The 113,502-nt window shown below is 36.8% G+C and overlaps 2 protein-coding genes, 2 long non-coding RNA genes and 1 other non-coding gene across 9 annotated transcripts; 3 read left to right on the forward strand and 2 right to left on the reverse strand.

Annotated features, from left to right (window-relative positions):
• Nucleotides 1-8,050: 8,050 nt before the first annotated feature.
• On the reverse strand, nt 8,051-69,163 carry LOC140159413 (uncharacterized). Of its 2 annotated transcripts, XM_072182883.1 has the most exons (15): nt 68,990-69,163; nt 59,849-59,944; nt 58,382-58,540; nt 53,522-53,635; nt 33,597-33,692; nt 30,999-31,049; nt 29,404-29,547; nt 26,605-27,579; nt 25,252-25,322; nt 17,267-17,299; nt 15,679-15,810; nt 14,503-14,589; nt 13,965-14,094; nt 12,229-12,277; nt 8,051-10,037 (listed from the first exon to the last, which is right to left on the reverse strand). In XM_072182883.1, exons 1-15 carry the CDS (start codon nt 69,006-69,008, stop codon nt 9,959-9,961), a joined length of 2,235 nt encoding a protein of 744 aa, XP_072038984.1. In that variant the 5' UTR covers nt 69,009-69,163; the 3' UTR covers nt 8,051-9,958. The 2 variants fall into 2 exon arrangements, 1 of the variants encoding a protein (XP_072038984.1); XR_011859880.1 differs by lacking the exons at nt 8,051-10,037; nt 12,229-12,277; nt 13,965-14,094; nt 14,503-14,589; nt 15,679-15,810 and adding an exon at nt 22,283-22,598 and having other exon boundaries at nt 17,275-17,299.
• On the forward strand, nt 11,962-12,035 carry Trnam-cau (transfer RNA methionine (anticodon CAU)). Its single transcript has one exon. It is a non-coding gene; the product is annotated as a tRNA-Met (tRNA).
• LOC140158345 (nucleus accumbens-associated protein 1-like) lies at nt 42,352-47,210 on the reverse strand. Of its 4 annotated transcripts, none has more exons than XM_072181437.1 (3): nt 47,075-47,210; nt 45,261-45,504; nt 42,352-43,225 (listed from the first exon to the last, which is right to left on the reverse strand). In XM_072181437.1, exons 1-3 carry the CDS (start codon nt 47,198-47,200, stop codon nt 43,092-43,094), a joined length of 504 nt encoding a protein of 167 aa, XP_072037538.1. In that variant the 5' UTR covers nt 47,201-47,210; the 3' UTR covers nt 42,352-43,091. The 4 variants fall into 4 exon arrangements, with proteins under 4 accessions (XP_072037538.1, XP_072037539.1, XP_072037537.1 ...); XM_072181438.1 differs by having other exon boundaries at nt 42,352-43,512; XM_072181436.1 differs by having other exon boundaries at nt 42,352-43,764.
• Nucleotides 69,164-76,010: 6,847 nt separating the features above from the next.
• On the forward strand, nt 76,011-79,687 carry LOC140158347 (uncharacterized). The gene is made up of 2 exons (XR_011859780.1): nt 76,011-76,133; nt 79,266-79,687. It is a non-coding gene; the product is annotated as an uncharacterized lncRNA (long non-coding RNA).
• Nucleotides 79,688-82,752: 3,065 nt separating this feature from the next.
• Nucleotides 82,753-97,669, forward strand: LOC140158348 (uncharacterized). The gene is made up of 3 exons (XR_011859781.1): nt 82,753-83,214; nt 94,958-95,093; nt 95,807-97,669. It is a non-coding gene; the product is annotated as an uncharacterized lncRNA (long non-coding RNA).
• Nucleotides 97,670-113,502: the final 15,833 nt, after the last annotated feature.

A 113,502-nucleotide genomic window follows, 5' to 3' on the forward strand; every position in this document is an offset into this window, starting at 1 on the left:
CGGGTAATATCTCAGCTAAAAGTATTCTGATAGTCTCAATATGGGATAAGAGTAATGTCCTACCAAAGGGCTCTGACTGGCCAAAAAATGGACAGTAAAATTATTTTTACTTTTGGAGTTCTGACCCCCCGAAGTTAGTCCTGGATGGACGAAGTTGCGTTTTGAGGGCCCTATATCTTTTAAAGTAAAGGAGTTACAAGTTTTCTGATACCAGATCTGAATTCTGCACAAAAAAGTTGTAGGGAGTTCCCTTTATACATTTATGGACCTCCAAACATCCGTCTTTTCGCGTTGCGACACATTTTTACGCTGACCCCCTAAATTTCAAATTGATGCCACGGGAAAACGAAATGGAGTATGAAGCTCAAATTTTCAGGATTTTACTTTCTCATCAATATTTACCACCACACAGAAAATGAAAAAAAGAAAGAAAATGCTGCGGTGCACATCCCTGGAGTTGACATGGAACGGCTCTATTCTTTTCACAGTTGCCCACTGCACATGCGTATTCATGTAAAATTGGTGTAAAAGGATATGTTTTTGGAGTTCTAAACATACTTTGGGTAATTTTGACAAGTTTGGGATTTTGTGCTTTCTCCTTCATTCTTGAAAAGTTAAACAAATCTCCTGAAATAAATCCTCACTCTCAAACTCCTTCATCCTGTTTCTGTGTAGCTCTGTGTTTACTTGTTTATGGGTAATAATTGCACCAATTACTTGTTTAGGGTTGGGGAAAAGACAACTGCTTGTTTAGGGTAGCAAATCGCAATACTTATACTTGTCAATATAATTTCAATTTCAGTCTCATAAATACTTGTTTAGGGTGCTTTTTGTGAGTCCATGGACGTGCCTGATACCCCTCCTTGCCACTATAGTGGCCCCAGGAATATTGCATATCTTGCTCAAGTTGTTGAAGTGTCCCATAGGCCATTGTGTTGTAATTTCAACTGGCTGTTGACCAGTCTAAAAATACACATTGGACGATGTTTTTGTCAAAGAACCTAATCAGAAAGTAATTCAGAAAATTTTGAGCAATCGTGACAATCTAGACCAGTATCCCCCACTTTGGAATTGGGGTACGCCACTGAGGGGAAGAGGCTGTGTATTACAAAGTGCCCCTTTAAGGTAGTCAGTCCGGTCCGACTGCCTGATCAGGAGGTACTGCCGAATCAGGCAGTATGTTGCCGAATCAGGCAGTATGGTATCCCACAATGCAATGCTCTATTTCAAATAGAGCATCTTTTAATATACCGTTATTTCTTGGTTTAGAGTAAAGAAGTAGGTAAAATATTTAAAATTATCAATGAATGTACAATTAGTAGTAATTTTTCATCAATTTTAGTTAAAATAAAGTTAATTTGCGTATTTAAATAAAAAATTAAAAAAACCGTTAGAAATTGTTTTGTTATTTAAATTATTTTTCTCCGGTGGAATTTTTTTCGCTCGGTGAAAAATTGTCAACTTACATGTAGCTCATGTGTGTCAAAGTAAAATTTCCCCCGATCTTTTATAAAATCACCATAAACAATTTAGTCCTTAGTCTGTCGAATTCGGAAGGGTTACCAAAGCCTGTGTTGCCTAACTCGGCAACATGCTGCCTGATTCGGCAGTACTTCCTGATCAGGCAGTCGGACCGGACTGGTAGTAGTGTCATCTTCCACTAGGGAGGGGATTTTCAAAGTGGAATAGCCCAATAGGACAGTTAATCTTTTATGGTCATTATCTCCTGTATGGTTCTCCTTAGATACAAGGATGGATAATACATGGACAACTCCCCTCACCCCCCCCCCCTATACACACCCCTTGAAAAATCACACAATGCAGAGAAGATTCATTACAGCTTCCAACTTTTAATACCAAAAGCACAACTTTTCAACTGGAATTTAACATAAAATTGGTAAAAATTTCCAACAGGATTGACCATAAGGTGCAACTGGCATTGAGACGGCAGTGCAATCTTCCACCACAGGTGTGTGGCTTGTAAGTGGAATAGCCAAATTGCAATTTGCATAACAAAGGTCATTTACGAGGGGGTATCCAAAAGTTTTTGACATCACCAAGAATCGAAGGAGCTATATCGATGAAATTTTGTCAGTGTAATTAATGGTCCTTATGTACATTATGGTCCAAAAATGGTCTCTTAAGTATGTTTACTTTCTTTACAGGTGGTGCTATATAGATGGGCAGTAGGTGCATAACCTTTTCATGATAAGATCCTCCACTTTCTTGAATTTCTTCACTGTGGCCGCATCATCCGAAAGTGATGGACGTCCACTTCTTGGCTCATCTGTGAGGGACATGTGGCCAGTTTGGAAATTCCTTTTTCAAAAAGCAAGAGTGCATTATGATGGGCAATCATCACCCTAGATAGCTTTCATTTCATCATAGATTTTCTTAGCATTGTAGGCCTAACCTTCAAATGCAGGAACTTAATCACGCTGCGTGGCTCAATTTTCACCATTTTACAGGTTATGCACCTACTGCCCATCTAGCGCCACCTGTGAAGAAAGTAAACATACTTATGAGACCATTTTTGGACCATAATGTACATAAGGACCAGTAATTACACTGACAAAATTTCATCGATATAGCTCCTTCGCTTATGGGTGATGTCAAAAACTTTTGGATACCCCCTCGTACTGTCATTAAATTGATAATATTACCAAGTGTATCATAATTCTAGCCCTTACACTCTTAGAAAAAGTTCTATTTAGAACCTTTTATGTCCTGTATACGGAAACCTCTCCCAATTTTCCCAACAAATGGTTCTAATACGAAGCCAACAAGTTCTGTCAACTTTTTTGGTTTTTCAAAGAACCATTTTTTATGGGTTTGAGAACCCTTTGATATGGTTCCTTGACAACGAACCATTTTAGTCCATAAAATAGTTGTCTGTAGACCCTTTTAAAACCATTTTCGGGAAAATGTTTCTTTCTAGAACTATTTTGGGAGAGGGTCCTGTATGAATGACAAAATAGGTTCTAAGTTGCACCTTTTTTCAAAGAATGTAACGCCATAGGGCAGCTATTAATTTCATAATCAAAAATAATACTTCAATTTTTCAACTTAATAATATTTAATACCGTATTTCCTCGAATAGTCGCCCCCTCAAATAAACGCCCCCACCACTTTTTTCAACCAAGATGTTTCAAAAATGCTGATATTTCCATGCTATCTAGTGGAGTAAGCTTACCAAGTTGATCACATGGTCGATAATAGCAGCAATATTTGTCGAAAATCTGCATCGGAAACCCGGAAGTGAACCAAAAGTCAGTGTTTCTAGTTCATAGTTATTTTAGCGTGACTTTTAAAGCCATAATGTACGATCTTATAATATAAAATTGGTTAAGGGATCTGGAATGAGCGTTTTAAGCGTTTCGACAGTATTTTTTGTTGGACATGAGACACGGCCCTGCAAGGTGCTAACACTTCAAAGTGTTCATAGTTCTGGTCGCTAGGGTTCAAATCCCCGCACAGGCATGGAATCCTACGTGTAATTCAATTCAATGCACAAGCTCATACACATCTTTGATGTCAATCGCATACAATATAACCCGTGATCAATAATGAACGTTGGTCAAAAGACGAGCTTACTGAAGTGAAAAATTATGTACATGCAGATTCATCATTTATGCATATTGCCTTGAAAATCATAAAAAGCAACTGCTTGATCAACCCAAATGATTTTATTAGCGTTATTTCTAAACCAAATGTCAAAACCACAAAGTGTTTTACCTGACTTTTGACCCAGAAATGTATGAATTTGATGAGAAATTGTGATGAAAAATAATATTTTACAAGTCAGATTCAGAAAGAGAAAATCTCATTACACACGTTAATTACATCACAATCCAAACATAGATGGTTAAGTTCATGGAGAATGTTACAAACTGTTGTATCTTTTGCCATATTGTTTTTCTATGGAAAATAATGTTTTATCGTTAAAATTGGACATGACAAAAACACAACAAAAATGTGCATCGCTATTTGTATGCATGAAACAAATTATAAGAATTGTACAGAAGTGACCTAACACTTTTGAAGGCTGTATCTTGAGAAAGCGCATGGTCTGATGCTAGAATCTTGGCAAGGACACTCTGGTGAAATAAAGAAAAATATATGTGATTGATTTTGTGTGACTTTTGAGCGTTAAATGTTTCAAAATTTAAAAATGAACAAAATGCGAGTAACTATGATGTCATCAACATGACAATAATATTCATGATAACTAATTATTGCTCCCTAAAAAAGAAATGGTTAACAAATGGTTTGAATACATCGCACGACCTTATAGTAACTGTATCTAGAAATTTGTGTTAAGTTACTTGTCAATTTTCGCCAGAAACAAGCTTTTTCTACGGTTACTGCCCAGCTCATTAGCGCGATGTGGGATATTCTTTACCTCGAGTTTACTGCCCTCTGTTGGCAACAGGGCTTCGAACTCTTATCAAGGCGATCTAAGAAGTGCAGGGCCGTGGAGAGCACATCAGACATATCGAATTGCATTCTTAATAGGCAGTTCAGTCATAAAGTGACCTTGGGGGGAAAAGTGCTACTCCATTGACCACACAGTTAAGACCCTAAAGCAGTATTCAGACTTTTTATTGAACGTACAATATTGTATGCAACATATCTACGTTGTTTAATCTATTGCCATTCTATTTCCAGTAATGTTTAAGTTCTAACGAATGTTTGATGACGTAAAATCGATAATATATTTCTACTAGATATTACATGTAACATATTATCGATTTTTCGTCATCAAACATTCGTTAGAACTTAAACATTACTGGAAATAGAATGGCAATAGATTAAATAACGAGATATGTTGCATACAATATTGTACGCATAATACTGGAGTCTGTGGAGCGCTTAAATCCCACAGCACTGATCAGTGTAGCTCAGTGTTGCCATAAAACCAGTACTGCATTCATTATTTAGCTAAACAGGTCAGCTCTGGGGTGAAATGTTACTTTTAGCCATTGATTTTATGAGAGAGGGAATAACAAGCTTTATTGAGATATTTGATATTTGGAAATCGGATATTGGGATCCAAAGATAGTACAGGTTCCAAATTTGCACCTGAATTTTATAAATGAAAACTTTGCAGTATAAATAAATATCATTGTTTATTAAAATAGTATATATAGTCCAGTCAAAGTGGGTTTTGACACACCACTAATTGCAACAGAATTTTTTCACTGCTATGAATGTCAGAGATGTCCCTGAACAGCATACAAAAGTATACTAAAATATACTTGGTGGAAATGTAGTTTTAGGCGGAAAAGGTCATACAGGGTCAAATTTCAAAATCGCTCCAATCATTTTAAAAACTATACCAAATTATTCCTCTAGTCATAAGGATTCAGAAAAAATATAGTTTGCCATATCTGTGATGTACGGTTTTTGAGTTACAACCGAAAAGGTCAAAGGTCAAATGTTGGGGTCAACAGAGGTCAAAAAACTAAAAATTGTCTGATTTTAACCAAAATGGTCTCAAATTGTTCGGCTTGCAAACATAATTCATTTAAAGAATATTTGCATTGTTTAGGTTGTTTAATTACATGCGTAACATCGAAAACTAGGTCGGGGTCAATAGAGTTCAATGGTCAATGACCTCTTTTACACTGCTACCTAGGTAACGAAGCATCCAAGATATGGCAAACTATTCTTATTTTGGAGTGTTTTTAAAGGACGAACACGTTGAGACCATTTTTAAGGAGATCGGAGCATTTTTTCGAAGTTGACCCACGTGGAGCCCAAAATTTGACCTTTGACCTTTTCGCTTATAACCTGAGAATGGTACATCACAGATATGACAAACTATATTTTTTCTGAATCCTTATGACTAGAGGAATGCTTTGGTATAGTTTTTAAAAAGATTAAAGCAATTTTGAAATTTGACCCCTGTATGACCTTTTCCCGCCAAAAATTACCTTTCCACCAAGTATATTTTAGTATATTTTTGGTATGATGTTCAGGGGACATCTCTAAAATGTATAAAAAGTGAAAAAATTCTGTTGCAATTAGTGGTGGGTGACACCACTAATTTGTTTAGATTGACTGGACTAATAGTTTGTTATTTAAATACCAAAAATTGAAGAAAATTCATCAGAGGATAGCTCTCCAATTGAAAGAAACTTGGTTTTTGCAGTGTACTTTGGGCCCAAAGCATGACCGGTGTTGCCAATTTTAGGTATGTTCATGCACCCAATTCTCAAACATGAATGAATTTGTAATTTATTTTCTCAACAAATGCGTATTTTTGTTAATTATTAGATTGAAAATTTATCAGAGAATGTAATTACATGCTTTTAATTTTGTTTTCTGTCTAAATCCAGTTTGAATTGTGAATGAAAATTGTAGAAATGATAAGAAATATCTAAATGATTTAATTCTCATCAAATTTACAGTAATAATTATGCAAATTAGCTAATTAAAACACTGTTACTTAAAAATTTTGTTGTAAAAGATTGAACATGTTGATATATAATAATACTATGGCATGATAATTTGTTTATTAAATTAGAAAAAATAAACCTTTGAATTTTCAATCAGTTTGATGGTGCCATTAGAAAATAAAGAAAATAAAAAGAAATTATTTTCAAAATTGTTCTCCATTTTTGCCTACATTTGCGTCACAAAATCAACCGCTACATCAAAATTACTTGGCCGATTTGAAAAATTTAAACAGTTTTGAGTTTCGGAAAGTGTGTTCTTTGCAGTGGTGGTAGTTATTTTCCACCAGCATTGTCACTTTATTTTGGACTGAAATGCCTATACGCAGAATATCTTTCTGATATCAAATAATTTTCAATTTTTTGAAATTCATGATACAAATTTTATGACAAATTATTAAAATTTGATATTTTTCACATTTTTGATATATAACAGTCCTCGAAGTAAATTTTATAAATCTAATGATATATTCTTAAAGTGTATGTAGTTGGGAGGAAAAGCCGACGATCAATTGAAAATTTTGACCTTTCATATTGAAGATATGGATTTTTTCCCAAATAGACCTAATTTTTTTTGGTATTTTGGGGAAAAAATCCGTATCTTGAATACGAAAGCTCAAAATTTTTCAATTGATCGTCGGCTTTTCATCCCACCTACATACACTTCAAGTATAAATCATCAGATTTATAAAGTTTACCGAGTACTGTTAAATATCAAAAATATCAATTTTAATGATTTGCCATAAAATGTGTATTACATTGCTAATTTCAAAAAATCAAAATTATTTATAAGGACATTCTTCGTATTCAGAATGCAATTCAATATGTCTGATGCAGGGACAGACTTATGTTTCAGTTTTCTACTGGCCCTCCGGACCAGTGAAATTGCAAATCTAGTGGCCCTGCAATAAATTTACTGCCCCAGCTTTTTCAATATGTTCTACTGCAAAAAAAACCACCCAACTTTTTTGTCGGTGCTTTTGGGGAAAAATCTATATCATTTGTCATCATACAATGCATGTGTATCATATCGCAAATATCAAAAAAAAATCAAAATTATTTGATATTCCTCATTTTCAAAATGCAATTCGATATAGGCCTATCTGATGTGCTCTCACAAAAAATATGTGGAAATATCACTATCCGAGCCCTTAAAGTCAAGCAAACCTTAACATTTTAATTTGTTTTGTACTAATGAATGTACTCAATGTAGAGAGTGTAGTCACTAACACAAGTTCAGATAGTAATCCTGCCTTTTTTAGTTCCAAAAGTTTCAAACTAGGCGGTATTTGCAGTATCGCTATCATCATCAGATATAATTATGTAGCGCATGGAAGCGCTAAGTAGTACATAGGCCTACTACCGGTACCATCGTAAAAAGCGGCCGTATATTTCCAACTTTTTTTTTTTGTCATTATGTTTTTTTATTAGAGAAAAAAAAAAAAAAAAAATATATATTTCCAACTTGCTAGCAACGCAAGAATAAGAATATATATATTAAAATATTATACAAAAAAAAATCATTTAATAAAGATATAAATTTCAAGTGACAGGCAGAGCAGAAAACTGTGTAAATATGACCATCACCGATATCTTGTCTCGTAAGTATTATATCAGGCTCAAATATCTAGTGGCCCGCCGGGCCAGCATTGTTGGAAGTTTACTGGCCCGACGCAAAATCCACTGGCCCCGGGCCACTGCTTAAATCCATCCCTGGTCTGATGTGCTCTAATGTCCCACAATAAATACTGTCCAAACGTTTTTTCAAAATCTTTTTCAAACCTGATTTGTTTGCACATTTGTAATGTTTACACATTATCCCAACTTTCACCTAAATGGAATCGGCCAAATTTGTTGTCTTTCTAGGTCAACAGAGCAAAGTTCTACATATTATCATAATTTAAAAATTATGATAATATGTCCTCCCATAGAACTGCATGTTAAATGGCCAAAATAACCAGTGGGGTTTCTTTCACTTTACCTTGTTATTTCAACTTTAAATGGACAGCAACACTTCCCGCAGTTATAATTTCAACATTTTGAATAAAGAATAACAAAATTAAAATTTGACGGAAATCGTACATTAAGGCTTTAAGCTTACCTAATGATTTTAACGTGAATTGTCGTGCTAAAAATGACCTTTAATAAACGCCCCTCCCCCCCCGTTTGGAAAATGCAACGCCCCGGGCGCGTTTATTCATGGAAATACGGTACTTCCATTTCATACTTCAATGTCACAGGTCGTCTCAATAATTGCAACCTGACTTTAGAATCCTTTTTTCCCAGGCTTATAACTGCGTCATAGTTGTTGAGAGTGAAATTGTACAAAATAATGCACACATACTGAGATGTTGATGTGTCTAATGCATGAGCCCAGCAGGGGGAATCCATTAGATGCATCAACATCTCAGTACAAGTGCATTATTTTGTACAATATTTTGAAAAACAAGTAATACGTTGTTTTTAACCTATTTCATGAACATGAAAAATAAAACTCATGATTTGTGTTTTTCTTGTAACAAAATTTCACTAAAAATATTGAATACCAACAAAATAAATGTATCGACCTGCAAGTAAAATTAATTTAATTCTATGTGACGCGATCCAAATCACAACATCAATTTCAAATTTGCCGCCTTTGGCTTCCACGGACCAGATCGTGTCACATATAGCAAACTACCGATGTTCTTTAATGCATGCTCTGTGTACAAGCCATAGGCTTCAACATTAAAAGTTTCAAGATATTTTCTCAACATAATTAAGAGCTACCTCAAGAACCACTGAACCAATACTAGGCTTGTTTGTACTCAAGCCTAGTACACGTATGACACTACTTTTTAGGTTAAAATGGCCAAGTATGTGGTTAATTCGGCCAGAAACCCGGGGAGAATGATTGTATGGAACATCTCCAATATCGAAATATTGGGGGGATTTATCTCCCATCCCCCTGGGATCTACGCCTATGACCTTTTGGTCAACAGGTGGCCTTAAGGCAATAATGTGTGAATTGATTCCTATTTAAATTTTTGTTTTCACTGATCACATTATCCCCTTTTAATTTCGAGCTAAACAAATGAGGTATAACGAAGAAAATTGCGATTTCATTCCAGCGCCTACAATGCGTGTACTACGCTTACCGATCGTAACATGTAATACTACACAGAGCATCGCGCTCGACGTGTATACACATAAGCTGACATCCACAGGTGATGTTAGCAAGCAGTCGATCGATGAACTCTGAATAAAACCGGGTTTTAATATAAGAAGTTAAATTTTACTGTTATTAAAGCACTTCAGGCTTAGTCTTTTACGTGGTATTTTAGTACACCACTGGGCATTATAATTATGCAAAAAGTAGAAATCCAAGTAAAATTGAGGGCGTCGCTGTGAAGCAAATCACACATTATGGCTTTAATAATTCTGGCCTTCTACTTGATGAACCCGAGTAATTAGCTGCCGCTGGTGAATAACTGCTTCTTGAAACATAAACAGCTCCGCATTTACTTTACATTTTTCAGTTCAACCTCGAATATTAATGTGCTATTTCCTGGAATCGGTCCTTCTCTTTGGCTGCCATACCTAAAAGAATAATAATAACAAGAAGAATAAATAAATAATATTAATAATATTAATAATAATAATGACAATATCATTAACAAATTTATGTTCTATAATGTGGTTAATTAATCTTTTTGGTAAATCCCATTAAACCTTTGCATTTGGACCTCTACATATACGAGGGGGTATCAAAAAGTTTTAGAAATCGCCCAGAAGTGAAAGAGCTATATCAATGAAATGTTGTCAGTGCAATCACTGGTCCTTATGTACACTATGGTGCAAAAATGGTCTCATAAGTATGTTTACTTTTTTTACAGGAGCTAGATGTCACTACCTACCTATGTAACCGCATAACCAGCAAAATGGAGAAAATTGAGGCATGCAGCATGATTAAGTTCCATTTTAAGGGTTACAGTGCCCAAAAAATCTGTGATGAAATAAAAATTCCTTTTCCAAAAAGCGACAGTGACATATCACAATCACCACCGAAGATAACTTTCATTTCATCATCAATTTTCTAGGCACTGCAACCCTTCAAAAGCAGGATCTTAATAATGCTGCTTGCCTCAATTTTCTCAATCTTGCAGTTTATGCGCAGTAACTGGGGCAGCAGGTTATTGGCATCTAGTGCCACCTGTAAAAAAAAGTAAACATACCTATGAGACCATTTTGGACCATAATGTACATAAGGACCAGTGATTGCACTGACAAAATTTCATTGATATAGCTCTTTCACTTCTGGGCAATTTCTAAAACTTTTTGATACCCCCTCAGTATCACCCCAAATTTAAAATGGGGTTACCTAAACGAGTGTCTCCATTTGAAATCTACACTCCCTATGTGGGAGATTAAGGTCATGAGTTCCACAGGGGTGTATGGATGTAAACTGTAATAGCCCATCGTTTATTGCCCATTTCACTGCTGTGAAGTATGTAGTAACGATGTACACATTTGGCACGACAATACCAGGGGTCAGAATGCAAAGGCTTATGAGATTTACTAAAAAGGTTAATTACGGAAGCAAGTTCACTCTGCAACTAAACTGGCCTCAAAAAGAAACTTATAATTTTTCACAAGGTCATACCTTAAAATCCTCTCCATAAAAATGAATAAAAATTGCACACAGGATTACTTCAATACTCTACTCTAAACACATGTCAGTAACCAAGCAGTTGTCCAACTGACACAACAGCAAAATGCACTGACATGGAACACCTTCCTGGACCAAAATTCACATCCCAACAGATTTCTTTTGTTGGGTTCCAATTATTCGCCTGTACATGAACAAAAATTACACACAGGATAACTTCAATACTCTACTCTAAACACATGTCAGTAACCAATTTTTTGTTCATTTTTATGGAGAGGATTTTAAGATATGACCTTGTGAAAAATTATAAGTTTCTTTTTGAGGCCAGTTTAGTTAGTGTAACATATAAAAGACAACATATTAATGGTTGGCAATACAAATATGTGACCTGTTACCACAAAATGAGTGTAAAGTCGCAAGTTGGTAGTTTCGAGATGCCCTGGTTACTCATGTGTACTGCATTGGTGTTCTTTGTTTCACACACACCTGTTCAAGCCAGTAGTATGTATGTATGTCCTTCGTGAATGCGGGCACAATGGGCCATTCACAAAGGACATACTACTAGCTTGTACAGGTGCACAGCAAACAAAGAACATCAACTCAGTCAGCCAGGATGTCTTGAAACTACCAACTTGCGATTTTACGCTCATTTCGTGGTAGCAGGTCACATATATACTCATTAATAAATGTATTCCGTCGATCATGCCACTGTTTTTCCATGTAATACTTCCTCACAGGGAGGATGGCAATTTATTTCTCGCATTTACGGCCCTAGCTACTATGGGCTATTTGCGGGGAGGAGATAAGTTTAAGTAACCGCTTATGGGTTCGAATTTCAACCAGCCTAATCATGAAGCTCCCGTGGCCGAGTGGTTAAGGCACAGGTCTCATAAACCTGAGGTCCTGGGTTCAATTCCCAGGCGGGATCACTTTTTCTACTTGTATCCTTTATACAACCTGGTGAAAAATATTATGTTTATTTAAATGTAACCAAATTCACTCATGAATGGAGAAAAATGCCAGTTGCAGGAACTTTTTTGGGTCACCCTCGTATGTGCCTTCCATGTAGAAACTTGACTTTACCCTAGCACATGAGTTCAAAAACTTGCAAGTTATACCTACCCTTGTGATGGTGGAACAGTAATAACTCTCTTTCCTCCTATCCGCATACCTGTTTAAAAAAATAGAGGATTAAACAATTACTAATATCAACTTGTTTTATGGGCCTGATCGATGTTTTTGGCTTCAATCATGTAACAACAATCAGCCATCTTTTGGCCAAAATGTATTGATTTTGACTGAAAAATATTCAAAATATCATTAAATATGTTTGCAAAAAATGATCAGATTTTTTCCTGGCCATCTTGGAAAGAAATTATTTCTGGTCCTTACTCCAGATTCGTTAAGCATGTCTGTGTCAATTTCTGAGCAGAATAGCTCAATGAAGCCCTGCATGGACAGGAAGAAACCCTATTATTTCTCTTGGACAGTGGTTCTGAGAAATGAAGCCTTGCATTAGGAAATATAAAATATTAAGGGGACATTCAGAGTTCATCTGTCACTCCTGAATTCAATTTTTAGGTTCCTGAACGAATCTCTTAAAATCTATTTAATTAGAACAAGGTTATCTTATTTCTTGCCTTATCCCGCACCAAAACCAAACACCAAGGGGGCTGGCATTTTCTTCGGAAGGGGGGGGTCCCAAAATACAGGGGGTCATAGAATTTTCAGACCAAAATCAGGGGGGTTATAATTTTTAACACCAAAAATAGGGGGGGTTATATAATTATTACGGGCTGGTGACTCAAAATTTTTGTGCGCTATGGGCGCATTCTTTAACTTCACAATCAAAATGTTCATAAAATCTATGCGCCTTTTTACGCTTACGATAAAAAATTTAACACGTTCCGTGCACTTTCTCCACCTTGATTCCGGCAGAGTCTCTGTAGGTGGAAGGGGGGGGGGGGGTCATAAAAATTTTCGACCTAAGATAGGGGGGTTGGAACAAAATTTAGCCCACAATAGGGGGGGCATAAAAAAATTGACTCTGGTCACCGACATATTTGGGTCCCCCCTTCCGAAGAAAATGCCAGCCCCCTAAACAATTATGAAAATTCATATGTGACAAATTTCCTTCATATTTGAACAAATTTCATGAATTCCTCCTCAAATTTCATACAAGAAAATTACCTGCAACTTTCATTGATCTTAGGCAAATGAACTTTATTTGTCAAATCACAGCATTTCAAAGATCATTATGTGACACAATCTGCTCCATGGGGGCCAAAGGAGGCATTTTTTGAAAATCAAGTTACTATAATTATTACCTTGAACAATGTTATTACAAGGCTATCACATACTGAAAACACCAAAGGTCTAGTAAAGTTTGTCCTAAAGTTACGAGGTTTTGTGATGTGTATTTTCTTATGTATTTTAGAGTTTTTTACTCCATATTTTTGCCATCTCAATTTCAAATTTGCCGCCCCATGGACTAGATCACATATGAAGCATGCGCATTTACCATAAAAGCATTCGAAATGCCATTTATGTGTCGCTTGTAGTCTAGTGCCATATTCAGACTTGTTTCGTCCGTTAGAAATGACTTTGATTACACTTTGATTAAATGTTATTCAGTGAACCCAGCAAAAGTGAGAAAAAAAATTAAAATTCATAAAAGTGAAGAATAAGTCATTTTTGAAATGAAAAATTTGGCAAAAAACAACAAAAACAGCAGTATGACAATGACAAAGGTGCCAAAATCTGAATTTTTATGCTTTTTACGATCCTCTGGATGAGCAAATCACTGAATAGGCCTTTAACATATACATGGGTTGTGTGAAACAGTCCAATACACTAACCTGCTACTCCTGTATCCCAGCCTTTTATAACCTCCCCTTTCCCAAGTCGGAAATCAAATGCTGGTCCTGATACACAAGCATCAAACTGCTTGTTATTGGATTCTAGTTTACCTCGATAGTAAACAAAGACCTGAAAAAGAGAAAAATGATGCATGATAATATCAATGATAATTCAGAGCCTTATACACGTACGCGATGTGCTTAATCGAATCACAGAGAATATATTAAATATGCGGAAGCAATTGCAGATTATTGAAAAAGTATAATAAGAGTGTCTCATGACAGTAATCGATTAGCACTAATCAATCCAAGCACCCAGCCCAACCCAGCCCCCAACCAAATATTATTAAATGGATTATTCCAGTTGAAATCCATATACCCCCTACCTTAATCTCCCACACAGAGGGTAAATACTTAAAATGGAGTCACCCATTCAGACAACCTCATTTGAAATCCACACTTCCTGTATGGAAGAATAAGGTAATGTCTTCCACAGGGGGCGTATGGAATTCAATTGGAATAGCCCAATACAACTTACCCGTCTGCCTTGTTTGGCCACTTTGCCTTTGCCTTCAACCAGATCTTGTATTGTTATGCCACCCTTTAACTTGATTTGCTTGGGTTTCTGTAGGATGAAACATAGCAAAGACATTAGCATAACAACATGTACAGCAATCCCTAAAAGACCTAAAATTTTAGGTCTTTTTGGAAAAAAAATGTATATCTTCAATACGAAAGATCAAAATTTTAAAATGAAGAGCAGTTTTACCTCGCAGATGCATACACTTTTAGTACGTACCATTAGATCAGTTACTTCAAGGACTGGTAAATATAAAAAATATCAATTTTTAATAAGTTGCCATAAAATTTGTATTATATTGCATATTTTAAAAATCAAAAATTATTTGATATCAGAAGGACATTCCTCATATGTGACCGTCCACGGCGAATGAGCCGTAAATTCCTCCCCCGGTCAATTTTGTTTTATTTCGTGTTTAAAAAATAAATATCATAAACTTAAAAATGGTATATCATTTGACTTCAAATGATATCCAGAAGCAGGGTTATGGTTTGTTAAACTTTGCTCCTTCAACAAAATTATAGCTTTTTTACATTTTTACATGTGTCTCTTTTTCCACATTGCTGGCAATAAATATCAAACAGTCATAATTGGCGGTCATTTCAAATCATCCCCAAGTCAACGAGGTTTAAGAAAGTTCTCTCATTGTTAATTGTTGGTTATGCATACCTGTACAAAATACAATGCCTGGTAACCCACCACTTGAACAGGATTTAGCAAAAGAAAACAAAGACCAGAGCTATAGCCATCTAAGGTAGAAGCTTATTATCCACTTCAACAATAGGATTATTGATTAGTTTTTGACTATCAAAATGAGACGGATGTCGGGCCAGCTTAAGTTACCGATGAATATGACCTTCGTACACATTTTACACCGTAACTCAGAATACAATTTAGGGAATTTACGGCTCATTTGTGCTGCCAGGTCACATATTCAGAATGCAATTTGGTGTGTCTGATGTATTCTCTGGTCCCAAAAACTCTTACACAAGATATACCCCATGCTTGATTGTTCTGTCATGCAGATTTGTGTTCAAGCTAAATATTTGGGTTTGTGTCATCTGTCTTCGGAAAACTTAAGATTTGAAAAGGTCTATCGCAGTTAAATTCTTGCAAAGATCACAGATATCATACCTTCTTTTGTTCTTTTTTGGCTGATTCTTGATTTCCATTCTTGACTTTGCCACCGGGTGTTGCAGACATGTTTTCTTTGTCTGAAGAGATTCCTTCCACACCTTGTTCTGTTGATGCAACATCCTTTTTACCCTGAAAACAACAAATGACATAATGACAAAAAAGTGACATTTTGATAAATAATACGGCACCTAAGTTAAAGCCTTAATGTACGATTTCCGTCAAATTTTGATTTTGTTATTCTTTATTCAAAATCTTGAAATAATATTAGTAACTGACGTTAAGGATTGCTGTCCATTTTAGGTTGAGTAAAAGAAACCCCACTGGATATTTTGGCCATTTAACACGCAGTTCTATGGGAGGACATATTATCATATAATTTTTAAATTATGATAAGGCCCTTCACAATTGATTCTTAGTTTCCTGTTTCATGGTTGGAAAACAAGGGATGAGGCGACTTTTAATTATTAATTATCTATTATTTTCTTTATTTTAAAACAAGTGGTCGCAACCTACATCAACCCGTTTTGAGAAGAAACATGCATTTAATCATTTTACAACTTTGTTTGATTTTATACATAAGTAATGGTATAGTTATGTTCTTTGTTTATTCATCATTATAGTTGATATAAGCAAAGTCAGAAAGTAGCAAATGGAAGTCATTTAATGTTATTTTAAAAGAGAAAATCCAAAATAAAAATAAAATAATTAAATATTTTGCAATTCTCTACTTTGGACGCGCGTGAGAAACAGGAAACTAAGAATTAATTGTAAAGGGCCTAATATGTCGAACTTTGCTCTGTTTACCTACAAAGACAACAAATTTGGCTGATTCCATTTAGATGCAAGATGAGACATGTGTAAACATTACAAATATGCAAAAAAATCAGGTTTGAAAAAACAAACCAATTTCATATTATAAGATCGTACATTATGGCTTTAATGGTGAAGAGGTAATGCTGGGGGAGGAAGAAAGGCAGGAGAAGGAGAGTGGTAATTGGCTATTCCATATGAAATCCATACACCCCCTATGGAAGACATAAACTTAATCTTCCACACAGGGAGTGTGAATTTCAAATGGGGTTACCTGAATAGGTGACTCCATTTGAAATCTTCACCCCAGTGTGGAAGATTAAGGTCATGTCTTCCATAGGGTGTATGGAATGAATTGTCCAATGGTGCTGGTGTTGAAGGTCTTTTGGGGGAAAAATGCATATCTTCAATATGAAAGGTCACAATATTCAATTGATGAATGGTTTTTCCTCCCTGCTATACACACTTTAAGTACAAATCATTAGATTTATAAACTTTACTTGAAGGACTGTTAAATTTTTAATAATTTGCCATAAAATTTGTATTATATCGCCTAAGACGAAAGGTATATTCGTCTCGGATATCGCAAATTAAAAAAAAAATAATTTGATATCAGGACATTCCTGGTATTCAGAAAGCAATTTGATGCGTCTGTTGCGCTCTCATGCCCACAAAAAATACTGTGCAAATGTTGCTATCCGATTCATTAAGCTACAAATGTATTGCTTTTTTTTTAGTGTTCGGATAGTATTTGTGTGCAGTATATAAAACTTACCTGCTTATTCTTAGGCTTTTTATTGCTTCCAGTCTACAAAATCAAGAATAAAATAGTTTATGGTAATTCATTCTTAGTAAAAAAAGAAAGAAAAAATAGATAAGAAAAATGACTTGTGTGGATGAATTCTGACAGAAAAATTTTCAACATGACCTGTCTGGATGAATTCTGACAGAATGGTAGCACACACATAAACAAGAATGAGCCTTGACAAACACAATTGCTGATTGGCCCATCAAATGGATGTCCTGCTAATCAATCAAAACAAAACACACATAGCAATTAAAATCGATATTAAAATGGGACTGAACCATGATTTCCGCAGGGGTCAAAATCGGGTTTTTAACCTGGGGATCAAAACATTATTCTTAGTAATGATTAATATATTGTCTACTTTTATATAACAAAGATGATCCAATACACCCTAGATATACTAATCGTGTTTTACCACCTGTTCCCTATACTCGCTGTAGAAAACCTCTGTACAAGAGTATCGGGAGGGGTGATGAAACATGATTAGTATATAGTGTCTGGGAGAGTATCAAGCTTTATACTTGTCATATTTCATAATTATTAAACTGCTTTAAAGTCAAAACAAGATTTTAGTTAGGCCTATTTTGAAACTTTAAAAAAAACCATTTTAGCAACATTGTCATATTTTGGTTTATACCTTTTTCATGACGTTATATACTAATTGTGTTTCACCACCCGTTTCCTATACTCTCTAGAGGTAGGCCTATATACAAAAGTATAGGAACGGGTGGTGAACATGATTTAAGAAATAAAGGGTAATGCATGATCCTTTACACGAAAATAATGTATCCGAGGCAGTAAAAACGTAAATAATGGGTGAGGCGTAGCCGAACCCATTATTTAAACGCTTTTACTGCCGAGGACATATTATTTGCGTGTAAAGGATAATGCTGCACCCTTTATTTCTATTCTATTACCACAAAATAGTGTGATTTAAAGAGAAAATATCAAATTTTTTGCCCAAATATTTCAAGTTGTTTACCTCAAGGTGGAGCGCATACGCGTAGCCAAAGCGTATGCACATTCCAATAACACAACCTAACATTCCATTCTCCCTATAAGCAGGTATGCACATACAATAACACACCCCTGACATTCCATTCTCCCCTACATAAGCAGGTGTGCTGTGCGCTCTGCTGTGCGCTGTGATGATAGAAGAACATAAAGTTTGTTGCCCTTGACACTTTATCGCTAATTAATGGTCTGTCACGTGACGCGTATCAACAAATCACAGTGCGCGATTTTGAATAATGGGTCGTGGGGGTAATAGAATAGTATATAGTGTCTTGGAAAGTATCAAGCTTCATACTAACCAAATTGTTTTATTTTTAACGGATTCAAGTCCAAATATATCTATTTTGAAACTTAAACTATATTAAAGCAGCATTGTGTAATATTTAGATTTATTCCGTTACATATATTGTTCTGGATAGTATCTAACTAAAACACAGGTGATTAAAAATCAGAGAAAATGTGTAGAATTTTCACCACCCGTAGATCACTTGTTCTTTCTTGCTTAACCTTCTCCCCCCCAAACTACCGAGCCCCTCTTTTGCTGGTATAAATATTCCCCAAAAGTAATCCCCTTTTCTTACCCTCTGGGCGGTTACTAATTAAATTTGTTGATATCCAAGACACTATATACTAATCGTGTTTCACCACCCGTCGCCTATACTTGCTGTATAGAACCTCTGTACAAGGGTATAGGGACGGGTGGTGAAACACGATTAGTATATAAGCATGATGCTATCCAAGACACTATATACTAATCATGTTTGGCCACACGTCCCTATACCTTTGTACAGAGGTTTTATACAGAGAGTATAGGCGACAGGTGGTGAAACACAATTAGTATTTAGTGTCTGGGATAATATCAAGCTTTATACTAGTGATGTTTCATAATTATTAAATAAACGGAGTAAAGTCAAAACAAGATTTTATTATTTATTTTTAAACTTTTAAACTATGCAACATTCTGTAATATTTTGGTTTATTCCGTTTTTAAGACACTATATACTAGTCGTGTTTCACCACCTGTTCCCTATACTCGCTGTAGTAAACCTCTGTACAAAAGTATAGTGACGGGTGATGAATCACGATTAGTATATAGTGTCTTGGAAAGAATCAAGCTTCATACTAACCAAATTGTTTTATTTTTTTAACAGATTAAAGTCAACATATATTTATTTTGAAACTTAAACTAGATTAAAGCCACATTGTGTAATATTTAGATCTATTCTGTTGCATTTATTGTCTTGGATAGTATCAAGATTCATACAAATTGTTTTTGATCAGATTTAAAACGGATTAAAGTCAGAAATTTATATTAAAATTTTAACATTCTGTCAATTAAACATTATGTCATATGTTGGTTTATTCCATTTTCTAAAATACACAGTTTTAAACATTGTTATTATTTAAGAGGTTTTATTTCAAGCATGATTTATGCCTAACTAAAACACAGGGTCACAGGTGATTAAAAATCTGAGAAAACGTGTAGAATTTTCACCACCCGTAGATCACTCGTTCCTTTTTGCTTAAGGTCGTGTGTCTTGAGCTCGCCACCAAAAAAAGGTGGCGACGTTACATTTTGCCAAAGTCGACTCAATGATGATATCTCTGTCAAGCAAGATGTTATTGTCATGCTTGTGGTCTCATTTTATTGCTAAATAAAATGCACTTTCAACCCTGTAAAAAGAAATACTTGAACTTTTTAATACTGACACTGTGCTTCATAGAATTCAGAATGGGCAGGGTGGCGGTGGTGGGGGATGTGGTGGTACACACAAACTCTATGGGATTGGTATTTTTAGTGCGTAATCTGCTTCTGTAAAGGCTGTAAATTGGATTTGGACTCTATTTAGCATCTAAAAGACTAATGGCCTTACAGCTAAACAATTCTACTGATTGTTTTTAATCATTTATGATTGGTTTAGTCTAGAAAATACAAACTTTTCCATGCAAAACTACCCGTTGTCATATTAAACACTGTAGTAAGTAATGCAGATGTCTTCAAAATCTAAAAGTTACTGTAAAATTTTAATTACTTATCCTATCATAGTCAAAGTATAGATTTTCTGAAGGGACATTTGACGAGGAATCTAAATATGGACATATTTTGTCTGTATGGGTTAGGGGAAATGTTTAGGTTCAAAATATGTTGAATTGTAAAAAATCTAACATACTTTGGGACACCCTATATTCCGAGATTACCAAAAAGCTGTGATTTTGGTTTCTTCCAAAGTCAGTTGGCTCTCCATATCCTCTAACCAAATGAATGTTGTTTAGTTCCAGTTTATTACTGTAAGTTGGTAATAAGCAATGCATTGAGTGGCCCATTTTTTATCAAAATCTTTTTTATTCCACCCTGTATAAATTGCATGTCACCCTGTATAATGAGTTGAAATGTATATATTTGAATTGCTTATGCCTTCAGCTTTCCAAAAATGTATACTTTTGCTAGTTTAGGGTTGATGATTGTGGAGATAATCTAATTAGAAACCCGGTTGGTGTAAAAATTCATATTATTTGTCATGTAACGCTAAGGGTGGCGAGTTCAGGACACACGGCCTTAACCTTCTTCCCCCCAAACTACCGAGCCCCTCTTTTGCTGGTATAAATATCCCCCACAACAAATCCCATTTTGTCACCCTCCAGGCGGTTACTAATTCAGGCATGGACTACGGATTTATGAAAAAGTCTGGAAAAGCTGGAAAAGCGTGTAAAATTGGACAAAAACACCTGAAAATGGGCTGAAAATAAATAAAATTGCGGGAATTTTGACATAAAAAAAGACTGGAAATTCTCATGCCTGCTAATTAAATTTGTAGGGTAATTTTCAGGCAATTTTTGGTTTTTACACAAATTTGAGTCTTCAAAACAAATGGTGCTGAAAGCTGGGCTATTAAAATTTACTACAGTGGATGTGGGGTTCTCCATCAACTATTAAAATTTACACACAAAATGCTTGGTTTAGAATTGAATGAAGTAAAAAAATGGGAATCCAAAATATATATTTTAATAAAATAAACTCTGTCCATTCTTTGGAAAGAACTGCACTTAACAGGGTTGTAGCTACGCTGGCCGGCAGGCACACACAAAAAAAATAAAGAAATAATTTTTCATCATAAAAGAGCAAAAAATCAGGGACTGCCTTTTGAGGAGAGCGAGAGCAATCACTCTCTACTGCTCTTCTTAAATCGGATATAGGAGAGTGATTTTTAGCTCTCCTTAGTTGACCATTCTCTCATTACATTCTGTTGTAAATGCTCTAAACAGCTCTCATTGAAGGCCCCAGAAGAGCTATTTAATGCTCTCCTGCAAATTCCAAAAGGAAGTCTCTGCAAAATCAACTTTTTTACGGTTCATTATAAAGATTGTGCCCTGAGCTAGCGCTCAAAGTCATGAATTGGATAGTAAAATTAGCAGGCAAACTGGGAATCATTGAGAGTTTCCACAAATGTTCAATGTTGATTTTAAGACATGGAGCCATTTTGGATTTCACCCCTGGTGACCACTAGAGGTCATGAAATGTCATGTAGGGGTAAAAAATTGAAAATGCTCCAATCTTGTTGCAAGACATACCAAATTACTTGTCTGATCACAAGGATTAAAACAAAGATTTTTTTCAAAGCTGGCTAAAGTTGTACATTTTCATTACTTCTGCTTCTATTGAACAGTTAGCAATGCATGCTAATTCAATGTATCCATGGCTGTTCAATAGAAGCAACAGTAATTAAAACATACAACTTTATCCAGATTTGAAAAAATCCCTTAGAATTATTCTAATTAACTTTGTCCCCCCATTTTTATAGCAGTATTTCTCCAGTTCCAACGTGGAATAATAAGGATTTGATGGTCTACTTGTATAACAACTTCTCTTTTTTACAATGTTTTCCGCATTTTCCTCTGGTGCATGCTGAAGTCTATTTTAACAACAAAACGTTTTGAACAAAAAGTTTTAAAAAACCCCCATGAACTGACCTTTGATTCTTCCGATGTGGCTGCAGTAGTTTCCTCCCCCGTCTTAGCATCATCTTTCTTTACTGGTGGGTCTGACTTACGATACGATGCTACCCCTTTGTTGAGTACCCCGAGGATCTTGCCATCGCGTACACTGAGCTCTAGCTGCTCTAGAACTAATGCTTTGCTTACACTACGACTAGATTGAACTGCATGACAGATACGATCCTGAGAAGGCGCTGTTTCTGCTTTTTAATCTTGTAATGGCTTCCAGTATCCACTGGGTGTACTTGGGATTAGCGAGACATGAGTCGCTATCCTTCACCATATTGATAGCCTATGAGAAACACAGGACATACTTCTTTTGGTTAATGCCTCTATTTGCATCCAACACAATTGCTTCCAGTCAAATGTGCTTGTAGTTTTGTGTCAAGAGCACCCACCAAGTTTTCACATCTCAACCCTTTCACCACCCATAGATCACTCGTTCCTTCTAGCTTAACCTTCTTCCCCCAAAACTACTGAGCCCCTCTTTTGCAGATATAAATATTCCCCCCAAAAGAAATTCCCTTTTCTCACCCTCTGGGCGGTTACTAATTAAATTTGTTGATATCCAAGACACTATATATACTAATCGTGTTTCACCACCTGTCACCTAAACTCTCTGTATAAAACCTCTGTACAAAGGTATAGTGACGGGTGGCTAAACGCAATTAGTATATAGTGTCATGGATATATCATGTTTATATATAATCGTGTTTCACCACCCGCCCTTATACCTTTTACAGAGGTTTTATACAGCGAGTATAGGCGACGGGTGGTGAAACACGATTAGTATATAGTGTCTTGGATATCAACAAATTTAATTAGTAACCGCCTAGAGGGTGAGAAAAGGGGATTTCTTTTGGGGGGAATATTTATATCTGCAAAAGAGGGCTCGGTAGTTTTGGGGGAAGGAGGTTAAGCAAGAAAGAACAAGTGATCTAGGGGTGGTGAAAATTCTACACGTTTTCTCAGATTTTTAATCACCTGTGTTTTAGTTAATAGGCATATTAAATCATGCTTGAAATAAAACCTTTTAAATACTAACAATGTTTAAAACTGTCTATTTTAGAAAATGGAATAAACCAAAATATGACAGAATGTCACATACCTATTTTGAAAATGTTAAAACCTTTAAATAAAATTTTAACATAAATTTCTGACTTTAATCCATTTTAAATCTGATCAAAAACAATTTGAATAAATCGTGATACTATACAGGACAATATACAGTAAGCCAAAAAATTAAGGTACCATTTACATTCACCCCCTGTATATCCTAAACAAAGGCAGATATGTAATAATTGGAACCAACAGCCAATAGCTACATCTTTTAGCTCGAATTTAAGACCTCATTTGTTGACATTGTTTAAAAAATAAAGACACGACGATCCAAAAACCCAAGGAAGATGCTAATTTAAAAGTTGCAGTTTGCCACATTGCATGCCCAATTGATTTGTACACAAAGCGTTTGCGAACAAGATAACTAGCGCTGTGCTTTCATTGATTAGCACGAAAAACTAGCGTCGTTCATTCATTGATTAGAACACAAAGGTGCAACTTTTTATTTCGTATCTTCATCAGGTTTTGGACTACCGTTTCTTTAATTCTCAACCAATTTCAACAAATAAGGTCTTGAATTAGAGCTAAAGAATACAGGCATCGGCTGGTTGTTTTAATTTTGACACATTTGTGTTTATTTAGGATATACAGGGGTGAACATAACTGGTACCTTAATTTTTTTGGCTTACTGTATGTAACAGAATAAATCTAAATATTACCCAATGCTGCTTTAATCTAGTTTAAGTTTCAAAATAAATATATTTTGACTTTAGTCCATTAAAAAATAAAACAATTTGGTTGGTATGAAGCTTAATACTTTCCAAAACACTATATACTAATCATGTTTCATCACCCCTCCCGATACTCTTGTACAGAGGTTTTCTACAGCGAGTATAGGGAACAGGTGGTGAAACACGATTAGTATATAGTGTCTTAAAAAACGGAATAAACCAAAATATTACAGAATGTTGCATAGTTTAAAAGTTTTAAAATAAATAATAAAATCTTGTTTTGACTTTACTCCGTTTATTTAAAAATTATAAAACATCACTAGTATAAAGTTTGATACTATCCCAGACACTATATTTTTTGCAAACATATTTTTCAAAAGTTTTCTGTCAAAATCAATAAATTTTGGCCAAAAAAACAGCTGATTTTATTAAAACTAAAAAAAAAATCACCCAAAATGCAATATCTGGGTCGGTCGGGCCCGTAAAACAGTTCTTTTTTTGTCGCCTTATCCGGATTTTTCATTTCTGCTGCCAATGCTTGGTCCCATCTTGGTCAGATAAAAGAGGTTGACTGTATTTAGGAATGAGTACTTATAGGGGAAAGAAGAAATACGCATCACACACTAGCACATTTAAACATGAATTTACAAATGGAAACATAACATGCTTAGGCAGATATATCAGAGTAAAAACTCCGGACATACCTGCCTGAGCGGGGACTTGAACCCCAGACCTCTCGCTTGTCTGGCAAGTGCTCTACCACTGAGCTACACAGACTGTCCCTGATAAACAGGACTCAAGTCTGGTACTTATGGATATGAGCAGTCAATGGTGAACAGTACAAACAACACATTACACACCAGTGTATCAGATCATTAATGATGCTTACCCGCCAGCCTAATATAATCATACAAACAGAGAAAGAGGCTTACGCATCATACACTGAAACATGGAAACATTCAAACAATACAAACTAGCGCACGAGATCAAATTAATGATGCTAAATCGTTATTCTTAAAATATCAATTTACAGGGGAAAGAATAACGATTAAGCATCATTAATTTGATCTCGTGCGCTAGTTTGTAATGTTTCCATGTTCCAGTTGTATGATGCGTAAGCCTCTTTCTCTGTTTGAATGATCATTGAGTACTTACTTTGTTTCCTTCTACTTCCTGTAATTTGTTTCCTTTCTGTTTTTCCTGATGTATTTGACCATCTTTCCTCCCTACAGCAAGCAAATAATCAAACAATAAGTATTTATTTATTTCAATACTCATATTTTTCCCTTCCCTTTTATATATTGCTGTTTGTTTATCTTTTGACTAGAATGGCTGACCATAGATTTGCTTTTTCCCTTTTTGACCTGGTTGGCCTTTTATACTTGCACATGTCTGTTTTTCTCACCTAATTTATCTTTCCCTTGTATGTTTTTTATTATCATTCTAATTTCTTTTCATTCTATGCTTGTTACTTTCTTTTGCTGTCTTTCTCATTTAATCTCTTGCAGTGCTAGTTACTAGTGCTACTTGTTTTTACCTTGTAAAGGGATGTTTTTATGCCCCCGAAACGTCGGTTGTTTTGTCTTTTTTACCCTAAATTTTGGATATTGTTGTAGCAATGCTTATCTTAAGGGTGGTCTTAACCCTGGAAAAAAAACTTTTGGGCCTCATAACTGCTAAACTGTTGGTCTAAAGTATATATAAGTATACATATTTAGAATGGCAAGTAAGTATACATATTTAGAATGGCAAAGACTTGATAAATTCATCTGGATGTCAAATTTGGATGTCAATTTTTTCGTTCAACTTAACAAAAAAATTCTTGGGCCAAAATTTTTTTAATTTTTTAAAACTAGATAAAATATCTAGAAAACAATTTTGACCAACTTCACCAAAAATATTAGAAATTTGGGCGAAAATCAGGCTCTTTTATGATTTTTTTGAAAATTTTTCATTTTTTGACCATTTTTGGTGCAAATTTCTCAAAGTTGGTCAAAATTCAAAAGAATAAAAACACGTTTCCTAGATATTTTTATCTAGTTTTTAAAAATTAGTAAAAAAAAATTTTGGCCAAAAAAAACCCCGTAAAAGGTGTCTCTTCTTGAGCGAAGTTCAGGCAAGACAAAGACAGCAAATTCATGAAGTGTAAAACCATTTATCAATGGAAGTAGCCAAACCAAATAACTGTAGACACCAGAGAGGGAAAATGGCTGATTAAAAATCACCTAGAATTTTTTACTCCACTTACATAGAAAGGGTGAGGTAGCATGTCCCTTAAGTATTGTCAGTAATATGGTGGCTTCAGGTGGGAAATCATTGTTCATAAAGAAACATGTCTGCATTCAATTCCGTTGTGAACTTAGGATCACACACCCCAAACTTTTCATAATACAACATTGAAATTTACTAAATTTTCTGCACAAAATACATGGGAACGAACAGCCAATGATTTCTGACCTGAAGTCACCATATTACCCACAGTACAACCCCATCCCTCTGTTTACATACCTGTTTTAGTATTCTCATCATCTTCCTCTTCTTCATCGCTCTCCTCTTCCTCCTCCTCCTCATCTTCAGAGTTGTAAGTATCATCAGTGTCACTTTCCTCTTCAAATTCTGGTTCCTCATCTTCTTTTCTCCTTCTCTTTCGGTCATCTTCATCGTCCGTCGAGTCGCTCTCACTCTCCGTTTTGGTCTTTTTCAATAATTTCTTATCAGGCACGTAATCTTCATCATAGTCATCTCCATCATTATCTTTGTTGACACTAATAGCTGCTGGGTTAACTTCAACAATTTCCACATCATTTTTATCTTTGCTCTTCTTTTGTTTTGTCTTCTTTTTTGCATGACCACTATCAGGCACATAATCATCATCATCATCATCTTCCTCCTCCTCATCATCATCCATCTCCTCATCTGCAATTGTTACGATCTGTTCAGTCTTCTTATTTTTCTTTGATGCATTGTCCTTATTATCTTCTTTTGTCTTATTATTATTCTCTTTGCCAGGTACATAATCTTCATCCTCATCGTCATCATCCTCATCTTCTTCATCATCTTCCTCCTCCTCATCATCATCCATCTCCTCATCGACAATTGTTACAAATATTTGTTCATTCTTCTTATCTTTCTTTGATGATGCATTGTCCTTATTATCTTCTTTTGTCTTTTTATTGTTCTTTTTGCCAGGTACATAATCTCCATCCTCCTCCTCTTCATCATCATCCTCCTCATCTACATTTGTTATCATCTTTTCATCTCCTTTGTCTTTTTTCGAAGGAGTCTTGCCATCTTTGGCTTCATTTTTCTTGTTATTTTTCCCAGGCACATAATCTTCATCCTCCTCGTCTTCATCGTCGTCGTCAAGGTCCTCCAAGTTAGCTACCATTAGAGCAGCATTGGTGCTGTCTATCAGTCCTTTGTTAACCTTATCAGGTTTGCCGTTTTCATCTTCTTCATCAGAATCTTCCTCCAGATCAAGACCTGTTATAATGATTGGAGTCGGTCATTAGTCCGAAAAGGGTTCAAAAGTTAGGGTTTCGGGCACCTCATGGTTAGGGTTAGTGTTTAGGTTTGGGTGAGTTTAAGATTTAGAGCTAATGTTATAGGGTAAGGTAGGGATTATGTTTGGGGTTCATGTAAGGATTATGGTTAAAAATTACCCTTATTGAATTTTCAGACTGGCAACCCATCATCATACTTAGCGTGAATGAACATATTTGTAAAATTACAAATCTAAATATGAACAGTTACAATTTCAATGCCACTAATAGTGCCGGTACTGTTTTTGCACACACAATTTCAGATTCCTTGTTTCTTGGCAGGCACAAGTCATTAAAAAGCTAGTAAATAAAATTCCACTGAACCCATTGTCCAAAAAATTCCGGAATTCATTTCTTGTATCTTTTCCTTTGCTTTGTATACACAGGAAGTTAGTAAAAAGCCTTAAAAAATTCTAAAGTCATATAAAATTGAAATATTTGAGACCTTGGATCAATAAATTTGAACACCAACAATCTAATGCAGTAGAGTTATACATAAAGGCCACTACAGACTCCAGGTATTTGATGTAGAATATTTGATGTATATAACACATCTACATTATTTAATCTATTTCCAGTACTGTTTAAATACGAATGTTTGATGACGTAAACTCGATAATATGTTACATAAAATATCTGGTAGAAATATATTATCGATTTCAAGTCATCAAACTTTCATTAGAACTAAAACATTACTGGAAATAGAATGGGAATAGATTACATAACATAGGTATGTTACATCTAATATTCTACATCCACTAAAAAGTCTGTAGGGTTCTTAAAGCATAGCATATATATTCACTTCTACAGTGATTCTTGGTAGACCAATATCCACTGGTATCTCGCTACAATACACTACTCAAAAATTAAAGGATCAGCCATTGACAGTGGCGTAGCCAGTGCGGGGGCCGGTGCCCCCAACTAATCATGGCCGTTGGTAAACGTAGGGCTTTGGTGGAAAAAAAATGGGGTCAAGTTTGTGAACTGCATATGCCGGGTGAAGAAATAAATAGTACATGTAGCCCAAATACTTCAAATCATGGATGTGACACTTCTGCTTTAACATTGTCACATTGAATGATATTGATATATAAACGTAAAAGCTTGTTGAATTTGCTTTTGAAAGTTTTGTTCTTACCCCCCTCCAACTTTTAGATTCCTGACCACACTGGGGCAAAAAAAAATTGTGTGAACAATGCACAACTTGCATCGGCAGAAAATATTTCTGACAGTACATTTACAAGTTGTGCCCCCCCCCCCGGTTCCGAAAACCTGGCTATGCCACTGGCCATTGACAATCCTGATCTGCATTGGGCTATTCCATTTAAAAGTCCACACTCTTCGACAGAGGGAGTAAAAATTTTGAAAATTTTGATTTGAAATACTCACTCCAGTCGTGGAAGATATAGGAAAAAACATAATACAGAAGGAGTATGGGTTTCAAAATGATTTGCTGTGACCAATCACATTTAAAAAACATACTCCCTCTGCAGAAGATATTTCCAAAATCTTTCACAGGGGTAGTGTGGATTTTAAATGGAATAGCCCATTCTCTCTTTTCTGTGCTCATTATAGTGCTGACTTAAGTGTTTTTCAGTGTCATTTCACTTTAGTATACAGTAATGCTAGAGTTCTGTTGCCCTAAAACATTACTGAATGAAAGTACACTCATCTGATTTACAATGTTAATGCTTTTGCAAATGCTAATAAATAATTTTTATCTATTTTTTTTTTAGTAATGTTACTGAAATGTCACTATATTCACCATGTTTAGTTGCCATGGCAATTGCCATAGTTTTTCTAGCTTTCTTTGCACTTTGGCGAGTTGGAGGCTGATTCCACATGACCCACTCTGCGTCTCCACTTCCTTGTCGTTTCCTCTTGGAAGGGCTTCCATCTTGTGCAGTGGCTGCATGAAAAAAGAAATCTTGATTGGTACCCAAATTGCTTAAATTGTCATTATTTAAAACCATCATACTCTACCCAAATGCTAAGAACACTGGTTAAAATCATCAGATGGACATGCATGTAATTTTGAGCAGTTAATAATTGATATATTGAGAAAAATGTATTTGTCATAAATAATGACAGTTTTGGTAAAAAAGAAAAGTTGGTGCAGGCGGGAAACAGGAACTAAGGAATCTACTTTTATTGACTGTTTAAAACAACTTATTTCTTGAATCAATTCGGTTCAGTCAGTTGATCACTTGACCACACTTTATCCAGTATTAAAGGAGTATTCTGTTATCTTAGCATCCTCTTTTATGACATTTTTCAGCAGATATCCACAAAAAAAGCTGATTTCCAAAATTTCAGTGGATTCCAATTTTGTATTATTTTGTGAATTATGCATGATTGTGTGTATTGCACTGCTCCACAGGCTACTGTGGTATAATTTTGTTCTGGTATACCATAATGTAATTAAATTTTACACTATTTTTGCTAAATGAATTAATCAGCAAGAAATTTTGTACATAAACATTATGTAGCAAGAACTTTTGTGTGGTATAAAAACACAAAATGCCCCTTTAAATAAATTATCTACAGAAAGGTATTTGCCAATGTGGTAGAATCAAAGAGTACTGACTCCATCAAGTTTGTATGTTGCCAGTCATAGTAGCCACTTTAATGTGATTTACATAAAGAATAGATTCCCATTAAAATGTTAGTTTTCACTGATCACATTGTCCCCTTTAAATTTTGAGCCAAACAAATGAGGTAAAACAAAGAAAATAGCTATTTCATTCTCTACTATGCGTGTATTAGCTCGCCAATCGTACATGTCAGCTCGCCGATCATACATGTATCATTATTGAGCAGAGCTCCACGCAGCTGGGATGTATAAATAAGACTTAAGATGAATAGCGATATGCACACAAGTTATACATCACTGATTCAATGGCATGACAATCAATCAATCTCAATGGATTTTATCATGAATTTTGACATAATATCAAGTCATTTAAGGTGGTACTACATAACTACACCCCTTGATAAATTTGTGACTAATTTTGCATTTTTCTCAAAAATAACTACACACTGGTAACAAAAGTTATGTATATTATAGGGCAAGGAATCCAATTACTTCACTGAAATTTCAGTGATTCAAGACAAGTGGTTCATTATGTTAAGAAATGAGGTACATTCTAGTGGTACCTCTTTTCTTATCATAAATAATGTACCGCTTGTCTTGAGCCACTGAAATTCCAGTAGTAACTAGATTCCTTGCCCACATAGTTTTTGTTCCCAGTGTGTTATTATTTTTTGAGAAAAATGCAAAAATAGTCACAAATTTATCAAGGGGTGTAGTACCAAATGTTAATATGACCATAGGTTTTATCTTGAGCGATTTAATCATACCTTCTTGAGCAGCTTTCTTAAGTTTCTTCTTTTTACCTGGTCTCTTCTTGCCTGTAATAAAACATCAATAAATGGTAGTGTTTGATTTAGTTTCCATTTTGATTGTTGTAATTTGTAATTCCATTCAATGTGCTTGGCAGCTATGCAAGAGTGGATACAAAATCTACCATTGTGCGTGTTTAATGGTAGATTTTGTATCCACTCTTGCATTTAGAGTCTTTGATATTGATCAATAACATTGAACGTGTATGGGTCGCAGAAGACATAATCAATCCTTTTGTGTCTCCTTTCCAATGGTGAAAATAAGAGAGCAAGATTTGGAAGAACCAGGGGCCATTTCCAATTACCAAGAGGCCAATAAAAATAACGATGTGCTGGATGAGTTAAATAAGCACTATTTGCTTGTAATTTGATATTTTTGGTTCACTATACAGGGGGCCAGTTTTGTGAGGAATGTGTCCCCTGGTCAGCTCAAATTGAGATGGAACCAGGGGCCATTTCAGAGTTTCTGGGGGCCAAACGGCTCCCGTCTCCCACTTAATTTCATCCCTGCTCCTTTCATAAATCATGTCCAATTGGGGACATATGTGTGTCAATTGGGGACATTTGTGCAGTAACTGGGGAGTGCACGAAGACGTACAAAACTTGTCTAAACCCTACAATCATGGATACATGTCCTACACCCAGACATGCCAACTTTGAAATCCAGATTTCCGTACTCAGAAGAACAAAAATCCGTATTTTGCACCCTAAAACCGTATTTTTTAAATATGTAGGCCTACCTTTTGCATACCTGCCAACCCCAGAAACCCCAAAAGTAGAACACATAATTGCGAGGGAGCACTTGTGCGACCGAGCATGTAACAGCAGGGGTCCAGGGGACAGCAGGGGTCCACCTTACGAATTTGCAATCAAATTTGGCAATACTAAATAACCATTCCATCAAAGTAATAAATCAATACAGAAAGATGCTTCCTTTACGAGTTATCACTCATTGAAAGTGCTACTTTACTATACTTTACATGGAAAGCGCCATCTTAAAGTCGTCATATTTCCTTAATTACATGACCGATCACGCTGATTGTTGGATATGTGATGCACAGTTAAAAATTAATTATTAAAAGATTTGGTGACCTCAGTCGACCTTTGACCTTGTATGTGACCTTTGACCTCACGAAATTGGATAAAGTATGTAGACCTAACAAATTGATATATTTCTGGAAACATTGGGTTTTGTTACTTCTAATGTTGTTAGAAGCATGCTTTGTTAAAACTTCCAAGTTCAGGAAATCATTGATCATCATCATCATCACCATCTGAATTATAATCATCATCATTATAGTATCAGTCAGTAGGCCTAACATCCGGTTTTGTTCATGTTTTGAAATATTTAAAATACTATGTGCCACTGAGTGCACCATTGAGAAAACAAAGTCGTAAAGCATCTTGCAGGCTTATTCTTTTGCAGACCTAAATAGCCTAACTATATCCAGCATGTGTAGCAGTTAGATGAATGCTTGAAAAAATATTAATGTGCATGAATAATCCGCAAGTCAGGAGAAAATTATTTCGGAAACCATCTTGTAGGCCTATAAATATTTCTTTAATGTGCATGCATGGTGCGAAAGTCGGAAGTAAAAGGAGGTCGGAAACCTTCTTGTATACTTACATTTTGTATTCTTTTGCACCAATAGAGCTAAATAGTTAACTAAATACCTTCAGAAGACATAGCATTAGGTGGTTAATAAAAAATATTAATGTGCATGAAAAATCTGCAAGTCAGAAGAAAATTCTTTCGGAAACCATCTTGTAGGCCTATTAAATATTTCTTTAATGTGCATGCATGGTGCGAAAGTCGGAAGTAAAAGGAGGTCGGAAACCTTCTTGTATGCTTATTCTTTTGCACAATAGAGCTAAACAGTTAACTAAATACCTTCAGAAGACAAAGCATTGGTGGTTAATAAAAAATATTAATGTGCATGAAAAATCTGCAAGTCAGAAGAAAATTATTTCGGAAAGCATCTTGTAGGCCTATTAAATAATAAGTTTTTAATGTGCATGCATCATCGAAAGTCGAGAGAAAAACGATGTAGGCATCCACTTTAACAGACCAAGAAAGTAGTCAAATGATACCAGTAATTCAGTCGGTAGTCTAATCTTGCTGCTGTTTATCTTTTTAAGACACAACATTTTATTATTTTGGTCAAAATTCTGGAATTCCGTATTTTTTAGGGGGTGACCGTACTACCGTATTTTTCACGTTTTACCGTACAAAATACGGTGAAACCGTACTAGTTGGCATGTCTGTACACCCCCTGACAACCAGTCATTTTTGGCACTTTTAGCCATAGGAGTGCAGGGGGGGAAATCTCTACAACTGGGAGTGTCCCCGGTCATCAGATGTCCCCGTTTGGTGGCTTTAGACCAGAAAATGTCCTCATTTGTCGGTGTTTACAAGCCCATTTAAATTGACAGGGCTACTTTAGAAACAATAGTACCGGAAAGATAGTAACAGACTGGTTGACGGAGTCACAACAGGCGTGACTAGCTTACTATCCTATGAAAGGAAATATGTTTTCCCCAAGTTACATTTCTTACCTGTGTTAGGTGACCAGTCCTCTTCCTCTTCTTCACTCTCCTCTTCTAACTCCTCATTGGCTAACTGTTGTAACGACATATCAGCCTCATCTTCATCTATAATAGAGTATGTAAAGTATACCATTGTATCTGTATGTAATGATGGGTGTTTTGCTAGTGCAATAGTCAAGTGAACGCTCACTCTATAAGTTTAAATTTTTCAGCCAACTTGTCAAGTGTTTTTACGACTTTCCCAGAATGTTTTGGTATGTTTCAAATGTTTGGCTACAGTGAGGCGAAATTGGACTATATTCCGGAAAAATTTAGACAATTTGACCCATCTGTATACTAAAATTGGCATAGAAAAAGGGTCATTGATATACCAAAAGGCAGACAATGCAACCCATGTTTGAGGCACATTCCTGTATGGTCATTTGTACTGAGTATCACCCTTGGGCATGCTCATGAAGTGACCACATCAGATCGACCAGTGCACATTCTCGCACTAAGAGAATAACAGTACAGGGTCAGACACAGAGGAGTGGCACCCCCACAAAATAATTTGGGAAATTGGTCATGGTCAACAGATTGATCTGTTTCAACCTGTTGCCTAGATAGGAAATTATCCAAGATATGGTAAACCATTCTTAATTTGGAGACCGTTTTAAGGAAAATTGTAGAATTTTTACACTGTTGATCTTGGTTGAGCCCAGGGGTTGAGCCCAAAATATGACATATATATGATAGGTCAAACTATGCTATTCTGAATCTTTATGATCTGAGGAATACACCAAAATAGAATGAGAAATGAGCAAAATGAGAACTTCACAATTTTCTCTTAATTACAAAATTACATGCAAGAGATTCAAACTCATAACCCTCGAATAAGATCCTTTTTATCTTGAATATGGTTCAACCATTTCTAGAGCTCTTTTGGCTAATCTCTTAGCTTCATAAAATCATGAACAGGTCTTTTTGGCACATTATTTGTCGAGTTGGGAAAGGAGTGTCAAATGTGACAGCGCAAGGGTTTATAATAATATGCCACAGCAGCAGTAATTATTTTGGGGGGGGGGGGTGGAATTTGGGGGAGGAAAACAAAATCTTGGGGGCTGTCAACTTGGGGGTGCTAAAATAATGGTAATTTTTGCCTATAATAGTGTGATATTTAATTTTTCTGGGGAACTGGGGAAAACCCATTAGCTCATTTTTAGCTGTTATGTCCCAGTTTTGGTAATTCTCTGTTAATGCTGTAATTAAATTAAATGACCCATGTTTTACATGCACAATCTGTTTTTATGAAATAGTGTTTGGGTTTTTTTTACATTAAATTGGTAACTATTTCGTGTGCAGTACTACAGTCTCTGGCAGAGAGAGAAGGGGGGGGTTATGAGGCTCCAGACTTGAAACCCTTACCCATTTCCAAGGGCCATTTGACCATGGACAGGTAGGGAGTACCCACTTCTAAGGATTTTCTCACAAATATAGACCCATGTCTAAGGATTTCTTTCGAAATATTCCCTGAAGATTGAGATTTACTCGTCATGCTCGTGAAAAAGGGGTTTATGACAAAAATGGACTCACGTCTAAGCATTTTTTGCAAGAGAGCAACCCATTGGAGCGGCACATCCCCATATGCCTTTTGTATGGGAGTACCCCCCCTCCGTGAAAAGAACGGCACTTGTTCACATTTTGTGAGCGTGCACAGTGTAAACATGGAAGTGGGGTTCAGATTGGCTGATTGAATGGTCTGACAATAATAACAACAAACCAATAATCTGATTGGCTGATTACGCGTCAAAGTGGTGGTCGGTGCAGAGGAGCGCTCTTGAAGGGAACACAAAGCTCCGTGTATGGTGGGACTTTGACTCACACAGTAACAAAAAGCATATACTTCTCGCCTATTACGAGCTGATTATAGTCTAGGTTTTACCAACCAATCCCATACTGAACTGCTGTACATTTTATTAAAATTGAATACCTAATTCACAATAAATAACAATGCAATGGTCAATTTTATAGTTATAAAGTTGTCCTTTATTGTGGCATGAAAATGTATGCAGAAATCTATAGAAACAAAATACAGACATGTAGAAATAATTACTGCATTATTATTCTTGATATACTTTTATAAATACTGTTTATTTGTAAGTCCACATTTGAGTCAAGACTGTAAACAAGAGCGATAACCGCACCATAGCTGAACCATGTGGCTTCGGCAGTATATTGTGGTAGGCCTATACCACTGTCATCATTGCATTTAAATTTTAGCTCAATTGAAGCATTTTGAAAACTTGACATTTGACCCCTTTATTGCCCCTTAATGACCTTAAATGAATTTTAAAATATTTTAAACATGTTTAGAATGTCATAAGGATCATTGCGTTTAAATTTCAGCTCAATGGGAGCATTTTGGAAAACTTGACCTTTGACCCCTTTATGACCCCTTAATGACCTTAAATGAATCTTAAAATGTTTTTAAAACTAGAGTACCTGCGGCTGTGAGGGCACTGTAGCTGTACGTGAGAGCACCACCAGCATCAGATAGTGATGCTGTTTGACCCCCCACTGAACCCATATGACCTCTGACCCTAAATGACCTTGGCTTGATCCCCTTTGACCTTTGATGACCTCAGTTTTATTTGATACATCCATTTGAAATTTAGAAATCATTTTCAGCTATGAATGCTGGGAAGACATTGCAGTCCTCACAGGGAGTGGTGAAATCTTCCTGTTCCTGTCATATTGAGAATTAGTTATACCATGTTTAAGCCCTCGTAGCAAGGACTCCACCCACCAAGTCTGTGCCCGATCGGACAAAGTTTGAAATTTGACCCCCTCCGTAATGACCTTTAACCTTGGTTGACCTCAATTTTATTTTGCCCATATATTTCCCTCGTAGCAAGGATTCCACCCACCAACTTTGAGCTCCATCGGACAAAGTTTGAAATTTAACCCCTCCATAATGACCTTTGACCTCGGTTGACCTCAATTTAATTTCGGGCATATATTCCCCTCGCATCAAGGATTCCACCCACCAAGTTTGAGCCCGATCGGACAAAGTTTGAAATATGACCCTCCGTAATGACCTTTGACCTCGGTTGACCTCAATTTTATTTTGGGCATATATCCCCCGCGTATCAAGGATTCCACCCACCAAGTTTGAGCCCGATCGGACAAAGTTTGACATTTGACCCCTCCGTAATGACCTTTGACCTCGGTTGACCTCAATTTTATTTCGGGCATATACTCGCCTCGTATCAAGGATTCCACCTACCAAGTTTGGGCCCGATCGGACAAAGTTGAAATTTTGACCTTTGACCTTGACCTCCGATGACCTTTCAAACTACCCCATAAACGTGGAATGCCCGATACCTATCTATATCCGAAATATCGGAGTGATGCGTCAAGCGGCTAAACGCATTGCCGGACAGACGGACAGACAGAGCTTACGATTTTATTAGTACTAGTGCACCTGCAGCTGTGAGAGCCCTGATGCTGTGAGAGCACTGGCATGATAACATTTCTGTTTGACCCCAGATGACCTTGGTGTAATTTTTTTCATGCCCCCCCTCATACAAAGGATTCCACCTATCAAGTTTAAGCCCAATAGGGCAAAGTTTAAATTTAGCCCCTATATGACCTTTGACCTTGGTTGACGTCAATTTTATTTTTGCATATATTCCCTCGCATCAAGGATTCCACCCACCAATTTTGAGCCCGATAGGACAAAGTTTGAAATCCATGACCTTTGACCTTTGACCTCGGATGACCTCCATATAATGTTTTTCATGCTCCCCTCGTACGAAGGTTTCGACCTGAGACTATTATACCTGAATTCAGGTATAATAGTCTCAGGTTTCGACCCACCAAGTTTGAGCCCGATTGGACAAAGTTTGAAATTTGTTCGCTCCGTAATGACCTTTGACCTCGGTTGACCTCGATTTTATTTAGCGCATTATATTCCCCTCCTATCAAGGATTCCACCCACCAAATTTGGGCCCGATTGGACAAAGTTTGAAATCTTGACCTTTGACCTTGACCTCCGATGACCCTCAAAACCACATGGCCAACATGCTATTCCCAATACCTACCTATATCCAAAATTTCAGCACGATGCGTCGAAGTGCGGCGAAACGCATAGCAGGACAGACAGATAGATAGATACACAGACAGATAGAGACCGCTTATTATTTTATTAGTACTAGTGCACCTGCGGCTGTGAGAGCCCTTAGCCCCTACATGACCTTTGACCTCGGTTGACCTCAATTTTGTTTTGCGCATATATTCCCCTCGTATCAAGGATTCCACTCACCAAGTTTGAGCCCGAAAGGACAAAGTTTGAAATCCATGACCTTTGACCTCGGATGACCTCCATATAATGTTTTTCATGCTCCCCTCATACAAAGGTTTCGACCCACCATGTTTGAGCCCGATCGGACAAAGTTTGAAATTTGACCCCTCCGTAATGACCTTTGACCTCGATTGACCTCAATTTTGTTTGGCGCATATATTTCCCCTCATATCAAGGATTCCACCTACCAAGTTTGAGCCTGATAGGACAAAGTTTGAAATCCATGACCTTTGACCTTTGACCTCGGATGACCTCCATATAATGTTTTTCATGCTCCCCTCATACAAAGGTTTCGACCCACCAAGTTTGAGCCTGATCGGGCAAAGTTTGAAATTTGACCCTCCGTAATGACCTTTGACCTCGGTTGACCTCGATTTTATTTCGCATTACATTCCCTCCTATCAAGGATTCCACCCACCAAGTTTGGGCCCGATCGGACAAAGTTTGAAATTTTGACCTTTGACCTTGACCTCCGATGACCTTGAAACCACATGGCCAACATGCTTTTCCCAATACCTATCTATATCCCAACTTTCAGCACGATGCGTTGAAGTGCGGCGAAACGCATAGCCGGACAGACAGACAGACAGATAGATAGATACACAGATACACAGATAGACAGAGAGCGCTTATTATTTTATTAGTACTAGTGCACCTGCGGCTGTGAGAGCCGAGATACTGTGAGAGCACTGGCATGATAGCGATACTGTTTGACCTCAATTTTGTTTTGCGCATATATTCCCCTCGTATCAAGGATTGCACCCACCAAGTTTGAACCCGATAGGAAAAAGTTTGAAATCCATGACATTTGACCTTTGACCTCGGATGACCTCCATATAATGTTTTTCATGCTCCCCTCAGACGAAGGTTTCAACCCACCAAGTTTGAGCCCGATCGGACAAAGTTTGAAATTTGACCCCTCCGTAATGACCTTTGACCTCGGTTGACCTTGATTTTATTTCGCGCATTATATTCCCCTGCTATCAAGGATTCCACCCACCAAGTTTGGGCCCGATCGGACAAAGTTTGAAATTTTGACCTTTGACCTTGACCTCCGATGACCTTTAAAACCACATGGTCAACATGCTTTTCCCGATACCTATCCATATCCGAAATTTCGCTCGATGCGTCGGCGGCGAAACGCATAGCTGGACAGACAGACAGACAGATAGACAGAGACCGCTTATTATTTTAGTAGTATAGATAGATAGATAGATGTTTAGAATGTCATAAGGATCATTGCATATAAATTTCAGCTCGATTGGAGCATTTTGAAAAACTTGACCTTTGACCCCTTTAAGACCCCCCTTAATGACCTTAAATGAATTTTAAAATATTTTTAAATGTTTACAATGTCATAAGGATCATTGCATTTAAATTTCAGCTCAATTGGAGCATTTTGAAAACCGTGACCTGTGACCCCTTTATGACCCCTTAATGACCTGAAATAAATGTTTAAATGTTTTAAACATGCTTAGAATGTCATAAGGATCATTGCATTTAAATTTGAGCTCAATCGGAGCATTTTCGGTTAAAATGACCTTTTTTTGACCCCTGTGACCCCAGGATGACCTCTGACGTTTGGAAATATTTTTATTATATTCTTTATGTTTTCCTCTTTCATATGACACCACTCATGGGGTCATACCTTCGTCAACATTTAGAGATATGTCCATTTCAGACCAAATGGTTAGTCAGTTAGTAAGCTAGTAAGTAAGTAAGCTAGTAAGTAAGTAAGCTAGTAACATTTACTCATATAGGCTGATACCATTTCATGGTTCAGCAAAAATATACATGTAATAGCAAAATTCATATCACTGATGTTATAAGCAGTGTCGTGCACAGGACTTTTTTTTACTGTGGGGCACACAATCCCCCCCCCCCTTTGCGCACGCCACTGGTTCACAACTGTTATTAAAACAATATTGTAACATAAACTGTGGACATTCTCATTTTTCTCTCCAGAATTTTGATTTTTACAAGACTGCAATGTACTTTTTAAAATGAACTAAAATACCCTGGCCTTCCAAGCACTGCATTTGTAACAAAATCTGAGATTTATAATAAAATCTTTGAATCCCAAGATTTAAACGGGCATTTTGTGATCCACAGCCTCATCCCCCCACTTTTCTCAAAAAAGTTTTTATACCACTGGAAACCTCTAGATACATAATGTTTATGTACAAATAATTCCTTGCAGATTAATTTGTTTAGCAAAAATATAGTCAAATTTGAATTACATTCTGGTGTACCAGAACGAAATTACAACAGTGGCCTATGGAGCAGTGTAATACACATAATCTTGCATAACTCTCAAACACAAAATCGGAATCAACTGATATTTTGGGAATAAGCTTTTTTCGTGGACATCTACTGAAAAATGTTATAAAAAGAGAATACTAGGATCACGAAATACTCCTTTTAATTCAATCAAAATGTAAGTCAAACTTGTGTATGACCAAAATGGTGATTTCATTATTTTTTTTCATTAAAACAGTTTAAAAGGTACATTTGACAGTGAAATCTAACATGATTTTGTAAAAAAAATGCATACTTTTTTCCAGAAATTTTATAATACTGTAAAATCTCGTCTACAAGCATACATCGAGTGTTTTTGATGAAAGTTAAATTAATACCAAACAGCCGTAAATATGCCAATACAATAGATTAGTCTTACAAAAGTACTTGTCTGTATGTTTGTATAGATAATTTATTTGCTTGAACTCCATCATGTTATGAATTGATGCCTGGATTAATTTAGCTTTCATCAAAAGCATTCTATATACCGTATTGTTTGTAATAAACGCTCCCCCTCTAATAAACGCCCCCCCTCCAATTTTTCTGTGAAAAATTGACAAAAATGCAAACATTTCCATGCTATATCATGTGAGTAAGCTTAAAACTGGCATCAGTCAGTCAGTCTTGTCATGGACGATCGGTAAATTGCATGGACAAAACCTATTATAATTATAACTCACACTTCCATCCATTCCATTGCCTAATTATGGTAGAATTTCACCAGATTCTTGCTTGCTGATGCATGTATGGGTGTAATTTTAATGTATTTACCACGAAAATGATATTTTCCATGGGCGTTGCCATTAGTGTAGCAGTAAATCCCTCCTTTCTACAGGAGCACCATCGGGAAATTTAACCCGAATTTAAAGTTTTTTTCCACTGACAATTCACCTTCAATAAACGCCCCCTTTTGGAAAAATGCAACGCCCCCGGGGCGTTTATTACAAACAATACGGTATGCTTGTAGACAATGTTTTACGTTATTGCTTTAAGCTTGCAAGAAGTTCATGATTTTTTTGTTGAAATTGACAGTTAAGATTTGTACATTCATTTCCGTAATCACTCAAAATCATGATGCTATAAAAAGTCTGCAAAAATGGGGAACATTTTGATAATTGAAACCTGTTATTACTTTCAATTAAGTGCAAATTAAAATTGCAAGAAAAGTAAATAAACTGAGATACAATGTATTTTGATACATCATTAAATACTTTTTGGTCCTTTTGAATAAATATAAATTGAACTGAGCAACTGAGAAAAAACTGATGCCTTTCAATTGCCAATTAAAGTTACATATTTAATGAAATCATAAAGAGGTTACAATATCATTTTCTCTACATCTTGTAAGCGAATTAGTCTACATCAGTGGCATTGCCAGCACTTTTTTTTAATTTTTGAAGTGGCATTCTTGGCCATGCTCACTAGATAATGATGTATAACAATCATTTTGATACATCCTGTATGATATCATAATTCTGTATTTACACCTATGAAGGCAAGGACAAGTGGAGAGAGAACAATAGAAGCCAAGGGCCTTGTCCAAGGGCACAAAATGATCGCCTTCATTCAGCATTGAGCATAAGCCCCAGTGACCTAGAAACCCCAAGTGAACTAGAAAACCATCAAAATCTTCCTTTTTCCAAAAGGAAACAAATAAAGCTTAATTAAAAAGTGTGTGAATCTGGGCCAAAAGCCTCCAAAACGGGCTGAAAATAAAGAAAAGTGCGGAAATTTGGGCTTCATGAAAGCAGGAATTTTTGGTATTTTTGCAATAGTTGCTTGAATGCAAAAAGCGCAAAAGCAAATGCACCTCGAAAAAATTTCCACTTTTACAATATCCATTAAGGTGACAAACAAAAAAACCCTATTCTACGGGCCGACGGACCTTTCAAAAGATTTTTTGCAAACATTTTCAGCCGAAATTAATCAATTTTAGCACCAAAACGGCTAGTTTTACATGATTTAACAAAATTTAAAAAAAATTCTCCAAAAATCGCCTACAGTCATGTCAAGACGATGTAAACATTTTCTCTTTTTGTTCCAAATGATCTTAAAACATAGAATGTTTTAATCAATTTGTTTAACATACACATATATATCTAGAGAAAGACCTCACAACTACACTTGTATTTGCTTATATCACCTGACAGAGTTATCCAACTGAACATTCCACACTGATCAGCGCTGGTGTGTTGATTTATGGTAATAAGCAAAATTGATACATAAAACAGTTGTAGGTAATATTTGGACATCTAAAGGAGGATAAATAACACCTCCATTATCTCCTCCATTTTGGGGCTGTGTGATGTACTGCTACTAACTGGGAATTCCTGTGATTTTACTTGGCATTTACATCATTGGCAGTTCTAATCAGGCTCATCCAATACTTTGCTATACTATGATCACCTCGTAATATGCAAGATTTATTTGTTTTTTGGTCAATAAAGTCCCAACTTACGCCTGTGCAAGTTCACAAAAGCGCACATCAGTCGAGCTATATGCAAAGCATGGTTCATGTAGGTGGACCCACAATGTTAGGAGTCCCACCTACAGAGTCTAGTTATATGCAATTGATGTGAATATGCCAAGACCAAACTACTTTTAAGTACAAAGCATTGTTAGCAAAGTGCAAAGTTCACTACCATTGAAACACAGTTACGATATTTTTTATCCCACTTTGATATTACCCACAATACACTGTTCTAAATTTTCAATAGTGCTTATTGATACATAACAATATTGCTCCATGATCACACAGTACACACAGATGACTGGTTATTCATCACAAGACCGCATGATGACATTTGAACAGAAAATAATACATTTCACATTGTCTTTGTAAGTGCGTAACCTGTATGCACTATCTACAATGTATACACAGTTGTTGAGTTTGCTTGGAGTTGTTTCAAAAATGCTTTACGAGTGTCACGACAATAGCACGCCACCACATAGTTCACGTCCTTGTCAAACACGCCTTCATTTTGACTCGCCGTGTACGCTGGAGTGAGAAACAAGTAAGAGAAGAAGAGGTGTGTTACCATGACTACAATGACACTCTTAGCACCAATTTTGACGTTTTAAATTATAACAGAAGATCTTTTGGTAATATAAATGAATGAAATATGACAAGAGCTCGATCCTTCCTGTTTTGCTGTCGATTTTAAATCGTCTCATTCCGCGCCATCTCTTTCATCAACTGCTTGCGTGTATCACGACAGTAACATGCCATTACGTAGCGTACATCCGTTTCTGCCACATTTGCGTTCCACGCATCCGTAATATAAGCTGATGAGAGACAAGTGAAACAGATAAAAGATATGTGTGAGTTACTACAGAAACTCAACATTCACAGGTTGGCTGTTGTCGGACGACCCTGGCGTTCCACTGCATCAGGCAGAATGAGGCTATTTTGGAAGGGTTCAACGGATGCATAATTACTCTGCTCAAGGCGCAAGCTCTTTCGGATGTTGCACACATAGTACGTCATTGCCCGTTGTATTGAAGTTAGCGCCTCATCGTAGACGGAACTCGTGTATGCTGCAACGACAAACACACAGGTTTTGCGTTATTACGCTGGGCCATTACATCATGATGAAAGAATGTTAAGAATCACAGTTACTAGAAAACAAGTTTTGCAGGTTTTTTGATATAAAAGTTAGTAAGTGTTCATCAAGATTATTTAGATGGTTGCCCCTGTCCTTTCCTTCTTCCTTCCATAGTCCGTCGTACATCTGAGCAGTAAATGGCAACGGATCTCATGACCAAAGTCTCTGTTGTGAGATATTTGGAAACAGTGTATGCTGTGTTGGGGAAAACAATGGACAAAGACAAAATTGGTTGTGTGAAATTGTGAGGGCAGTATATACTTCACTTCGCCCGAGTTTGGTTGTGACATCAGTGCCTTTACTTACGTGGTTACACTGCAAGCATGCTGACAAAATGCCCTGTTGTGATATTATAACATTGGATGCCTCAACCAAGGGATTTTAAAGGTGGAATAATAATTGTACATTGGTTCGCCTCAAGTTCAGCAGTGATGTAGCTGCACGTTTCATTAGTCACAGAATCAAGTGTGTAAAAATAATCGTGCAGAGTGTACACGCATGCATACAAGGGCGGTTTGTCTACTACTGAACTTGAGGTGAACCAAAGATTGACAGTTGAGGACATCACAGTCAAGCATTAACAGAGTGGAGACTGTGGAGTATCCAAGATTCAACTTCAGATTCAACTACCATACATGGTGCACCAAAATAGTTTACAAGTTCCAGGTTGTTTTACCAGATGCTGAATGGAACAATTGGTGGATATGCACATTATGCAGTCAGGACATCTTAATTTAATAGTTTGTCTCAAAGCCCTTCCCAAGTTAAAAACCTAATGCGGAATGCATTTTTTAGGGTTTTTCTTTTGCTTAATTTTTTTTATCCGTTAGTGTTGGACCAAGCTTTTTGACAAGAATAAACCACCTTTTCATTTCTCAAGGAGGTTTTGCTGTTGTCAAGATGAAGAATTTTATTGAAATTTACGATATAGGCTATTTTGGCATCTGGCGATGTTGGACGGGAGACTTTTGTGGTGGATTTGGAACAAAAATAAAACAGCGAAAAAAAAAAAGAATAACATGCAAAAAGTGGGCATGTAACTAATGCACGCAGGACTTTGAGACAAACTATTATAATTAAGATAGCCTCATCATTCATCAAATAAAACACCAACATTATTCACTTGGGTTGGAGAAAGGCAGAGTTTAAAATAAGAAACAAACCTAAGCCAGCCAAATATAGCTTGTTCGTCGTTCTAAATTCCTTGGATATCTCCAACTACAGCTCTTGAGATAAATTTTGAGGCCATAGTGGAACATTCGGCATGCATGTAGCTCCGCAAAATACAACACCACTCAGGTATACAACCGAGCCATACACTGTGTACAGAATAGTGTGCACTTAGTGTAAAATACATGTATGTGACAAGTATGATCCGTGTTGGCCACAAATTATATGAAACTAACTATAGACTACATTAATTTTTACCTTTTATAGCTTGTATGACTTCTTGGTTAAGTGTTTTCCTGGCAGGATTATTGGAAAACCCATGACTAGTAGCCTTGCCCATAGCCAGGGTCTGTCGGTCAAAGTAGATGTCCATCAGTCTCCGAACACACACAGACCAGGGGGTTTTAGTGGTCTCCCTGGCAGCAATCTGAACTTCGTACAGCTGACCACGCGTCAGGAAGACACGGTAACCTCTGGCTAGAAGAATTTGCTGTTGTGAAATCTGGGTTTCAAAGAGAAGGGAACAAAATTGTTTCAATTTAATCTCATTATCTACTGGTGGGGGTAATTTGAATGAACTCACTAACACCCCTCTCCTACATAATACCCTTCTCCTACCTATCACTACAAGATTCCTATTTGGGCCGCCTGCCCAGGTACACCATCGCCAAGGTACCTGGCTGGTGGAACACACAGAATATCTACACAGTACCAATGCTGCTACTGCACAGGACTCAGCAGCAGTGGTTCTGCACTGGTACTACAGTAGTACTCCCCCTGGTACTGCACAGTAACAGCCAAGTACCTTGGCGATGGTGTACCTCTGCAAGTGGCCGTAATATGAATCTAGTAGTGAACATGGAATAGTCATGTGAATTATACAATCTTTAGCTTGTGTTTCATTGTTGAAAGGGATGTTTCACCATTGTTCATCACTGTTTAACAACTCACGTCTGGTACGTCTGCGTGCTTTGCTTCGCTCGGGCAGCTTGTGAAGTAAGCAATGCAGACGACGTGGACACATTGTTGTTAAACGGTGATGAACAATGGCGATTGATTCCCTAAATCACATGCCAAAAAAACAGTCACAAACCTGGAATGCTAATTAGGTTATACATGGTAATTAAGGGGGGTCAATCTTTTGTGCGTAATTATAGAGGGCCAGGGGATTCACTCTATCATTAAAAAAAATATTTGAAGAAGTCAAAGAGCCCTAGGAATAAAAACTGTAGTGTAATTCACGCCAGATACAATTTCTTTATACGACAAAAATTAATTTTTGTAATCGATCAAAAAACAAACGTTTTATATCAATTTTAAATTTAGCCTGAATCCGTAAATATGGTACCTCTCGCCCTTTTTTAGGTCAAGGCTATTATTACCATTATGCAGCGAACCATTGTTGAAGCTTTTTCACATACATGCACAAAACATTCTAGAGAAAGATTGAGGACATATTGTGTTGAAATATCTTTTGTTGATTTCGAATGATAATGTCATGAAGTCGTAAATTTTAAGGTCAAATTCCTAAAACCAAAACAAAACATTGCGACGAAGATAATTCCCGACTTACGCAATTTCATCATCACATCAGTGTCTTTATTATTTGTTTGAAACCTTTCCCAAACGTTCGTGCTATTTATGCATAAACGGCTAATCTATCTTTACAAAACGCGTCTTTTTTTAGTAAACAAAAGGCTAAAGATGGCATTATGAGATTTATCTTTTATCATTACACTCATCCGCTCAACTGCCACGGTGGCCGAGTGGTAAAGCGCTAGACGCGTAATCGAAGGAAGTTTAGAATCGCTGGTTCGAGTCCCGACGAAGCCTTTTTTCTTCAAAATTCATGATCGCATTCCGAAATGAGTCACTTGTCGGTAAATCATGTATCGTATCCTTAAAACAAATGAAGCAAATCTTGGGGACAAGTGATTACTTTAATTCCCTATTTGTTTGATGTTCAATTGTTCATGGATTTTGATAATATACTGAATTTTAATTCATGCTAATTTACTGGAACCTTATCATTCTCTCTCACTCACCCTATGCAAATAATGCCATTCACTTACATCCAAACCATTCACTTGCATATCTTCTGGCCCAAGCTCTCCCATTTCGGTAGCCACCGGCATCGCTCGCAAAACTTCATCAGAGAAAACCACCTCTCCTTCCTCGTCTTCATCTACCCCACCCATAACAGCTCCCTGATCATCAAGCACCCCACCCAGTAACGTTATCTATGGGTGGGGTGCTTGAGATGGTAGTGGTACAGGTGGTATAAACTGGTCTGGTAGTAAACTGCCACTGTGGTGTAATGACATACCACCCCTAGATGGACCAGGGACATTCCATGATGCAGATTCTTGGTACATCATGCTGCTGCCCCCTTGATTACCCATGAATCTTTGCTGCTGCTGGTTGCTCATTGATGTGACTGATGTGATCCTGGGCATGGTGGATGATGATGATGGAGGGGCGCTGGAAAACGATGGTTCTTCTACAACAGAGAGAAATTTGTGAAACATTATGGACCAGATTAAAGATAATAGTGTGGACTCATGTAAAAGTGATTAATGATATTATCATGTGATCACTCTGTTATGCTTTGCCATTATTGAACTGTTTCGCATGTTTTAAAATAAATGATTCTAGCTTCCCTAAAATGACCTATACTGTATGTAATATATTTGGCATGATCTTAATTTTGCGGTGGCTGCTTGGAACAAGAGAAGTGCAAAAATGTAGCACAAACACTTACACTTTTATAGTATGTCATAGATAACAAGAGATGTTTACTTTACAGACGGACAGTCTGATCAACGACCTCATCCCCACGTTTTCTCCATCTTTGGAGAGCCCATATTTTTTTATTAATCATATGAAATATTACCCTTGAAAGATGTATTTAGGCCCCGGCAAAAAACGCAATTTTTTAAAGTAAAAAACGAGATCCAAAATTTTGAAAAGCGAGAATTTCCCGAAAAACGGCACAAGAAGCTTTAAAAACGCCCGAAAATGCGAAAAACCGCTCAATCACAAGGCACCACAAATGTCCTTCCTTTTGATTTTGTTCACATGGGATTATAAGTGTGCTCATTTTCACACAACTGCCATGAACTTTAAGTAAAAATATTATTTTTTAACAATAACAAAGCTAATAATGAGAGTGAAAATCACCTCCCAAAATAAAGGGCAATAAATGTACATAACATGTGAGGTGCTCAAAGAGAATGAGTCTAATGTTGTTAATTCGTCACTATGTCAACTGGATCATGCTTCTGAGTCCTGAACCACTATCGAAATGATCACAACACAAAGTCTATGGCATGAACTATCAATTGATTACCTAAGAGAACTCTATGGATTCGTGGAACTGGGCCTTTCTTCCACGGATACCATGATTAAGTGTAGCTGGGAGACTATTTAGAGAGTGGGATTGAGACCTCTTCCATGGATACCATGATTAAGTGTACCTGGGAGACTATTTAGAGAGTGGGTTTGAGCCCTTCTTTCACACACACTTGGAAGAACTGTCTGCTACAGTGCTAGCAATAAAATGCTGGGCCTAACTCATTTTTGTAAAATGGTGGAGTTGGGCCCTTCTTTCACTTAGGTATTCAATTCGAAAGATGTCTGATCCAGTTACCAGGATTTATATAACCACTTTGCTGGCAAATATTCATTTTGACTTCTTGGAAAATAAGTGCTCAAATTCTTTTGTTTCTTATTGTTTTTAGCAACTCATATATATGACTATTATAACTTGGTACAGTAACCAGAAGTTCAATTCTCATGTGGTTTGCATAAAAACAAAATATTTTAAAGGGTTAGTAAAAAACTTAAAAATTGAATTTGTTCAACATTAGACTCACTCCCCTCGATAGGGCGTGCACAGAATTTGGTTAAAATCAAGAATTCACTCTTACCTTCTGACGAATCATCCTCAATCTTGATCTCCTCGATGAGTACATCCTCCTCCTCTTCTTCCTCCTCCTTCACATCACTATCACTTTGTAACATTTGTTCTACCGCTTGGTTTGGCTGTACACTTTCTTGTTCTCTAGTTCTATGTGTACCCACTCTCTGTTGAGTTGTACTGTCCAAACTGCTCGATTTATCGCTAGTAACAGTGCGTGTCAGTTGAGTTGCCGACAAAACATTTTTGACACTTTGAGTTGGTTGATTAACACAGTGTTGTTCGGAATTTTTGGGCACAGGTGGTCTTGCAAAAAAATGCATAGATTCTCTAGTTCTCGTCACTCCTGATGATGACTCTCTATTAATGGTCTCTAGTACCACAGAGCCTATTTCACCACCCTTTTGAGGTAATACATTTGTCTGGTCGCTTTTACCATCAATTGTTTTGTCAATTTGTTTTGATGTTCTTCTGACATCTTCATCACGACTGGACAAAACTGAAGACACTTTATCCGATACGGCAACATCAGACTCTTTATCAAACGTGCTAGTTCTGTTACTCCCTGCAGTTTCAGTTCTCACATCACCAACTATCGTTGTTGTCCACTTCCTCAAGTGCACACCAATTTGGTCCTCCGGCTCTAGTTCTTTAGCATCTGTATTCTTCTGACGAGGTAGTCTCTGTGGGTTAGTTCTATCATCCCGCTCCGTTTTCATTCTCTTACGACGATGGTAACGTAATCTACCCCTCCTGCTGTCGTTATCCTTGACTTTCCACCTGCTCCGTTTCTTTTTCCGCTTACAAGATTTTTTGGCCGCCTGCGGCTGTCCCGGTGATTCCTCTCCTGATGCCAAGCCTGTAATGAAAAATAATTCCATCAGTGTGATGCAGAAACATAGCACTGGATGGAATGAGAAAGATTTGTACTGATTTTCCCCATTTTGTGTCAAATTTTATACGTTGACAGAAAAATAACAAAAGTTCAGTTAACTTACTTGGTAGGACTGTTCAAATCACTGTTAAGCACTACCAGTCCCTTCTTCACTGTCAGAAGTGAGATCATTACCATGTTAAAAAAGTCCATTATTAAATACACAAATAATTTCTGGTGTGTCGTAAATCGTACAATTATCAAATTGGTGCAAAAGTTTAGTGTTTAAAAATATAAAATATGGGGAAAATTCAGTACAATTTGCCAGCATAAACAACTACTCACCATAAGCAGTAATATGGGCATCCCTCTCATTTTGACTTGACGATATGTTGCTCAGGATTTACCGACTTGAGAAACGAGACGCTGCCAGTAAACACTTGAATTGTTCCTTCAACAGATTAACTAAGATAAAAGCAGGCGGCGGATGACATGATCGCGCCGCAACTCGTGAAACCGCCCGGCCGTATGGCATTTTCCATATACTCGGTTAGTTTTGTGGGGTTCATTATCGAACCCCAACGGTTTTAGCTTGTATTTATATTATTTATCAACATAGGCCTATTTGTTTGTGATATTTCAAGCGTTTTAAAATTTCAAAATAATCCCATTCAATTACACGGTTGACGATGAAAATTTACTGAATTTAGGGACTGCACGTCATACACCACCTGGATAAAAGCATGCTGATTGCCTGCCACACTGCCAGTTTGAGTCCACAATGTATGACGCACTCAGTGTAGGCATATTCACGATAATGTTAATATTGTTTAACGTAATAAGTTTTCATTATCGCAATCACGATACTGGTGAAAGTCAGCGATATTTTGATAAAAATGTGTCTTCAAAAGTATGAAGTTTGCCACATTTAAAGTTAGGAATGGTCAGCCAAATTTGCCTGTCTTAAACATCACAGATTATCAGCCATTACAGCTTTTAAAGTGCTGATTATGTGCATTTGTGAATACAATGAGGCTTTTGAACTGAATATCAACACACACATTTTTGGCAAAACTTGACAAAAAGAACGGCTCATGAAAGAACTTTTTTCACATTTTTAAAAGAAAAAATTAGTTTTAAAAATAAAGGGTTTTGAAGCTGCCAACATTATTGTTTATAACATTAAATGTTACTAGGAATGTTGTAAGGCCAAAAAAAAAATTGTTGTGTTGCCCTCAAGTGGGAAAATAGGAAAGTTGGGTTGGACGGTCGGATTTTTTTTTTTTCAAACCTTCATTTTTTAAAAATCCACTCAAATATTAAATAATGCTTCTTCAATTAGGGGACATTTGTAAATTTTGACTTCTGGATACCTGTTAGACATCAATTAGGGCTCATATTGAAATTCCCTTACACAGGAAGGTGTGCGCCATCCTGCAGCTTTCCTGTGCTAGCCTTTTGTTAACTCCTGGGCCGGGTGTATCACTGATGCATATAATCCATCCGTTTTATGACCGAGCTTTCCTGAGGCGCGCGCTTAGCGAGGGGAATCCTGCCTTCTTTCTGTGTGAAAACGTGGTAGGGTATTTCAATATGAGCCCTTAAAGACTAGTCTTTCAATAAAATATTAATTTAAGTGAAAAACATTGATTTTGTAAACAAATCTGTAAAAATCATCATTCAAAAAAAAAAAAAAAAAAATGCCGACTCTGATTTTTCAGGATTTAGGGTCGGGCGGTTGAGGGCAACACAACAATTTTTTTTTTGCCTAATACAGAAAAAGTGTCAAAGAACATGTCTAACTCGATGTTATTACATCTACAGAATGAAATGATTTTTTTTCCACAAGCCACTGATATTGTTTAAAACACATACACTTTTGTGCTCAATGGTTTTCTAATTCTATGGAGAAACTGTGATCAAAAAACTCTTTGGGCACAGATTGTACAAAAATCTGTGTGTATGAAAGCGTCATTATCAACTCCTCTAAATTTGGGAGGGTACAGATCGGTTTTGAAAAATAATCTGTGCATGCGCATTGCACTATGGTCAGGTCAATTTTTAGGAATTGTTAAGTCAACTCAAACTGGTAGTGTGGCTGATTGCAATGACTATCTCTCACGACATTTGTCAAACAAGCACATTTGTTCGAATTAATGTTAAAATGCAAACCTAAGTAAATGGATACATTTAATGTGTACAGGTACAGTCACCTGCTTCACTACACTAGCTTCCAGAGAAGTATGGCAATCTTTTGCTCTGATTGGCAAGAGTGCCCTGTTAACGAGTGACATACGCTGCGCTTTGAGTTCCCTTCAAGAGCGCTGCTCTGCGCCGACCAACACTCTGGCGCGTATTCGGCAAATCAGATTATCGGTTTGTTGATGACTATCAGACGATTGAATCAGCCAAGCAGAACTCCACTTCCATGTTAACGCTGTGCTCGCGCTCAAATGTAAACAAGTTCCATTCTTCTCTGCCAGAGACTGTAGCTTGATGAAGCTGAATATGTATAAAGATTTTGGTCCCAGAAATGTGTACACATGGGCTCTATGCCTCTACAGACTGCTTTGCAGTCCTTTTCAAAACACATCACCCCAGCTCAGCTATGCCCTTCCATAAAACACAAACACATCTGATGATCTCCAGAGTGGCAAATATTCACTCACACACACATACACACCCCCACACCCTGGACGCACACCCCCACATACATATGTGTACATCCATATCAAAACGATGCACTTGTCGGCTGCTACATGTGTCTCATTTCACATAATAGCTAGGATTAAATACCAGACTCATCTCAAGTGGAGATCACTACAAATCATCCCCAAGTGACATGGTTCAAGGAATGTTCTCTGTATTCCTAAACCATGTGACTTGGGGATGATATGAATTGACCTCCACTTGAAATGAGTCTGGTATTTATTCCTAGCTATTATGTGAAATGAGACACATGTAGCAGCCGACAAGTGCATCGTTTTGATATGGATGTACACATAAACATCGGCAAACATGGGCAGAAATATTCGCCTTACGTTACCGCAGTCTATACATGTTTGAGTTTAGGTTGCTTTGCCACGGACAATAGCTAAGCACAAAATACCCCACACCACCAACTGTGGACATTGTGTGTGCACTGGTAAGGTACATGTATATATCATACTATGCAATCGCTAGGAGCGTAGTGTTTTTTTATGATGTCACTTCCATCGCTGATCAACAGTGAGACTGCCGATATCTAATCAATCAGTCACTAGCATGCCAGAGTGTCACACAAAGGAATTGGCTGCTAGTTGTCCCATGCATAACTAAAAACCAACCACCCTGCTTGTGGCCAAAAACAAGTTCCTCTCAGTCCCTTCAAGATGCCTGCCACACATTCGCCCTCTCTTTTGCCCCATAATGACCACACACCCGAGACGGATGCCCCAATCTCACTCCTCTTCATTACACCTGTCGCTGTACAATACAAAATACTAAAAGCCTGGGTGCCTTCCTTTTAGCAGGGCAGAGGCTCAAGTTTCTTTATTTCACTTTTCATACTCATGCCTTACTTTCCCATGTACACTCGACAAGAGTCGACATTAGCATTCTATAGTATTCTAACACTTTCAGTAAATATGGACAGAACATATTGCATTTGTATGCATTTGGTAGCAAAATGGCAATGCTAATGATCTTCTTTTTTTTTAGTTTTATCATCTCTAGACAGAGACTTACCCTCTGAAGAAACACCGATGTCCTCTGAGCTGGAAGCATCTTCCAAAGACATCATGTCCTGATCAATGTCAAGTGGCTCTTCTTTCACTAGGTACCCTGTGAGATGCACTATCCCTAGTAAAATGCAAACAAGAAATATCTTTTAAAAAAGACTGCCTGTGAATAAGATCAGCACTTTTCAAAGTTAGTCATTGTATAACACACAGCGTCATCATTCCTATATCTTCGTGTCAAAAATTGCCGTGATAGTACAATGAATCCTCTCGTTTTTCAACAGCTACGCAGCTACATTTGTTCGAGATAGGCCGAGCGACTCAGGCTAAGCATACGATATGAAATTCCAGAGAGCCTGCACACAGTTTCTATTCTATGTTTTTACGATTTTCAGATGATCAGTGTATGGCTGGTCGTAACCGCCATTAACGTGGAGCTGCTACGCCAGTAGCTTACCTTTCGCTTCATGGAGCTAAATTGACCAATCATGTTAGATCTTTTCATTACGCGTAGCCAGTGGATGCATCCTCGTTCCAGAGAGAGAAAACTCTTGACAAAATTAATGTTTACTATGGGGATTTTAAATGAATCGAATGTAAATAAACCATGACCAGTTGTACAGGATCAATACCATTGTTTGATTAGTGTATAGTCAATGTTACCTTGCATGCATGTGTCATGTGTGTGGCGTGTTTGTTTGTTTGTTTGTCTGTCTACTGTGTCAGGCCAGGATCAGTGAAACCCACGGTACTGATACTGTCATACTATCACGGTGATCATATTGTTGAATGTTGTTGACTTTAAAATAATCATGATGCAGTCATGTCTACAGTAGAATTCACCACGACCCGCTTGAAGGACCCATTAAAAGCTATTAAACCAAGATAACACTCAATGAAAAGAGCTAAACTATGTTACATCAGATCTTCTCTGGTTAAATATACACTGCACATGTTTCTGTTTTACCTGTGCAATGAGCTGGTATTATAGTTTCAGTTGGGTGAACGCAAGGTAACAATACTGTGTGAGCTTTTGTTTACGAAATGAGACAATAGTCTGCTTATTGTTAACCAGCGTTTTTGAAAATGAGAAGCATAATGGTTTGCAGACTTTATAACACGGTTTAGAAATAATTTCTTCATATTTTTTGGTGTTATCTGTCGTTTACATATCCTTCATAAAACACAAAAGTACCAATATTTCCTAAATTAGCTAAAAATTTAGGATATGTTACAAAACTATATTTTCTAGAATTTAAGAGAATACTTTAAATATTGGCCGGTTATTTTTTACACAGTGACGTTAACTAGGCAATGGCCTATACTTCTAACATACACTATTTGTAGAGGTCACGTGTCAATGGTGAGCGCACTGTGTATTGTGTATAGGAAAACGGACAGTAACTGCAGTATGTATGGCCTACTACTAGTATATTAAGTAAATCCGAACTGGTTTGCTGAAGGTCGAATTCTCTCGTATCAAGCATGATACCAGACAGTTTATAGCACAGGCCACGCCGCGCCAGTTGTACAAATTAGCTCCCGGCGATACACTGCAGATCGCAGAATTGTGTGCATGGTTTACCACCACTCTGCCTAGCTATATACTGTACGAGTGAGTTTCTTATGAGTGCATGTCCATCTTCATAATAAGTCGGTTCGTACTTTTCATTTTAACTCCTTTTTGAATCATAACTTTCGTGACCGAGGATATCTTTGCAACTACGCGAAGCTCGTCTGGCAAATTCTTAATGAATAAATTCGCTTCACATAATGAGTAAGTCGTACTTGATTGGTCAGTTTTACCTCAGAGTAATGAAAAACTCTAACATGATTGGTCAATTTGGATACACGGAGCAAAAAGTCAGCTACGCGTAGCAGCTCCACGTTGTGGCGGTTGCGGCCTACCATATCAGTATCCCATATGATATTTCTATTACAAGAAAATTTTATTTGTTGTCAGGTAAATCCCAGGTTTTATTTTTTAATACACTAACTGGAAATTAAATACACTAATTAGTGAGGACCGGTATTTTGCTGTGGATATGTTTTACTGCAATTTTGATGTAACGATTTTGAAATCCACAGTTAAAATTGTGATATAATTCAACTGTTTGAGAAATTAATTATATAAAGGAATCCATGTCAGATCCAGGTGCTAAATCTATAATACAATGTACATTATTGACACACTGTACCACTCTCTTTATCTCGTCAATAATAGATATTGATTTCAATCGAATTGAATACATCGCTCCATTTTGAGTTTGTAGTTCACCATTGAGCGATTTAGTGATCGATTGCTAGCCAATCAGATAGAACTCCTTTTCTTGCGTTCGGTGAAATACCACTCGCCCGTCGCTCACCAACGGAGTATTAAATTTTTATTTATCATACAGGTTGTCGACACTGTGTAACAACTACAGAAATAGTATTAAGTCCTGAGAGTAGGCCTCTAATTTCCGGAAATTTATGCTCTCGGGTACTCTATATTTATTTCGGGCGGGTACCCGGGTAACCGGGGTTCAAGTATCACCAGCAGGGTTTTCTTTAACACACAAAACACGCGTATTTACGCGTTCAGGCACTTTTCTGACTCCTTCAAATCCATACTCCCAAAGTCCAATGCGTACAAAATCTTGAAAACATACGCGTTCAGATATTGCAAGATATTGTGCATCTATTCTCGGCTTTTGGCATTTAGGACCTACTCCCGATATGTAGGGCCCATCACATTTTGTCAGCATCGATCCATGTATGTTTCGGCGAGTCTCTAAAATAATTGTAGGCCTATAGTGTCAGTTTGAAATCTTGCAAATTGGGTTCGGGTCCTTTTTCTGTTTAAATGATGCACCAAATATGTCTTCAATTGGACTTTAATTTTGCAAAATTTTCCCTCTCAGGGGGGAACATCCCCCTCAGACACCCCATGCGTAGTGGATAAACAAGTGACCATTTTCGCTTCTGCTTTCGACATTTGCCAATTTAGGCCCTATGTTTAACACAATTTATAGGTCTAATGGGGGAAAACGTGACAACGAAATGCTTTATGGGCCGTCATTTCAAAATTTTCGGCTTTTCAACTGTCATGACTGTTCAAACTTAAATTTTACACAGTAATAGTGCCAAAATGGTCCACCAAATCGCTTCAATTAGGTCTTCATTTTGCAAAATTTTCTTTGATAAACAAATGGCCACACTCACTTCTGCTTTCAACATTTGCAAATTTATGTTTAACACAATTTATAGGCCTACCATAATAGGGAAAACTTTAAAAAAAAAAACACGAAAGACTCCACGGACTGCTCATTTCACAAATGTTCGGCTTTTTTAAACTAAAATTTTACACATTAATAGTGCCAAAATGATCAACCAAATTAGGTCTTTATTTTGCAAAAGTTTCTTACTTCTCAGGGCAGGGGGCATTTTTAAATATTATTATTTTCTTCTAAAATTGCCCCACCCCCTTCTGACTGCTCTAGATCCGCCACTGCTCCAAACAGTGGCATATATTTCTTTTTGACCCCCACCCCACCCCCTCCGGGTCTACGCCCCGCCTATGGTTCCAAAACACACATTATTGTTACAAATGTCTTCAAAAATAATATTATAAAAATACCCCTTGGGCAATGTTTTTGTCTCCTTCAGAGGAAAAATTCACAATTGAAAGGGTCAAAAAATTTTGAAAATACCCCTTCAGCAAAATGCTTAAAGAAAACCCTGATCACCAGGGATCAAGTGAAAGTATGGTGCAAAATTTGCACTTTTTTAAAATGTCTCAAAACAGATGCCTGTACTCTATGTAGCAATGTTATTTACAGGCCTCGAAATAAGCCAGAATTTCTGAGGGCCATTTGGGCCCTTGATCTTAAATGTTTGAGGGCCCTCACAAATTTTTGGGGGCCCAAATTTGGGCCATTGATTTTAACCTATGTGACCCCACAAAAAAGTGAGTAAACATGGTAAATTTGGGAGTGACCGCGAGTGAAGGAGCCTAAGGAAAATAAAGAAACAAATAACCCACAATTATGTTAACATTCAAATGAATAGATTATTCAATAAGTAGGAGTAATTAAGTAATTAGGTAATTAATTAATACATAAAGAATTACTAGAAAGAATAGAAAGAGAGAAGCCCAAAGAAAAAAGAAATTGGGCAAGCAACCATTTTTAGAGGTTGCTGGTTTTTTTTTCTCAAAAAAAGTTTTTATTTTATTTTGAATTGATTTGTTTTTAAACATTGTCATTAGTATCAGTCCCGGTTAATCAGTCTTTTTTCTTTTCCTGTATATGATCTCCAATTTTATCAAAATCAAAAGTGATTTAATATGCAAAAGTCAGGCAGGCTATTTATAAACCCGCTACAGTGACAGAACCTCATTAATATTCATGACCTGCTGTACATGCATATTATGGTGGTGTATTGTGCTATCCCGGAAGTACCAAAAAACACAATATCGGCGGCTTTTATGGGAAAAAACAGAGTTATTACACCTACTTTAACATCATAACTATCAACTATTATTAAAGATTGAAGTAAATAACAATGTTTTTGGCCTTGAATTTACTTCAATTCTCCTGAAATGTGAATTTAGAATGCAATATAGTCGGGTGATTTTTGGTGTTGCATGACTGTTGAATTCTGCAGTAAGATTAAGTGTAAGTGATAAAAAATTGCCACAAATTTTGCGGGCCCTTTGGGCCCGCCGGTTGTATCTTTTGCGGGCCCTCACTGATTTTCGGGGGCCGAGGGCCCGCCTTATTTCGAGGCCTGGTTATTTATTGAAAATATATATGAGGCATAATTTGAGAGAATATGGAACATGGAAATTTTCTTAACAATTGAAATACAATTTGCATTATCCTACCTCTTCCCTCTGTGAAAAATGTGACCTCTTCACCTTCTGTAAAGTTCAGGTCCAGCGGTTGCTGGAAGACGGTGCCATAAAACAGAGAACACACCAGGAACTCTGCCTTCTCGTGCTTCACAATGACTTGTACAACTCCGGTTTTCTCACCTCCAGATTCTGTTTGATGACAAGAAAACAAGGTGTTAGAGCAAGAAGGTCCTATCTGCTATAGCTGCCCTATTGACATTTGACAATGTCTGCATTCTATATTGTATACATATATAAAAATGTTATGCCTGGCAGCTATTGCAGATGGGGCTTGCACAAACCCCTTCAAAAATGTTAAAGCAAAACATGTAATGAAATTTAAAGGTGGGTGATCTGATGGTAACTATCACCCAAACGTTCTGATTCTTAATTCCAAGTTTTTGAGTTAACTTGCTCCGGCGGTTTTGATTCTAGCAACAAAATATCACAGTGGCCTACAGAACAGGAGACTTTCAGGGTGGTGTACTACAAAACTACCATGTTTTTATTCATACCGCCAGAAGAAATACAGACATTCTGGTAAAAATATGGTGTCTACTTTTCAAATTTGTGTCCACTTTTTTTTTTTTTTATGTAAGTTCAAATTGTTTCAAAAGGGTCCAACCTTTGTTATCAACCAATTTGTTGACCCGTTTTCGACATACAACAGTTTATTTGTTGGCCCAAAAACAGAAATCCACTTGCCAAACTAACTTAGTTTTTTTTTGAGCACCTTACTCAGGCCCGTATGCAGGGGGGTTGCGGGGTGCGATGCACCCCCAAATTTGTAAAAGTATACAAAAAGTCCCAATATTTCAGAAAATAATGGGGTTTTTACGCTTTTTTGGACAAAAAAGGTCCAAATTTTGGGAAGAAAGTCCACTTTTTCAAAATCAGCACCCCCAAATGAAATCCTGCGTACGGGCCTGATCTTACTGCCTGTTGCTGAGTTGGCTCTAACAAATACTGTATGTATTGCAATAATGCTTTCGATTGGTTTGTTTTCTTGAAATGAAATTCACAAAATGTGCATTTTTTTTTCTTTTGTAAATTGTTGATTTTACTCCCTGAATTCAAGGTGAATGATCCGTCTCTACAAAGATCCAGTCAATATAATTAATTTACAACACCTTCTCTGTATTGATGACCACCAGGGTGAAATTAAGTGGGAGACGTTTGGCCCCAGAGCTCTGAAATGGCCCCTGGTTCCATCTCAATTTTAGTTGACCAGGGGACACTTTTCTCACAAAACTGGCCCCCTGGATAGTGTACCAAAAATATCAAATTACAAGCATATAGTGCTTAACTCATCCAGCACATCTTTATTTTTATTGGCCCCTTGGTAATTGGTAATGGCCCCTGGTTCTTCCCAATCTTGGTGAAACAGGGGCCACTTTTTTGCCAATGTGGCCCCTGGTTCAAGCTCTCTTATTTTCACTCTTGATTTGACCACCTTACCAGCGACATGATCTCGAGTTTCCATAGCTGCCATAGAAACATGGAAGGACTCCTCTACAGTCTGAGTGTAGTGCTTGCCCGGCTCTATTGTTAAACCTGAAAAGATAAGAAGCCACAGTTTGGATAACCCACATTTTTTATACTATCAAGGAAACTTGAATTTTAGCTGCAATCGCTGAAGCATCAATGAAAATTCTGAAGTAATCACGATGGACGATCACATCAAAAAATGTTGCTAAAATTGCACTGAAACAAAATTTTGGACTGTTCAAAATAGGCAATCTTTACTCAAAAGATACAGCTGACTCATCAAAATAACTTTCATCCAAATTTCAACACTAACAGGATAATGAAATAACATCCGTTGCAAAAAATGTCAATGCTGACTGACCGAAAAATGATAGCAATGTACTCTATAGCATTGAATGTGTTTACAACTATTGTGGTAGTACGCCCGCCTGAGTACATGGCAGACATAGTGGTAGTAAATTCCAGTTTTACTCCATGACACAAGTTAAGGGGGTACTACACCCCTGACCAATTTTATGCTTATTTTTCAGTCAATGCATTTTAAGGCGCGCGAGTGCGATCGCGCGCAGCCGCACATAGAGCCCACCTTAAATCACTTTACCGAGTGCGATTTATAGCGCACCTTGTCACCTCAAGGAGTTTCCAAAGCAAGTTGCAGCGGTTCCCGAAAGTGATTTGCATAAAATACATCGACGTCACTGCCTTTACAAAGGTGACGACCCAAACAATATCTTTTCTACTCGCTGATTGGCCGTTTTCGACAATTTAATATGTAAATTAGCTGACCTTTCTTGTGAGGTCACGCTACTGAAATATGATAACGTGCTGTTCATGTCACAACAAAGACGTGACATGCCATTGACCACCGTAGTAAATGAGGTAATGTTTATGCATTCAACTGAACTGTATAATTATTTAGAAGCTGAACAAGGCTGATTTAATATTTTGACATGACCTACACACGTGCGATCTGTCAGCGGTGAGTGTAGCGCTATGATAAAATTGTACCGAGGTTTGCCGATAGAAATATCAGTTTATGCTACTCATCATGGCGGACAAAAAGAACAAATGGGTCCAGTATAAGACATGGAAAACCTACAAGCTTAATGATGTAATGGGGTTTGAAAAAACCGAGGCAGACGGGACGATATTCGTGTCGAAAGTTTGGTGTTTGAGTTGTTTGAGTAAGCCCATCCCACGAACGAACTACCCCCATTCACGCTGCACGAAGTTAGAAAAAAAGGAGCCAGTTAGCACGCCAGGCACCACTAAGCATGCGAAGTGCATAGCATCGGACTTTTGGTGATCCCCATTATCTTTTTTACCGTGTCAGACAGGAGCGCGCTGCTCATTAAATATTCATGAACCCAACACGTCACAAACATGTGGTCTTATTCGGCCGATCAGAATCGTTGCAATTAACCCGACATGGTTTTATGAATGAATTTTTGACCTTACTGGGCTCATACATATATGCATATTCATCAGCTGTTTTGATTAACTATATATTATATGCATATTCATGTATTTTATAATATTCAAGATGGCTGCTGGGTCCTGGCAAAGACGGAATGAAAATCAATGGTTCCGTTCGGAAAATATTGCTGTTTGAAAATTGCCTTTTTTCTGGCATCAAACGAGCAAAAATTTCGATGACTGTAGATACTCAAATTTCATTTATCTGTAATTTTGCTTGTAATTTTTGTTGGACATGGTATATTTTTTCTGACTTTGCTGGAAGCTTATTTCAAGTGGTCATGGTGGATTTTACTGCAGAGGATCCAGTTTTTCAACGGAGACGGACAATATGCACAAGGTGTTTCTTACCAAATGTTACAAAAATTTCACCGATCCTACGCACACGATTCGTCAGTTCTGTGCATGTGATGTCATGCAGTGGGTGCGTGGGGCAGTGCTAAGAAATTTGCATAATTTTAACTCGGTAAGAAGTTTGATTGCCCACCTATACATTGTAGTCCCACATTCAACACCAATGCTTCTTATCTGAATATCAAGTGCAATAATTCAAATAGCCCACATAAACTTCTTAACGAGTGCAAATGATAGCACACCTAAAATCCTTACCGAGTGCAATTAACAGCACACCTGTAGCTCGCCTAACTATTTCCAGGAGTGCGATTTGTAGCACACCTGCTTTTTTCAAAATTCATTAAAATATTGATTTTAGAGGGACTTTGACAGCAGTTCCAACTTCCATATGGGTCATTCCATGAAGTTGAGCCACAAAGTGTGACATGATGAAAAAAAAATCAAATTGAATTAAAATAAACGTCTTGCATTCCAAGTGATTTCATACACTTTATTAAACATTATCCAAACTTACTCTGACAGAATATTATAGTGAATGAACATTTTGGAGAGAGTCCCATCAACTCCCATAGAGTTAGTGTGGGAAAAATCAGGATGTAACTGGGACACCGTGTACCTGTTACATCTTATTTGATGCATGCTAATAATGGTATTTATATCATGCTTAAAGTATCCAAATCCTTATGGTTGGTAGGAAATGTCCTCACATTGCAAACTTGTCATTGGCTAACTATATGTATTAATATTTTCATCCAATAATACATTTTGCTTGGCGACCGATCAAGATGTAACATGTGGGACACCATGATTTCAAAGGTGGCAAACTCACACAAAATGAAGTTAAATGGGTGATCTCTTTTGGGTTTTGAAAAGTGTGCTGGACAAGTATTTTTACCAGGATAGTATTTAAATCTTGCATCCAGATTATCAGTGAATTATGGAAGAACGTTCCTTAAATTTTCAGGATGTAACGTGGGACACCGCCGTCTCATCTTGCTCCATTTTGTGCCAAATCTGAAAAACGATCTAATCTATTGTCTTTAAAGGGTATTTAAATTATAACCATAGTCATATATTATGAATTTAATTTAATTTTGATTTCATGTGAAAGATATTATGGAAGCAAGACACATGTGCAAGATGTAACAATTTTTTAAAGTGGGACACCACACGTTACATCTTGATCCTTGTACTTACTAGCTATATAACATGAAACAGGGAAAAGATATTGAAAATGTGATTTATTCCCATGATTTTACATGTGTTTTTGACCAACTTAATCAATAGTAGAAGTTAAAAGATACATTTATTCAATTTCTAAATCTTATTTGGAAAATGTTCATTTTTCATGTCACAAAATTTACCATATTTTACCCCGGGACACCATCAAATTTACGGAAAAAAAATAAATACATTAAAAATAATTTGCCCCAAGTTTGGTGTCATTTGAAAGCCTCTGGTTTAGTCTGTAAGTTAAACTCAAAATCATTATCAAAGCTGGTGTGGTCTAATTAAGAAAGCCAATTTTATGATCACACATAGCAATAATGTGTGTGTGGCTCAACTTCATGGAAAGACCCATATAGAAAATCTGCACTATCATGAGACTATGGCTATGCTGTTTTGTTTTTTAATTGATGCATTAAATATTGGCTGAATATTTTTGATGAAAGTCAATCTTTGCCAAGATGTAACTTTGCTATGGAAAGTGCTGTGACAAAACGGTTTTCAGTTTTGGCTTTCTTTACTCATGGGCTTTATTTAATTTGATATATAAAATGATGCAGTTTGATGGCAAATTTGAATTCACCTTTCATACCTACAAAATGTACACTCTCTGGGAAAGAAATACTAATCTATTTTTTATGGAAATGTTACAATATGGCTTACAAGTTAAGAGTTTAATACACAATTGTTAGATCATGCAATTCATGTTTCTGATATCAGTCATATCTGCATAAATTATATTATTGCATAATAAACTCATGCACTGCATCATGTGTGCATGTCATGAACTGATCATTGGATGAACACAAATGAACATCATTCATCAATAAAAATGATGAACAGAAATACTTACCCTAGTTCACCACGTAAACTTGTATGGCTCAAAATTTTCGGACCGCTCGCCATTAAGTTTACTGCTTTCTGTGTTTTGAAATTTGTTGACGTTTTAATGATCCCCGATTTCCGGTCGATTATTTTAGCTGTGTCACATCACGTGCATGACGCTAGTGGGTACCAGCCAAACTTCAGAAAAAAAATCACGATCGCCGATAACGATGTGATATGGGACTTACATAGGATTACACAGAGATATTTCTTGGCAAAATGTGACCATTTCTAGGTAGCTTGGCCCTACTTTGTCTGCGTTATATGAAAAAGGACAGTCTTAAGTAAGTAAATGTGCAACGCTTTTGATGTTTTGATGTTTTGGGAGACTGGGAGGGATCAGAACAAAAAAATGATGGAGCCTATTCTTGACTGTGTAATATTCCTTCAACCAGCTGCCGTGCGGTAACAGTCTTATACGATGGACAGATAGTATCAGTTTGTGAATGAGGACATCGTATAAGTTCCTAGTTCCAGTAACTGTAACTCGGTATCTTTATTTAACATTATGACATTATCGGATACCGAGTTACAGGTCGCCATATTAATGTCCATTTCGCAAATACGCTAGCTTGAGCTTATACTGGCCATTTCCCGATTGCCAAAAACTTAAAATTCTTCTTTCTCTAAAGCACATAAATAACTTACGCAAATGTAGTGCAATATGTGATCTTCAGACACTCCGGCAAACTATCCGCATATGGATGTCTTGATATATTCATGTAAATTAGTATAATTTGATGGGTTTTTCAGACTTTCCACTTTTCGCTCCACACTGTTTACATGTTGTGAATTTTCGTGGACGTCATTCTGACGTCACTCCGACTGTAGAGGGCGGGTGGGCGTAGAATGCAGCAGTCACCAAGAATTGATTTTACACCGAAATTATTCATTATTTTATACAACAAGTGTATTAACCTGAAACCATAAATACGTAGGTATTATGGTCTCAGGTATTAACCAAAGTTAAGCACCGGGATTTGAAAGAAAGAAAGAAAGAAAGAAAGAAAGAAAGAAAGAAAGAAAGAAAGAAAGAAAGAAAGAAAGAAAGAAAGAAAGAAAGAAAGAAAGAAAGAAAGAAAGAAAAACAGCAAGAGAGAAAGAAAACAGGAAAGAAAGAAAGAAAGAAAGAAGGAAAGAAAGATAGAAAGAAACGGTTCACGTTTTTACCGCCTGTTTTCATAATAGCCTCACCTTCTAAATATGCGGGCTAGGCAATTATCGATTCAAAGACAACAAAGTTTATACTTCATTGAACAGGCCTGGCAATTACAAAAAAACGGGACTTATTTGCATGCCATCAATGATGGTATTATCGTCCTTTGAATAGTGAAAGTCCCGTCACATTTCAGATATAGGGAGTAGATAGCATCTGGGGGCGGCGGGTCATTTTAACTTGCATTTTAATCCAAAAATAGCAAGCTTTTAATTTTATAAACCCAATGATATGATCCAACTCCATACATTACCATTATTAATATTTCACGTAACCTACTCAAAATCATTTTATTTTTCCACACCATTTATTTTTAAGGTTCTTTTTACAACCTTATTACTGCTTAGAACCATTTTTGTCCTGTATAAAGAACCCTAAGTTGAACCTTTTTTTCTGAGAGTGTACAAACAATTAAGGGTGATTTTTGTATTCATTCTTTACATTCATTGATTTACAAGCAGTTGCGTAGGCCGGATTTTGTGGTGAAGGGGCCAAGTGAAAGTTCACGTTCCCATTTATCAATTTATCAATTTGTTTTCCCAATTTAAAATGTTCCAGAACAGGTTGAGCAACACTCCTCCATAACATCTACCCTGTCCTGGGCAAGTGCCATTCCATCAACTCTCAACTTATTGAGGATGCATTTACGAATACATGCGCCTTGACTTACTTGTTTGGCCATCTCCTTTATGCATTGCTGTTGTTTAAAAAGGCTAACCTTTGTTAGGTACATGTACGCAATACTTGCCTGACCATCCCTCCCTCCCCTCCCTACCATTTGCCACAAGTCTAAAATATTATTGGGTGTGCCCCAGATCACCACATTTCTTATATCGGGTATATCGACGCCAACTTGCAAGGCGGCCGTTGCAACAACAACTTTGATGGTCCCCTCGCACGTGTTTGAAGTAAAATCATCCAAAATTCTGGTTAAATCTGCTTGCAGCAATGCTGAATGATTACTGCGATACCATCAAGGATGCATCATTTGCCAAATTGCGATCGCTATGGGCGAATTTCCCCAACTGTTGCAACAGACTGAGCCAGATAGTGCCACACTGATTCATGTTCCTGAAATAATAAGATCATTGAATAAGCCAAAAAAACCAAAATCACGAAGACCCCCCCTCCTCGCGGGTACCTTAGTCAACTTATAGTTCTTTTAATATTAAGTTGAAAACATCTCTTTCACCGTCTTTGTTTGCGTGGGACATATCTCATCCACCGTATCCTTGGACCATAAAAATGATGTCACATAACTTGGCCATGTTCCTTAGAGAACTTGGCCGCCAGGATAGGCCGTCACCCATCCGGGTTGAATGCAATTTGATCAATTAAAATTAAACCCCACTCCTCTGTGTTGAAAACTATTTCTGATGTGCCATCCTGCACCGGGCTCTTTGCAACGTAGGATCTTCTTCATGACAAAATAAAAATAAAATACCGTCGCTTAACCACTGCTATGCGATGTGCTAAAATCACTATCAGACATAGCTCCCACACTCTTAAAACAAACGTGGTGTGAATTGACCACGTAGTAGTTAACTATGCACCTTAACCCCGAAATTGTTGTAAAAGTTTGACACCTTTTGTGGTTCAAATTTTACCACAATTTAGGGGTAAAGGTCCATAGTTAACTACTACGTGGACAATTTGGAACACATTGTTTTAAGAGTGCAAAGTAACGCCACACAGTACTGCAAAAATAGTGTTTACAAACAAACCTTTTCTGAACACAATTTCCCTTTGACTTTGTAAACAGGTTTATATTAGGATCTAAACATCATGTGTAGGCTTACAATTTGTGAACATTGGTCTGTGCATGGTCTATTGGTATAAATTGCACTCTTAAACAGTCAGATTTACCCCGTAAGTAGTCCACTTTGCACCTGACCCCTATATTGAGGGGTCAGGAGCATATAGTTCACTTTACGGGGTGAATTTGACCACGCTGGTTTAAGAGTGTGGTGTTCAATTTCAAAACATCTGACATGCATATTCCAAACATGACCTTTGTAAACAAAGTTTTTGCCTTCACTTTATAAACACTGTTTTTGCAGTGCATAAACTTCCCATCGTTTTCTCTCTGCGCATCATGGTGGACTTCCTGGAACAATTTATAGTTACATGACTGTTTATGACATTAATCATCAAATTATGTTGATCCTATGTCATAGTATATGTTGCATTTTGATACAGCCTGTAAATGTCAGTATGTCTACCACCAGGCTTTTCGCCGACGACAGTTTGCTGTACAGACGCATATCTTCTCCTGACGATAGTACACTGCTCCAACATGATCTGGATGCTCTTGTAGAATGGGAATCTAGATGGCTCATGAAGTTCAACGCTACCAAGTGCCAGGTCCTGCGTATCACAAATAAGCATAAACCTATCAACAGATCTTACACCATCCATGGACACGAGTTGGAACTGGTAGAGTCAGCTAAATATCTTGGTCTACATCTGGACTCCAAACTGAGATTCAACACACATGTGGATGCAGTATCCAAGAAAGCCAATTCCACCAAAGCCTTCCTATGTCGCAACCTCAGCCATTGCAGTAAAAACATCAAAGAAACCAGCTAGACATTTGTAAGACCCATCCTTGAGTATTCGGCTACTGCATGGGATCCTCATACACAACGAAACACCAACAAGTTGGAACAGGTACAGCGTAGCTCAGCAAGATATGTCACAGGAATATACGACAGAACTGCTAGTGTAACAGCAATGATGGAACAACTTCAGTGGCCCTCAGTTGCCTGTCGTCGTCGATTGAGCAGACTCCAGATGATGTACCGAATCAGGTTTGGCCTCATTGACATCGAGTGGTCCAATTATCTTACTCCATCAACATCCAGAACCAGAGGTCATTCATCTCGTTTCCTGTGCCAAGACTGCAACTTAGCTGCCTATTCCAACTCCTTTTTCCCAAGAACAACAAGGGACTCGAACAGCTTGGAGAGCGATCTTGCAGCTTTCTCAACCCTCAACGCTTTCAAATCTGCACTGAGGGCCCAACAACTGTAGCATCTTACAGTCAGCTTTTTACTCGCACATGTACATATTGCACCTGATATTTTTGCACGTGTTGCTCCACGCATGAGCCACCAACGCAGTGTGATTATCCATATCTATATGTGGTCTGCACTTTATCGGTCGGAAGGAAGGAAGGAAGGACCGAAGACATGCAGTCTAAGTCTAGGTGAATTCAAATTTGCCATCAAACTGCATCATTTTATATCAAATTAAAGCCCTTGACTTGAGTAAACAAAGCCAAAACTGAAAACCTTTTTTTCATAGCACTTTCCGTAGCAAAGTTACATCTTGTCAAAGATTGACTTTCATCAAACAATGTCAAAAAGATTCAGCTAGCAAAATTCCCCAAAACGGCATTTCGGGGTGTTTCTAGATCTTAATCTCATGATGATCGCAGCTTTCTTTAATGGAACTGCCATCAACATCCCTCTAAAATTCCATGTGCGAGTGACTTATCACCATAAAAAATCATATATTTGGGGTCAAGTGAAGTATAGAAAACATATTTATGTAGGTTTCTTTCTTCGGCCAGTTGTTTTAAATTTCTTTGTAAAAATGCATTGACATTGTCGGCGAATTTGGCAGACTATACTAAAATGCAGTAAACCTTTGACGAGCGCGTGATTGTAATTAGGATACATCGGCGATTTACTGCGTTTACGCACTTGTCTCTGATTGGCTGCTGAGGCGATCTGTTGTTGCCGACTGGAAATTTATGAATGAACTGTGCGCGCGCCGTACGCGTTGTTAGCGCCGAATTTGCAACATCACGGTAGTCGCGCTCGTCAAAGGTTTGCTGCATTTGACTATAGCAAATGTGTTTGCCTGGCATACCTATAATATTAATAAGTTCCTTGTAGTTGTAGATTTTGTATAGTTATATCATGTATATGATATTTCAATGTACTTACCCCAAAACATCATGAACATTTACACGTATTCGGAAAGTGATAAAAAGAGTAGGATTCAAACTACTAAATTTGTTATTCTATGAAAATGATATTCTTCTTCACGGAAAAATAATCAGGTACTAAATTGTGAATATAACACATGTTGACATTTTCGTTGTGTGTACATTTTGGGAATACACGTTTTTTCATGGCTTTCATATGACACTAGATTATATCCATTAACTGAACATTGTGCTGCATTGATTACTCTTAATAAGGTTTTATACTTCATAAGTATGCAATATACACCTTAAAATATACTTTATTAATACTTTTTACATATCTATTACATTTATGAAGTATTATTTATGATCATTTGCTGAGAATAATAACTTGGGCAGTTCACTGAATAAAAATAAGTAATTGATCAAAATACAGGTTGCCATCCCGTTCCGTTCTATATGACACTTGATACAAGTACGCAGAAATCCACGGATGATTCGGAATCTGACTACAGTCGAGAGAGGAAATGCCGGGGGGGGGGTATTTTACTATAATATGATATATGTAGAGTCAATATTTTATTAACATTCATCAAACAAATTGGTACAGTTGAGTTTGAAAATACCCGGGGAAAATACATGTAGGCCTATAACCACACAAAAAAGCACAAGTAGGCCTACAAAACTAAATAGGCCTATACGGGTCTCACAAAACTCATTCATTAAAAGAGTTAGGTCATATTGCTCGGACAACATCATATCATTGGCAAGCTATTATGAGGACAATGAAAACGACTCCTTTTTTGAGAAAATAAGACATTTAAAATTGATATTCCGCAAAAACCAACTTAAGCGATGAGTTCCTTCAAACGCCCAGTAAGTTGACGAAATGAGATGTGCCTGCTTTGAGAGAAGGGACTGTAAACGCTCTCAATGCACAGAACGGATACTGTTGTTGTTCTCAGAAAAAAAGTCTAATCAAGTGTTACAAATTTAATAATGGTTTTTAAACATATGGATAAAATCAGCCGCTTCGTTTTGCATATCCTACCAGCGACTCCTATACCTTGTTTAGGACTTTCAAAAGAAGTACCTGCATGTGCAACCATGACTATTTCAAAATAGCCCGCCAAAGTCATGCAGGTAACTCCGAGGTCGTGCATTGAATTAGTTTGAATGAGGAATACTACGGGAACCATAAAAGCTCATAAAGCAGTATTCAGACTTTTTATTGTACGTAAAATATTGTATGCAACATATCTACGTTGTTTAATCTATTACCATTCTATTTCCAGTAGGCCTAATGTTTAAGTTCTAACGAATGTTTGATGACGTAAAATCGATAATATATTTCTACTAGATATTACATGTAACATATTATCGATTTTTCGTCATCAAACATTCGTTAGAACTTAAACATTACTGGAAATAGAATGGCAATAGATTAAATAACGTAGATATGTTGCATACAATATTGTACGTCTAATACTCGGAGTCTGTGGAGCGCTTAACCAGTGCCTTTTGTTAGAAGTCACGCATGAGTAAAGTGGATAACCTCTATTGTGCAGTGTTGTAGTCGAGTCCTCATCATCCGAGTCCGAGTCCGAGTCCGAGTCCTTGGTGTCCGAGTCCAAGTCCGAGTCCGAGTCCCTGCCAATTTCTGATGTCCGAGTCCGAGTCCGAGTCCGAGTCCTCAATGTTCGAGTCCGAGTCCGAGTCCGAGTCCTTATGTATCAAATTCAAGCCCCGGGGTTTTTACCAATAGTTAATCAACATAGGCCTATACTTAACCAGAATTTTAGTTCTATATTTTTTTCTTGTAAATACATAATTTGCTAGTCCTATCTAGCATGCCTAGTATTGCTTTGGGGCTGTGCAATAATTATGCGGAGCCTGGGGAGGGGTGAAATTGCAAAAAATGCTTATCCCCTCTCGGCCTGCCAAAAATCGCTTGCCCCCCCTCCCCGCCTGCCAAAATCTTTGCACCCCCCATTGCACATGCCATTTTTTGGGGATCCCAATTTACAAACCTTAAATGGTTTAGATGTATGTTGCGAGCAGGGTAATTTGCAAAGGCCTATGTAAGCATTTCCGTACTGTTTTCTAAACCTTTTTAGAGCATTTTATTTGAAAGGTGCCCCATATGTGCCAAAAATTGCTTCTTCCCCCTTCTCGGTTTGCCAAAAATTGCTTCCACCCTCCCTTTCGATCGGCCAAAAAATTCTTACCCTCAATTTTACCTTCCCCCCATGCTTATAATTTTTGCTCAGCCCCTTAGGTAGCACCTTAGACACAGTCTAATCACAGACTCGCAGTAATTAGGCTTCTGTTTTAAAGAGGCGAAAGATGCAATATACATGTAATAATCAAAATATGACGTCACTACCAAACTTCAGGTGCCAAAACGAAGAGGTGTTGGATCTGGCGGAGATCTGGCTGTAGGCCTATGCAGTATTATTCCGGGGGTGGGGGTCACTCACATGTAAAGGTGTACGGGTATGTGCGGGGGTCAAGGGTCCCCTTTTCAGGCTCTCCGGCAGTTCCTTAAGACTTTGCATCATGCTCCAGTTCATTGAGCCTAACACTCAGTCTGAAAATTGTATATAGCTCTTTAGCTCAAATTTGGAAACATTTTGAATTTGCTAGCTCAAAGCCTATAATTTGGCCCAATTTTAGTTCACAGACCTCCACAAAAATGTTGAAATTTCAGTTCATCAAGCCCCTATTTTGCCCCCAAATCAGTTCTTAGTTCCCAACTTGGTTCGGTGCCGCACACCCCTACCAAAATTTAACTTCGAGTGCCCCAGGGTAATTATTATTCATGTACATTCTAGACTTGCGTCTAACAAAGCAGTCATGTCAAAAGAAACGATTATGATTAAAATCCTTTAAAACCAATTAAAGATATAACTCAAGCAATCTTGCTTTTTGGTTGTACTTTTATTTACAAACTGAATTTATTTGCATGCTATTTTATATGTTTAAACTTCTAGAAACACTGTCTTTGTTGTTTTAACTGTACCTATGTATTTGGTGATATGAATAAATTGAACTATACAACAAAATTACTTAAATTAATGTCATGTGATCATTGATCAAGTATAAGAAGATGTTTATGAACGAAAATAAAAGACCTAAAAAGACCCTATTTTGCCGGACTCGAGGAGGACTCGAAGCCGAGTCCCCGAGTCCTTGGGGTCCGAGTCCGAGTCCTTAGCTTCCGAGTCCAAGTCCGAGTCCGAGTCCTTGAAAAAAGGACTCGAGTCCGGACTCGAGTCCGAGTCCGAGTCCCGAGTCCTCCAACACTGCTATTCAATCAATCAATCAATTCTGGACTTCCCACCTCTTGTTTCAGGTGCACCGCTTTATGCGTGAATGTCACTGGTAACTCCACAGACGAAAACACCACACTGTCACAATAGAATATAAAACACTCAAAGCAAGCCAAGCTATATTGTGATATTTGTATATCAAGTAGCTTCAAGTCAAAATGGAGGAGTGGGGGCTGAAATTTTTGAGATCTCAAAAGGGGGCCCAATCTCCTGCAAATAAATTTTGCTTCGAACGGGGGGAGGACCTTTACGAGGCACCATTTTAAAAACACAATTTCTCTTTTCATTTCAAGAGAAATACGAATAAAAAAATTGCAACGAGTGTCAACTTGTAATGTAATAATTATTCTCTTTGAATGGAGTTTAACTTGTTTATGCAATAGATATGCCCTTTAAACGGTGATCCACACTCCACAGCCTCGCGCCACTTTTCTTTCACCCTCCAAAGGGGAGGGGGGGGGAGCCCTGAAAAAAATGACCACAAATTTTCCTGGGTGAAAAATTGAGTGCAGGCCTATGTATGCTTTTCTATGGGTTGACCCATAATTTTCATGTCAAATAGGGGGAGAGGGGGGCTGAAATTTTTTAGATCTCAAAAGGGGGGGGGGGGCCGAAAAAGTTCTCATGATGAATTTATTTTGCATCAGGCCTCCCTAACAAATGTTTGTGAACGGTCCCTTATGCTAGTATTTTTTTTGCGGGTGGAATAATAAAAAGAGGTGGGAAATCGAAATATCGGTATTGATAAATACCACTGATGACATGTTTACTAGGAAATACTCAAGAATTTTCAATTGAATAATGAAAAAAGTGTGCTTAGGGACCGTTCACAAACACTTGTAAGGGGGGGGGCCTGATGCAAAAAGGGGGGCCCTGAAAATTGTTGACCCTCCTAAGGGGGGGCCTGAAAAAAATGACCAAAAATTTTTCCTGGAAAAATTGAGTTTATATGCTTTTCTATGGGGTTGACCCATAATTTTCATGTCAAAAAGGGGGGCCCTGAAATTTTTGAGGTTCTGTAAGGGGGGGCCTGAAAATTTTCATGATGAAATTTTTTGCATCAGGCCCCCCCCCCTTACAAATGTTTGTGAACGCCCCCCCCCCCTTTACACATTAAGATTTTGGGGAACCAGAATTTAAAACCTTAAATTGTCTTATCATATAATGCGAGCGCAGCGAGCAGGAAATTTGCATATTTGAACGTGTTCCTATTGTTTTCCTACTAGGGCGTAATTTAGAAATGGTGGCCAAAATATCTGTGCCAAAAATCACTTGCCCCCCCCTTTCGACCTGCCAAAAAATGCTTGACCCCCCTTTCGACCTGCCAAAAAATATTCCCCCGGGGTACACATAATTATTGCACCACTCCTAAGTGGGTTGCTACAAAAATCTCTAAATTTAGTTTAAATAGTCAAATTTGGCAAGTCAGTCACATGCAAGTTCAACAATAGAGGGCGTTAATTGCTAGTCTTTTTCAATGCTTTAGAAACATCAGCATTTACGTTACAGGCATTACACAATTTGCTCCAGTATCAAAACCTAACTTAAATCCTCCAAGTCCTTCAACATCTACGCACGGTCATCGGGTTGTGCTGATGGTGAGGACTGAATCGTTCAGCAATCCAATATTGGTGCAGTGAAAAATGCTAAAATATGAATATTTAGTAGATTTTGATTACGTCATTGCATTCAGCTACTATTGTGCCCCATTCTTCGTTCATTATGCTACCATGGGAATATAAAGACAAACGGAACCCTGATTGAAGCCCAACATTTGGCTGATTTGGGTAGCTTTTGTTCGCTATACATACAGCGAGCTTGAAAACAAACAGCTGAGTACCGATGCAGGGAATAAACCTCTTTGCCAGCAAATTTGGTAGCCGATGTTTTAAAAAAATTTCTGTTGCGTCCGCCATTAGTAGTTTCTACAATTTTCCCATTTTAAACCAAAATAATCAACTTTGCACGATTTTTAGTCATCATGGTGAAACTTTTGTGGTTTTGTAACATATTGAGTCCATTGCACACCGTCAGATCGCAATATTTAACTTGATTTTGAGAAGGAAAAATCGTCGCCACAGACCCCGCTCAGACCACAGTGACATGGATGCACTGACTATGCACAGCCTCGGCATTCACGGTGCGGTGCAGTGGCACTGCCACTGGTGGTAAACAATGTAAGTATAAAAGCTGAAGTTAATTATTTTCACGTATAATGTGCATGGTTTATAAGGCCATCTTTTACACCGTAAACAAGAGCAGTGTCGTGACTCATGATTGATTCACTCTTTTATATATTGTAGGCTAGGCCAGGCCCGGGATCAGGCCACAAAAAAACATCAGTCATATAAAACAACCTGTATCAATGACAATTGATTTGATATGGCATGCACACAGTTGAGCGCCAGGCCTTGCTGTCTAGATTTTAAAGCCGAGTGGTTAATCACTCGCTAGCATGATGGTACGCGAATGGTTGAATTTTCACAATACACTTATTGGGGTATAATCAAATAGAGTTTCGGTTTTAAAATTCACGTTCAAATGCACGCAAAAGGCACTAATATTTGTACCTTTCTAAATCGTTTTAAACACTTAATTCGCTGGCTGATTTTGTGAGATTCGCAGCGAGTAATATTTTAGTGTCCATGGCGAGTGGAAAATCGCTCACTAGAAATTTTGGGGGGGGGCCTGGGGCGCAATAATTATAGGTAATTATGAATGCGATTATTTATTGCTCGAGAAATTAGACACAATAATGCATTTGCGCTGATGTTGCACATCTAATGCACAAGCCCCGAAGGGGAGACAAAATAATGCATGTGCGCTGATGTTGGTGCGTATAATGCATGAGCCCTGAAGGGGGAGACAAAATTAGACGAATCGACATCAGCGCAAGTGCATTATTTTGCCTAATTTCTCGAGCAATAGGGCCTAAGTAATATGTGTTTATTAATCTATTTCATACAGTGGCGCATCGTGGTCGCCCCAACCCCGGGGCTGAAGAAAATTAAATTTTGCCGCCCCTTCCTCAACAGCCCGAAAAGGTTGACCCATTTTTTTTCCGGTTGTTTGAAAAAGTGAAGAGCAAAAAAAAAAAAAAAAGATTTCAGGTGCTAGCGCCCTAAAAAGCAACACATTGTGATGTATAGCAACATTTTTTCAAAAATTTGTATGCTTTATCAAATTTTTCTGCCCTTTTATTAATTAATTTTTTGCCACCCCTTTGTTTTTGTTTTTGCCGCCCCTGTTTTTGCAGCCCCTTCAATTTTGCTGCCCCTGATTTTACCCTGGGGGGCTGGCGCCCCCAAAATAAGCGCATGTCAATGATGTCATACACGACAAGAAAAAAACACATGATTTTAACTTTTTTATATAACAAATTATCACTAAAAATGTTGGAAATTAGAACCAAATATAAACCCGCCCGAAAAATGAATCAACCCTATGTGACACGAACACGCATGAAACACTGCCGTAGTACGCAGAGTGCACAAAAATATACACAATCAATGCATGTTTCATACTTTTCTGATTGGCTGCTTTGATAGGAGTGTATGAATGCTTTACGCTAGTTGTGCGTTGTGTAATGCAGGACTGGCGCATGATTTATAATAATATGTGAATTTACGCGAGAAGTCTATAGGCCCCTCTTGTAAAACTTTTCTCCATTTTAAGATATTATTTCTTTAATTTTCCCAACTAGGTGATACCAGTGATGTCAACTTGATGTGAACTGTACAGTTACGTTGCAGCAACTGTTTTCAGGAGATGGTGGCTTTTAATCAGAATGTATAGTGATGAACTCAACAGTACTGGTACAACAAAAAGCTGGTATGTACATGTACTATGATTAACCAGGGACTGCCTTTTGAGGAGAGTGAGAGCATTGCTCTCTACTGCTCTCCTTAAGGGGGTACTACTGTAACCCCTGCCCAATTTTGTGCCTATTTTTGCATTTTTCTCAAAAATTATAGTGCATTTGTGACAAGTAAGATATGTATATTATAGGGGCAAGGACTACAACTACTGCACTGGAAATTTTATTTCAGCACAAACAACAGTTGTGGAGTTACAGTCAAAAATGAGGGAAAACCAGTATTTGATCAATAAATCAATAACTACTTGCCTTGAGTTGCTGAATTTTCAGTGCAGTAGTTGTACTCCTTGCCCCTATAATATACATATGGGCAATTTCAAAAAAAATGAAGCCATGGGGACATTTTGTCCAAAAATAGGATATTGATATATCAATCCATTTTGGGTGTTATTGTAAGCTTAGGATGTTAAATTGTGTGAAACAAGTTGAGGATCAGACAAAATCAGTCAGATTTTTTTATTTTTTACAGATTTATAACAAAAACTGCATTTTTTTGTAAAAAATAACATAAACTTGGTCTTGGTGTATCTTACAGAATGCATGTTTCTAAATGCTACTTTTTGGTTCCAGTATACCTATAAAGATTGTTTAACATAAAAAATGCTACCTCATTACAGCAACACCTATGAAAGTGAAAAAATACCACCAAATTGGCCAACACATACCTTTTTTTAAACATTTGAGAATAAAAGGTTTTTGGTTTTCCAAATTGGCCAGTTTTTTAAGATTGTTAATAGTTTTTATCATCAGAGAGTGGTATTACCTAAATGTACTGAAAATTTGGAGTCTATATGACAGTCGATGACAAAGTGGCGATCCATCAAAAAAGCATTTATGTTTATTTCTACACATGGTGTTACACTCCTGACACTGTTATATTTATAAAAAGATGAATTTATAAGAAGCACAAATCATTTCCTTCAACAGTAAGGTAGTTATAATGACATTACACAAATTAGGAGTGTCTGTTCATACATTAAACTAAAAAATATGTTAACATTTAGATTTTTATGTGTTGTTTGTTACCATTCTCAGTTTAAATTGTGATGAACACGTAGTATTTTTTGGGCAGGCAATACAACAATATGGTACTAGAGTGTTTGAAACTTGTTTTAAATATCACTCTTTGGAATACCAACATAAACAATATTGGGGTACATGTTATATTCTATGTTATGGGAAGGAAGATGCCAATAAATCAACCACTTTTGTTACACTCCTGACAGATAATGTTTACAGGCACAGTCTCAAGTTATGTAAGCAAAGAAACTTAAAATATGCCTCTAAAGTATTATAGATGGGTATATAGTATACATGCTAAAAGTTTTTTGGTAAATACAATATGCCCGTTTAATTCCATCTGAACATTTACTTCCAATATACTTTTGTTACACTCCTGACAGATAATGTTCAGTCAGTGTAAGCAAAAAAAACTGAACATATGAAAGAATAATATCCAATTTAGTATATTGAATAAATATGAATTATATTTACAAGGCATCACCTGTATTATTATAGTCAGAATGTTCAATTTTTTACATGCCTTTGTTCTTATTGTGATGAATCTTATCACAATTGACAAAATGTGTTACACTCCTGACGCAACATTTTATGAAATGTATAACAAACATACCCAACCCAAAATAATTGTATTTGTTATTATTAGTTTCTATCTATCTTATACTATTATTTAAAAAATATTTTAAGTAATTAAATCTATAAAACAATTACTAAATTTAAGATAGAATGCCAATGTTACACTCCTGACATTTTTGGGTTCTCTCAATAAAAGCTTCACTTCAACTGCAACAATGCAGATTATTAAAATCAGTTGGCTATTTATGATAGGTCAAAGGGAATTTATAAACATGCATGAAGAAAGAAATGTGTAACATTGTTCCATATAATTTCCAATGATCATTTCTGCAACTAGTTGAGTTAGGCTTCAAATTTCAAAAAGTCATACTGTAATGTTATAAAAAATATTTTGAGGAACTTAAACAACATAGATATCACTGGGATTAGTTTTGAATGAAAGTAGACCCTTTAGCCTTCCAAAATATACATCACATAGTTACATATACACCCTGATCTTTTTGTACTAGCTCTCTGAAAACTTGCTGTTGATTTTCATTGCAAAAAAAAGTGTTACACTCCTGACAATTTTAGCATTATAATCGACTGGCATTTTTTTCGACAAAACGCGAGGGCTAAAATCTTTTGTCACAAATAAATGACTATCTAAGCACACATTTTACAATCATTGGGGTTTCTGGAAAGGACTTTATTTATGAAATAACAAGCAAAAAGTGAAGGGCTTCATTTTTTTTGAAATTGCCCATATCTTACTTGTATCAAATGTGCTATAATTTTTGAGAAAAATGCAAAATTAGGCACTAAATTGGCCAGGGTGTAGTACCCCTTAAATCTGATATAGGAGAGTGATGTTTGATTTTAATCTTTATGTGAAACAGCTCTCCTTGAAGGCTCATGAAGAGCTATTTATTGCTCTCCTTCAAGTTCCAAAAGACAGTCCATGAGTAACTGCTATATTGGTTGCATGATGAAAGGATTAGGCCATAAGGCCTGACTTAGTAACTCAGGCCCCAAGATAGTAACTTCAAGCCCCAAGATAGTATCTGACTTAGTAGCATGGGCCCTTATTTATAGTCAGGCCCAGGGTTGTCACCACGCTGGACTGGGCCGCCTGGCACTCACTAAATTGGGTTTTTAAAAGTTTTTTTTCAATTTTTTTTTTTACATTTCGGAAGTGGATAATGATATTTCATCATAAAAAGAGGAAGAAAATTTTTTTAGGGGGGTGGTACCCTCAAAGCCTATTCCCCGATCCCTAGCGTTCAACTAAAAAGATAGTGCGAGGCGCGAGAGCGTCGCTCGCTACGCTTTGCCTTCAATATTTTAACCAGTACTATTTGGGTCCTGGTGACAACCCTGGTCAGGCCCGTGCTACTAATTCAGGCCCAAAGATATTTTTTCTTTCTATGTCACTTTTGGGGATCTGTAGGTTGTTCAATATTAAAATCTAAATATTTTAATTGATATTTTTTGGTTATTTTTCTTTACAGATGAAATATGAACTTATTGGAAGGAACCACCTGCAGCAACAAGCTATAAGCAAGAGACAGGTAAATGCTTCATAGCAATCACCTGTGCCATATAGAATGTCGGCACTTCAACTAAAAATCAAGCGAATTTAACTTCGAGGGGAAAACTATTGACAGAAAAAGACATTGTCAACATATGGCTGTTACGGCCTACGCCTACCTATCAATTAGGTTTAGTGGACTAACTAGCTGGTAGCCACTAGCCATCACTGTTAATTTGGAACATGTTTTACCACAGTGGAACTCATAATATATAATTATGATAATGTGGACTACAATTAAGTCAACAAATACTGGACACAGTGGTAACTAGGCGAGTTAAAAAAAGGCGAGTTAAAAAAAAGGCGAGTTAAAAAAAGGTGAGTTAAAGAAAAGGCAAGTTACCCCCCCCCCCACAGAGATTAGGGTGGGGTTTTTTCAATTACCCCCACAAAGTAAGCTAAAGATGAGTTACGACAAAGCCATCAAAGTCCCACCAGCGAGTTACGGCAAAGCCATCAAGTCCAAATGGCGATTTACGACAACACAATCAAATCGGCGAGCTTCAGCAACACTATCAAGTCCTGTAAGAGAGTTACAGTCTTAACTCAATGGCGAGACTTCCCGTATTCTCAGCAGGGATCAATCTTTAACCTCTGCAGGGACCAGGGATTTTAAAAACTTATCTGACTCGCCATTTTCTCTCGCTCTAGTCTTACTCGCCCATTTTAACTTGCCAATAACTGTCCCCTTACCCTGTTAAGCTACGATGACTTTTGTATGTACCCATTTTACAGACTATGAATTATAGTAATAAATAAATAATAAATAACCTAGAAGAGAGGGATGTGGTGTAGGTTATACATGTACCTGTATGTATTAAACAGTGGACAATAATTAGATAATGTTAATTTTCAATTTTAGTGATCCTAGCATCCTCTTTTTATATCATTTTTAGGTAGATATCCCCAAAAAAAGGTTATTCCCAAAATTGCAGTTGATTCCGATTTTGCATTTGCGAGGTATGCATGATTATTTGTTGTAATTTTGTTCTGGTGTACCAGAACATAATTCAAATTTCATGATATTTCTGCTAAACAAATTAATCTGCAAGAAATTCTTTGTACATAAACATTATGTAGCCAGAGGTTTCCAGTGGTATAAAAATCTTTTTTTGAGAAAAGTGGGGGGGATGATGCTGTGGATCACAATCACAAAATGCCTTACTTCCAAAAGCAGCAATTTCAACTGCACTGACTACGGAGCCCCAAAGTGACATGGAAGAAAAAATCGAGGTCCGGCTTAGTAACTTGGGTCCAAGATAGTAACTCGGGTCCAAGAGTAACTCGGGTCCGAGATAGTAAATTGGGGCACTGACTAGTAGTTTGGGGACCCCGAGTTACTATTTCGGGGCACGAGTTACTATCTTGGGGCACGAGTTACTAAGTTGGGCCCCAAGTTACTATCTTAGACCCCGAGTTACTAAGTCGGGCCTCAAATTACTATCTTGGACCCGAAGTTACTATCTCAAGGCTATCTCAGACCCCGTTTTTTCTTCCATGTCACTTGAGGGCTCTGTATAAATCAGCACAGTTGAAACCTAGATTTCGCTTTGGTTTGCAAGAATCAAAATCCATCCTAGTCACTGCACTTCCTGTATGATACAATGAGAGATTTTGATTCTCGCACCCGAATCTTACAAGAATCATTACGAGAATCGATTCTGTGATGCTCGTTGAAATCTAGGCCCTGACAGTGATTAGTGATGTACAATTTCATGAAAAGGTGTTCAGAATTGGCTAGGCCTCTTTGGTCATAGTTTATTAGGGTTGCAGATTGGACAAAAGTTGGGGACGTGGCAACTTTCAAAAATAAGTAAACTGAGTAATCTGGATATCAGGTACTTCATGTTAAAAGCAGTTTTATTTCCTCCAATTTTTTATTGGTTTTTTATTAATGCAACTTTTCTTAGTGTATTTTTCAATTAAAATAAATTGATGTTTGTTTAAATCATATTGACCATATCAAGTTGTTATCCTTTTTGTATCAGTCATGTGTTAGAAAAATAAAATGAAAAGAAATATAACATGTGCGGTATCTGTGTGTTTTCAGGACTAATCAATATTTGATGTATTCGGTGATAATTTTTTCCAGTAAAAAATGTTAGAATTTATAAAATGAAACACAATTTTTCATTAAAAGAATTAAAATGTGCATGCCTTCTGGTACATCTTACCCCGGACTTTTACCCTCAATTTTGTTACCCCCTCCGCTATTAAGGACTGGTTTTGTCCCCTTTTAAGGACACAATATTTTTTGATCCCCACATTTAGCTACATTTACACCCCCACCAAAGAATTTATGAACACTCCCTAACCGGGCTCCCTAAGAACATTTAAATGTCTGGTTTTATATATAAAGGTCATGAAGACGTGTTTATATGAAAAACTCTACCAAAAAAGAAAAACATTTTTAAATGTTGTCAAAATATTTGTAAATATTTTTTTTAAGTTTTTGATTTTTTGTTGTTAAAACGTTGAATGCCCTTTATATAAACCCGACATTCTGTCAAACTTGTTTGCGGTTGCTTGGTATAGTTTTAGAAACCTTATGAAGGCATAGGGCAAAATTCTGCTATCAGTTTTGTAGAAATGGGGACTGATATGAAACAACATATCCCTGGTTGAAAATAGTAGGCCTAGGCCTACAGCTTGATTTTTTTCTGGGGAATCAGTTAAAAATTATGAGTCGAGAGAACAGCTTTTTGTGATTGGTTTTCTTTTTTTAAAGAAGTGAAAAATTAATTTTGCAAAAGTATTATTTTTTTTTAAAGTCCTAAAATATCACAATTTGAGAGCGTAACGAGCCAAAAATCATTTTTTTAATGCTTTTTTGGTCTAAAAAAAGGTCCAAATTTTAGGAAGAAAGTCAGTCCACTTTTCACAACCACCCCTAGGGAAAAAAGGTCCACTTTAATAATAATGATAATAAAAAGAATATTAAGGAATGATAATGATTGTGGCAATGAAAGTAAATTAAAACCAAAACATTTAAACTTAAACTGTTGCTTTTCCAATATTCCCCGCAAAAAACCATTATTAATGCTGTCCATATACCGCTGGCTGCAGATAACATGATTGTCCAGACTTTGACAATATGCAAGCCATGACGTAAGCTCATTACTTATTCATGACATAGTCTCTTCGACCCGGTCCTCAGCCACCATGGTTTGAGCGGAACAAAACTGGCGGTGTTGGAGACTATGAGAAAAGTTTCCTACTGCGCATGCTCGTGGAGCACGATTTCGTGCTCCAGACGAAAAAAGTGCACCAAAATTTTTCGTGTTACGAATTCAGGCCCTGAATAAGGCAACGTGAAGGATTGTGGGTAATAAAAGGCGCCGCAATTCTGGGTCTGGAAGGATTCAGGCTAATCAAAACCCAGCGTTGTACAAGTCTAACAGCAACGTCATTCTCTCCATGTTGTTGTCGATGCAGGAGTGAACAGCTGTGAGATTTTCTTCTAACTATTACTCAGATGAAACACTTTCTGGCCATGCTGACCCCTGTATGATATTAATTTTTATATAAGGAAACTGAACCGACTGGCGATCAATCAAAATGGAGCATGTGTACTTCTTATTTGCAACTTTTTTGTGCCTACTCTTCTTCATCTCACACGGAAATAGTGGACCAATTGCACAGCAAAATCCTCCAGGTGATGGTGGTGGTGGAAACAATATTGATACACAAAATGAACCACCAAAGATAACTGACAAACCTGTAACCAAAAATCTTACAAGTATTCCTGGTTATGATGGTGATAAGTCTTATGGAAGTTTAGCAGATCCAGCCACAATGAAAAGAATGCTTTATGTTCTTCTTGGTTTTACTACACTTGTTGTTGCCTTTTTTGCCTTCAAAACAATAAGGTGCATAATCTTTTCCTTTATCTTACAAAATACATAACCGTACCCAGGTTTATTTACATGTTTTCCATTGTCATATGCAATGTATGTCGTAGCTGATGTTTTCTCAAAATTGCTCAAGTGGATATTCTGTCGGTCGGACATATCCGGGCATGAACTGGCTGACAAATAGTAGGTATGCTAGGTGAATTCAAATTTGCCATCAAACTGCATCATTTTATATATCAAATTAAAGCCCTTGAGTAAACAAAGCCAAAACTGAAAATCTTTTTTTCATAGCACTTTCCGTAGCAAAGTTACATCTTGTCAAAAACTGACTTTCATCAAAAAGATTCAGCTAGCAAAATTCCCCAAGAGAGCGCACCACTAATGATTGCGCCATTGGATAACACAGGAAAATACGTACATTTGGATGGCGTTTTGTCACTGCAAAAACGTAATATACATAAATGTAGATCAAAAGTTTGGTATCAAATTAAAGCTTATCACGTGTAGAATATTATTCTTTTAACAGAATATAATGGTGACCATCTACTTTTTTTGCTATTTGGCCGCAAAGAAAAAAGGTGCAAATTTAACCCTAAAATATCACTCAATTTTTGAAACCGGACGTTGTTCAAATTCGCGCCAAAACTTCACCTCTGAAATAAAATATTGGGATTTTTTCTCATATTCTTTCATGCAGACACTTGTCGGAAGCAAATGAGCTGAAAACGAGCGAATTTGGACAATATCTATATAGAAAATAAAGCCGCAACAAGCTGAAATAAGCGGTGGACTATTTTAACCGAATTTCTCTGGTACATAAATCGTGGTGTGATTTGTTGGTGCGCCTTCTTATAAACGTCATTAGTTATCAATATCCAATTTTTTACATTTTGAAGTAAACTAGAGACAGTTTCTAGTCATTTCCCAAGATTTCATCCCTCTGCGACATTTCCGCTCGGAAGAAATGATGCTCTAAAATCAGCTCCGAATCACCAAAAGACCCAATTTTCAACGTGTTTATCAACATGCAGAAGTTTGCAGAGGTTGGATATAAAATTGAATGTTTTATGCAAAAAGATTTTATGTATGTACAAATATTTTGAATACCTTAAACATTTTTGAGTCAAATTACCCCCCCTCGTTCTCTATCTTCAAACTAGGCCTACTTTTATTTTGGCATTTTAAGCAAAAATACAAGTTTTATACGTTATTCTGATTTGGTATAAATCTATAGCAAAAGCGCTCATATAAGTAGATTTTTGATGCTTTTCTTAACGTCAGAGACTTGTATTTTTGGATTTATTATAAACAAAAAAAAATTATTGCTAAAACTAATCACAAACGTTATTTCAAGCATTTGCGAATGAAATAAAATGATTTATTAAGATTTCCGCCCTTATTCTATGTTTTTTTTTAAAAATGCGCGTACATAGCAACACACTTTAAAAGCCGCTTATAAGAGAGCGCACCACCAATGATTGCGCCATTGGATAACACAGGAAAATACGCACGTTTGGATGGCGTTTTGTCACTGCAAAAACGGAATATAGATCAAAAGTTTGGTATCAAATTAAAGCTTATCACGTGTAGAATATTATTCTTTTAACAGAATATATTGGTGACCATCTACTTTTTTTGCTATTTGGCCGCAAAGAAAAAAGGTGCAAATTTAACCCTAAAATATCACTCAATTTTTGAAACCGGACGTTGTTCAAATTCGCGCCAAAACTTCACCTCTGAAATAAAATATTGGGATTTTTTCTCATATTCTTTCATGCAGACACTTGTCGGAAGCAAATGAGCTGAAAACGAGCGAATTTTGACAATATATATAGAAAATAAAGCCGCAACAAGCTGAAATAAGCGGTGGACTATTTTAAGGTTTTACCGTCGTCAGCCGATTCGACTTGACTATTGGCGCCTGTTTTCAAGTCGTATGCGACACCAAGCGTCAGATTCGGCGTTTGCGTTGCAGACATCGCAGAGAGAACGATTCTTATTGTAAAGGCGTGTCGATGCTATTTTTAAGCACCGGCGATAACTAGGGCCAAAAATAAAGAAAACAATGTTTGCTGAGCAAAAAAAAAAGTGGTCGCTTCTAAGTAATATATTAAATACAACATGTACAAACCAAATCTTGCCAGCGTGCTTCCAGTAGGCCTAATAACGGACCTGGACCCCCTTCCCAAAGTAGGCCTACGACATCAGGGTCCAATAGATGGTATGAAGTTATAGGCCTACCAAACAAACACAGAATCAGTGGTTTTTTTTTAACATTAGGCTAAATGAGTGTTGGTTAAATTGGTTAATTTGTTTTAATAATATTTTGGCCTAAATGTTGGGGAAGCACTACGGTATATTATAGGCCTGTTAAGGGGTAGGGTATGAACGTTTGGGCAGTATTTATTGTGGGACATTAGAGCACATCAGACATATCGAATTGCATTCTGAATACGAAGGATGTCCTTCTGATATCAAATAATTATGCTCTTTTGAAATTGCAATGTAATACACATTTTATGGCAAATGATTAAAATTGATATTTTTGATATTTAACAGTACTCGAAGTAAACTTTATAAATCTGATGATTTATACTTAAAAATGTATTTGGGTGGGATGAAAAGCCGACAATCAATTGAAATTTTTGACCTTTCGTATTGAAGATATGGATTTTACCTCAAAGCACCAAAAAAAATTAGGTCTTTTGGGGAAATAAATCCATATCTTCAATACGAAAGGTCAAAATTTTCAATTGATCGCCGGCTTTTTCCTCCCAGCTACATACACTTTAAGAATATGTCATTCGATTTATAAAATTTAATTCGAGGACTGTTGTATATCAAGAATATGAAAAATATCAAATTTTAATAATTTGTCATAAAATTTGAATTATATCGTGAATTTCAAAAAATGAAAATTATTTGATATCATAAAGACATTCTTCGTATTCAGAATGCAGTTCGATACATGTATTATGTCTGATGTGCTCTCACATGCCCACAAAAAATACTGTCGAAACGCTCAAAACGCTCATTCTGCGTAAACAGACAATTCCTTTTTTTTTTTGGCCATATGCGTAAATGAACGCTGATCCGGCATCAGATCGCGCTTCATACCAGCGCGTTGGCACGCACTCAAAAATATCCACGCACGCAATTAACTGCGCATGGTGTCGCAGAAAAATGCATTTTGACCTATTTTGGTCAATTTACGCCGAAAACTAGGTCCGGTACCCCAATTTTTTTTTTGCGCGATTTTACAGAGATTTTTCTTTTTATAACATATATAAAATTAAAAAAATTTTGTCTCGACAATTTTTTTATACAACGCAAAAGGTGATATATTTTGGGCAAATTGCTGATTTTGCCATTGAAGTGTACAGAGATTTTTGATATGTACACCTCTTTTAAAACGGCTGTAGCTCAAAAGTGAGGTCCGCACCCCTGTTTTTTTTTCCTGATTTATTATCTACACATATTAATGTACAAAATACGTCAATTTAAAAAAATTTCGTCGATAGGTTTAGTAACGACGGTAAAACCTTAACCGAATTTCACTGGTACATAAATCGTGGAGTGATTTGGTGGTGCGCCCTCTTATAAACGTCATTAGTTATCAATATCCAATTTTTTACATTTTGAAGTAAACTAGAGACAGTTTCTAGTCATTTCCCAAGATTTCATCCCTCTGCGACATTCCGTTCGGAAGAAATGATGCTCTAAAATCAGCTCCGAATCACCAAAAGACCCAATTTTCAACGTGTTTATCAACATGCAGAAGTTTGCAGAGGTTGGACATAAAATTGAATGTTTTATGCAAAAAGATAGTCTTTAATTTAAATTTTTTTAATTGTGAAAAGTACTTTATGTATGTACAAATATTTTGAATACCTTAAACATAGGCCTATTTACAAAATTGAGTCAAATTACCCCCCCCCCCTCGTTCTCTATCTTCAAACTAGGCCTACTTTTATTTTGGCATTTTAAGCAAAAATACAAGTTTTATACGTTATTCTGATTTGGTATAAATCTATAGCAAAAGCGCTCATATAAGTAGATTTTTGATGCTTTTCTTAACGTCAGAGACCTGTATTTTTTTTTTATTTTAAAAAAAATTATTGCTAAAACTAATCACAAACGTTATTTCAAGCATTTTGCGAATGAAATAAAATGATTTATTAAGATTTCCGCCCTTATTCTATGTTTTTTTTGTAAAAATGCGAGTACATAGCAACACACTTTAAAAGCCGCTTATAAGAGAGCGCACCACCAATGATTGCGCCATTGGATAACACAGGAAAATACGACGTTTGGATGGCGTTTTGTCACTGCAAAAACGGAATATAGATCAAAAGTTTGGTATCAAATTAAAGCTTATCACATGTAGAATATTATTCTTTTAACAGAATATATTGGTGACCATCTACTTTTTTTGCTATTTGGCCGCAAAGAAAAAAGGTGCAAATTTAACCCTAAAATATCACTCAATTTTTGAAACCGGACGTTGTTCAAATTAAGCAAAACTTCACCTCTGAAATAAAATATTGGGATTTTTTCTCATATTCTTTCATGCAGACACTTGTCGGAAGCAAATGAGCTGAAAACGAAAGCTTAATTTTGACAATATCTATAGAAAATAAAGCCGCAACAAGCTGAAATAAGCGGTGGACTATTTTAACCGAATTTCACTGGTACATAAATCGTGGAGTGATTTGGTGGTGCGCCCTCTTATAAACGTCATTAGTTATCAATATCCAATTTTTACATTTTGAAGTAAACTAGAGACAGTTTCTAGTCATTTCCCAAGATTTCATCCCTCTGCGACATTCCGTTCGGAAGAAATGATGCTCTAAAATCAGCTCCGAATCACCAAAAGACCCAATTTTCAACGTGTTTATCAACATGCAGAAGTTTACAGAGGTTAGACATAAAATTGAATGTTTTATGCAAAAAGATAGTCTTTAATTTAAATTTTTTTAATTGTGAAAGTACTTTATGTATGTACAAATATTTTGAATACCTTAAACATAGGCCTATTTACAAAATTGAGTCAAATTACCCCCCCTCGTTCTCTATCTTCAAACTAGGCCTACTTTTTATTTTGGCATTTTAAGCAAAAATACAAGTTTTATACGTTATTCTGATTTGGTATAAATCTATAGCAAAAGCGCTCATATAAGTAGATTTTGATGCTTTTCTTAACGTCAGAGACTTGTATTTTGGATAAACAAAAAAATTATTGCTAAAACTAATCACAAACGTTATTTCAAGCATTTGCGAATGAAATAAAATGATTTATTAAGATTTCCGCCCTTATTCTATGTTTTTTTTGTAAAAATGCGCGTACATAGCAACACACTTTTAAAGCTGCTTATAAGAGAGCGCACCACCAATGATTGCGCCATTGGATAACACAGGAAAATACGCGCGTTTGGATGCCGTTTTGTCACTGCAAAAACGTAATATAGATCAAAAGTTTGGTATCAAATTAAAGCTTATCACGTGTAGAATATTATTCTTTTAACAGAATATATTGGTGACCATCTACTTTTTTTGCTATTTGGCCGCAAAGAAAAAAGGTGCAAATTTAACCCTAAAATATCACTCAATTTTTGAAACCGGACGTTGTTCAAATTCGCGCCAAAACTTCACCTCTGAAATAAAATATTGGGATTTTTCTCATATTCTTTCATGCAGACACTTGTCGGAAGCAAATGAGCTGAAAACGAAGCTTAATTTTGACAATATCTATAGAAAATAAAGCCGCAACAAGCTGAAATAAGCGGTGGACTATTTTAACCGAATTTCACTGGTACATAAATCGTGGAGTGATTTGGTGGTGCGCCCTCCCAAAACGGCATTTCGGGGGTGTTTCTAGATCTTAGTCTCATGGCGATAGCACCTTTTTTTAATGGAACTGCTATAAAAATCCCTCTATAATTCCATGTGCGACTTGATTATCACCATAAAAAATCATATATTTGGGTCAAGTGAAGTATAGAAAACATATTTATGTAGGTTTCCTTCACCGACCTATTCTCGAAAAAAATTCAAATTTCTATGTAAATATGCATTGTGTTTGGGCCCCGGTCTCGGCGAATTTCGCTGACTAGCAAATGTGTTAACTAAGGTTTGCCTGGGATACCTACAAATAGCGCTGGAGTGAAAACAACATTCGCATTCACTGAACTTTGGAGTGTATCACAAGCTATCACACTATTGTGCCAGGTTCGACTCTCTGCAAATAAAAATATGCGATAAGTTGTTTTCACTCCAATGCATGAATGGATGTGACGTGGCTTTGCTGGCCCAACACATTCATGGCTCCTATGATACTATAGAAAAATTATCAAATTCGTGGACATCGTGGAACATTCTCTTTGCGTGGCTGTGCGTAGTAAGCAGTTGTACGCATATAGCCTCGCTAATATGGACGCGTAGAGTAGCGTTGTACGCGAGTGTAGTTAGCATGATTAGTCACGGAGTAACAAGCGTAGTTGAATGTTCCACGATGTCCACAAATTTGATAATTTTTCTATAGTATGGTTCCTTCCTCACCATACTATAGAAAAATTATCAAATTCGTGGACATCATGGAACATACTCTTTGCGTGGCTGTGCGTAGTAAGCAGTTGTACGCAGATAGCCTCGCTAATATGGACGTGTAGAGTAGCGTTGTACGCGCGTGTAGTTAGCAATTAGCATGATTAGTCGCGGAGTAACAAGCGTAGTTGAATGTTCCACGATGTCCACAAATTTAATATTTTTTCTATTAGCATCATTTTTATAAAGCATGCTAGGGCCATGACCTCCGTAGACTAGTATTGCAAAAAGCGGGGCACACACAGGCTGCATGGATCGAATCCTCAGAATAGTCAATACAGATTCCAAACAGATAAAACGTACCTCAAATCAGTTTTAGTTGTCCTTAATAACTCCAAATTGACATGACATTACTCGTTGACTGCCGATAAAACACCCAATAAAGACTTAGTCACCGGACCGCGCCGGCCAGTTAAAGTACATGCCCTATCACACCACTCCACACCATACATAAATTCTCCCAGTCACATTTCCCAAATATGAAATTAAAAAGTCAAATTTTAATTTACTTCTTTTAAAGTTTGGCAGAGGCGGGGTTCGAACTCACGGCGCAACGCTTAGTACTCTATGAGCCTAGCGCCTTAGACCACTAGGCCACTTGTCTTCTTGTTATTCAGCTGAAACTTATTTAAAAATATAATCGCAACTTCAACATAGGCCTACCACGTGACAAGCAAAGGCAGAAAACGATTATATTTTGGAATTTTATCTGCTTAAAACATTAATGTGTATTATCATCGAGCTACCATTATTTATATTGTTGAATTCTCAAGCGCATAGAGACAATTAATACGAAGCGTCCTATGATACATACACAATACATAAAATCGATTTTGATCTTCGGCATTACTCGGTGACCTCCGATAAAACGCCCAATAACGCCGGTCAGTTAAAAAAAAATGCTTAAGTACATGCCCTATTGAGATAAGCAATCCTTTTGTGATATGTCCATTCATCCATATAATAATAGCAATCAGATTTTTGGATGGATGTTTTACACAGTGATTGGAGAAGAAGCTATGTAAATAATCAAAAGTACATGTCTACAAATTGACAAGGACAACTCCTTTTGTCAAAATTGTTTTCACCTATTTCTCAGTATGTTAATTAATCCGATTAATTACGTAATTTCGCCAGCGTATGATATATCAGTACTAATATGTAGGCCCAAGGAGGTTAGATATAGAAAGAAGAGGAAATAGATTACGATCGCATAGGGGACGTAAGAAAAAAAGGAAGGAGGGGGGGAGGAGAGAGAGGAGAGGGAGACTGATGGAGTCACAGGGCTCTAAATTACATAGGCGAGATCGGGGGATAAATGCCACAATATTTTGCCAGGGGATGGTCAATATAATCACCCCCAATATTGACGCCTGTGTATTGGTTTGTGTCGAAATTAACCTCATATTTGGCCATTTTATAGCCACAGAATGCCATTTTAGCGCTTTATGTAATTTATTCCACTTTTGTCCCATATTTCACCAGTTTAGTTTCAATAGGCCTATGCTAAAATTTTCGCTCGCATTTGTACCATAAGGTTCACTGTACTGGCTACTTTAAAAAATCCTAACCTAACCTAAAACATAACTTTAACCCTTAGATTGGAGCTCTACTAGAAGTAAAAATATAGATAGTGAACAAATTTAGTATTTCTATATCTATGTGAGAATGATACAATAGAGGCCCTGCATGAAATTATTGATTGGCTCCAAACAAAGGTTTTCAACCGGTGTCCTTCACCGTGAGTTATGGCGGAGTGCAGTCCATTCAATCAAATGTTGTCATCAACCTATTTGATCGTAGTGCAGGATTATGTGTGTGAGACGAACTGTCACGGTAGATTGCAATCATGCTTTTGATGAATGCATTTGAGTAGTCCGCCATATTTACGGGATGATACGTCGCATGCAAGGCCTCTATATGACATGACTAGGCGGTTACCCATATTTGGCGGTTCTCGTCTGGGCGCGATTACCAGGCTGATGGTGACATGCCCATATGACAATTTTTACTAATTTGACCTCAGATGACCCCAGGGTGACATTGGATGACCCCAAAATGACCTAACTTATAACTCTAAATGTTGACTGTACCTACCAAGTTTCATGCCCATATATGAGCTTTTACTAATTTGACCTCAGATGACCCGTGGTGACCTTGGATGACCCCAAAATGACCTTCAAAAATGCTGCTTTAAATGTTGACTGTACCTACCAAGTTTCATGCCCATACGACACTTTTTAGTAATTTGACCTTAGATGACCCCTGGGAGGGGACCCCGTGGTCGGATGACTTAACGAACATAGACATCTTCTTGCCAGGACAGAACTACACCCACCCACCGAGTTTGAGCCCGAGGGACCTAGTTTCATGCCCCATATGACAGTTTTAGTCATTTGACCTCAAATGACCCCTGGGAGGGAGCCCTGGGTCGGACGACTTAACTAACATAAACATCTTCTTGCCAGGACAGAACTACACCCACCCACCGAGTTTGAGTCCCGCACGACCTAGTTTCATGCCCATATGACAGTTTGTAGTCATTTGACCTCAAATGACCCTGGGAGGGGGCCCGGGTCGGATGACTTAACGAACATAAACATCTTCTTGCCAGGACAGAACGTCACCCACCCACCGAGTTTGAGTCCCGCACGACCTAGTTTCATGCCCATATGACAGTTTTAGTCATTTGACCTCAAATGACCCCTGGGAGGGGGCCCCGGGGGCGGATGACCTAACAAACATAAACTTCCTCCTGCCAGGCCAGAACACAACCCACCCACCGAGTTTGAGCCCCGTGACGACCCACGACGGCCTCACATTAGCAGTCACAGACAAAACCTAAATCTACAGAATATATCCATTACTCGTCGATACTCGAAAGAGCTCAAAATAAATAACTTAGAAAATTTTCTTGATGTCCTTTAACATGTTTTCATAGTTAACCATCGTTAGCCATGGATATCTATCATGAGAACTGACCGGTGACTAAGTCCGATTTATTGGGACGTTTATCGGCAGGCAACGAGTAATGACATTGAATTTTATTTGCTCAATTTCATACCAAAATCAAGGAAAACATGGTTTTGTTACATGTATATTGCAAAATATCATGGAAATCACACAGGGTCATAGCTGGTTACTGCAGTAGGCCACTTGAGGTAATCAATATGGTACTTGAATGGCGTGACTCAGTGACTTTCTGCTCATTGTAAGACTGATAGTTAAGCCCCGGCAAAAAACGTGATCTCGCTATTAACCAACTACCGTATCTCGCTTTTTAAGAAAGGTTCCAAGCAGTGCACTTACTATAAAAATGTTGCTTTATGCCATAAAAGTTCGCCGAATTCCATAAAAATGCAGTTCCAACTTCGCCAAAGTGCAGAATTCAACAGCATTTCAAGCACATGGACGAGTGAAAAAGCCATGCTTTACTCAATAAAACTGACATTTCATTTCAAATGAGTTCAAGTTTAGGCCAAATATCATTATATTTATCGAATTACTGTAATATTTTGGCTATAAAACGTAATTCAAGGTCAAATTTTTGTCACTTTTTCTTCGACTCACACCGGCAGTTCAGTGAGTCTGTTTACATGACAATCTAAACTGACCTACTCTGAACAACGGAGGGCAGGCAACATTTTGGATTTTTTTTTTTTTCAGTATTTTTTAAAGTTAATTTGTTGCAAGTGTGCTGCATTCTGTGTCATGGGTTCTAGACTTTGCCTATGCATTACTGTACTAGGTATTTATTCAGGGTTGTCACTACGCCGGTCGGGCCGTCCGGCACTGTCCGGGGCCGTCCGGCACTCACAAAAAAAAAAAAAAAAAATTTTAAATTTTTTAATTTTTTTTTTTTTTTTTTTTTTACATTTCCGAAGTGGATGATGATATTTCATCATAAAAAGAGCAAGAAAATTTTTTTTAGTGGGGTGGTACCCTCAAAGCCTAATCTCCAATCCCTAGCGTTCACTAAAAAGATACGCTTCGCCTTCAATATTTTAGCCAGTACTTTTTTGGTCCTGGTGACAACCCTGTATTTATTTATGCTCTGAAATGTTCTGACTATCATTTTCTTGACGGAGTTACCCTAATGCTGTGATAGTTAGCATTGTCTTGATGAAAATTTGATGAGGAATTCAAATATGCCACTGGTTTTTGTGTAGGGCCTGGAGGAAAAAAGTTTTGATCGATAATGTTAAAATAATCATAAAAATTTTGCACAACTTTTGAACACCCTGTATCTCAGTAAGGCAACATAACTAATCATTACATGTTTGCTTTTTTTTGAAAGCCTATGTTATTAGCACATCCAAAAAGGTTTTAGCAGAAAAAGTTTTAAAGTTAGTAAATAAGAGAGGAACAAAATTTTATACTTTTTGAACCAAAATTTAACTTTTCCACCCTATATGACATTTGCGGCACCCTGTATATTGACCAATTGTTTGTACGTACATGTATGTGTATTCCTGGTACTCTAAGCTTGACAAGTGATATACGGTACATTGTATAGTTTTATAGGGTTTTTATGAACAGTTTATGAATTAGATCAGTTTAAGGGGTACTACACCCCTGCCCAATTTTGTGCCTATTTTTGCATTTTTCTCAAAAATTATAGAGCATTGGTGATAAGTAAGATATGTATATTATAGGGGCAAGGAATACAACTGCTACACTGGAAATTTTATTTCAGCACAGACAACAGTTGGGGAGTTACAGTCAAAAATGAGGGAAAACCAATATTTGATCAATAAATCAATAACTACTTGCCTTGAGTTGCTGAAGTTTCAGTGCAGTAGTTGTAGTCCTTGCCCCTATAATATACATATCTTACTTGTCACCAATGCGCTATGATTTTTGAGAAAACACAAAAATAAGCAAAAAATTGGCTAGGGGTGTAGTACCCCCTTAATTAAGTACAAAAACATGTAAATTGTTCAATTTTTTAGTATGTACGGTAACGCATTTGGCCCCCAATTCACGGCGCACAACCATAAATAAGCCGTTGTATTTGGTAAAAACAATTTAACAAAAATGATAGCACACATCTCACCAAGTGAAAGTATCCGATCCCAGAATGATGCGCAATTTAACTCTTTTTTTTAATTATTTTGAATATTTATTTAAAATTATGATTTGAATTTATGCACAGGGCAAGGACGAGGAGGAAAACAAAGAAATATGGAGTCCTGGCCACACCCGCATCTGATGTAGAATTGACACCTTTAGATCAAGAAGATGATGATGAAGATATGACAGTCTTTGATGCTAATTCCAAATAACGAAAGGTAAGATTAAGTGTTCAATAAATATGAAAGTTGATGTTGACCCGCCACACATTTTTTCTCGAGTGATGAGGGCACTCTTTCATTATTCATTATTTGACTTATTACCTATATTGTTGATGTACGACCATGTCAGAACAGGGATTAATGCTTAGATCATCTTTACGGACATTTTGCAACAGATTAAGAAAAGATTTGAGTAGTATTGAGTTTGTTTTGATTAAAATGAAAAGAAATTTGGGTACAATTACTGAATATGGTGCATTGGTGCAACTAGCTAGACTTGAGTCCCGTCCTCGTTTACGGTTAGGGTTTAGGTAGGGCTGTCTTATAAGACTAATAGAGTTGCACCCTATTCGGTAATCGCTCCGAAATTTGTAATTTGTGTAATCGCCAGGAACATTTTCATTGTTGACAACTTCCTCCACAACCAGGACAAACTGTTGAAATCATCAGCAGGGCATGTCTGATACTTTGAGAGTTTAAATTTTCAATATTTCATCTTAATTTTCTGATAATTTTTTCATGAAAATAATGAAATTTTTTGCCACGTGATGCGGACGGGTGACAGGAAACTTGGAATCACCTTTGTATGTATTATTTGATTGTTTATACCAGCACACGGCAGACATGTACCATACCATACCTAATCAAAAAATATTGATACATGTACAAGTACAATGTACATACATAATTTTTCTGTTTGTATTTTCCAGGTTACCCGACAAGAGCTTTATTTTGAAGATGCTCACAACAGAGATCCCCTTAGAATGCAGGTAACATTCCCCAAGCTAAATTCTAACAGTAATTGTTGCTATCCTAACATTCCTGTCAACAGCAACACAAATAACTGTCAATCATGATCGATGATACGAATACGATAATCCCATCTTGTGAACAGGTGACAAGGTCAATTATATGGGGGAAAATGAGGTGATTGTCATGGTTCTTACCATCTGTATATGGCTCCATCAGCAGTAGGCATCATCAGAATGATCCAAATTTCCTGTACACATCATGTGTTTTGTTGGTAATATCAATTCTGTTCACCAGTCGAATTGCTTTGCTCAATCAGTAATGGTGAACTGCAGAGTCTGTACGGGAGCCGTACCTGAATGATTTTTATCAGGACTATAAAATAAAACAAATAATTGAGATGGAAGGGGCAGACCCGGCAGAAAATCACACCTTCCGATGGTGCTTTGCAGGAAATAGTGCATAATGGAATGATATGATTATCTGCTCTGGATGACAGAGAATGAGTTTTTTGTGCAGATTTTTGCCTTGCACTCAGTTGAAGGGTTTCTGTGCATGTTCCTGTATAGAGTGTACATGTACATGTACATGTATGACACTGAACACTCTACTGTACATGTGTGTAGTCCATTTAGCTTCCTCGAGACAATGATGTCAGTACCAGGGCTCGAATTTCAAGGGAACCACCAAGGCCTTTGCCTGCCCTTTTTCAGTTTTGGGCTTGGTGCCCCAGATCTTTTGTCAACTTCAAGGTATTCTTTATCACTTGTTGGCCTTGGTGCCCTTCTTTGTCTTTGCCCAGTGGCTTTGAAAATGAGCGCCCCAAAAAATTAAAATTTGAGTCCTGGTCTGTACATTGTCACAGTTCCTTTGCCTTTGTACAGATGAGGGGTAGCATTAGCCTCTAAAACTTGGGGTCTAGGGAGGGTCCATCCAGGGGTGGGGTCCATAGGTTCTTTACTACATGAGAAGTTTAATTTACGGGTCCAACTGGTAAAATTGGGGGTCCTGAACCCACCCCAGATACAGATGCACACCACCTGTGATTGTGGGTGTAAACACATGTCAGCTGCTTGAGTTGATTAAAGACTGCGCACACTGGTGCACCAAGGTTAATCCATCAAGGAAGTCAAATGGACTCTAAATGTCCTTAATAATGTTAGTTTATAGTGGAAATTCCATGTAAATGGGTCATCATTACAAATTTTCATGAAATTGAATGTCAAAATCAAAATTTTGTAGTGATTGTGACTACCATCTTGTTTTTTTTTATGGGCGCCATAACAACAAGAAGGTAAGGCCAAAAAAAAAATTGTTGTGTTGCCCTCAAGTGGGAAAATGGGAAAATTGGGTCGGACGGTTGGATTTTTTAAATTTTTTTTTAAGCCTTCAGTTTTTAAAAATCCCTCAAATATTAAATATGCTTCTTCAATTAGGGGACATTTGTCAATTTTGACTTCTGGATACCTGTTAGACATCAATTAGAGACTAGTCTTTCAATAAAATATTAATTTTTAAGTGAAAAACACTGATTTTTTTGAACAAATCTGTAAAAATCATCATTCAAAAAAAAAAAAAATCCTGACCCTGACTTTTCAGGATTTAGGGTCAGACGGTTGAGGGCAACACAACAATTTTTTTTTTTTGCCTAATAAAGATCCTATCACTTGGGGAAAAATTAATTAAGTACTGATGCAGGACAATCTACTATTTGACACTAGATTTCAGATGCAAATCAATTTCCTTTAAAAATTTTACATCTGAAACCTCAAAAGAATTTATAAGACATGATTTTACTATTATTCCATGTATATACATTTAAGGGGGTACTACACCCCTGCCCAATTTTGTGTCTATTTTTGCATTTTTCTCAAAAATTATAGCGCATTGGTGACAAGTTTGATATGTATAATATAGGGGCAAGGACTACAACTACTGCACTGCACAATTTTATTTCAACACAGACAACAGTTGTGGAGTTACAGTCAAAAATGAGGGAAAACCAATATTTGATCAATAAATCAATAACTACATGCCTTGAGTTGCTGAATTTTCAGTGCAGTAGTTGTAGTGCTTGCCCCTATAATACACATATCTTACTTGTCACCAATGCGCTATAATTTTTGTGAAAAATGCAAAAATAGGCACAAAATTGGCCAGGGGTGTAGTACCCCTTAAAAAAAATGTAAATTGTGACCCAATATGAGCAAATGAGGCTAAAATCAGTGATTGCAATTTTTTGTTTTATGGAACAAAAGTGCCATATGTACTTAAATGTGTTCAAAAATAATATTCTGCATTAATTGGAGTTATTTACATGTAAGCAGGCATTTGAATTAATTACTGCTAGTTTGATACATATTATGATATTAACAACATACATTATCAGAGGAGGCATAAACACATTCCCACAATTTACTATGATTGGGAAATTTGATCAATTGATATAACCAGGCGGTGAGTGGCATGATAGAGCCGGCAACTTGTGAAACCGCCCGGACGTATGGCATTTTCCATATACTTGGTTAGTTTTGTGGGGTTCATTATCGAACCCCAACGGTTTTAGCTTGTATTTATATTATTTATTAATATAGGCCTATTTGTTTGTGATATTTCAAGCGTTTTAAAATTTCAAAATAATCCCATTCAATTACACGGTTGACGATGGAAATTTACTGAATTTAGAGAATGCACGTCATTCACCACCTGGATATGACCTAATTTTAAAGGCAAAGTCCCCATTACCACACATACAAAATGGTAATTTTAAAATTGCAGCCAACGAGCTAATAGGCGAGACTTAACAAATTAAATTTGATTTTCTTATCTATAGAAAACATTCATATTGTCCAACTGCATTAATTTTATTCATAAGTCTCAATGTTTTGAATGTTAAATAAAAGGATGAAATCACCAGATATTTGCACACAATTCACAAAAGGCAGACATATCAAGGCCAGAAACCCCATTGGGTTATGGAAGTGTATCCTCTGATGCATTATTTTAAATGTTATATTAATATTATTACTGCTATTGTTTGCATCTAATCTCAAGTGACAAACGTATACCTCATTTACTGCTGTTGGGTCACAAGTTTAATTCAAAATATGGTTAAAATAATTGATTGCACTTCATGATGATATTGTAAATACTGATTTTACATAGGTACAAATGGTCACAGCAGGTCTCAAAATTACTTTTAACGCCACTGGCACATTGACCCTACTTTTGATGCAATGTTGTTTGAAAATGGATGTATGAGGTGCAATAAAATACTATTGTACAAATTTTGATGCATAGACATAATAAGCCAGATCGGCATTAAAATGTGCAGTGCATTGTGGGACAATTTTGCAGTTTGACCTTTCAGAATTTTTTTGTATATACAAAATTTTGTTTAAAATGTTTTACTAGAATAAAAGAATAAAAAAAACATGGTTATGTCTTAAATTATTTTAAACATTTTTGATAATAACATTACATGATTACCGGTATTACGATAATAAATGAATAATAATTTCAAGCAATTTCCCCGATAGGTCATAGTTCAGCGTGTCCCAAAACTGCCAAAACCGTCTCGCAATGCTTTAGGAATTTGTAATGCTGATGTCACTTATTGTGTATCTATTAATTATTTATGGGAAAAAGTGTTTAATATGTGTATGCTTTATGACTTTGTATACCATTGATTTTATGTTAATACATACATGTAGTAGTACTGATCTTAGGGTGAACTGATTGATGAAGCCCTGATTTGTTCACGCTCATGAGATTTGTATGCTACAGTTCACATTTTATACTTACACTTGTAAAGTAAAGGGAAAGATCATGTATAATTTAAGGAAACAAAGAGTGCTGCGAAAGCTTTGTCAGGGAAAAAATAACCATTGGCACAATTTAATAGAGCAGTACTGCCAAATAATCCACAAGAGTATTTCCTATTTGTTGCATCTAAAATGGAAATATATTGCACTGGCAGAGGTGTAAGTCTTCGGGAATTCGAAATGTGGCCAAATTAAAAAAAATTCGAAATGTAAAAAAAAAAAAATGATGATGATGATAATTCGTCATAAAAAGAGGGGTGATACCCTGCAGCCTATTCCCGGACAAGCCCGTGCACTTCCGAAATTTGGTGAGGTGCTCGCCTTTGGCTCGCACGTTTTTCAGGGAGTGGATCGTTACCTCGCTTACACCTCTGCACTGGGTATGCTTGCTCTGTATCAATATCACTCAGCAAGTGACAAGTTTACAATATACACACCTTTGTATATAAGAAAAAGAACTTTGATGTTGAGAATTGTGTGATTAATGGTACCCCTGTGGAAACGGTTCACTAGATGTACACATGTGTATGTTCAAGTGCTTCTGGGGATGGGAATAGTGGTGTTATCGTGTTAATAAACAATTTTAGTGAAGACACAGTCTGACGGGAAATTAAAGTGGAATCTTTAGAGAATACAAAATGTCAGCAAAGTTGTAAACACTGTCAAGCACATCTTATCTGACCTCAGTGCTTAAAAGGGCATTTCGTGATCCACAGCATCATCCCACCACTTTTCTCAAAAAAGGTGAGATTTTTATACCACTGGAAACTACTGTGAAGACAAAACAGTATGAAACATTGGGGGGGGGGGGAGGGGGCATATATGTTATCATGTGTTACCATTCTTGAGCAGACCCTCGTATTTACAACTTAAAACACAGACGTCCATAAACAGTGATTTACAGGCCAGTTGTGCTATAATGAGCCTACCCTTTTTAGGAAAGGAGCCTGAAAATGGGACCCTAAACACAATCCATGACAAAATCACTACACTTTCCAGAAAATTATTGCTCGAGGATGGTAACCCATTTGGTTTGATTGCTCTGCATGACAATCTGGACAATCTGTGCAATGTCATATTTATGTGCACTAATTGTATAAGTGTAAATAATAACAGTTTTTGACTTGTTTTTGTACAAATAAACTTCAAGACATGCAAATCTATTTTCAGGTTCCTCTACTACTCCTAAAACCCTTGTTTTAATCAAACTAGCTTCAGGACTTAAGTTGAACCTCTATTTTGCACTTTAAACAAAATTGTTAGCATTTTTAGGCTCAATTTGCACTAAATGTTGCCAAGTTTCAATTCAAAAGACCCTGTTTTGGTGGAACAAATCGATTTCCAAGAGTCTACCTTTGAGAATCTGAGTGGCACATACATATTCAAACAAGCTTGGAAGTGCCCAAGTGATGGCGGGTTTTTGATAAAAAATAAAACAACTTCTGTAGCAATTTCTGTTTCATATTATAAAATACCCACATGAGTCTAGCATACAGTCTAAAGATACAGTTAGTGAAATATGTCTTGTGCGGTTTTTACCATCTTGTATCAGTATTGCAACATTGATATGATTAGATCATATTGGGTTGCAGATGAGAGGGGGAGGGGGGGGGGGAGTGATTTCTCCAAATTCACGATAAAGATAAACAGTCTCATGTGGTGTTAAAATTCAATACCACATTTCCATTATATCCGGGAAGTAAAACGTGATAATATTGTATAACCATATTCCACCCAGCTGATCCCAAATTATCATTTGTCATATGATACAGCTTTTGTCTAGCCTCTCTGCATAGTATGTCTCCTGTAATATTAAATGTGTAGATAACATATACCTGCTCCCTGATAATCATATGCTATTTGATACCTATGTACATAGATCATCCCTGATGCTGCACTGTGTAAAAAACATCTGCTTTAATAAGAGTAGCACAATTAAATGCATATTTGTTTGTTTTAAAAGGACAATGCAGTATTTAAATACAATGGACACTATAAAATGGAAATGCTTTAATGTACCAAAACAATAGAGTATTTAGCATTAATATTGGTTAGGGGGAATACAGTGTTTTCCCAATTTTGAGTGGGAATGTGCAGCTGGGGCCAAAAACCTTTTCCCAGAAATATATACCAAATTTTACAAAAGAAGTAACACTAAATGATATTTATTTTCTGTACAAAATTATTGCTTTTTGTCAAATTCTGGCATTTTTTTGCAAATTTTGTTAGAAAATGATGATAAATTTAGCACTTTTTCAAATATTTTGAAAATCTTGAAAAAGTGCAGGCTCCACTTGAAATTAGCACCCAAAGCTAAATCCAAGAGCCTAAAAATGCACCCCAATCTGCCTCCCATCCCATACCCCTCCCCCATGGGAACACATACAAAATGTTTTCTTGAAAGAAAAAATGCCATGTTTAAGCCTGTTGCATTATTTTATGGTTTAATATTTTGTTGCAATTTCATGAGTGCTATGGTTTTTTTTTATCAGCATGTTCTCTATAAATGTATTTATGGCCTGTAATTAATTAGTATGATCTATTTAATAATGAGAATGTGGGAATTACCTCATTTGAGAAATGAATGAAATAAAAATAGGTACAATTTATACATAATATAATATGTGAATTATTAAGTAAAACATGTATTGTGAATTTGCTTCCAGGTTTGTAAGATGGGTTTGTTTTGAGAAAGTGTTGTGGGCTTTGTACGGTATTTTATGTGTAATGTAAGTTTATATTTAATTTGAGGAGAAATGATCTCTGTTGAGTAGTCCTGGTACTGGTAGTAAGGGCTGTAGCAAGTGGGGCAGCCATGACTGGCCCAGTATTTTAGTTTGTGATATAATTGTTAATAACATCAATTTGGACACACAAAAAAATTATTTTGACCACCCCAACTCTTGGTGGCTGCCTTAATATTTTTGAACTTGCTATGGCCCTGCTTGTGCTACACGGGGTGCTACAACAGAGTGATTCAATGCAAAATGTAAGTTACATGCTTTGTTATGAAAGTAACAACCAAAAACCTTTGTTTGAATGTTCAGGATGGAAAATTTGGAAATATTACATTCCTTTTACATGTATGTATAGTCCACAGAGGAGTAAGATAAGACAGAGCGCGTACCACCAGTCAAAGTCCCCGTGTATTGTATGCTACCAGTTCTCGCATATTCATGAGGGCCGATTGTTCGATCGTGCTGTGTCAAACAATCACGCCAGCGCTGCGTGCCTTCGCATATACGCGATAGAGCGTTGCGTGCTTTCGCGATTACGCGATAGACCATGAAAATACGCGTAAATTGCATAGCAGTCTCGCCTGTCGCATTTCATGGAACAATCGGCCCTCATTATCGGATGAGGCGGAGACTTTGACTGGTGGTACGCGCTCTGTCTTATCTTACTCCTCTGTGGTATAGTCACATGGCAGCCATTTTGTTTTTTCTGTTTTTGTGAACCAAGTCTTTGTGAACTTCCAATGCATTAAGGCAAAGTTATACAAGAGTCCATTTGATTTACAAATTGGGCCATACCAGTTGAAATCCTTACTCCCCCCTGACATGACCTTAATCTTCCACACAGGGAGTGTGAATTTCAAATGGGGTTACCTGAATGAGTGACTCCATTTGAAATCTTCACTCCCTGTGTGGGAGATTAAGGTCATGTCTTCCATAGGGGGTGTATGGATTTCAACTGGAATAGTCCATTGTGATACTTGTAGCACAGTTTCACCTACACATCATGGGTAGACATGTGTCTGGTGAGTATTATAATGTTCATATTCTTATTTAAGGCTTGGTTGGCACTTTGACAGAAGAGTTGCAATGTGAAATCAAATATCAAATTATCAGATCAATATATATACTTTAAAATAATATATAAACATAGAAGTCGTCAGTGTTATCATATAGTGGCGTATGCGAAGAATCAGGTCATGTTGAGATGTCATGAAAATAATTATCACATAGTGACATATAACTTTTGGCAATATTACTACACAAGTACAAGTTTACAACATTTTAATATTTTGGAAACAACTTTCAAATGTCTACTTTTGACAGACACATTTATGGAACATCCCCTACATTGTACTCAACATTTTCCCGGTGTTCATTTCATGATACATTTACGATTAACATGTCACTACATGATACACTAGGTTTTCTCATCGGTCACTATGTGATACCGCTGACAATGTATTTGACAAATCTATTTTGTAAATATTGATACAGTTACTAGCAGTGTTCGAAATTTGGGGGTCTTGAGTTTGAAATCTATGGGCCCCTCATCAATTTTCACAGGCCCAAATTCGAGTTTGTAAAATTTGAATGTTAAATTGGTCCACATTTGTGACACTTTTTGTCACTTTTGTGACTTCATCCTCAGAAATCAAAAACAAGTTATGCCATGGATTGAAGTTGAGTCTGTCTTGGCCGACTTCTATTTCATGACATTCTCAGGCTTTTGGCCCGAGTACCCGCTTAATTTCGAGCACTGTATACTTATATAGTTACTAGTTATTTACTGCTGCTGATGTAAAAAAAGTTTATTAGAAAATATTATTTGTAAATAGCCGTAATGCCAGATGAAACATAACTTCATTGCAATCCTTAACTTGTTTGGGAATGGAAGCAAAACCCTTATTTTGTACATTTAAAAAAAACCCAATAACAGTCATGGAATTTAAAGATTTGACACAAGTTATAATTTTGAGTATTATAGCTGATAATAGTTGCACAATTTTATCAACACATAGTGCACATGGAGCATTAGTTACATATGTAGGTTTAGGGTTCTGGGACTTTGGATTCCTGGGTTTGGATTAGGGTTAGGGCTTGTGCTCCTGGAGCGGTATATGTTGATGATATTTTGGAAACTTGTTGACACAAAATCTGATAACACAAAATTCCTGATCAAAACACAAAATGTTTTTCAAGTCCCAAGCATATATTTTATACATTACAAAGACCTGATAAGACTCCTGTTTATGCGAACTAAAATCCGAGGACTGACAAATTTGTGTTAAGAAGGCTCCACTGGACTATAATTTGCAACACTCAGCAAAAATAGTTACAGAAGTCCCAATTTATGGGATCATGTACCTTTTTGAATGATGGTGCATGTGTTTGACTTTGTGCGATCATTTTGATTATGGTTCAGGACTCAAAAGCATAATTCATTTGACATATACCGTAGTGATAATCGGATTACATGATACACTTTGATGCAAAATTACTCTTCTTAATTTCATGCTTTCTTCAGTATTGGAAAGGAGAACAGGATACACCAATTTTAGTTAGGCAAAAAAATAAATATTGTTGTGTTGCCCTCAAGTGGAAAAATGGGAAATTTGGGTAGGACGGTCGGATTATTTTTTTAAATTTTTTTTTTTTTTTTTAAACCTTCAGTTTTTAAAAATCCCCTCAAATATTAAATAATGCTTGTTCAATTAGGGGACATTTGTCAATTTTGACTTCTGGATACCTGTTAGACAACAATTAAAGACTAGTCTTACAATAAAATATTAATTTTAAGTGAAAAACATTGAGTTTTTGAACAAATCTGTAAAAATCATCATTCAAAAAAAAAAAAAAAAAAAAATTGTGACCCTGATTTTTCAGGATTTAGGGTAGGACGGTTGAGGGCAACACAACAATTTTTTTTTTTTTTGCCTTATTGTACAATTTGTAGGCTGGCTGGGTCCTTTCTCTTAATATTTTCTCATTTTGACCATTGTAAAGGATAAGAATTCAGAATGTTTCATCTGACAAATCAATGTTATTATGTTGAGTAGTGTTGCAATTGTATTGTGTATTTAATGCAATTTTAGTATACTGTATTTCATGTGATTTCTGTAATTTTTTGACATTATTTTGTAGGTATCCGTTTCTGGTGTACACAGTTGTATTATTGTCTGTGTAGAATTGTAATTGAAATATGATTTCAATTTCCTTAAAAAATATTATGTGGATGTGTTATGATTTTTTTTGTAACAAAAGTAAATAAACTTTTATTTAAAATCTGATCTCATGCACAATTTGAAAGATAAACTATTTCTTGAGAAGAAACAATGTGTGTAACTTGTTTGTTTTACTGGTTTTCCTGGGTTACCGTATTTCCTCGAATAGTCGCCCCCTCAAATAAACGCCCCCACCACTTTTTTCAACCAAGATGTTTAAAAAATTCAGATATTGCCATGCTATCTTGTGTAGTAAGCTTACCAAGTTGCTCACATGGTCAATAATAGTGTCAATAATTGGCAAAAGTCTGCATCGGAAACCCGGAAGTGAACCAAAAGTCAGTGTTTCTAGTTCATAGTTTGTCATTTTAGCGTGAGTTTTAAAGGGAGTCTCCGGCAATCACAACATTATGCCTTATATGTATGAAAAATAATTATCAAGCTCGAATACCGTGGGTTTATTTAAAACAAACTCATATTGACCATAAAAACAAATAAAAACATCCATCTCTCAACACGCGATATTCAAAATTCCCGGGCGCCAAAATTGTCGAGTGCAATGACCTCACAGTAATACAATGAAGGCTGACGACAATTGAGCACAAATAATCATTGCGCCATTGCACTTAGACTATTTTCGGGGGAATTTTGAATATCGTGTGTTGAGAACCGACTGTTTTTATTCGTTTTTATGGTCAATATGAGTTTTTTTAAATAAAACCATGTGATTCGTGCTTGATAATTATTTTTCTAACATATAAGGCATAATGTTATGATTGCCGGAGACCCCCTTTAAGCTTACCTAAATGATTTTAATGCGGATTATCATACTAAAACTGACCTCGAATAAACGCCCCCGTTTGGAAAATGCAACGCCAAATTTGAAAAAAATACCAAACAACAAAAATTATTCTGGGAACTTTCAATTTGAAGTTTTGCAAAGACAGCTGTGTTGTTTAAGATGACCCACAAAGATTGCAGAGATAGGTTATCTGGACATATGTTCCCGTTTCCAAAAAGCGTGCCATGTGCCTTTGTAGGTTGATGCAGCAGATGCCATTTTGGATTTTAGAACCAAATTATTTGCAATCTTCAGTATTTTATTATAGCTATTTTAATATTTTTGGTTGATAAAAACTCATTACAATTGCATTTTCAACCCATATTTATCACAATTCACATCACTTTTAAGATGGCAGACAGTTAAGGCCGGAATAAGGGGAGACATTCGCCCACGCCCGAATTTGATATTTCTTGATACATATCAACACTAAGATGTATTCTTTCACTTGAAACTGATAAAATACAACCTGTTAATATTTCCTCCTATTTATTCTTCATTTAAAAATCATTATTTTACTCTTTTCAACTCTAAAAAGACACATGGCTCAAGACAGCTTAGTAAATTGGTGGGAAATAATGAGTCACAAATGCGCGATTGCGAAATATTGTGATTACGCACGAGATTTACGTTGCGTGATGCGGTGCCTGCGTGTATGTCCAACGCAGTAAAGTTGCATTCGGTATATTGTTTACGTCAACAAATGTGTGTAAGATTTGCAGTCAAAATGCCACTCAGATTTAAAAATTATTCTGGACATTGGTGCACTAAAAGCAGATATTTTGGATTTATTAGTGCAAAAAGATGCAAATTTAGACCATGCACCAGATACAGCTTTTACAAGCGTGAAAGTCTTACTGGTTTAAAATGTAAGGACGTTTTGTGCATAATTTGACAATTTTTTACTAAAATGTTGATTTCTTATTAGAGTTCACTTTTGACAACATCACACAATTTTTGTGACAAGATAACTTGAAAAATATGCAAGCAAAAGGTAAACTCTTTGCACTATCGGTTAGAGCACATCAAAGTCTAGGGAAGATTTTTTCAAAATATATTTTAAAACAAAAATATACACCATTGTGTGCAATTTTTTGCTGAATAGAGTGACAAAATTGACACATTTTTTTTCAATATTTCAAAAAATGAGGCAAATTCAAAAATAAAAATAAAAAACCTTTCCTAATTTTGTGTCTCTACTTTATGATAAAGCTACCTAAAAAAATCCTACACTGAACTGATTTTTTTTGTATGTTGTCACAAAAAGTTTGGGGTAAAAAAAATGTATTTTTGTGATTTTTTTCAAAAACTGAAAATTTTGTGACATTACTATACAATTCATAGACACATTTCCTTTCCAAAAATGTATAGTTTTATATACTTTGGACTTGCATTTCAGAAATAATGAAGTCGGTAAAGGTCTATGTTCTCTTCCAGTACTCTCCCCTTAAGGGGGTACTATACCCCTCGATAAATTTGTGTCTATTTTTGCATTTTTCTCATAAACTAATAACACAGTGGTAACAAAAATTATGTATATTATAGGGCAAGGAATCCAATTACTACACTGGAATTTCAGTGACCCAAGACAAGCGGTTCGTTATTTATGATAAGAAAAGAGGTACCGCTAGGATGTACCTCATTTCGATCATATATACTGAACCGCTTGTCTTGAGTCACTGAAATTTCAGTGTAGTAATTGGATTCCTTGCCCCAATAATATACATAACTTTTGTTACCAGTGTGTTATTATTTTTAAGAAAAATGCAAAAATAGTCACAATTTACTACAGGTGTAGTACCCCTTAAAATAAAAAGATCAAGAGTGTAGATCAATAATTTTAATTGGCCTAACACCATTAGAACCATTGTCCAAAAATGTTGCACAAAAATCTTAAAATAGTGCCCTTTTCTAAATGTGGCCTCCCTGCTATTAGGTTAAAGGTAAATTATCGCTTCCAATAGGCCGTGCACATTTTGTTTTTAAGCCGTTTTGCTGCATTTCATTTGAGAAATCACAGATTCTATAATCTGTGGAGAAATCCAGGAACAAAATATATTTTCAAGCAAGAAATGAATGAAAACATTTTTCAAAAGATTTTTTCTCATAAAATTTCAAGCAACACAAAATAAATTAAATATGAAAAAATTATAATTTTCCTAAAACTTATGATTTTCATATTGTATCTACTCTGCACTGATAGCTACCGATTTAGCCTTTAAGGCTAAAAAAAAGGTTATGTCTCAAAGCCCGTGCGCACGTTCATTTTTCTTAGTGCGTCCATGTCAGCTGAAAACGGCAAATTCATTTTTTATTTTTTCAAAAAGTTTTTTTTATAGTTTTTTGCCGTAAAATCATGAAATTCTGAGACAAATTTGGAAGAAAAGTTACTTGATTCGATACTCATTTGTTTAGGTATAAAACAATTGATGTTTGCACTTCAATTGTGTTTAATCAACCACAATTTCATACTGTGTACTTTTGAACACTCGAAAATGACATCTTAGTTCAGAATTTTGTTTAAAAAAAATCTCAAATAAAAAAAAAATCTTAAAAAAAAAACCCCTCATTCCGCATTCGTTTTTGAAACTGCCATGGGCTTTGAGACATAACATTATTTTATTTAGCCTAATATATATTTTGCAATTTGAGGCGCATGTTAATATAAATCTTGATTAAAAAATAATTTGTTTAAAAATAAATCTGACTATTGATCATGACGATGCCGTCTGTTGTGCCGTATGTGATAGTCCCAGTGATAACACATTAAAACTAATTATAGCCAATTAATAACTGAGTTTGAATTTTGGTAGTACATTGAGGTGTTGGGCAAGAAGGCCCTATCTGCAATAGCGATCCTATCTGCAATAGCTGCCCTTTAGACTTTGGGCAATTTACTCATTCTATAATAGTGTGCATATTAATGTATGGCACCTGGCAGCTATTGCAGATGGGACCCCTTAACACAATGCTTCATTTGTTGCAATTGTTTCATCCTTTGTTCTGTATGACAATACATGAATCCATGTGTAAATATTACTATGCAAACCAGAAATAATTGGTATTATGGGTATTAACACGGGTACTACTTATACTTGTGGCTAAAATGTCATTTGTTCCTAAGATTAAATTTATTTATTTTTATCACTTGTGATGGACCTATATTTATCATATAAAAATGGAAAATCTGATCCAATTGACCAGCAGGGAACCAACTTATGGATCCATGACGATACAACGGTGTCACACTAGCAAAATGTCACACAACATCCATTAAGGGCCTGGGAGAATAACACAAAAATTGCAAAACCTAGCTTGTATGATACAACAGGTAAATCCTCATTATGATTTTCTAGTTCAGTCCTTATTCTCCACTGAAGTTTTATATTTGTACTCCTTGATGGCTATAAACTGAAGGCCAACAAACAAAAATCCCGTAAAAGGTACTGTTAATAATGAAGCAAAATGGGGTTGTGGACGCAAAAACTGATATAGCCTCCTTTTGCATTACATAAACTATTTTGGTTTTCACGGCACAAATTTTGCTTTCATTTTTCACATTTTCTGACGTATACCCACTAGCATAGTAAAAGTATACATTTTCTAGTAGTAAATTTCTCAGGGAATTCAAATTAGATCAGATTCCTCACAATATAACAACAATGCACCTTGATTGGATCACAAAGCCAACATTTCAAAATCCCATTGGGAAAGAATTGTAGCATCATCATGGTCATGTCTTAACAAATTGCTATACCTACTTTATAAGAAATGATTTTTCATGTAAAATAAATTAAAATTAATATCTTGAAATTCCTGACCACAATAAATAGCAATAAAACACACCCCCAACCACACAGGCACACACCTTATTGGATTTTAAACCCATCAATGCAATATGAAAATATGTGTGTTTGAGCGCCCTCGGGGAATTGGCATATATTTATTTTTTTTGATTGTGTTTGGTAGTCACTTCAGGTTGGTAGCACCACGCAGCACACACGCTTTTTCAAAAATTTTTGTTAAATCCAAAATTTTTTTAATGTGTATTTTAAAATGTTTTGCCTCTGTCGGTTATCCAGAGTGGGTATTTGACTGATTGTTCGGGGAGGAAAGAATTCAATCATCAGGTTGACATGAGGTAGAAAGCCAGGGGTCATCGTACGTTCTCAAATTTTCTCCAAAAATATTATTCAGGAGTTTTTCAAGAGTTTTCGTAGCCCGCTCCTAGCAGCTCCTACCCCGATTGTTTTCTTTTAGGCTTTAGGCTTCCCCATTGTATTAGTCTAGGATCCCACCGCATTGTTTGTACAAGTAGAGTAAGAAAAAAGATTATTTATAAAAATTGTGCCTGCTCTCATTGAGCTCACGATTCGCTGTGGCCGGTGCAAATAAATACCAACACAACGCAAGCTTATGTATTAAAAAGTGTTTTATTGGCGGGTATTGGTATCGTTCTTTGGGAGTATAGTGGAGAAGGCCCATATTTTGAAAGATTTACAGCAGCATGCAGAAATATTTTGCCACACAAGATAATAATGGGATGGGTGTGGTCGCAAAATGCAGTTTTGCATTATAATAACCTTTGTGGTAATTTCAACACAATCCATGGCGATTTGCAAGCGTCACAAAATGTGGACCAGTGTAACATTACAATTTTAATATTTCTGTTCGGGCCTGTGAAAATTGATGAGGGGCTGTGAATTTCAAGCCCAAGGGACCTTTTTTTAAAAGACTTTTGGTATATATTCATTCAGGGAATTAACAAATTGGTACTGTTTAAAAATCAATTATGTTGCTTTTTTGACCCATGTAATATTTCTTGGACAATTGGTCAAGTAGGCATAACTTTACTTTCTAGAAACAAGCCTAACTGGCTTGTGCCAATTCAGTACAGTGCAGAATAAGATTTAAGGGAACAACAAAAAGTTTGACTTGATGACATCCTATGAACGAAAGTCTGTTCATTTGGAGGCTGACCACCAGTAGCGTAGCCAGCGGGCACATCATCCCAATAAGGCCCTTTTCGGGAAGCTCAAGACATACAGTCTCTATGTATTGTATGATGCAACTGCAATTTTTTTTCGTCTGTGCCCCCAAATTTTATTTTGCCCCTCTGACCATGGAAGTAAGAGTACTTCCATGCCCTGACCAAGAAAGCTGGCTACGCCCCTGCTGACCACCTGTCCTCCCTCCCTGAAACACAAGTGAGAAATGTTGAAAATTACAAACGTATCAGACTTTTAACCCCTCCCCACAAACAGACTTTCGTTTATAGGACATCATCACACTTTTCAAGGTCAGCACACGCAACAACATCTTGCGCAAACTTGCCAACACCAGATGGGGTGCTAGCCCAGATACCATCAGATCAACAGCACTGGCTTTGAGTTTCTCCACCGCGGAATACGCATGCCCTGCTTGGGAGAGATCATCACATGCTAGCCTGCTAGACTCTGCACTCAACACAAGCTGCCACTCCATCACAGGATGTCTAAGGCCTACCAACATGGACAAGGTCTACCTCTTGGCAGGTATCGCACCACCTGACATCCGGAGAGCTGTGGCAAGCAAAGAGGAACGCAGTAAACAGACCACGGACGTAAGACACCCCCTCTTCAACCACACACCACCAACCAGACACCTGAAGTCAAGGAAAAGCTTCATCACAAGCACCCTCCCTCTGCAAACAACATCATCAGAGGCTCGCACCCAGATGTGGAAAGAAAGGCTTTCATCTGAAGCAGTCACCACTGAGATGGGGATTCAACCCACAGAATCACTACCTCCAGGAGCAAACGAAGTCTGGGCAAACTGGAGATGCCTTAACCGCCTCCCGAACCGGTGTTGGGCGTTGCAAGGATACCCTTCACAAATGGGGATACATCAGTGGCCCGACCTTGTGTGATTGTGGACAAGAGCCACAGACGATGCAGCATCTGCTGGAATGCCCGCTTTTGGAGGATCCTGTGACGACAGACGATCTGGCGCAATTTTCTCAACGGGCACAAAAGTGTGTTTCTCAGTGGATAAGAACAGTTTGATGTAAGGACACGAAAGAAGAAGATCAAACTTTTGGTTTGTTCCCCACATAAAGACAGCCAAAAATAAAAATGACAAGATCATTTATTTGAGTTTGATACAATTAATTTTATGTCCAATTTCAAGCATTAAAATCACAATGGTGTTTTTACATCTTTACATATCCCTTACAGTACATTGACAATTCATTGAAAATGATAACAAATGCAGCTCAAACTGAATTAATATATTAATTAACATTTTAAGGATGGTCCTATAAACAGCCTCATCCACACTTTTTGTCCATCAAAATTGAGATTTCCGGTATCTGCAGGAAGCCTATATTTATCTCAGTGACTCTGTGAAATATTAGGGCTGAAAGATGTTTTTTTTTATTTGTGTCTAAAAGTGGGGTTATAACCGATATAATATATTATTCACACATGTATTCTATGGGCTCCTATCAAAAGGGGAAAATACTGGCTTGAAGTCCATGTGTGGATGTGAAGGTCTCGGTCCCCAGCAAACACAAAACGTTTTACAGACAATGTTTAAATGTCAGGTTACATAATGGGTATAAAACGTTGTAATAACATTCAGAAAACATTTTTGAAAACTTGATGCAAGACGCTCTAACATAATGTTGACAAAATATAAGTGTTGACAAAATACTTTGCAAAAATTTTGCCAAAAACCAATTTTACAATAAACATTTGGACAACATTTGCAAAATGTTGTAGCGTTTTTCAACATAAAACATTTAAAAAATGTTTTCCTGACCTTCATATAACTCAACATTAAATTGTTATTAAAATATTATCACCAAAAAGCAAAATGTGTTTATAACACGTTCATAACATTTTAAAAATATTTTTGTGTTTGCTGGGTCACTCAATCAAGCTGTCCTTTAAACATGTTAAATGATACATAATTCAGTTTGTTTATTTCAACATCTTTATAATGTGATGCCATCAAACAAACAAAATGAGTTGCAAGTCAACTATTTGGTAA

Source organism: Amphiura filiformis, chromosome 8, assembly GCF_039555335.1.
Source record: "Amphiura filiformis chromosome 8, Afil_fr2py, whole genome shotgun sequence".
NCBI lineage: Eukaryota > Metazoa > Echinodermata > Ophiuroidea > Amphilepidida > Amphiuridae > Amphiura > Amphiura filiformis.

Coding starts and splice junctions, on each gene's coding strand:
- LOC140158345 (XM_072181436.1), bottom strand. CDS start 47,200: ATGGGTGGGGTAGATGAAGACGAGGAAGGAGAGGTGGTTTTCTCTGAT. Junction 45,505..47,074: donor TGCAAGTGAATGGTTTGGAT/GTAAGTGAATGG, acceptor TTTGAAACCCAG/ATTTCACAACAGCAAATTCT. Junction 43,765..45,260: donor AGTCATACAAGCTATAAAAG/GTAAAAATTAAT, acceptor TTGTCGTTGCAG/CATACACGAGTTCCGTCTAC.
- LOC140159413 (XM_072182883.1), bottom strand. Junction 15,811..17,266: donor AAAAGCCTAAGAATAAGCAG/GTAAGTTTTATA, acceptor TGTTGTTTTCAG/GGTAAAAAGGATGTTGCATC. Junction 12,278..13,964: donor CTGGGATACAGGAGTAGCAG/GTTAGTGTATTG, acceptor TTTTTTAAACAG/GTATGCGGATAGGAGGAAAG.